This window comes from Lepus europaeus, chromosome 15 (assembly GCF_033115175.1).
Source record: "Lepus europaeus isolate LE1 chromosome 15, mLepTim1.pri, whole genome shotgun sequence".
NCBI classification, from domain to species: domain Eukaryota; kingdom Metazoa; phylum Chordata; class Mammalia; order Lagomorpha; family Leporidae; genus Lepus; species Lepus europaeus.
This window is the reverse complement of record NC_084841.1, coordinates 33,006,267-33,149,247: the sequence shown is the minus strand read 5'-3', so window position 1 is coordinate 33,149,247 and position 142,981 is coordinate 33,006,267. Positions and strand designations below refer to the sequence as shown.

General features: G+C 41.6%; 4 protein-coding genes across 6 annotated transcripts; 2 read left to right on the top strand and 2 right to left on the bottom strand.

Annotated features, from left to right (window-relative positions):
* Positions 1-17,587: 17,587 nt before the first annotated feature.
* On the bottom strand, positions 17,588-17,976 carry LOC133774119 (large ribosomal subunit protein eL34-like). Its single transcript, XM_062211715.1, has one exon. The coding sequence runs from the start codon at positions 17,970-17,972 to the stop codon at positions 17,619-17,621; it is 354 nt and encodes a 117-aa protein (XP_062067699.1). The 5' UTR covers positions 17,973-17,976; the 3' UTR covers positions 17,588-17,618.
* Positions 17,977-23,507: 5,531 nt separating this feature from the next.
* PRKAA1 (protein kinase AMP-activated catalytic subunit alpha 1) lies at positions 23,508-40,644 on the top strand. The gene is made up of 7 exons (XM_062211714.1): positions 23,508-23,595; positions 29,729-29,873; positions 30,757-30,844; positions 34,246-34,470; positions 34,936-35,422; positions 35,528-35,654; positions 36,966-40,644. Exons 2-7 carry the CDS (start codon positions 29,798-29,800, stop codon positions 37,208-37,210), a joined length of 1,248 nt encoding a protein of 415 aa, XP_062067698.1. The 5' UTR covers positions 23,508-23,595; positions 29,729-29,797; the 3' UTR covers positions 37,211-40,644.
* A 3,134-nt stretch (positions 40,645-43,778) lies between these two features.
* TTC33 (tetratricopeptide repeat domain 33) lies at positions 43,779-115,699 on the top strand. Of its 3 annotated transcripts, none has more exons than XM_062211874.1 (5): positions 43,779-43,991; positions 49,783-50,004; positions 87,047-87,128; positions 88,518-88,649; positions 109,054-115,699. In XM_062211874.1, exons 2-5 carry the CDS (start codon positions 49,784-49,786, stop codon positions 109,405-109,407), a joined length of 789 nt encoding a protein of 262 aa, XP_062067858.1. In that variant the 5' UTR covers positions 43,779-43,991; position 49,783; the 3' UTR covers positions 109,408-115,699. The 3 variants fall into 3 exon arrangements, with proteins under 3 accessions (XP_062067858.1, XP_062067857.1, XP_062067859.1); XM_062211873.1 differs by having other exon boundaries at positions 43,779-43,995; XM_062211875.1 differs by lacking the exon at positions 43,779-43,991 and adding an exon at positions 44,014-44,032.
* Positions 115,700-125,476: 9,777 nt separating this feature from the next.
* PTGER4 (prostaglandin E receptor 4) lies at positions 125,477-137,592 on the bottom strand. Its single transcript, XM_062211757.1, has 3 exons — positions 137,192-137,592; positions 135,827-136,746; positions 125,477-127,375 (listed from the first exon to the last, which is right to left on the bottom strand). Exons 2-3 carry the CDS (start codon positions 136,700-136,702, stop codon positions 126,785-126,787), a joined length of 1,467 nt encoding a protein of 488 aa, XP_062067741.1. The 5' UTR covers positions 136,703-136,746; positions 137,192-137,592; the 3' UTR covers positions 125,477-126,784.
* Positions 137,593-142,981: the final 5,389 nt, after the last annotated feature.

Sequence of the window (142,981 nt, the reverse complement as noted above, 5' to 3'; positions counted from 1 at the left end):
AAAAATCATTTTGCAGGATTTGGTGTGAGGCTCAAAATTCAGCCCCAATATTACGTGTTACTTTGACATCTGATAAAATTGAAAGGGCCCTGAATGGCCTAACCATATGTTCTCCCCCAACTTTGCTCCCTTGTATAACTTTTTTTAGCCACATAACCCTCCTTATCAAAGGAACTAGGCATAGTTCCTGCTAATACTTGAGTAATGGGTTTCAATTTCTTGCTTGCTTGTGAAATCGTTCAACCAACCAACCACATTCTCTATAGGAACCGGGGGCACCCAATACTGTTGATACCGTAGAGGCTGCCTTCTGCCACCTCTAGTTGTTCCTTCTATTTCTGTGTGCCATGGGTGGCCCTGAGTGGCACACAGTGTGCTCCTTTCCCAGGCTGTGAGTCTGTGACTAACAGACTACCATTGATATCACTTGTCTTGTGTTACCCTAGGATGGCGATGCTTCCCTCTCCAACAGGAAGAACAGGAAGTGATTAAAACACAAGTTGAGGGATCTCAGGATGGGGTGCAGATTGTGGTAACATAATCTGTCGGTATTACACATGCAACAAAAAACTTCACTGAAAAGAGTGGAGGGAAAAGGTGCTAAGGGGAAGTAGAATCCAAGGTCACCACTTGGGAAATGATTACAGTCTGTAAGAATTAAGGCAAATGGAGTTTCATAAAAGCACAGAACCAAAGTTTATAAAATTGTTAACCACAGGTGTAAGGGTTAACACTTCCTACACTTCTTTTTCTTCTCCGTCGTCTTTTTTTTAAAGATTCATTTATTGGGGGTCGGCGCCCGAGGCTCAACAGGCTAATCCTCAGCCTAGTGGCAACGGCACACCAGGTTCTAGTCCCGGTCGGGGCACCGGATTCTGTCCCGGCTGCCCGTCTTCCAGGCCAGCTCTCTGCTATGGCCTGGGAGTGCAGTGGAGGATGGCCCAAGTGCTTGGGCCCTGCGCCCCATGGGAGACCAGGAGAAGCACCTGGCTCCTGCTTTCGGATCAGCGCGGTGTGCCGGCCGCAGCGCGCCAGCCGCGGCGGCCATTGGATGGTGAACCAATGGCACAAGGAAGACCTTTCTCTCTGTCTCTCTCTCTCACTGTCCACTCTGCCTGTCCAAAATTAGAAAAAAAAAAAAAAAAAGATTCATTTATTGGGGCCGGCGCTGTGGCACAGCGGGGTTAACACCCTGGCCTGCAGCACCGGTATCCTGTATGGGCGCTGGTTCGAGACCCGGCTGCTCCACTTCCAGTGCAGCTCTCTGCTGTGGCCTGGGAAAGCAGTGCAAGATGGCCCAAGTTCTTGGGCCCCTGTACCCACGTGGGAGACCCAGAAGAAGTTCCTGGCTCCTGGCTTCGGATTGGTGCAGCTCCTGCCATTGTGGCCATCTGGGGAGTGAACCAGCAGATAGAAGACCTCTCTCTCTCTCTCTCCCTCCCCCCACCCCGTGTGTGTGTGTGTGTGTGTGTATAACTCTGACTTTCAAATAAATAAATAAATCTTTAAAAAAAAAAGATTCATGGGGCAGGCGCCGTGGCTCACTTGGTTAATCCTCCGCCTGTGGCGCCGGCATCTCGTATGGGCACTGGGTTCTAGTCCAGGTTGCTCCTCTTCCAGTCCAGCTCTCTGCTGTGGCCTGGGTAGGCAGTGGAGGACGGCCCAGGTCCTTGGGCCCTGCACCTGCATGGGAGACCAGGAGAAGCACCTGGCTCCTGGCTTAGGATCGGCACAGCACTGGCCATAGCAGCCATTTGGGGAGTGAACCAATGGAAGGAAGACCTTTCTCTCTGTCTCTCTCTCTCACTGTCTAACTCTATCTGTCAAATAAATAAATAAATAAAAAGATTCATTTATTTATTTGAAAGGCAGAATTACAGAGAGGTAGATGCAGAGGCAGAGAAAAATCTTCCATCTGCTGTTTCACTCCCCCAACAGCAGCAACATTCAGAGCTGAGCCAATTGGAAGATAGGAGTCAGGAGCTTCTTCTGAGTCTCTCATGTGGGTGCAGGGGCCCAAACTCTTGGGACATCTCCTGCTGCTCTCCCAGGCACATGTGCAGGGAGCTGGATTGGAAGTGGAGCAGCCGGAACTCACACTGGTGCCAATATGGGATGCTGGTGCGGCAGGCTGCGGCTTTAATCCACTGCACCACAGTGCCAGCCTGTATGTGAAATTGTAAAAACTGTCTTTTCCCCCTGTCTTATTTAGCTGCTAAAAGACCATGGGTTTCATGGCTTATAAACAACAAAAATTTATTTCCTACTGTCCTGGAGGCTGGAAGTCTGAGAGCTTAAAGTATATGTGTGTTTATCATCTCTTTGTATTACCAAAGTATAACTCAATAAAAGCAATTCTGGATTGTTGAATTGTCTCTCTCTTTCTCTGATGGTCTCAAATGATCCAAGAATGCAATTTAAACTATCAACATATACTTTAGGTAACAACTATCTGAAGATGTTATTTGTCTTAACTGATAAAAAGAGGGTAGCAAAGAATTTGGACTACTTGTTTTGGCTAATGAACATACTTTGTACAGCTGATTATGGACAGATCCAAATGCCTGATACTCAACTAGTCAATTAAGAGGCGGGAAGGGTTAATATCATTAACACTAAATAACACAGGACTGACCAACCCCATGTATTTTAAGGTTGGCCAAAGGAGTCCTTGTAAACAGTCCCAACATTTTTCCCTAGGAAATAGTTCTAAGCCTTTTTCTACAAGGGCAATTGAATATTAAACTTCATCATCATGAAGCAGTTGCAAATATCTTAACCTAAAATGATTTCAAACAAGGAAGTAGAAATAATTTACATTAGCTAAGAAGTGACAATTATCCAGAAACTAATTTTTTTTTTTTTTTTGACAGGCAGAGTGGACAGTGAGAGAGAGAGACAGAGAGGAAGGTCTTCCTTTTTTGCCGTTGGTTCACCCTCCAATGGCCGCTGCGGCCGGCGCACTGTGCTGATCCGAAGGCAGGAGCCAGGTGCTTCATCCTGGTCTCCCATGCGGGTGCAGGGCCCAAGCACTTGGGCCATCCTCCACTGCCTTCCTGGGCCATAGCAGAGAGCTGGCCTGGAAGAGGGGCAACTGGGATAGAATCCGGCGCCCCGACCGGGACTAGAACCTGGTGTACCGGTGCCGCAAGGCGGAGGATTAGCTTGTTAAGCCATGGCGCTGGCCCAGAAACTAATTTCAACCACTAAATTCTTGGGGAGCTTCTAGTATAAACAGCTGCTGTTTTGCATTTCCCTCAGGTTTGCATTGTTTCAATTTTTTCTTCAATTAATTGATGAAATTGGTCTGTACCTTGATCCCTTTACTTACAAACTGAGGAGGACTTATCTATAATCATTGGCTGCTTCATCTGCCATCTGTTTGGTAATGACAGCCAATCTGTATCCCTAGACTGACTTTTCTTTGGAATTATAGACCTGCATTGCTACTATCATCATGAATATCTTTACCTAAAAGTCTCTGAGATGCCTTAATGTGACAAGGAGATTTGATTATTTCATTAAACTTCCATCCCTCTACAATCCCACTAGAAACCTAAGAGATGATTAAAATTCTTTCTTTTCCCTCTCTTTCCACAATCATCTCTATGCTTATTAACTCCACCTCCTCAACAGGTCTCGAGTTTTTCCTTCCCATGCATGCTGCCTGCCTCAGCTTCTTCACTAAGTGATTATAAGTCTCTTGTTTTACAACTGCTTCGGTGTTGCTCTTCTTCAATCTTTCCTCCAAACTAAAGTCAATTTTTATTTTTATTTATTTATTATTAAAAAGATGTATTTATTTGAAAGTCAGAGTTAAGGAGAGTGAGAGGGAGAGACAGAGAGAGAAACTTGCTATCCGCTGGTTCACTCTCCAAATGGTTGCAACTGCCTGGACTGGGCGAGGCCAAAACCAGAAGCCTGGTGCTTCTTCTAGGTCTCCCACTGGGTTCAGGGGCCCAAGCACTTGGGCCATCCTCCTCTGCTTTCCCAGGCACATTATCAGGGAGCTATATTGGAAATGGAGCAGCCAGTGCCCATGTGGGATGCTAGCGTCACAGGTGGCAGCTTTATCTACTACATCACAACACCAGCCCCAGATTCCAGATTTTTGTTGATGTGAGGCAGTGTGTGATGGCTCAAGTGGCTGACTCCCTGTGACCCACATGGAAGACCCACATTGAGTTGCCAGCTCATCGCTATGCCTGGCCCAACCTGGGCTGCTGTGGGCATGGGGTAGGGATGGAGCAACAGATGAAAGATCTGTGTTTTTGTCTCTCTGCCTTAAAAACATTACACAGGGATATACAGGGAAATGTCTGTCCCTTGCACTTGACTCTTAGGCATAAGGTTTCCTTTCCAAAGCCACCCATTGATACCAATTTCTTGGGAAAAGAATGTATTTCTAAAATGCACTTACTTCATATCTTTTCATGGCTTATCAGTCTCTGCAAGATAAAAGACCAAACTGAAAAGCACCTATGGGGCCTTTCAGCATTTTGTTCCTGTTTGTCTCCCATTTTTTAACAAGCCCCTCTGGGCCAACACTCTGGTGCAACAGTTTAAGCTACTGTCTGCAGTGCTGGCATCTCGTATGGGCATCAGTCTGGGTCCTGATATATACCTCTCTGTCTGTCTCTCCTTTTTAAAAATTAAAAAAATTTTAAAAAATATTTATTTATTTGAAAGGCAAAGTGACAGAGAGGCAGAGGCAGAGAGAGAGAGTGAGAGGTCTTCCATCCACTGGTTCACTCCCCAGTTGGCTGCAATGGCAGGAGCTGTGCCCATCTGAAGCCAGGAGTTTTTTCCGGCTCTCCCACATGGGTGCTGAAGCCCAAGGACTTGGGCCATCTTCCACTGCTTTCCCAGGCCATAGCAGAGAGCTGGATCAGAAGTGGAGCAGCCAGGACTTGAACCGGCATCCATATGGGATACCGGCACTGCAAGCAGCGGCTTTACCCACTACGCCACAGCTCTAGCCCCATAAATAAGTAAATCGTAAAAACAACAACAAAAAAACCAGGTCGCTGTACATCTAGAATCCATCCTCTGTAACCATTAGCTCTTCCCCAACCCAAGTAAGATTTACTTCTCCTGTGATTTTTTTCATATTCTCTTCTACCCGGGATACCTTTCCCAATTTCTGTCTATCTCCCACACCACCCCTTTGATTAAGTAGAAAATATCTCTTAATATTCCTTTATTAACACACTCAAATCAAAGCCTTCACAGACCTCTACAGAGAAAGGTTACACCCTCCTCTCATGATGCTTTTTAGGACCATATATATATTTCTATTATAGCACCTGTTACATTGCTTTGTTTGCCACTGGAAGGCAGACACTGTGTCCCTTTGTTTGAGTCCCCAGTGTTTAGTAAGCTATCTGATATATAGCTATTGTTTAATAAAGATAGATGTTAGTTATAAAGTAACTACAACTAGGCTAAGGAAATGTTAGGTTATATTAAGAACAGTATAATATACAGAATTTTTAGCCCTGGCCATCATATTTAGAGACTGACACTGACAAAGTTTAATATCCACTTGACAGTCTAGAGTCTAATAACATTGTGATGACCCTGAGAAGAAAAGACCAACAGGAGAACGTGCACTACAGAGTTAGAAAGGAGAGAGCTGACAATTAACTACCTTGTCCTCCAGAGACCAGAGGTTCCTAATCTTAGCGCTGAGTCACCCGGGTATGTCTTCATCAGGGCAGAGAGGTCCCATCACTTATCTGTACTAAAAAAAACTCATGTCCTAAAGGTGGTAAACAATTTACTTTTTCCTTCTCTTAAACTAGAGTGGATTCAGGTTACTTCTATAATGTCACCCCTGCCCACTTATATTCCAATATACTATGGTGAGACAGAGATAGAATTACCACTGATAGGCTCAGAAACTGTGTGTAAGCCCCAGTCTACCTTATCTTTGCTTCCATCCTGGTTGGTTGAGAGGGTGGATATTTAAAGAACAATCACTAAAGACCATGACTTTTCACTCTTTTTTAAAAATGGAACTTGCCACAGTGTCTGGTAGTTAACAAAACTGTGAAAGAAGAGTGAAGGTTTGGGGATGAATTCATGAGGGAAAATGAAAGAGACCAAAATTTAAAAAAGGATGAAGGAAAAAAAAAAAAGCAAAGGAATACAGGAGACTTATTGTCTTAGAAACTGTTAATTGGATTCAACATAAAAACAACAAAAACCCAAAACATGCAGTTAATGCTGCTTAAACTGAGACTAAAGGAACTGGATAAGATGACCTCTAATTTCCTACCCAATATTTGAATCTATGACTTGAGGCTTTTTATTTCCCCATCAATGCTTTTAAGTGGAAATGACATCTAATCACTATTTGTTAAATGGCATTATAATTTACAATAACATAGAGTAGAAACAAACTGATGTCCCTGCTTAAAAAAAGTTTCCTTTTTGAATCTTCATAGTTTCACAAGGAGATTGGCAAACAGATTTGCCAGACTCAGTGTCAGTTTCCTCCTTTTCAAGCAGCTTAGTGGCTTAACTGACACAGAGCTGAGTTATCTTGTGATCTTTTCCTTTTATGTTAAATGAAATAGTGGAACTCTGCTGGGCTAAATTCTAGACATGATGCAAATTTAAAGTAACTTAAGGTGTTATTACAGGGGCTGGCGTTGTGGCAAAACACGGTAAGTCACAACCTGTGATGCCAGCATCCCACATGAGTGGCAATTTGAGTCCTGACTCTCCACTTCCAATCCATCTCCTGACTAATGTGCTTGGGAAACCAGGGGAAGGTGATCAAAGTGCTGGGACCCCTGCCACCCACATGAGACCCAGACGGAGTTCCAGGATCCTGGCTTTGGCCTGGGCAAGCTGTTGCCAGGGTTTGGGGAGTGAATCAGTAGATGCAAGATCTCCCTCTCTTTCCAGGTCTGCTAAGATTAAAGGCAGGGATTTTCATTTCCCTTGCAATAGGATCTTTGGAACAAAACAGTCCTTAATACATGCTACTTTGGTTTCTTAACAAAAAGAGGAGGCAATCAGGACAGTTGGGTAACTTTCAGCTCATAACACTATTATTTAATTTCTCAATGAATTGATACACTGTCCGTAGGGCTAGTTTCTACCAAGAGAGTGACAATTACACTGCTTTCAGACTCTCTTCCCCAGCTTCAAAAGTGAAGGAAGTGCAGAGGGAAGCAGCAAGAGACAGTTCTGGCCCAAGGTCAAGAGGCTGAACTTGGTGATGTCCTTCTTGCTGGCAGCGTCTAGAGGCAGCCTGCACATGTATTTTGGGAGCCAGAGAGAAAGCAAGTGGGAGATGGGAGAGTTTTAGAGGTAATTGATTTTTGTTGGAAAGGAAAATGATGGCATTTCTTAGTTTTATACTTTCCTATACTCTTTTCATGAAGAGTTCAACTTTTTACCCATTGACACTGGTCCAAATGCTATGACACGGCAAAACCGAGAGCATATCAACTTTTTTTCTTTCTTTTTTGGATGACACACTTGACTTTGCCTACTGTTGGAGGCATGTGATAACTCCCCGTGGAATTCAGTAACAAACTTACTGAAAAATTATATTACAAATAAGCACACTTTACTTTCCCTGTGACATAGTATGGTTTCATCTACACAGACAATAGATTTAAGTTTTATTCCTTGCACATACAATAAACGGTTGATGTAACTGTAAACGTTATCGTCAGTCCCGTGATAGTGTGCATTTTACTGGTAATCTAAACACAGTAATTCCCGTACAGCGAAAGGGCAGGGTAGCATCGCTTTCTGCCTAGTAGGCATACAACCCCACAGGTGCCCAGCCTCCCTCTTCCTTAAGGAAAGCATCCAGGAGAAAACACCGACAAGCCTACTTGAACTGCCCAATGGTAACTTATGGCTCACAGCGAAGTAAGAGCGACGCAGGGGAAAGTCCGAGAGGCAAATGCACACTCCCTGCGGCACCTGGATCCCGTCTGGGAAGGAAAGGTGATCATCAGGGCGGAGCCCCCGCCATGGTTCAGTTCACGCTGCACAAGAACCACGATCTGCATCACCCCAGAGGGCTTCCCAGGGCCCATCTCCCCTCCCCGGAATCTCAAGGAGAACGGCGCCCGCGCCCCGCACAGCAGCAGTTATCAGTGGCGCCCACTGCCCGAGAAAGGGCGGAGGGGCTACCGCCCTCCCGGGCAACCCGGGAAGCTGGGCGGGTGCCGGGCCCGAAAGGATGCGGGGCGACCAAGGGGGCTGGGGGGCCCCTCCCAGCGACCGCAGCCCGCCCCGCCAGGGGGAGCGGCGGCTCCAGGTGGCCTGGCCCGGCGGCGCGCGCGGGGCGGCGGCTCGGCTCCGCAGCTGCTCGCCCGCGTCCCCACCCCCTCGCCGCCCGCCCGCCCCCGGCGCGGCCCTGCCCGCCCCCTCCGCCCCCTCCCGCGGCGCCGTGCGCAGACTCAGTGTCTGGGGGAAGATGGCGACAGCCGAGAAGCAGAAACACGACGGGCGGGTGAAGATCGGCCACTACATCCTGGGGGACACGCTGGGGGTCGGCACCTTCGGCAAAGTGAAGGGTGAGGACCCCAGGGGAAGGGTTTGGCCCCGGCCCGGGAGCCGGGGGACTCCCGCGTTTCGCACCTCTTCCTCCTCCCGGTCCTCCCTGTCCCTAGACTCCCGGGCTCGGCAGAGCCTCTCCGGGCTCCGTCCGGAGCCGAGCCCGAAGCTACCGAGCAAAGTGGGCGCTGCTCCCTTTGCGGGTGGGAGTAGGGTGGGGACCAGTCGCCATGGCGACGGCGCTGCGGCCGGAGGGCTGGGTCGGTGCGAGGGCGGAGATGCCGAGGTGCGAACTTTCCCAGGTGGCGGCGTCCGGAGCTGCCCCGCGCGCTCGGTCTGCAGCGTGGGGTCCCGGGGGTCTCGGCCAGGAGGCGGGGGGAGGCGGCCTCCTGTTCGGCTGGTTGTGCTCTTGGCTCCGCGCCAGCCCATCGCTTTCCTGGCGGTCCTCCGCCTTGTCCGTATTTCCGTCTGCAGCAGGCTAGGGAAAGCATTAACGGCCCCTGCCGTTTCCTGAGCATGAGAGATGTTCTCCCAGTTGAGGTTGCTTTGAGTATAGCCTGAGAAATTTTTTTTAAAAAAATCCATTTCGTCCGAAAAGATACTGACTTTGTGTAAAGCAGTTAAGGGCAGCTGGTGCGATGCATGGTTTGCCTTACAAATGCAGACTCCCCACCTTCAGTGTTTTTGAATTACCGGTTTTGCAGTATCTGCATGCTAAACCTAGTAGGCTAGTGTAGATGTTGCCTCTAGATAATATTTATTAATTAGTAGAGTTCGTTTCCTTTTATTTTGGGAAGATATTTTTTAATAAATAAATAAATAAATTTTATTTACTTGGAAGACAGAGACAGACACATAGGTCTTCCATCTGGTGGTTCACTCCCCAATACCCAAAACAGCTGGGGCTGGGTCCGGGCCAGACAGAAGACAGGAGCTGGGCACTCAAGCAGGGTCTCTCTCTTGTGTGGCAAGGACCCAAGTACCTGGGCCATCAGTTGCTGCTTCCCAGGGTGCACGTTCACAGGAAACTGGAGTTGGAATTGGAACAAGAGACTGGAACCTAGAGACCTGGTGAGATGCAGGTGTTCTAAGTAGTGTCTTAACAAAACCCTGCCCACAAGATATTTACATTTAATAAACAGATTAGTGCACACTGTTTAAACTTTTTTTGTTAAGTGTGGAACTTAGTATCTCTCTCTCTCTTTTTTTTTTTAAAGATTTATTTATTTATTTGAAAGAGTTACACAGAGACAGGTCTTTCATTCCCTGGTTAACTCCCCAATTGGCTGCAACGGCCCGAGCTGTGCTGATCTGAAGCCAGGAGCCAGGAGCTTCCTCCTGGTCTCCCACGTGGGTGCAGGGGCCCAAGAACTTGGGCCATCTTGCACTGCTTTCCCAGGCCACAGCAGAGAACTGTGGAGCAGCCAGGTTTCAAACTGGCGCCCATATGGGATGCCGGTGCTGCAGGCCAGATGTTAACCCCGCTGTGCCACAGTGCCAGCTCCGGAACTTCTTATCTTTATGAACAGAATGAATATTCTGCAAGTAATAAACTTGCTCTCTAATCCAATCCTGATATAAAAAGTTTAAATTGCAAACTTTGTGAGGCATACATTGTTTTTTCCTTCCAAATATGACTTTGTTATTAGGGATGTGGAGGAAGTTTGGAACTGATAAGAATAATCATTGCATTGGCATTGGATAAATAAGAAGACTTTGACTAGTATATACTAAGTTTTTGGTAAATATTTGACCTGAAAGAAAAGGTTTATGAAAGAGTATACAGTGAATTAACTGAGCCTTGCTCTCCCAGAGCTAAGTTAACATCCTCCCCACCCCACCCCCCAATTTATTTATTTTCATTTTTTGAAAGTGAAAGACCTTGATCTTCCATCCAATGATTCACTCCCTGAATGGCTACAACAGCCATGACTGGGCCAAGCTGAAGCCAGGTGCCATAACTTAGTCTTTGTCTTCCACGTGAATGGCAGGGACCCCATTTTTAGATCCATTACCTGCTGCTTCCCAGGGTGTGCATTAGGCTGAGCTGGAATTGGAAAGGCAGCTGGGACTCAAACCAAGGCACTTGACATGGAAGTGGGGCATCTCAAATAACGTCTTAACTGATGAGCCAAGTGCGTGCCTCTGTTGCCGTTTCTGAGCCATAGATGTGGAATATTGTTGTATAACCCATGGGGATGGGCATTAACCAACAAGGTCAGTAGTATAATAAAGTAAGGAGCAAACTCCAGTATGGAGTAGTAACAGCCATTAGGGTAGGTCTACATTAGGACAGTAACATATTTCTGTTTTCTTGAAGTTATTATTATTTTTTTTTTTTGCTCTGCTGTTTCTTGTTAGTGATTATAAACAGGTTTTTAGTTTGCCAGTAGTTGTAAGAAATGCTCGTAATGTCTCTGAAATAGTGAAAAAAGGCAGTGTTGATGTCTTCACCCCTTTCTCAAAATTCTTTTTTGATTGGGATTTTCATCATTCTGCTAAAAAAGACCTGAACAGAGTCAAGTCTGTTTTCCTATTTGCTAATTGGCTTTTGGCACAGTAGATGGAGAAGGAATAAGACATCTTCTGTTTTCTGGATTTGATCTTTTGTGATGTGAATCTCTTCAGTGACTCTGCTGTTCCTTAAACTTGTCACTTAAAATGTGCCTCTCATGAAGTGCCATAGTCTGTCCAATATAACAACCTCTCCAAATATAGAAGGACCAAAATGATAGCAAAAAGATCACAGGCTTCATGGATATAGCTAAATATGTTTATAAGCATGTTAGTTGAGGGGCTGGCACTGTGACGTAGCTGGTTAAGCTACTGCCTGCAGTGTCAGCATCTCACATGGGTGCCAGTTTGAGCTGCTCTACTTCCAATCCAGTTCCCTGCTAATGCATCTGGGAAAACAAGAGGAAGATGGCCCAAGTGTTTGGGTCCCTGCACCCATGTAGGAGACCCGAAAGAAGTCTGGCCCAGCTCTAGCCTATGAGGCCATTTGGGGAGTGAACCAGTGGATAAAATATCTTTCTTTCTCTGCCTCTCCCTCTCAGTTACTCTATATGTCATGATCTTTACCTAGTTCATTTTTTTTTTTTTTAAATATATTAAACACTTGGGATACTTTTTGTCACAAGGAATAGAAAAATCCAACTCAGAGTAAAGCACAACTATCTCTATGGTTCTCTCAGAGCAAGGAAGGCTTGTGTACTTCTTTTGCTGGTCAGTGATACTATGTGCCATTTGACTTAGGATTGTCTTCTTAAGCAGGCACTAGAAAGGGAGATAACATTACCTTTGGAAGATGATGGTCAACCCTTGGATGTGTATGTGTGTCATCTTCAGAAATACTTTTTTAGTGTAGGGGGGCAGGCAGGGTAGGCACCTACACAGCAATAAGTATTGTTAGGTTTAGATCAGAGAAAATTAGGATATAGATGCTTTATGAGTAGGCAAAACAGCCTGAATTTGACAAGAATTCTTTGATATAACAGGATTAGCAAGACAATTTGGAATAGGTAGAGTTTTGAAATTAGTTATATTCATTGGTAAACTCAGCATAGAAAAGGAATCTCATGGAATATGTAATATTGATAGGCAGAAAAACTCCCAGTATGATATTCCATGCTGATAGGAAATTTAATTTGGGAGAGAAGGTTACTATAAATTCATAGTGATTTATTTTGTTTTCTGTTGCAAGCTAAAATATTTTTTGGTTGTTTGATGATAGCATTTTGGGAGGGAAGTTTAAACAAAGAACTATTAATTTGAGATTATGCTTAAATTATTTTTTAAAAAAGATTTATTTAGGGGCCAGCATGGTGGTGCAGCATGTTAAACTGCTGCCTGCAATGCCAGCGTCATATATGGGCTACAATTCTAGTCCCAGTTGCTCTACTTCTGATCCAGCTCCTGGCTAATGTGCCTGGGAAAGTAGTGGAGGATTGTTGTGAGGGCCACTAGTCATGCAGCTTGACAAGGCTAATGTGAAGTGTCAGAAGAATTCCACAGAACCGTGATAGTCTTTTCAATATAATTTTTTGTTCAGTATCACTCAACATATATATTCAGTGCACACATTTAAAGGTCAATACCACTCTCTATATATCATTAGTCCACAGGTCACAGCACATCGAGGAGTAAGACAAACTCTAAAAATATCCAGCAATAGTAATAAGTATGAAGCATAAAAAGCATAATCAATCTAAACACTCATGGCTAAGGGTATAATATGAGTGTTGCGTTCTCAAGGTTCATAGCACTGTCATGAAATTCAAAGTCCAGAGTCCAGAGTCCAAAATCTTCGTTACCTCTTGGAGAACTGGATCTCAGAACATCACAGTGGTCGTGAAATGACTGGCACTCTGGGCAGTAGGCTCAGAGTTCCAAGTTGGATGGTGAGGTGAAGGGTTGGAGAGGTCACGATGAGAAGTCCGGTCTGGCTCCAGTGTCAGCTCCAGCAGCGGCTGGGACATCCAGGCGAGGTTGGATCTGGTGGAGTAGTGAGCAGAGTTTCTGCCAGCGAAGACTCTGGCAAAGTTTCAGCAGGATGTAGTGGATCTACTTGACCATCACTCTCAATGAGCCATGGTCCCTTAGGGGATGCAGAGCAGTGGTGAGGCTAGCCTTTTTAGCCTCCTTCTAGAGTAGGTGGGTGGTGAGTGTGCTCCAGGGTGTCACTAATCACAGGCTCATCCTTTTTAGGTGTCACCAGCCAGATGTTGGTGTTTGGGTGTGATCAATGGTGTGTTAAGGGTCTTCTGGGTGTGGCCAATCGTGGTGCATTAGTGTTGGTGAAGTAATGTAGTAGCCAGCTTTTATTTTATTTTATTTATTTGACAGGTAGATTTAGACAATGAGAGACAGAGACAGAGAGAAAGGTCTTCCTTCCATTGGTTCACCCCCCAAATGGCCACTACAGCCGGAGCTATGCCGATCCTAAGCTAGGAGCCAGGTGCTTCCTCCTGGTCTCCGATGCGGGTGCAGGGGCCCAAGCATTTGGGCCATCCTCCACTGTCCCCCCCTGGCCACAGCAGAGAGCAGGGCTGGAAGAGGAGCAACCGGGACTAGAACATGGCGCCGCAGGCGGAGGATTAACCAAGTGAGCCATGGCTCCGGCTCCGGCTGACTGCTTCTTATGATGTAATGTCTTCCTGTCCTTATCAGGCTTTACCACCTGTGTCTGTTTCTGACAGATGGTCTGGGAAGTTCCTGGTGCTTAGTGGCCTTAGCTTAAGTAACTCTGCTATGCCCCGGGAGTGCAGTGGAGGATGGCCCAAGTCCTTGGGCCCTGCACCCGCATGGGAGACCAGGAGAAGCACCTGGCTCCTGGCTTCGGATCAGTGGCCATTGGAGGGTGAACCAACGGCAAAAGGAAGACCTTTCTCTCTGTCTCTCTCTCTCTCACTGTCCACCTCTGCCTGTCAAAAAAAAAAAAAAGTAACTCCATTTTTGTTTTGCTTAGTATCATTAGCTTAAGTAACTCCATTTTGGTTTTGCTTTTTCTCTTTCTTTTTGGGTTAGAGGTGCTCCGTAACTCTTGTGGGACTCCTTTGGGATTACCCACAACAATCACCCAAGTACTTGAGCTGCTGCACCCATGTGGGAGACCTGGAAGAAGCTTCTGGCTCCTGGCTTTGGCCTGACCTGGCCCCAGCTGTTTAGGGAATGAATCAGAAGATGGAAGACCAGACACTGTATCTCTCCCTCTCTCTATATGTAGTTCTTTTTTTAAGATTTATTTATTTGAAAGGCAGAGTTACAGGGAGCAAGAGAGAAAGATCTTCCTTCTGCTGGCTCACTCCCCAAAGGGCCACAACAATTGGGGCCAGGCCAGGCAGAAGCCAGGAGCCTGGAACTCCATCTGGATCTCCCACATAGGTGGCAGGAGCCCTAACATTTGGGCCACCTTCTGCTGCTTTCCCAGGCACGTTAACGAGGAGCTGGAGTGAACCAGATGAAAGAAGCTTTGAATATCCTCTCTCTCTCTCCTTCCTCTCTTTGTCACTCTGCCTTTCAAAAACATATATAGATTGATACACAAATATTTCTTTAAAAAAGGGAAGAGACAATTAAGTGTCCAAGTGTGAGTGCGTATATATGTGGAGTGTGTGTCTCTTTAGAGATTTACACAAACCTGCTTTAGTAGTTGTTCAGGGAAAAGTAGCAGGGAGACATTACACTGAATATCCTTTTTTGTTCTTGTTTGAGAGTCAGACAGGGTTCTTGTCTACAGGTTCACTCCCTAAATGACTGCCATAGTTGGGGCTGAGCTGGGTCCGAAGCTCAGAGCTGAAACACAATTCAGCTCTTGTCTGGATGGCAGGAACGCATTTACTTGAGCCATAAATGCTGCATCCCAGTGACTGCATTGGTTGGAAGCTGGAACCAGAGCTAGGGCCTGAAATTACATCCATGTATTCCTGTATGATATATAGACATCTTAACCACTGGACTAAACACATACTCCTCATATATTCTTTTGTAGTTTTGTGTATTTAGTACATGCATTATGTATTCAAAATACCTAAAATTAAATCTGCAAAAAATTACATGAACATCAATATTACTGTATTACTTATGGGTTCTTATTTGTGTAGTAAAATCTATAGTGTGGGAAGCAAATTCCAAATTCAGGGTAGTGGTTACCTCTAAGGAGAGATGAAGGAGGAAGAACACTTCTATGTGTATCTGTTATGTTTTATTTCTTAAGCCGGTGGAAGTAATTGAGTGTTTGGTGGATATTTGGTATGTCTGACATGTTTTCTTTGAAAAAAAGTAGTTTAAATTTCCATCTGTAGCCTTTAAAACTATTCCTCTCCAGGATTAAGGTGTTCCCCTAATACTTTCAGCAGTGAAAGTTTTATTCTTGCAATTTAATAGTTAGGCCATTAGAATAATTTCAGTAGATATTTCTGTCTTCCTAGTATCTCTATCCTATTAAAATCCTCTTTTTAAAAAAAAATATGTATTTTATTTATTTGAAAGAGTTAGAGGTAGAGCCAGAGAGAGAGAGAGAGAGAGAGAGAGAGAGACAGAGGTCTTCCATCTGCTGGTTCACTCCCCAAATGACCACAAGAGCCAGAGCTGATCTGAAGCCAGGATCCAGGAGCTTTTTTCGGGTCTCATGGGATTGCAGGGGCCCAAGGACTTGGGCCATCTTCTACTGCTTTCCCAGGCCATAGCACAGAACTGGATTGGAAGTGGAGCACCTGAGACTTGAACCAGTGCCCATATGAGATACAGGCACTGCAGGCAGGGGCTTTAACCCATTGTGCCACAGCGCAGGCCCCTAAAATCCTCTCTTTCAAAGTATAATATTGTTTCACTTCAGGATTATGTCTGAATAGAAGAGCATTTGTTACAATGTGTTGTTATTAGATAAAGTTTCCTTTAGATTATAGTAACATTGTTGTTAGTTAATACTTAGTTGACTAATATGCTATTTTTGTGGGACAGACATTGTGAATGCTTGTAATCACTGCTGTGTGTAACCAGTAAGTCTTCCTTGGCCAAAATACCTTTTTCCATTTCATTCAAAAGCAACATATCAGTGCTGTTTTGTGTGTGTGTGTGTGTGTGTGTGTGAAATAGTAGCAGTGTGATGAGTAAAGTTTTTTTTAAAGATATTATTTATTTATTTGAGAGGTAGAGTTATAGACAGTGAGAGGGAGAGATGGAGAGAAAGGTCTTCCATCTACTGGTTCACTCTCCAAATGACTGCAATGTCTGGAGGTGCGCCAATCTGAAGCAGGGAGCCACATGCTTCTTTCAGGTCTCTCACCCTGGTGCAGGGGTGCAAGGACTTGGGCCATCTTTTACTGCTTTCCCAGGCCATGGCAGAAAACTGGATTGGAAGAGGAGCAGCTGGGACTAAAACCGGTGCACATATGGGATGCCAGTGTTGCAGGTGGACGTTTAGCCTACTAAGTAAAGTTTTGAACTTTGAAAAAGATTGAAATCCCTTAGTAATCTGTATTTCTTTTACTACATTCATTGATTAACTGTGGAAGTAGCAATGAGTTTGGCTGCAACCAAGTTTACTTAACAGAAAATCTGTAGCCTTGTTTTGAGAAAACAGTTCAAATTCTGGTATTATACCCAGGATTTTTCCCCCTCCCACTGCAGAGAAATAGTAGGGTAGAGTGGATAGGTCAAAGACTTGAGTTAAAAAAAAAAAAAAAAAAGACTTGGAGTCAGGGCCAGTGTTGGTGTAGTAGGTTGGTTAAGCTGCTGCCTTAGATGCCAGCATCCCAGATGGGCTCAGTTTCCAATGCTGGCTGCTCTACCTCCAATCCAGCTCCCTGCTAATGTGCCTGGGAAAGCAGTAGAGAATGACCCATGGCTTCTGCACCCATGTGGGAGACCTGGAAGAAGCTTTTGGCTTCTGGGTTTGGCCTGGTCCAGCTCTGGCCGTCGTGGCCAATTGGAGAGTGACCGGCAGATGGAAGATCTCTGTTTCTTCTTTTCTCTTTCTGTAACTCTGACTTTCAAATAAATAAATAAAATCTTTGGGGGAAAAACAAAGACTTGTAATTAGAAGACTTGTCCCAAGTTTGTCAAAATAGCTTTACTTTGACAAATTACATAGGTTCTCATAGCCGCAGTTTCTTTATCTGTAAAATAAGATGATACCTGCATCACAGATTTCTTATGAGACCTGAATGTAATATGGACGTTTCCTAAGCTGATACACTGTTTTAAAAAGTATTGTGCTATGGAAATTTTAATATTTTTAAAAGATTTATTTATTTGAAAGGCAGAGTTACAGAGAGAGAGGGAAAGGGAGAGGGAGAGAGATATCTTCCATTTGCTGGTTCACTCCTCAGATGGCTATAATAGCCAGGGCTGTGCCAAGCTGAAGCTAGGAGCTTCTTCTGGGTCTCTTATGTGGTGCAGGGGCCTACTTGGCTGTCCTCTACTGCTTTTCCAGGCACATTAGCAGGAAGCTGGATTGGAAGTGGAACAGCTGGGATGTGAACCAGCACCCACATACAATGCAGGTGGAGGCTTAAACTGCTATGCCACAATTCTGTTCCCTGAAAAAATTTTTTTTTAATTTTTAATTACTCGAAAGTTTCATGTTTTTATTTAGCTTTCTGACTCTGTGCTTGTGCCTTCAACACTTTCACAACAATTTTCTGCTCCTCGATAAGGAAAGCACACTTGATCCTATCACGGACACATTTAGCACACATGGAACCACCATAGGCCCTGCTGATGTGTTTTTTGGTTTTAGACAATCTCATCAGGACTTTAGGTCTCACAGCACGAACCCCACGAAGTCTGCCTGGGCACACACCACATGCAGATTTTGGTGCCTTTCCAACCTTCTTAGTATAAAGGTAAACAATTCTGTTACCAGGAGTTCGGGACAGTCTGGTTTTGTTGGAGGCTGTATTGTAGGAGAGCCTCCAGCGGTACGTCAAATGCTGGACCATTGTGGCTGCCTGTAAGCACCGTCCCAGAAGAGAGTGTTCCCTGAAATTTTAATATTGACGTATGTAAATGAGTTAAAGGCAAATATATTTGTTCCCATAAGTAGCAGATTATAATATGATAGCCTTAAATTACACAGATTTTGCTGGGATGAAGGAAGGAGAATGGGTAAATTGGATAGGATTATTGGCTACTGTGAAAGATAAATTATTTTAGAGTCATCAGTCTTGGGACATTATTTCAAAACCTTGGAGGGAAAAGTTTGTGGCAGATTAAGATTGGGCTCTTTCAGGGCCGGCGCTGTGGCACAGTAGGTTATCCTCTGCCTGCAGCACTGGCAGCATCCCATATGGGCACCAGTTTGAGTCTCAGCTGCTTCTCTTCTGATCCAGCTCCCTGCTATGGTCTGAGAAAGCAGCAGAAGATGGTTCAAGTGCTGGGGCCCCTGTACCTGCGTAGGAGACCCAGGGGAAGTTCTTGGTTCCTGGCTCCAGCTCTGGCCATTGCGGCCATCTGGGGAGTAAACCAACAGGTGAAAGACCTTTCTGTCTCTCCTTCTCACTGTAACTCTCTCTCAAATAAGTAAATACAATCTTAAAAAAAAAAAAAAAGATTGTGCTCTTCCCATTATATTTCTGTGCCATCATAATGATGTACATGAATATCTTGGCTGGTGGTCTTGAGAGCATCAACAATGCCAAAAGGAGAGGTGAGTTCCAGATTATTAGACCATGCTTCAAAGTCATTGTCAGGTTTCTAAATGTATTGGTGAAACGTGGTTACATTGGTGAATTTGAAATCACTAGATCACAGAGCCGAGAAAATTATGTGAACCTCACAGGTTAAATAAGTGTAGAGTGATCATCTTCAGGTTTGGTGGGCAACTTAAAGATCTGGAAAAATGGCAGAATGATTTGTTCTCATTCTGTCAGTTTGTTTTCACTATGCTGACAATTTCAGCTGACATCATGAACCAAGAAGAAGCAAAGATGAAACACACAGGAGAGAAAGTACTGTGATAAAAACATTTTCCTTTTTGAGAGGCAGAGTCAAATAAACAAAGTTTCCATCTGCTGGCTTGCTCCCCAAATGTCTGCAACAACCAGGGCTGGAGCCAGGAGCTGTGAGTCAGGAATGCAATGCAGGTCTCCCATGAAGGTGACAGGAAGCCAGTTACTTGAGCCATTACTATTGGCTTGCAGGGTCTGCATTGGTGGGAAGCTGGAGTCAGGAGCTGGAGCTGGGAATTGAACCTAAGGACTCCGATATGGGTTACATGAATCTTAACTGACAGGCTAAATACCTGCTTTCTTGGGATTCTTTTTCTGGGGGTGCAATATATACATACAAACAAAGTGCCTCAATGGGCCAAAAGAAAAGAAATTGAAGACTACTAAGTTGAACACAATTTGTGCTGGGACATAATATTGACTAGGATCAAGAAATCCTATACAGCTGAATGACTTCCAGGCTATCCTGTGTGAGAGCACAGGGTAATACTGATGCTCATACAAGCTGAACATTTGCTTGGTTCTCTGTCATTATGTACAGTGTATTCCATTTAACTAATATGAATGTGTATAGTACAGTTTAGAGAAAATGTTTTCCCAAAAGGTGCATTTAGTTAGCTTGTTAATTTAAATGGTATTTTAGGTAACTCACCTTTTTTCCCAAATATTTTATTTATTTGAAAGTAAGACAGACACATAAACAGATCTTCCATCCACTGGTTCACTCCCTGGGCCTGGGCCAGGTTGAAGCCGGGGGCATGGAACGTCATCCATGTCTCCCATGTGGGTAGCAGGAGCACAAGCACTTGGGTCATCTGTTGCTTTCCCAGGCATATTAGCAGGAAGCTGGATTGAAAGCAGAGCAGCTGGAACCTGAATTGGTGCCCATAAGGACGACAACATTACAGGCAGGGCTTAACCTGCTGCACCATGATGCTGCGGCATCATGAATTCACTTTTCAGCTGATAAAAATACTGTGTCAGTCTGCTGGGGCTGCAGTAACAAAGTGCCTGGAAGGTGAATGACTTAATACAACTGAAAGTTACTCTCACACTCTGGAGGTCAGAAGGCTACATACCCCTGAAGAAAGGCTCTAGTAGAGAATCTGATCTTTGCCTTTTCTAGCTCTGGTGGCTCCTGCTATTCCTTGGCTTGTGGTAGTGTAATTTCAGTCTCTGTTCTGTCTTCGAATGGCTGCCTTCTTTCTTTGTGTTTGAGTTCTCTCTTATTTATTAGGAATTATTTTATTTATTTGAAAGAGTTACAAAGAGAGGTAGAGCCAGAGAGAGAGAGGTCTTTCATTCCACAGGTTTACTCTCCAAATGACTGCAACAGCAAGAGCTGAGCTGATCCAAAGCCAAGAGCCAGGAGCTTCTAATGGGTCTCCCACATGGGTGCAGGTCCTCGGGCCATCTTCCACTGCTTTCCCAGGCCATAGCAGAGAGCTGGATCAGAAGAGGATCAGCCAGGACTAGAACTGGCGCCCATATGGGATGCCGGCACTGTAGGCTGGGGCTTTAACCCGCTGTGCCACAGTGCCAGCCTCTGTGTTCTCTCTTAAAGCACACTAGCCTTTACATATAGGGCCTACCCTAAATTCAGGATGATTTCACCTTGAGATCCTTAATTTTATCTGTAAGGACCTCATTTCACCCCATTTCCATATAAGATAACATTCTGAGGTTCCAGGTTGACATGAATTTTGGGTAACACTTCTCAACCCATTATTGTGGTTAAATTTTATAATTTTTAGTTTTATGCTTCTTATTTTTCTCTTACATTTCATTTTTTAGTAACTTTTAAATTGATTTGATAGACTGTGTTAATAAAGTGTCATTGAAATTGACATGTGGCAGATTTTCAGTGACTGGATTCCTGTTCTGATACAGGAAAAGGATAGTTGTAGCAGAGCCTGACATATAAATGCAGGTATTCAATAAGAATTTCTTTTAAAGATTTATTTATTTGAAAGTCAGAGTTACACAGAGGGAGAAGAAGAGGCAGAGAGAGAGGTTTTTCACCTGCTGGTTCACTCCCCAATTGGCCACAGCGGCTGGAGCTGTGCTGATCCAAAGCCAGGAGCCAGGAGATTCTTCTGGGTCTCCCACATGGGTGCAGGGGCCCAAGGACTTGGGCCATCTTCTACTGCTTTCCCAGGCCATAGCAGAGAGCTGGATCGGAAGTGGAGCAGCTGGGACTCGAACTGGTGCCCATATGGGGTGCTGGCATTGCAGGAAGTGGCTTTACTTGCTACACTACAGCATTGGCTCCAATAAGTATTTCTTAAAGAATGAATTTTTAGGGTGCTGGCATCATGCCGTAGTGGGTGAAGCCACTGTTTGCAGTGTCAGCATCCAATATGGGTGCTGGTTTGTGTCTAGCTGCTCCACTTCTAATGCAGCTACCTGCTAATGGCCTGGGAAAGTAATGGAGTATGGTCCTAGTACTTTGATCCCTGCCATCCATGTGGGAGACACGGAAGAAGCTCCTGGCCTTCGCCCAGTTGAGCCCTGGCTGTTGGCAGGCATCTGGGGAATGAACCAGTAGATGGAAGATCTCTTTCTCTCCCTCTCTGTAACTCTTTCAAGTAAATAAATCCTCATTTAAAAAAAAGATTTTTAGAACAGTTCCTATTAGTTTGGGGGAATTGAGCCTATTCATCTCAACACTACAGGACAATAAATTAGAAACTCTTGTGATATGTTTAACTTTTATTTATGTTTTATTAATAGGACATATACATTTGTATTCTAATATACAGTGTCTTCAGAACTACCTTTCTTGAAACATTTATCACATTTCACTACTAATTTTGAGTCAGACTTAGGTTGAAATTTTGGCTTTGCCACTCATTAGCTATGTACCTTTGGGCAAGTTATATCATTTGCTGAACTTCAATTTCCTGTAAAATGTTGCTAATGCTCATCTTCAGGGCTGGTGAGAGTTTGAGCATGTTTGGATCCAAATTGGGTATGTCAGAAATACTAATTAGTGAGCTATATACCTTAATTACATTATGTTTTATAGATCAACTACATTTTATATTGTAAAAATTATAATTTGTAAGTCAAATGACCGGTTTTTTTTTTTTTTTCTTTTTCCCCATTCTGCCTCTTCTATAATCAAAGAAATATTCTTGTAGTTTTTACGTAATAGATAGTCTCTGTCAGGGAGTGGTGCTATAAGTAAATACACATATGCCTAAGAGTAATCAGTTGAACTTTAACTAAAGTCAGGAAATTGGTTGAACTTTGGAAGTTGGAAATCTCAGCAATGGTGGTGGTGGTAGAGCAGGTTGGTGGGACTGAAGCTTGTGGGAATGGGAACTAGGTGCATGAAAATGATGATATTATCTATGTAGTACTTATTTGTCTGCATAAAAGAATGCTATAGAATCTAAAAGAACAGGGTGCAAATCAAAGAACTGAGATAAGATTGGCTATTCAAATATTAAAACAGATAATTCAGTCCTAAGAACAACAGAAAATAAATAACCCTAACTAGTAGTAGCTAGGGGCCAGCGCTGTGGCATAGTGGGTGAAGCTGCTGCCTCTGACACCGGCATCCCTTATTGGCACTGGTTTAAGTCCTGGCTGCTCCACTTCCGATCCAGCTTCCTGCTAATGTGCCTGGGAAAGCAGTGGAAGATGGCCCAAGTACTTGGGGTCCTGTACCTGTGTGGGAGACCCAGAAGATACTGGCTTCAGATAGGCCCAGCCTCAGCTGTTGTGGCCATTTGGGGAGTGAACCAGTGGATGGAAGACTTCTCTCTCTGCTTCTGCCTCTCTGTAACTCTGCTTTCCAAATAAATAAATCTTTTTAAAAAATTAGTAGTAGCTAACATTTATTTATTGATCATTCACTGTGTGGCAGGCACTCTGGAAAGTGCCTCACAAACGCTAGCTACTTCATGTATTCATCACAGTCACTGTTATGGAGTATGTGGTATTCTTATTTTTACAGATGAGTAAATAGAAGGTTAAAGTTTTTATACTTGCCAAGTCAAACATCTATGAAGTACCTTCAAACAGGATTAAACTAAAGTCAGTCATCATGGAGTTTTTTGGAATGATAGAACTGCTGTATATCCTAGTATAATGGTGGTTACATCAATTTCTACACCTGTTAAAGACTATAGAACTATATATCCCCTTAGTAATTCAATTTATATGTATGGTAATTTTAAAGTACAAAAATATATACAGCAAAAAGAGAGTCTCTTTTCTTTTTCTTTCTTGTCTTAGCCTTCTAGCTTTCCCTTCTATAAGAGATAACTTTTACCATTTTCTTAGTATTTTGCACTCAGATTCATTCTGAAACATTTGAACATGCAGGGCAAATATTGGGCAGAAGAGAAAAGAACTTAAATCTGTTCACATATTTTCTGAGAATGCTAACCTTACTACTCTTAGAGTAGATCTAAATATATTATTAGTCAAGCCTTATATTTACTAAAATTATTTCTCTTACAGTTGGCAAACATGAATTGACTGGGCATAAAGTTGCCGTGAAGATACTCAATCGACAGAAAATTCGAAGCCTGGATGTGGTAGGAAAAATCCGCAGAGAAATTCAGAACCTCAAGCTTTTCAGGCATCCTCATATAATTAAATTGTAAGCTTCTTCACATTAAACATGGTTCAGTCATCTTTTTATCACTTTTGTTAATCTACTTCATCTTCCTCTGAGAAATATTATTGATATTTCTGTTTCCTGAGGGTTTTGCAAAGTTTCTTCCTGCTCATGTATTTTTCTAACCCTGTTTGGTCAGTTAAGCCTGTCTTTGTGTTTTGACCTTGTGCTTCTTAGCTATTATCCTTCTTATTCTTTCGTCTTCTGGACAGATGTCCTTCTGACTGACAGTGTTCCATGCCCCTATTGCTATTGAACCAGCAATGATTTGCTAGTAAAAACAACCTCCAAATTTCCACATAATGTCACTTAGCCTCACTAATGACAATGCAGTGAAAAAGATTTCCCCTCATCCTGTTTATATCTGATCATACATATAACAAAACTGTAGGAATCTATTATTTGAAAAGGGCAGTAATCCAGTAATCCTACTATTGTTTTACAATTACCAGTTGTAGCACCTACAGATAATTATTTACTATTCACCTCCTGCTTTGTTATGCAAGCTATAATTTGAAACCGCATAGCCTTTTCTACTGAACTGGATGACTCAAAATTTGTTTCACTGTCACCTCTTCTCATTTGTTGAGGAATATGTTGTTTTTAAGGATTTGTTTATTTGAAAGGCAAAACAACAGAGATAGGGAGAAACAGAGAGAAAGAGAGAGAGAGAAATATCTTCTCTCTGCTGGCTTACTGCCCAAATAGCTGCAAGAGCCAGGTTTGCTCCAGGCCATTGCCAGGAGCCTAGAACTCCATCCAGGTCTCCAACCTGGGGAGCAGGGGCCCAAGTACTTGGACCATCATCTGTAGCTTTCCTGGGCACATTAAAAGGGAGCTGGTTTGGAAATGGAACAGCTATTGCTTGAACCCAAGCACTCCAATATAGGATGCCAGCACTGCAAGCAACTGTTTAACTTGTTGCACTACAATGGTGGCATATATATATAAAATTTATTTATTTGAAAGGCAGAGAGAGAGAGGTCTCCCATCCACTGGTTCACTCCCCAAATGGCTGCATTGGCTGGAGCTGGGCCAATCTGAAGCCAGGAGCAGGAGTTTCTTCGAGTCTCTCGTGGGTATGGGGGCCCAAGGTCTTGGGCCATCTTCTACTGCTTTCCCAGGCCATAACAGAAAGCTGGATGGGAAGTGGAGCAGCTGGGACTTGAACCAGCATGCATATGGGATTCCAGCACTGCAGGCGCAGCTTTATCCACTACGCCACAGTACGCTGGCCTCATGTTGAGATGGTTTTAAGTAACAGCTGTATGCTACTGTTCCTTAAATGTGTATATCCTGCTTTGAAACCTCTGAACTCTAGACTCACATGCTCACTGCTGATTTTATAGCTCCATTTGGATGTCTGTGAGGCATTTCAAACCCTATATGGCCAAAGCTGAACCTGTTACCCTCTTAAACCTGTTCTTCCCACAGTTTTCACCATCTCCATTAATAGCCAGTGACCAAGAGGAAAAACTTAGGAACCATCCTTAATTTCCCTATTTCTCCCACTTCCTACCATCTATTCCATTTTATCCTTTAAAATATATCTAGGATCTGACTATTTCTGAGTTTATTTCCATCAAATTGGTCTGAACCATCTTAATTTCTCATGAATACTGCAGTAGCCTTCTGCTTCCACCTTTACCATCTCTACAGTCAGTTCTTTTTCCACCTTTACCATCTCTATAGTCAGTTCTTTATACTGCTGCCATTGTTATCCTTGTAACATGTCAGACCATGCACTCCTGTTAGAAACCTTCAGTAGCTTTTCATCATGGCAAGTAGAGCTCTGTGGCCTTTGGCTTCCAGTTACACTTTTGTTTTCACATTGTATTTCTCTTTCCCAGCTTACTCCACTCTAGCCTCCTTACCATTCCTCAAATATGCCAAGCAGCTTCCACCTGGGGACCTTTGCACTTGCTGTTACTCCTGCCTGGTTCCCCTTCCTAGAAATAGGCATCGTTGGCTCCCTTACTTCCTCAGGCTTTGCCCAAATGTTATTTTATAGACCTTCCTTGAGCCCTCCATATAAAACAGTTTATTTCTCTTTATAGCATGTTCTACCACCTGAGATATTGCTTCTTTATTTAGTATCTGTTTCATGGCACTTAGAACTTGAACTCCATGGGAGCAGAGAATCCGTTTTGTTCCCTGCAGTTTTTCTAGCTTCTAGCATAATACCTGGTATATTACAAGTACTTAGCAGATATTTATTGAATGGATATACATGTTTTAATATTAGTAGATAATGTTTTCTCTCACCAGGTACCAGGTCATCAGTACACCATCTGATATTTTCATGGTGATGGAATATGTCTCAGGAGGAGAGCTATTTGATTATATCTGTAAAAATGGAAGGGTAAGCGGTTCTGATTTAATCCTGTGTATATTTTGTAACTCCCCTTATTCTTTACTAGCATCATGTCAGAAGGCAATTTTAATAGGTATATTTAATAACTCATTCCCTTGGGTATGTATTTGTTTAGTATCATAGACTAGTTAGAGTTAGAAAGGGCCTTAAAGATTATCTTCCTAGCGTACTTATATAGATGTGGATATTGAGCCTCACAGTTTATATACTTGCTCAAACTCTATTTATTAATGAAAGAGTTGGATTGAGACCCTAGAACTCATAATGCTCACACTTAATGCTTTTGGAATATACAATTTTTAAAAATTGTATCTTGAAGTATATAATTTAATTCTTAGAAAATATATTATTGAGTACTTAAAATCTAGACCTTGCTAGTTTACCCTAGCTACATTTAAATTGCATTCATTTTTTGGTTTCAGAAATCTGATGTACCTGGAGTAGTAACAGGCTTCATGAAGGAGGTAGGAACTAGACTTAAAGAATTTAGAGCTGGAAGGAACTTCAGAAGATATTTTGAATAATACCTTAAGTTAAACAGTATTTTCAAAAGCTGAACCCCGCCCCCTGCCCATACTTTTTTCATTCCTAGGTATGTGGTATGCAAAATCCCCTTTCTGAAAGATTCATATCAGCACTGAGAAGACCATTTCTCTTACTCCCAATCTAAAGTTATTTATGTTACATCTTCATTTGTTCTACATAGCAGTTTTAAAAAAGATTTATTTTTTTATTTTTGAATGGCATAGTTACAGAGAGAGAGATTTTCTACTGGTTCACTTGCAAATGGCCACTATGGCTGGGCTAGCCAGGATGAAGCCAGAAGCCAGAAACTTCATCCCATGTGAATGCAGAGGTCCAAACCCTTGGTTCTTCTTCCGCTGTACATAGCGTATTTTTACTTTCACCAAAATCAAAGTCATTAACCAAGTTAATTTTTCATTTTACTATTTCTTTTTTTAAGTTTATTTATTTGAAAGGCAGAGTGACAGACAGAGAGGGAGAGAATCCACTGGTTTACTTTCCAGATGACTGTAACAGCCAGGGTTGGGCCAGGTCAGGGGCAAGAGCCAGGAACTCCATCCTGGTTTCCCACGTGAATGGCAGAGAGATGGTGCTGTGATATGAGATGCAGGCATTCCAAGCAGTGACTTAACCTGCTGCTGAGTAACACCTGCCCCATGATTTTACTGTTTCTTTTTTTAGAAAAAGATTTATGTAATTTATTTGAAAGGCAGAGAGAGAGAAGAGAGACAGAGACAGAGACAGAGATATCGTCCATCTGCTGCTTTACTCCCCAGATGCCTTTAACAGCCAGGGATGGACCAGACTGAAGCCAGGAGCCTGGAACTCTATCTGGGTGGCAGGGTCCCAGGTACTTGAGACATCATCCTCTGCTTTCCCAGGCACACTCCAAAGTAGAGCAGCTAGACTTACTGCACTCTGTCTGATATGGGATTGGGCATCCCAAGTGGTGGCTTAATGTGTAGTGCTGTTGTTACTACCCTGATTTTGCTATTTCTTAGCATGGTTTGTTTATATTTCTACTTCAGGCATTCTTTAATTACTTCCCTCTCCCCCATATCACACCAGGCAGCTTTGCCTGGGGAAAAAAAACAAGCCCAAGTTGAATTAATGCCCTATTTTCATAACTTTTCCATTTTTCATTCTGTGTCATTTTGTTTGACATTGTAGGAATTTCTTCATTTTGCCTGCTGATTAACGTTAAAATTTCAGCTATCATATTTTCCGTTTCAAAGATCTTTCTTGCTTTCTTTTTGTCTTCTGCATATAGCCCTTCATCAGATATTTGGTGATTTTTGTTGTCCACTTATATTTAAGAATGAAGCACTAAATGCCAAGCTCCTATTGGTAGAATTTACTGATTGTGAGGCCTATCTATAGGTTGAATTGGTAGATAGTATTTCTTATATCTGATACTTTTTCCAGAAGAAACCTTCTAATCCTCTTGACAGTATTATTAGCCTTGTGCCACTGCTCTAGGAGCTGAGTGAAGAGTGCACAGGTCTCACTAATCAGTATATTGACTTTCACTTAATCCCTGTGTTTTCCTCATGATGCCTCATCCCTGCCTTGGTTATCTTTGAGAACAGAGTTGTTCAGTCTTACTAGAGTATACCATAAATCTTATTCTTCAGTAGGGATGATTACGTTTCTTACTTCAGTCAGTTCTGTATTCAGCCCACTCTCCCTTCTACCTTCAGAAGTTCCTGATATTTCCAGGGTCGGAGCCTTTGCAAGGTTCTTTGTACAGATGAATTTATTTTTTACTCATTTCCATTCCTGTAGGCTTAGGTTTCTTCTTTCTGTTGTTGCCTAAGTATTTATCACTGTTCCATCCAGTGTACAACTTGGCCAGTCCTCCTGATTATTGCTGTCTCTTCTCTTGCTCTTTTTGTCTTTATATGCCTCTTGTATTGGTAGTGTCATTTTATTGATGTTTCAAGGAACGAAGATAAAAGATTCCATCTGCTGTGTCTAGCATGCACTGATTTTTCTCTTTCTTTATAGACATCTTTTTCTTTATCCTTTGTACTGTATTTGTAATGAATATAAAATTTTTCATTTTTGTAGCCTACCTAGGTATTTTACTTATATTTTGTTTAAGTGATTAAATTTTTCCTGTTTCATATTTTGAACAGATATTCTTTTTCATGAACCTACATTTCTTATAGAAATAAAAATATTTGATTGCTAAAATATTAGTTTTTTCCCCTAGAGGAAGGGTGCCCCATAGCACTTCAGTAGTATTTTAATTTTGCTTTGAAAACAAGTCACTGATTTGTTTTTTTCTCCCAGATTATCCATTCCCTTTAATGTGTGAAATTCTGGTTTTAGAATGCTAACTCATGACTTGTGTTAGAAGATTACATACTAGAGTCCCTTTGCTTAGAGAATTAATAGCTTACTTATTAAAATGACTTCTTGGGTGTAGGCATGTCCATTAGTTATTAGTTATGTTGAGAAAACATCATAAAAATATAGCTAGAGAAGTTCTTAAAGCATACTTATAAAAAGGTAGTTGTGGCATCACATGCAATTTTTTCATTAAGCACCAAAGATAAATTTTTGTACATTTTATGATGAATTAAGGTTTTTCTTTTGTTAAAATCTTTAATTTTTTAGGACTATAATATCATTGCTTGCTAATGTATTAGCTGTGCTTAAAGGTTTCCCCTAAAAGTCTAAAATAGTATCTCCCACGTCAGCATCACTCTCTGTATTCTTACTTTGCTTTCATTTTCTTCAAAGCACTATTACTCCTTGATGTTATGCTTATTTATTGTATATTTTTGTCAACTAGATTAGGGTCTTTGTTTTTATTTATTGCTATATCATGTTTAAAACAGTGTGTAGTACAATGAAGGTGTCCAAAAATACTTCATATTTGTTACAAGAATGAAGGATTAAACATTTCCATATGGGCAAAAACATGCCTAGTTTTAAATAAGAATTACAACTTTGAGGTTACTTTCCTCTATATTTTATGTTGTAATGCAGTCATAATGCCAATGAAAAATACCAGAAAGTTGAGTTACTGATTTGGGTTCCAGGATCTTCTTAGTATTTCTGTTTTGTGCCGCATGTATCTGCTTTGTATTTCAAAAATGTCTCATGAGCAAAATTCGTTTGGAAGATTTCATACATTTTGACACTTTCATAGGTAGGAATCTTTATTTTGAGAGACACACCTTTAAGATACTTCTCTTCCTTTCTTAGCTGGATGAAAAAGAAAGTCGACGTTTGTTTCAACAAATCCTTTCTGGGGTGGATTATTGTCACAGGCATATGGTGGTCCATAGAGATTTGAAACCTGAAAATGTCCTGCTTGATGCACACATGAATGCAAAGATAGCTGATTTTGGTAAGGATATTTTTATAGTTTCATATGTTCATACTTTTCATGAGCATAACTAGCATTTTCCAGATAACTTTTATGTTATGTAATTGATTATTCAGAAGTATTTTTTCTGTTTTGTTTATGAACATACAAAAATGAGCATTCTCTTTTCTTAGCTTTGTTTCTATAACTGGGTTTTAGGATAGTAGGTAAACAATTTAAGTTGGTAGTATTAGAGAACTTGTTTGAAAAGGGAGTGTTATTTATGAAGAGAATGTAGCAACCTTACTTCCCGTGTTTTTTGAGTCAAGTGTGGGGAACAAGGGAGGTGAGTGTGATGGAATTATTCAAAACTTGAAAGCTAGAAGGTGAACTTACATGAGCAAAATTATATATTAAAAAATCAAATATTTAAGTATTAGCAAATCATCATTTCAGCTTAAGAAATATTATTTGACTCTTAAAAATGAATTTATTTTTCCTTTATTTCCTATGTAAATTCTCATTGCCATTATTAATGAATCTGCAACACTCTTCTTTGGTTGGCTTTAGTTCAAATCAGAGGAAATTCTTGTAAATATTCCTCCCAGCTTTCAGTACATTTATACTTCTATTTATCTGATTGGATAGTTTTCCCTAGCAATTTCTGTATTAATAAAACTTAAACATGCCAAGTTTATTGTAGTAAGAAAAATAACCAATAGCTTAATACTAATTAAACTCCAATAATGCACTAAGGTTATGCATTTTAGGGCATAGAATATTAGGGAGTAGTTAAAGATATCAGATTTTGTTGAAGCAGAGAACAAAATTAATCACTTTAATGCAAATTCACTTTGTTTAATGGGGTTTTGTTTTTATTTTTGCCCTTGGAAAATCCTGAGTAGCTAATTTTGTGCACTTTCAGGTCTTTCAAACATGATGTCAGATGGTGAATTTTTAAGAACAAGTTGTGGCTCACCCAACTATGCTGCACCAGAAGTAATTTCTGGAAGGTAGTATTTGACACTCTCCCACCCCTAATATATTTGTAATTGTCTTTTTCTCCTAGATTTTGTTAGTCTGTAGTTTCATATTTAATTCTAATGAAAGAAATATAAAGTTCATTATTTTCTTATCTGGGAGTATTTTTTTTTTTTTTTTAAAGATTTATATGAGAGCAGAATTACAGACAGAGAGAGGGAAAGACAGAGAGAGACCTCTTCCATTTGCTGGTTCATTCCCCAGATGGCCTCAACATCTGGAGCAGGGTGGATCCGAAGCCAGGAGCCAAGAGTTTCTTCCCAGTCTCCCACATGTGTGCAGGGGCCCACGCACTTGAGCCATCTTCAGCTGCTTTCCCAGGCCATTAGCAGGGAGCTGGAGTGGAAGTTGAGCAGGCTGGACTTGAACTGGCATCCATATGGGAGGCAGAGGGTTAACCTACTATGCCACAGTGCTAGCTCCTGGGAGTATTTTTTTTTTTTAAGTTTTTATTTATTTATTTGAGAGGTGGAGTTACAGAGAGAGGGAGAGACAGAGAGAAACGTCTTCTATCTGCTGGTTCATTCCCCAGATGGCCTCAATGGCCAGAGCTGGGCTGAATCAAAGCCAGGAGCCAGGAGGTTCTTCCAGGTCTCCCACCTGGGTTCAGGGGCTCAGGTACTTGGGCCGTCTTCTACTGCTTTCCCAGGCTATAGCAGAGAGCTGTATCGGAAGCGGAGCAGCTGGGACTCGAACAAGTGCCTCAATGGGATGCTGGTGCCACAAGCGCAGAGGCTTAGCCCACTATACCACAGTGCTGGCTGTAGGAGTATTCTTTTTAAAAATAAAAAATTATAAGTGGATGAGAGTTAATGACTCCATTTATAGGGGAGATTGTTGGTTTGCCGCTCAACATTATGTTAAAGTAGGTGGATGAAAGTAATTTTTTCCCTAGTTGAGTTTTAAGTAGGTAAAATACTGAAAAGTTGAGTAACACAGAAGCACTTAGTAACTAGGAATGATTTATTGTTTACTTAGGTTAAAAGTATAATGTGTAGCTTTAGTTTTTCAAGAGATGGCTTTAGGTTTTATGATAAGAAAGTATCTTGGAGAATTGGACTGAAATACTGATAAAATCTTCAGACTTCATTTATGTTGAATCTTCATTCTTTAAATCTTTCAAGAAACCAATAATATAAGATTTTTATGCTGCCAACTTATTAACCACCAGCACTGAGAACATGAAGATCTGAGCACAGCTTTTTTTTTTTTTTTTTTTTTTTTTCAAAATTTATTTATTTGAAAGGCAAAGTTACAGAGAGAAAGAGATAGCTTCCATATGCTGGTTCACTCCCCAAGTAGCTTCAACGGCCAGGGCTGAGCCAGGCCAAAGCCAGGAGCCAGGAGCTTCTTTCAGATCTCCCACATAGGTACAGGAACCTGAGGATTTGGGCCATCCTTTGCTGCTTTCCCAGGCATGTTAGCAAGGAGTGGGATTGGAAGTGGAGAAGCTGGAATTTGACATGGAACCCACATGGGTTGCCCACATTGCAGGCAGTGGCTTAACCTCATATGTCAGAATGCCAGCCTTGAGCAAGCTTTTTAAGTAGTTTAGAAAACAAGAAAATTTAATTTTTCTCAGAATAACCTTTTGTTCTTCACTATATCACTGAAATTAAAAACACAGAAACTTGTTTGTTTACTAGCTTTTATAATTTTTAATAACTTTTCATCCAAATCACATTTCTTTCTTTACATGTTCGATATTTTGATTAACTCATGCAGAAACACTAGCATTTTCTATTTTGATGAGCTTGCTTGCCTAGAGTATTCAAAAGAACTGGTATTTGTGTAAAGGCAAGAAGAATACCTAATTTTTAGATAAATCAAGTTTCATCATTAATATCTAGTGTCCAAAATTCTTTTTATATTATGTTTTTTTTGTGTTGTCTTTCTTAATTCTTTTGGAAACAAAACAGTTTAGGACCTGGATATTAGAGACTATGTGATTAAATAAATAAGAAAAAATGTGGTAGCAAAGACTGACTGATATCTAGTTTTCCCAGTTTGGATAAGGTTTTTCTTTGAGAAAACTTGTACTTTCAAAAATATATCTCTTGATCAGTTCAACAGTCTCTTTTTGTTAATTCAATGAAATCCTTTCCCTGAAGCCAGACTTTGAATGCGGGGTCTAACTAGTCTTCAGCTTAAGGCAGTTGGGGGTGATCGAACTAGTCTGCAGCTTAAGGCAATTGGCTATGGTTTACTGCAAATTGATTAAAATCTTCTGTGAACCACTTGGCTTGGCTTTCTTCCACAGCCTCAGGCTCCTTTTACCTTGGTAGGGTGTCTCAGGTTAATGGGGAGAGTGAGCTCATAGTCCATCACTAAAGAATTTAATGTTTCCTCTATAATGAAGAACAATGGTTTTGAATTCAATAATGATGTTTGTTCAGGGGTTGGCCCTATTGGCAGTATCCTTTGAGGGCCACGGTAAGATAGCAAGAACAGAGTTTTAGCCACATCTGCAATTTTTTCTTTTAATTTACTTATTTGGAAGGCAGAGAGAGAGAGAGAGAGAGAGGGAGTGAGAAGGTGAGTGGGACAGGCTTTTTTTTTTTTTTTTTTTTTTTTAAGATTTTATTTATTTGAAAGGCAGAGTTACAGATAGGTAGAGATAGAGGTCTTCCATCCGCTGGTTCACTCCCCAGATGGCTGCAATGGCTGGTGCTGAGCCAATCCAAAGCCAGGAGCCAGGAGCTCTTCCGGGTCTCCCATGTGGGTGCAGGGGCCCCTGGAGTTGGGCCATCTTCTACTGTTTTCCCAGGCCATAGCAGAGAGCTGGATCGGAAGAGGAGAAGCCGGGACTAGAACCGGCGCCCATATGGGATGCTGGTGTTTTAGGCCAGGGCTTTAACCCACTGCACCATGGCGCCAGCCCCTGAGACATGTTTTCCATGCACTGGTTCACTCCCTAAATGGTCACAACAACCAGGGCTGGGCCATGCTGAAGCCAGGAGTCAGGAACCAGTTACTCCATCTGGGTCTCCCATATGGGTGGCAGGGGCCCACATATTTGGGTCATCCTCTGCTGCCTTCCTAGGCACATGAGCACAGAGGTGGATTGGAAGTTGAGCAGCTAGGACTCAAACTGGCATTCTGACATGGGATTCAGGCTTTGCAAGTAGCGTCTTGGCCTACTATGCACAACACCAGCTCAAGTCAGAGTCTGAAATTGACAATATTTCTTTACTTTGTTTTCCCAGAAATAATATTTATAGAATTAAGACCTCTGCATGTAGCATGCAGCCATAGTTATAAAAACCATATTCTGATTGTTCTCTAAGAAATGTCCAAATTTTAATTTTTGACCACTTCAGTGACTCTTGAATCATTAATGACCATTTAATCCAGTTGGTACTTCTTGTTACAGATTGTATGCAGGCCCAGAAGTAGACATATGGAGCAGTGGTGTTATTCTCTATGCTTTATTATGTGGAACTCTTCCATTTGATGATGATCATGTGCCAACTCTTTTTAAGAAGATATGTGATGGGATCTTTTATACCCCTCAGTATTTAAATTCTTCGGTGATTAGCCTTCTGAAACATATGCTGCAGGTGGATCCCATGAAGAGGGCCACCATCAAAGATATCAGGTAATAAAGCAACTTGGAAATTTTCTGATCTAACAGTATACAAGATGTAAGTTATGTGCCAGAAGAAGTTGCAGAACAGAATATACAGTGTAATCCTTTTTTTTTTTTTTTAACATGTTACTAAATTATTTTGTTAAGTCATATCCAATGTTATAAATTATACAGGGAAGCTACAAGGTATGTTCTGTTTCTGAGCTGGAAGTAAGCTGTTCTTTTCCATTGTCATTGGTTCCAAAGCTATAAATATAAATGTAGACATTTATTTTCTCATTGATACTTTATCCCTCCTAAAATCAGAGGGAGCTTTCAGCATTCCTCTCACTATATTCAAAGTATAAACTAGAAGAGGAAACTCTCAGTTTAAAAAAAATTGATAATGCCATAATATACCCTAAATTCCTCAAATTATTACTTTCAGTCTCAGATCTACTTAAAACTCTTCTCAATCCTGCTGTTTTGTCTCAGGGAACATGAATGGTTTAAACAAGACCTTCCAAAATATCTCTTTCCTGAGGATCCGTCATATAGTTCAACCATGATTGATGATGAAGCCTTAAAAGAAGTCTGTGAAAAGTTTGAATGCTCAGAAGAAGAGGTTCTCAGCTGCCTTTATAACAGAAATCATCAGGACCCGCTGGCAGTTGCGTACCACCTCATAATAGATAACAGGAGAATAATGAATGAAGCCAAAGATTTCTACTTGGCAACAAGCCCACCTGATTCTTTTCTTGATGATCATCATTTAACTCGGCCCCATCCTGAAAGAGTACCATTTTTGGTTGCTGAAACGCCAAGGGCACGCCATACCCTTGATGAATTAAATCCACAGAAATCCAAACACCAAGGTGTAAGGAAAGCAAAATGGCATTTGGGAATTAGAAGTCAAAGTCGACCAAATGATATCATGGCAGAAGTATGTAGAGCAATTAAACAATTAGATTATGAATGGAAGGTAAGAAAGAAAGCAACCTGATTATTAACACACTTGGCAAACCTGTAGTCTATACAATGTTTTATAGAATTGATTTGACTTTGTTTTTTCTATACCAAATGCTAGGTTGTCAACCCCTATTATTTGCGTGTGCGAAGAAAGAATCCCGTGACTAGCACATATTCCAAAATGAGTCTACAGTTATACCAAGTGGATAGTAGAACTTACTTACTCGATTTCCGTAGTATTGATGGTATGTAAATCACACAAAACCATGTAGATAATATATTAGACGTTAATACTTGGCTTTTGAACTTTCTTATTCCTACTAAGTCAATAGCAAAGGAATATAAAAATGGATTCTTGTGCCTTTGTGAAATTTTTTTTTTTTTTGCCTTTTTGAGTCTATTCTTTTATCTTAAACTGTATTATTCTTTTAAAAATATTTTCAGGTAAAAATCTTAAAGTCAGATGCAGTCTGATCCTTAAAGTGATATTTTTCTGCCAAATTTTAAAATTATTTTTGTGTGGTTCATTTGGTAAGATAAAATTTTGTACTTAGAAATAAAATTTGACTTTGCTGTAAGTTTTTATTCATTATTATTTTCAAAATTAAGTACAAAGTTATTAGCAATTTTTATTGGCCAAATGATGTCAATTATTAAGATATTGATGTCAATTAAGATAATGATGTCACCTTTGTTTGTGGAGGACTGCATTTAATTAATAGATGGGTTCACCTATGTATTATTCTCTTTATAAACTCAAAGATAGTACCTACAAATTATCAGAAAGGCAGATTTGAGTTCTGATCTGCTGGCCACATCTATCTGTCAGCTTTATGTTTATGTCTAGATAGTGCTTATCTGCTAACACATACTAATCCAGGTTGATATATGAAATGAGTTTAATTTTTCTCAGTGTATTTGGAAAAAACAAATTCCAGTCTTATGTTTATTAGCACCTGAGTTTACCAATTGACAATGTACTATTTTTGTATTGTGTTCCTAAGTATAGTTTTTCTTTGATTTTATTCATTAGAATTGCTGTTTTATGAGATTGCCAATTGTGAGAACAGAGAGTAAAAAGTACTGAGCTGTTAGGAGACTTGGGTTCCAGACTTCACCTTTCTGTTCATTTGTTACTTTGGCCAAAGCATTTAACTTTTTTGGGTTTATGTGTTAGCAAATGAGTGGTTGGATGAGATGATTTCTAAGATAGCTTCCAAGTTTTAAGTGCATTGGTTATATGATTTTGAAACAGAAAGATTAATTTTTATTGTTAGAGCATGATGTTTATTAAAACCCAGGTTATTAGTGCCCTAGAACTTTACTCTTTGTATGGCTGCTAAGTAGTTATATACTGTATTCATCAAAAGAATACACATATATGCTACATATAAAAAAGGTGAATGGTTTAACGTAGGCTCATGGCCTATATTTTAGGAGTTATTAAACATGTTCTTAATAGCTGGTTAGCAGTTTTAAAGAAGCAAATCTATACTGTTAAGAAACTTTGAGGGGAGGTCATTGATTATAATAAATTGAAATTTTTTTTTACCCAGATGAAATTACAGAAGCCAAATCAGGGACAGCTACTCCACAGAGATCGGGATCAATTAGCAACTATCGATCTTGCCAACGGAATGATTCAGATGCTGAGGCTCAAGGAAAATCCTCAGAAGTTTCTCTTACCTCATCTGTGACCTCACTTGACTCTTCTCCTGTTGACTTAACTCCAAGACCTGGGAGTCACACAATAGAGTTTTTTGAGATGTGTGCAAATCTAATCAAAATACTTGCACAGTGAATCTAAAACTTTGCTTATTTCTTTGATAGCAATAAGCATGCATAATAAATAACAGCCAAATGCTTCCATTTGCAATCAAGTAATACATAATTCTGAGGATTAGCCTTTTAGAATGCAATTTGCACAGGGATTGGAACATGATTAATAGTTTAAAGCCTAATGTGCAGAAATGAATTAAGATAATTTTGTTGTTTATTGTTCGTTAGGCATCTAGCATAATATACACACAATGAATTATAGGTCTCTCAGGCTCACTTGATTTTTTGCTATTTTATATTTAGTGTACACAGGGCTTTGCAGAATATTAATTTACCACAAAGGCCTTCATGTGTAATTACATGTTTATATGTTATATTTGCTTCATAAGTTCATTCAATAAATATTTGCCTAAATTCCCAGAGACCATTATAGGTGATTTTGTTTAATGAGCCTAATTTCTTAAATAGCTAGTATCTTCCAGTAAGTAGTAACAATCTGGATAACTTCTTCCATATTTACCTTTTAAAATTCTGTACTATGTCATAAGTCATATCAGATATTAGACTCAATTAAAATTTTTTCTTTAGCTTGGTAAGTACAAAATTACAAAGAATTTATATGTTCAGGTACTCTAGGCACTATGTTTAATCTTACAGTTTGCCCTGCTATATTCTGTATATAAAGTGCTCTTTTTCTTTCAAGAGCTGGGTTGCATATACTGTAAATAAATAATGTTGTTTTTGCCAATTTCACAAATTCCTCTGGCTCATTATGTCAGCCAGTATTGAATGTATGCAAAAATTTCTAGCCATTTGATTATGTAGCTTTTAAACTGAATGCATAGAAAAATTATTTCTCATAAACTTTTAAATATTTTGATCTGGCTTTTGTCCCCCAATTTTAATATGACCATTTAAAAAAATAGAAGCTGGAAGACTGTAGGGTGATCACATTTGTATCTGCCACTTAAATTGAACAGTTATTAATGTTTTGCCATATTTGCTTTCTTTATAGCTATATGAGAAGGCTTCAGAAAGTTTATGGAAAAAGGGAATTAGAGAATGTGAGTTTTGCATGAACTTTTTGAAGCTCCCTCGTATATGTATAATAACAAATAGGTATGCAAATCCATGTGTGTATTTATATACTTTTTTTACCCTGAATCTTTGGGATGTTACACATTTATCACTTCTAAATACTTCAAGCATCTCCTAAAAATAATGACATTTTACTAAAAATCCATAAAACCATTAAACTTAGTAATTACTTACTGTCATCTAAAACTCAACCCATATTTATATTTCCCCATTAGCCTTCCAGATTTCTTTTATAGCTCGGTATTTCAAGCCAGCGTCCAGCTAGTTTACACATTGCATTTGGTTATAGCTGTTTAGTAATATAGAACATTAGTTGATACAAAGTAGAACAAATCAGTTCTAAATGGTCACATTTGTTTTAGGTTTTTAAAAATTTCTTTGAGAGGCAGGGACAGGAAGGCAGAGAATTTCCATCTATGGGTTCAGTCTTCAAATGCCCTCAGTAGTGGGGTTGGGTCAGGTGGAACCAGGAATTTAGTGTTTGTCCTCCCACATGGGTGCCAGGGAACCAACTATTTGAGCTATCACCCTCTGCCTCCCAGGTTCTTTATTAGCAGAAAAATGGAAAAGGAGCAGAGTGGGGATTTGAACTCAAGCACTCAGATATGGGACATGGGTGTCAACCACTAGGCTAGATGCCTGCCTCAGTTTTTTTTTTTAAATTAGCATTATGCTGTCTATGTTTATTCTTCCTAAGATCTATGATTTACATTTATATTTTCTCTTGTTCACTTAGTTTATAGCATCATATAACAGGTATAAATGATGACTAAAAGTTGCCTCAGATAAAACTGGTATCATGTATATGCTAATAAAAATGTATATTTACCCGTATTTGCCTTATATTATTATTTAAACTTCAAGAAATTTATTCCTTTTGATATTTATCATTTCCCCATTGTAACAGAACTTTTTAAAGAATCATTGCATTTTAGGATTTCTTCTGGGCAAGTAACCAGATACTAATGTACTCAAATATCATGTAACTTGTATAAGTGGTTATTGAAGTTATAAATTTGACTCCAACATCTCTAAAATCATGCACTGAGTTCATAAGAGTATTCTTGCTTCTTTTTCTTCAGGGCTTGTTGTATTCGATTTTGAATTTGAAGTTAGTTAAACTGAAAGAAGTTCCATTTAAATATGAGTTCAAAAATGTATTTATGACTTGTTTGTAGTTCTCTGTTTTGGGGATATTGATATCACTTAGGCTCTCAAAATGCAGCATTATGTTCCTGATATTAACAACAGAAGACTGTATTTTTAAAGTTACAGAATTGTATATAGAACTAAGTAATGTCTCTGTAAGCTGTTGTGGGGAGGGTGGGTATATAAAGAGGAATGAGTTAAATAGGAACTTCTAAAAATTGTTAATTTTGTAAACTTTGCTTCTTTTATAAGTTATTGTGATTACTTTTAGTTACTGAGTTTTATTTTGAATATTTAAATATTGCACTTGTACAAATAGTATAAAAAATGCACAGACTATTGCAGTAAATTCTTTTTTAAGCTAGGATATTTGAAATGACAATGTTTGGTTAAGTGTGTCAAGATTGAAATAGAATTTTCACAAATTTATTGTAGTTTGCAAATTCTTACTAATTTTGAAGATGTAAAGGGAGTCAATGCAGATGATTTTTAATCTTTTTTATTTTTTCAGGCAATTTATATTTTTTGTGATTTTATGCAACCATATTTTTACTTTGTCTTGACAACTGAAAGATGTATGAGGTTCTTGCCAGAAATGTACTGTATACATAGTTTTAAATATAACAGATTTTACTGATATGTAAAAATTTTGCCATTAAAATTGATTTCTCACTGAAAGGAACTTTTCTACCAGGTTGGGGCATATGGGAGCTTATATATCATATCTAATTTAAAATAATTTCACTGAAACAAATTCCATTGCTTTTATGTTGATTATATTATTTTCTTAAGATGCTTTTATACTTTTTCAGAGTTTTAGATAATTTTATACAAAATTCTTCCCGCCCGCCCTTACACTGCTCTTTTTGATCTTGCAGTAATACCATTTGCACTGATTAATGCTCTGTGGCCTGTGGCTAGATGAACCCCATGCATCTATGTTCTCACTAGCCCCTTTGGAATGGAAAAAAAAAAAAAGTGTGTTGTCTAAATCTTTTTTTCCTTAACTCCTTCCGCCATCTTCCCAACCACAACAGAAATCTCATTTTCATTGTGAGTTCTGACAGGATGAATGAAGTTCCATATTCAACATAACTAAACTGTAAGAAGGGTAGAAATCAATCTTTGTGGTTTATGTTTTGATTGGAGTATACAATTTCAAGTACCTTGACTTAGATGGTATAATAAAGATGAACTTCATTTTTCATCTGTTATAATGTCTTTTTTACCTTCTGGAAAAATTATATGGGGGGAAAAAAAGCTTGCTCATGGTTGAATACATGTGTCTCTTCCTTAACAATGAACTTAGGTATAAAACACAGCACTTAGTCGAATTTTAGAATTTTTTTTTTTTTTTTTTTGACAGAGTGGATAGAGAGAGAGAGAGAAAGGTCTTCCTTTTTGCCGTTGGTTCACCCTCCAATGGCCGCCACGGCTGGCGCATCGTGCTGATCTGAAGCCAGGAACCAGGTGCTTCTCCTGGTCTCCCATGCGGGTGCAGGGCCCAAGGACTTGGGCCATCCTCCACTGCCTTCCCGGGCCATAGCAGAGAGCTGGCCTGGAAGAGGGGCAACCGGGACTAGAACCCAGTGTGCCGGCGCTGCAAGGCGGAGGATTAGCCTGTTAAGCCACAGCGCCGGCCTGAATTTTAGAATTTAAAGATTGTGATTTTTGTCTCAACTGAACTAGTTTTGATTTCACCTAAGAATCAACCACCTAAAGGGAATATTAAGGTAATCACAGTAAAATCCAAAGCAGCTGCCATATATCAGTTGTTAATATTGGATTTGGTTAGAATCACACTATTGTTAGAATTCAATTAGGACTAAATTTTGTATCCTTATGCTTTGTTAGGGAGGGTTTGTGTAGATTGCTGGCATTCTTAAAGTAGCAAAAGAAAACAGTACCAAAGAATGTTATGAATAATATATAAAGTGAATATTTTAGGGAATTTTTACTAAATTGTTCTAGGCATCTATGCTGACTACAAAATTGTACAAGAAATTTGAAAAGTCAATATTTATTGAACTGTTGTATTTACTGTAAATAAACTTTTATTTATTGTAAATGCCAATTACAGTTAACTGTGATAAATTTAGAGGGTTTTTAGCAACATGGAAGGTTATTATGTTGTCTAGAAAAAGAGGGCATAGTCAATGCTTTAAATAAATCAATAGGTGGGTGAATCAAGATCATGGACCAAAGTAATTAAATTAGAGAAATGGTGGCGAAGTGTAAAAATTTAGTGGGAGGTAGCCTTACCAGAGTAATGTAGATAAAGGTTAAGTTACCTAGGAGATTTGGGAAAGACCCCTAGAAAGGGGCATAACCTCAAGCACCATTTAATTATTTACTCTCCAAACTACATCCCCTCATGGCTAGTATGAACTAAGCACTATGTATGTAACCATAAAGTAGAATTATTCTTAGGGAGTTAGATTTTTTTTTAATAGACTCTAATAGAGGTCACCACTGATCTTACCAGAACTCTGAGGATTGGTAAGCTGTTGAAGTCATGGCAAAGACAGTTTTTCCAAAATCATAATTTTTGCTTAAAATCCTGGTTGGCAACACTAAGCTTCCTCCATTTCCTTTCCTTTCGTCTTTTTTTTTTCCCCCCTCTCTTGCTCTTGCTCTTTCTTTCGTTTTATTTGAAACGTAGAGATAGATCTTTTGCTACCTGGTTCACCCCCGAAAAGACTGCAATGGTCAGGGCTGTGCCAAGCTGAAGCCAAGAGCCAGGAGCTTCATCCAGGTCTCCCATGTAGGTGGCAGAGGCCCAAGTACTCCCACCTGCTGCTTTCCAAGGCACATTAGCAGCGAGCGGGATCAAAAGTGGAGCAGCTGGGACTTGAACAGTTGTCCATATGGGATGCAGGCATTGCAGATGGTGGCTTAACTCACTTTGCCACAAAGCTGGATACAACTTGTTTATCTTGAAGTAACAAGCTCCTTTTGTAGAATTTCAAGAAAGGTCTCTTAAATACACCAGGTTGAGAAGCCACTGTATCAGTTGTTCTTTTAAATAAAAGTGTTCTGTGAGGAAAATATATAAAAATCAGTTTATAATACTAATGTTTTTCCTTGACGCATCATAATTTCATATGCAAAAGCCGAGTCCTTATCAGAAGTTTCAATAAAAAATTTTACCGCATCAAATTAAAAAAAAACCATCAATGATTTCTAAAGTTTTAAATTATTTTTTAAAATGTATATTTACATCCACTTGAAAGAGTGGCAGAAATATCTTCTTTCCACTGGCTCACTCCCCAAAAGCCCCCAACTAGCCAGGGCTGGGCCAGGCCAAAGCCGGGCGCCAGGAGCCAGCATCTGCATCTGGGTGTCACCACGGGGGTGGCAGGGACCCAGGCACTTGAGCCACCACCTGCTGCCTGCCAGGGAGGGCATTAACAGGAAGCTGGAGAAGACGCCTAGCAGGGGCTTGAAGCAGGCACTCCGATATACTGCATCCAGGACAGCACGTGTTTTCTCACTATGAGCTAGTGGTGGCCAACCAAGCACACAATGCCTACTGTACACTTTGGTGTCAGGACCTGACCCGGCGCCGAGCTGCCAGTGGTTTTAACCAACCATCCGTCAGTTCTCACCTTCAGCGCACAGGCATATCAACGTGGTGAAAAGGGCAAATGACGTCTTCATATTAGTATGCTCATCGCCTCTGGGGATCAGGGTTTGCTCTTGATTCTGACCGGCGCGGTGGGCGGCACGGCTTTTCCTTGCAGGGGGGTATTAGGTAACTGTCTGGGGAAACCATTTTGTTGTCAGAACTGGTGCTGGCGGCAGGCACGCCAGTGGCACCTAGCAGGTAGACCCCCGGGGGTGCTGCCTTCAGACAATAATTCTCTCTTCTGGGCCCAACTCGTCGCTTCCAGGGGAAGAACGTTTCAGTCTTAGCTCTCCCGCCCTTCAACATTCTTCCGTCGAGTTTTGTGTCTCCGTCCTCTGCCTGGCCAGGCTCCTCCGTTCCAGTGTCCACTTATTTTAGCGCAGGACATTACGTTAGCCCTTTGCTGCTCAACACCTTTCCCCTGCACCAGCTTTACGATGCGCCGCGCCGCCCAGCGCGGGTTGTGGGGAGAGTGTGAGGTGTCGTCTCTCGCCGCGCGCTCGTCAGACGCCGCGGCACCATTTTCCCGCGCTCGCGCACTGCGGTCTCCCGCGCGCCAGACGCTTCGAGCGGCTGCTAGAGGGCGCGCCGAGTCCAGCGGCTTTGACTACAAGTCCCAAAAGGTAATGCGGCGGGCGCGAGGCCGCAGTGGCTACTGGGACTTGTGGTCCTGGAGAAGGCTCTGGCGCATGAGGAAAGGCTGGCAGTTGTCTCTCTTATGCCCTCTTCTCTCGGATGTTTGGATGCCCCCTGGGTGGGCCCAACCCGTGTCTTAGGAAACTAGGGAGGAAAGGCTGGCAGGTAGGCGGTCGGGCGTGGTGACTTCCGCTTCCGGGAGTCAAAGGGCAAGCGGAATGTAAACACTGGACCACGGGAGTGTGAGGCGAACCGGTGCGCACTGGAATCCCGACAGGAGGAGGAAAGCGAGGCGAGTAGGTGTTGTGGGAAGGGAAAAAAAGAACTTCAGAAGTAAGAATTGAAACTTGACGGAAGTCTGACGGAGCCGGGACGCCGAGGCTTGTCCCTAGGGACAGGAGAGCCCCGGGGGGGTCGGGCCTGCGCCTGCACCGCCGCGCGGCGGACCGCGGGGCTTTGACTTTTCTTGAGCGGTGGGAGGGGTGAACAGAGCTGGCTTCCCACCCAGCGTGGACGAACCTGGGGCTGGGGGCCGGTCTGGCGATCTCGCAGGTGATGTCCAGGGCAGCCCCTCTGAACTTTGCTATTGGGAACGTTTTTAGTGTTGGCTAACGAAAGCAGAGTCGCCACTATTGGCTTCTCTCTTGCAACCTTGTCTGGGCATTTTCTTGCATTCCCCGCCTCTGAGTACATCTCGTTACCCACCAGTGGCCTTTCTTCCCAGGTGCCGCCTTCTCGCGAGCAGTCCAGTCAAGGGCTCCCTGGCTTGTGGCGGGGGGGGGGGGGGGGGGGTTGTCACGCTGTCTACAGTCTGTTCCTGAGCGCCTGCTGTGGGGATCATTGTGCGAGACTTTAGAATACAACGTCCTAGCGCACTTTTATGGCATGCATTAAATATATTCTATATAGAATGTCGAGTTTGGGCTGCTGAGTGTAGCATGAATCATCTGTGATTGTGACTTAGCCGTGGAGTTTCTTACTCTGGTGGAAAACTATTAAGTTGGCATCCTGCGTATTTGAATATAGATTTAGTAAACCTCCTTTATAAGTTTTTTAAAAAAAGGTTTATTTTACTTATTTGAAAGCGTTACAGAGAGACGTAGAGTCAGAGAGAGAGAGAGAGAGGTCTTCCGTCCTCTGGTTCACTCCCCAGTTGGCCGCAACGGCCAGAGCTGAGCTGATTTGAAGCCAGGAGCCAGGAGCTCCCTCCGGGTCTCCCACGTGGGTGCAGGGACCAAAGGACTTGGGCCATCTTACACTGCTTTCCCAAGCCATAGCAGAGAGCTGGATCAAAGTGGAGCAGCCAGGACTCGAACATATGGGGGGCCAGCACTGCAGGCTGGGGCTTTAACCCGCTGCACCACAGTGCCAGCCCCACTTTATAAGTTTTAATTTCATGTTCAGATGGCCTTACAAGAACAGTAAACTCATACTATTATTTATACATATTGTATGAAAATGGCTTTATTGAGATGTGATTCACACATAATACAATTCAGCCATTTGAAATGTGTGTTGCTCAGAGTTGTGCAACCATCAAAACAATTAATTTTAGAACATTTTTATCCATAAAAAATCCAGTGACCATAGTCTTTCCCTATTTGTACTTGCCTCCTTCATTTAAAATATCTTAATTAACCTGGAGTGTTGAATTTTCCAAATTGCAAAGTATTTTGCATATGTTCTATGACTTGCTCCTTCTTTAAGACCAGCTAACTTTTAGTCTTAGAAACTTAGGTCCTCCATGAGCTTCTGTGACCTCATAGCATCCTTTGTTTAATCTCTTGCAGCTTTGATTCTGTACTGTGATTGACTGTACTCTTGTGGTCTCCAGATACTTTGTTGTTTTAAAGAGTTATTTTACTTACTTGAAAGGTAAAGTGACATGGAGGGAAAGACAGAAAAAGAGATCTTTCATTCACTGATTCATTCCTCAAATGGCCGCAGAAGCCAGGAGCCTGGAACTTTATTTGGGTCTTCTGCATGGGTGGCGTGGGTCCAAGTACTTGGCCCATTTCCCCCTGCTTTCCCAGGTGCATTAGCAGAGAACTGGATCTGAACTGGAGCTTTCACGACTGTAACCAGGGCTGTGATATGGCATGCCCGTGCCACAGGTGGTAGCCTAGCCCCCTGCGTCTCAATGCTTGTGCCTCCAGACACTTTTGAAGAAATACAAAACTGTGCTAATGGCCTTGGTAACAGCTTCATGCTTTTTGCACTCAGTAGGCCCTTGAGTCTGTTTGACATGTTTATTCATTTCTTACTACTGTGTTTCTTGTTTCTATGGTGATTATTTCAGATCTTCTTCATTTTTCTCAAGTGCTCGGATGCATTTGTTTGTGCTTTACAGTGAGCAGATGATTAGCCTCCAATTTCCTTGAGAAATGTGAAGCAGGACACTCTTCACGTTCCCTTCACACCACCCCATGCCTTTACTTTTCACTTGATATTGATTCCTTTTCTCATCCCTCAATTTAAGGTGAAACTTGTACATTAGTGTCAGTCTTCTTGTACCTTTATAATCTTATTCTGTCTTGATAACTCCAGCCTCTGATTTCTAGAGGATCTCAAGGGATTTGTAAGGGAGAATGACATAAAAACCTGAGACAGTAGTGTGTGTGAGACCTTTTCATACATGGTTCAGAACCACCATATTGGGCTTAACCTGTACCTGTCCTAGGCACTATTTTTTTTTTTTTTTAAGATTTTCTTATTTATTTGAGAGGCAGAATTACAGACAGAGAGGGAGAGACAAATCGAAATGTCTTCCACCTACTGCTTCACTTCCCAGCAATGTGATGTCTGCAATGGCCAGAGCTGGGAGGATCTGAAGCCAGGAGCAGGAGTTTTTTCCAGTCTCCACATGAGTGCAGGGATCCAAGCACTTGGGCTCTTCCACTGCTCTCCCAGGCCATAAGCAGAGAGCTGGATTGGGAGAGGAGCAGCCAGGACATGAACTGGTGTCCATTTGGGAGGCAGGCACCACAGGCGAAGGCTTAACCTACTGCAACACAGTGCCGTCCCCTAAGCAATTATATTTGTAATAAGGTTTGAGTTCAAAGACAGGGAAGGTCATGACAGTTTGAATGATCACATTTTCCTTTCTTCCTCACTCTGTCCCCTGCTCCTAGTAATCACACATCTGACCAGTGATTTCTGATGTAATTTGCTTTCAGTAAATTCACCAGGTTTCTGTTAGTGTTAATAGGGTTCCCACACTACATGGTGCCTCACATTGCTAATGTAGAAGCAAAGTTCCATTGGGAAACTTGAAGCCATAAAACTAAACCATCATTTTTATTTTATTTGTTTATTTATTTGAACAACAGAAAGAGGCATAAAAAGAGCTTCCATCTGCTGATTCACTCCCTATATGCTGGTAACAGCCAAGGCTAAGCCAGTCAAAAGTCAGGAGCCCGGAACTTAACCTGGGGCTCCAGGTTAAGTTCATGGGTGACATGGGAACCAAGTACTTGGGCTGTTACCTGCTGCTCCCAGGGTGCACATGAACAGGAAGCTGGAATTGGAATCAGAGCTGAGGCTTGAACAGAAACGCTCTGATAATAGGATGCATGTATCTCATGTCTCATGGCCACCCTGTATCATCATTTGTGTTTTCTTTAGGGACAGTTGTAAATATAAGATTTATTTTATCTTGATATCTTTTTTTAAAATATTTATTTATTTATTTGAAAGTCAGAGTTACACAGAGGAGAGGCAGAGGGAGAGGTCTTCCATCCACTGGTTCACTCTCCAGTTGCCTGCATCAGCTGGACCTGTGCCAATCTGAAGCCAGGAGCCAAGAGCCTCTTCTGGGTCTCCCAAGTGGGTGCAAGGGCCCAAGGACTTGGGCCATCTACTACTTTCTCAGGTCATAGCAGAGAGCTGGATTGGAAGTGGAGCACCTGGGACTAGAACCGGTGCCCATGGGATGCCGGCACTGCAGGTGGCAGCGGCTTTACCCACTACACCACAGAGGCAGCCCCCCAGTATAGGTTCTAATCCGTTACTTTGTTAGAGTTTTCTAAAAATATCTGCTCATAGTTATTGTGACACAGCAGGTTAAGCTGCACTTGGCTATGCCAGGACGCCATGTGGAGTGCTGATTCAAGGCTTGGCTGCACTGCTTCTGATGCAGCTTCCAGCTAATGTTCCTGGGAAGGCTGTGAAAGATGATCCAAGTGCTTGAGTCCCTACCACCTATATGTTGGGAGATCAGGATGGAGTTACTGGCTCCTGGCTTGGGCCTGGCCCAGACCTGGGTCAGACCTGGCTGTTGTGAGCATTTAGGGAGTAAACCAGTGGATAGAAGATCTCTGTTTCTCTATCTCTCTCTCTCTATCACACTGCCTTTCAGATAAATACATAAATACTTTAAATAGTGAATAAAAATACCTGCTGCTGTGGAAAGCATTTGGTTCATCTCTGTCAACCTGTGCATTTGTTGATTGCTGTGGTTTTATTTGCCTTTCCTCATATTCATTAAGAATTTGGGCACCTGAACTAGATTTTTTTAAAAATCTTTTTAGATTCTGGATATTAATCCTTTATCAGTTGTGACAAGGGCTGTTCCAGTCACTGCTTCTCAAAGTGTCAATTTCACTTCTATGGATTTTCTTTAAATGCTCTATTAGTTATCACAGATCAGGGAAAAGTATGGTATTTGTCCCTTTGGGACTGACTTACTACACTAATATGAAGTTTTCCAGATTCATCCATTTTATTGCAAATGACCGGGCTTCATTTTTTTTTTTTTTAAACTCTGTGTAGTGTTTCATTGTGTACATATCCCATAGTTTTCTTTATCCAATCTCCAGTTGACAGACATTTATGTTGATTCCGTGTTTTAGGTATTTTGAATTGTAGTGCAATAAACATGGGGGTGCAGATAACTCTTTTATTTGCTGATTTCATTTCCCTTGGGTAAATTGCCAGGAGTGGGATGGCTAGGTCACATGGCAGGTTTACATTCAGATTTCTGAGGTATCTCCAAACTGTCTTCCATAGTGGCTTTTACACTGGGTCTCCCACATGGGTGCAGGGGCCCAAGCACTTGGAGCATCTTCACTGCTTTCCCAGGCACAGTAGTGGAGAGCTGGATCGGAAGTGGAACAGCTGGCATTTGAACTGGTGCCTATATGGGATGCTGGTGTTGACAAGGAGTGGCTTAAACTGCTGTGCCATACTGTGAGCCCCTCAAATCAGTCTTCTTTCTTTTTTTTTTTTTTTCCAAAGATTTATTTATTCATTTATTTGAAAGTCAGAGTTACACAGAGAGAGAAGGAGAGGCAGAGAGGGAGAGAGGTCTTCCATCTGATGGTTCACTCCCCAGATGGCCACAACGGCCGGAGCTGCGCTGATCTGAAGCCAGGAGCCAAGAGCTTGTTGCAGGTCTCCCATGCGGGTGCAGGGGCCCAAGGACTTGGGCCATCTTCTGCTGCTTTCCCAGGCCATAGCAGAGAGCTAGACAGGAAGAGGAGAAGCTGGGACTAGAAACGGCGCCCATATGGGATGCTGGTGCTTCAGGTCAGGGCGTTAACCTGCTGCGCCACAGCGCCAGCCCCCAAATCAGTCTTATTTCATCTGTATCTTTTCCTTCGCTGTACTCTCCATGCCTGCTGATTACTTTGGAATAATTTATAGGTATCATGTAATTTATTTTTATTTTTTTTTGACAGGCAGAGTTAGACAGTAAGAGAGAGAGAGAGAGAGACAGAAAAGTCTTCCTTCCGTTAGTTCACCCCCCAAATGGCCGCTATGGCCGGTGCGCTGCACTGATCCGAAGCCAGGAGCCAGGTGCTTCCTCCTGGTCTCCCATGCAGGTGTAGGGCCTAAGGACTTGGGCCATCCTCTACTGCCTTCCTGGCCACAGCAGACAGCTGGACTGGAAGAGGACCAACCGGGACAGAACTGGCGCCCCAACTGGGACTAGAACCCAGAGTACCGGCGCCGCAGGCGAAGGATTAGCCTAGTGAGCTGCAGCACCGGCTAGTATCATATAATTTCAAATGGAATATTTGGCGGTCATATTTGTAGGAAAGTCCAAGTTTGAATTTTAAAGCTGCTTCTTTATGCTTTTCCAGGATGGCATCCTTTGGGTGGAAGAGGAAAATTGGTGAGAAAGTCTCCAAGGTCACTTCCCAGCAGTTTGAAGCTGAAGCTGCTGATGAGAAGGATGTCCCTGAGAGTGATGAAGGGAATTGGCTTCATGCTGTTAAACGTCGGAAGGAAGTTCTCCTTGAAGGCTGTGCTGAGAAAAGTAAACAGCTGAAGGACGAAGGTGCGAATTTGGCTGAAAATAAAAGGTGTGTTTTTAGACTTTTCTTATGGACAACAGTTTATATTTTCTGGCTCACTGTCAATAATGAGGTGAATAGTTAGGAATTCTATAAATTATTTTCTAAAATCTAGCCCACATACTAAATTAATCAAAGTAATAACGTATTTCTAGTCACCTAAAAATTCCCATGATCAGGAAAAAATGTCAACGCTTATAAAATAGTTTTTAGCATAAAATAGTCTCTGCTTTGCAACATTATTCTGTTTAAAACAGGTAAATGCCTAGTGAAATGTAATCCAATTTACCATTAGTGGGAGGTGGTATAATCGCTGTGAACTTTCTCCTTATGCAATTATATGCTAGGTAGGTTAGGCATTTACTGAATGGTTTTAAGGGCATACACATTAAAAAAAAGTTTGGCAATCCTTTGTCATTTACTTATGTAAAAATGATTTTGTGCATAGATTTTGATAATAGCTCCCTTTATTCATTTCCTTCCCTTAACTAATAATCTGTCAATGCTTTTCCTATATGTTCTTGATTTTTTTTTAAAGATTTATTTATTTATTTGAAAGTCAGAGTTACACAGAGAGAGAAGGAGAGGCAGAGAGAGAGAGAGGTCTTCCATCCGCTGGTTCACTCCCCAGTTGGCCGCAACAGTCGGGGCTGGTGCTGATCTGAAGCCAGGAGCCAGGAGCTTCCTCCAGGTCTCCCACGCGGGTGCAGGGGCCCAAGGACTTGGGCCATCTTCTGCTGCTTTCCCAGGCCACAGCAGAGAGCTGGATTGGAAGTGGAGCAGCTGGGACTCAAACCGGTGCACATAAGGGATGCTGGGACTGCAGGTGGGGGCTTGACCCACTACGCTACAGCACCAGCCCCCCCCCCCCCTTTTTTTTTTTTTTAATTTTTGACAGGCAGAGTGGACAGTAGAGGGAGATAGAGAGAAAGGTCTTCCTTTTTTTGCCGTTGGTTCACCCTCCAATGGCCGCCGCGGTAGGCGAGCTGCGGCCGGCGCACCGCACTGATCCGATGGCAGGAGCCAGGTGCTTCTCCTGGTCTCCCGTGGGGTGCAGGGCCCAAGGACTTGGGCCATCCTCCACTGCACTCCCTGGCCACAGCAGAGAGCTGGCCTGGAAGAGGGGCAACCGGGACAGGATCGGTGCCCCGACCGGGACTAGAACCCGGTGTGCCGGCGCCGCAAGGCGGAGGATTAGCCTGTTGAGCCACGGCACCGGCTACCAGCCCCTTTTCTTTCTCTCTCCCTCCCTCCCTCCCTCCCTTCTTTCTCCGTTCCCTTCCTTTCCCTTCCCTTCTCCTCTTCTTTTTTCTTTTTTCTTTCAAAGGCACAGTTTACAGAGAGAGAGGGAGAGACAGATTTTTCAGCCTCTGGCTTACTTCCCAAATGGCCTCAACGGCCAGAGCTGGGCTGGTCCAAAGCCAAGACCAAGAGCTTCTTTCAGGTCTCCCACGTGGATGGCAGGGACCAAGGACTTGGGCCATCCTTTGCTGCTTTCTCAGACACATTAGCAGGGAGCTGCATTGGAAGTGGAGCAGCCAGGACTCAAGCTGGCACCCGTGTGGAATGCCTTTACCCATTACACCATAATGATGGCCCATGTTGTTGTTTTTCTTTTCTTCTTTTTCTTGCTTTTTTATTCCTTTCTTCTTCCTCTGCTTAGTTCTTTCAGAAGGACTGGAAATCATTTTTATATGAGTCAGTGGGAAAAAGACAAATTATTCAGTAAGTTGTATTCAGAAAACTGAATTACTACATAGAAGAAAGTAAAACCGAGTTTATTTCTATTTCCATATACAAAGATGGATCTTAGATGGATTCAAATCTGAATATGAAAGGTAAAATGATCCAGTTAACAGAGGAAAATACATATGGTGGGGCCGGTGCTGTGAGTAATGGGTAAAGCCTCTGCCTGCAGTGCCAGCATCCCATGTGGGTGCTGGTTCGAGTCCTGGCTGCTCTACTTCCTTTCCAGCTCTCTGCTATGGCCTGGGAAAGCAGTATAAGATGGCCCAAGTCTTTTGGCCCCTGCACCCACGTGGGAGACCTGGAAGAAGATCCTGGCTCCTGGCTTCGGATCAGTGCAGCTCTGGCCATTGCAGCCAATTGGGGAGTGAACCAGCTGATGGAAGACCTCTCTCTCTCTCTGCCTCTCCTTCTCTCTCTGTGTAACTCTGACTTTCAAATAAATAAGTAAATCTTTTAAAAAATACATGCGGTATTTTATAGTCTATGGTGGAAAAATATTTTTTTAATTAATTTATTTGAGGGGCAAGGAGACAGAGTTCCCAATACTGATTCACTCCCCAGTTACCAACAATGGCTGGGAGCCAGGAACTCAATGCAGGTCTCCCACATGAGTGCCAGGAACCCAATCACTTGAGCCAATACCACTTATTAGTGGCAAGTTAGAGTCAGGAGTGGAGCCAGGTCTCAAATCTAGGCACTCTCATATGGGATGAGGGCATTTTTTTTTTTTTTTAAAGATTTGTTTATTTGAAAGAATGACAGAGAGGCCGGTGCTGCGGCTCAATAGGCTAATCCTCTGCCTGTGGCGCCAGTACCCCGGGTTCTAGTCCCGGTTGGGGCGCGGATTCTGTCCCGGTTGCCCCTCTTCCAGGCTAGCTCTTTTCTGTGGCCCGGGAGTGCAATGGAGGATGGCCTAAGTGCTTGGGCCCTGCACCTGCATTGGAGACCAGGAGAAGCACCTGGCTCCTGGCTTCGGATCAGCGCGGTGCGCCAGTGCGGCAGCCATTGGAGGGTGAACCAATGGCAAAGGAAGACCTTTCTCTCTCTCCCTCTCTCTCTCACTGTCTACTCTGCCTGTCAAAAAAAAAAAGAAAAAAAAAAAAAGAATGACAGACATAAAACTTGTTTTTTAAGATTTATTTATTTATTTGAAAGGCAGAGTTTCAGAGAGGCAGAGGCAAAAAGAAAGAGAGAGAGAGAGAAGTCTTCCATTCTCTCGTTCACTCCCAGAATGGCTGCAATGGCCAGAGCTGTGCCGATTGGAAGCCAGGAGCTTCTTTCGGGTCTCCCATGTGAGTGTGGGGGCCCAGGGACTTGGGTCATCCTCTACTGCTTTCCCAGGCACATTAACAAGGAGCTGGATTGGAAGAGGAGCAGCCGGGAGTAGAACTGGCGCTCATATGGAAGGCTGGTGCAGCAGACCGTGGCTTTACCCACTATACCACTGCTTTGGCCCCAGTATGTGGGCATCTTAATTGACATCTTGATTGCTAGGACAACCGCTTGCTTTCTGAGCTTCCCTTTCTTTTAAAGAAATATTTATTTATTTATTTATTTGCATTTATATGATAGACAAGGAGGGAAAGAGAGAGAGCGATCTCCTATTTGCTGATTCATTGCCCATATGACCACAGTAGCCAGGACTGGGCCAGGCTGAAGCCAGGAGTGAAGGGAACTCAGTCTGTATTTCCCATATAGGTGGCAGGGACTCAACTGTTTGAGATATTACCTGCTGCCTTCCATGGTACACTTTGTCAGGAAGCTGGAATTGGCAGAGGAGCTGGGACTCAGACCCAGGCAAACTGATATGAGATGAATGCCCATCCAGGACTTTGTTTAATTAAAGAAACATTTCAAATCTGTATTAAAGATGAAAGTATGGTATAACCCTGTTATCCCTCTAGCTAGACTCAAAAATTCTTAATATTTCTTTTATCTTTTTCTCATATATATACCTATAATTATGTGTGTGTGTGTGTGTGTATGAATATATTTTGGCTGATTTATATGAAAGTAAGTTGTAGACATCATGACAATGATACCTAATTCATCATGCTACTCCTAAGAATAAGGATATTTTGTTACCTGACGTTCCATTATCAAATTTGTGAAAATTAACAATTCCATAATATGCTCATATTTAGTTTTTTTTTTACTTTTATGCCAATGTCTTTTCTGTATGTGCATTTATACTTATTTATTTTATGTATTTTAATTTTATTTGAGAGGCAGAGACAGAGACGGAGATCTTCCATATGTAGGTTTACTCCCCTATTGCTTGCAACAACCAGGGCTGGACAAGGCCGAAGCCAGGAGACTAGAACTCAAGCCAGGTGTCCCACGTAAGGGGGAGGGGCACAAGAACTTTAGTCATCATTTGCTGCCTCCTCATATGCTCATTAGCTGGAAGCTGGAATCGAGAATGTCACCAGGACTCGAACCCAGGCCCTTTGATATGGGATGCAGCTGTTGGAAGCTAAGCCTTGATGCTGTGCCAGATGTTTGCCCTGGGAATTTGTTTTAAAGAAAATTTCATTTCATTTCTTTTTTTTTTTAAAGATTTATTTATTTATTTGAAAGTCTGAGTTACACAGAGAGAGGAGAGGCAGAGAGAGAGGTCTTACATCTGCTGGTTCACTCCCCAGATGGCCGTAATGGCCAGAGCTGTGCTGATCCGAAGCCAGGAGCCAGAAGCTTCTTCCTGTCTCCCATGTGGGTGCAGGGACCCAAGGACTTGGGCCATCTTCTACTGCTTTCCCAGGCCATAGCAGAGAGCTGGATTGGAAGAGGAGCAGCTGGGACTCGAACCGGCGCCCATATGGGATGCTGGCGCTTCAGGCCAGGGCGTTAACCTGCTGTGCCACCACACCGGCCCCTTCTTTTCTTTTTTTATTTATTTATTTGAGAGGTAAAATTACAGAGAGAGAGAGGGAGAAAGGTCTTCCAACCACTGGTTCAGTCCCCAAATGGCCGCAGTGCCAGAGCTGAACCATTTTGAAGCCAGAAGCCAAGAGCTTCTTCCAGGTCTCCCACATAGGCACAGGGGCCCAAGCACTTGAGCCATCTTCTGCTTTCCCAGGCCATAGCAGAAAGTTGGATCAGAAGAGGAGCATCCAGGACTAGAATCGGAGCCCATATGGGATGCTGGCACCACAGGCAGAGGCTTAGCCCACCATGCCGCAACGCCATCCCTGATTAAAGAAAATTTCTAATGTATATTAAAGTTGAAAGTATGATAATCTTGTATCCCTCTGTTGATGCTGAAGAACTTTTTATTTTAAGTTGGGCGATGCCAGAGCCAGGAGCCTGGAACTCCATCAAGACCTCACAAGGGGTTGGCAGAGGCCAAGGTACTTGGGCCATCTTCTGGTGCCTTCCCTACTGGAGTGAAATTGGAGCAGCCTGAACTCAAACTGGTGCTTATGTGGGATGCCAACATCACAAGTGATGGTTTAACCTGCTGCACCACAACTCTGGCCTCTGCAAAACTCTTTTTTAAAATTTTAAAAAATTTTTAATTTCTTGGCCGGCGCCGCGGCTCACTAGGCTAATCCTCCGCCTGCGGCGCCAGCACACCGGGTTCTAGTACCAGTTGGGGCACCGGATTCTGTCCCGGTTGCCCCCTTCCAGGCCAGCTCTCTGCTGTGGCCAGGGAGTGCAGTGGAGGATGGCCCAAGTGCTTGGGCCCTGCACCTCATGGGAGACCAGGAGAAGCACCTGGCTTCTGCCATCGGATCAGCGCGGTGCGCCGGCCGCAGCGCGCCAGCCGCGGTGGCCATTGGAGGGTGAACCAACGGCAAAGGAAGACCTTTCTCCCTGTCTTTCTCTCTCTCACTGTCCACTCTGCCTGTCAAAAAAAAAAAAATCAAATTTTTAAATTTTAATTTATATAAATTTCTTGTATTTCATATATACAGATTTAGAAACATAGTGATATTCTTTTTTTTAGAAAAGATTTATTTGAAAGAGTTACACAGAGAGAGAAGGAGAGGCAGAGAGAGAGAGGTGTTCCATCTGCTGGTTCACTCCCCAATTGGCTACAACAGCTGGAGCTGTGCCTGTCTGAAGCCAGGAGCTTATTCCAGGTCTCCCACGTGGGTGCAGGGGCCCAAGGAGTTGGACCATTTTCCACTGCTTTCCCAGGCCATAGCAGAGAGCTGGATCAGAAGTGGAGCAGCTGCGACTAGAACTGATGCCCATATGGGATGCTGGCACTGGCAGGCAGTGGTTCTGCCTGCTGTGCCACAGTGCCAGCCCCCATAGTGATACTTTGCACCCTACCCTTCCTCCCATCCAGGCTCCAATACTGCGTCTTCCTCCCTCTCCCATTCCCACTCTTAATTTTTACAAAGATCTACTTTCAGTTTACTTAATGGTCATAAAGTTAATCCTACATTAAGTAAAAGAGAGTTCAACTGGTAGTATGAAGGAAGAAAAACACTGTTCCTCAACAGAAGAGACAAGGGCTGTAAACTATCATCAAATCTCAAAATGTCCCTTTCACCCTAATATATTACATTTTAGATAATCTATTCTTTCCCTTAGATAAGGGAAAACATATGGTATCTGTCTTATTGGGACTGGTGTATTTCACTAAGTATAATGATATTAAGTTGTGTCCATCTTGTTGCAAAAGATAAGATTTCATTTTTTTTTTTTTTTACAGTACCCCATAGTTTATATATGCCATAATTTCTTTACCCAGTTAACAGTTGATGGACATATTGGTTGATTACATATCTTTGTGTGTGTTTGTGTGTGTGTGTGTGTTTAAGATTTATTTATTTGAAAGGCAGAATTACAGAGAGGCAGAGGTGGAGAGAGAGAAAGAGAGAGAGAGAGAGAGAAAGTCTTCCATTTGCTGGTTCACTCCCCAAATGGCCGAAACTGCCAGAGCTGGGCCAGTCCTAAGCCACGATCCAGGATCTTCTTCCAGGTCTCCCATGTGGGTTCAGGGGCCCAACGACTTGGGCAAACCTCTATTGCTTTCCCAAGCCATTAGCAGGGAGCTGGATCAGAAGTGGAACATCCAGGACTCAAACCAGCACCCATATGGGATGCCAACACTGCAGGCAGCAGCTTTACCTGCTATGCCACAGCTCTATCCCCAATTCTATATCTTAGCTATTGTTAATTGAGCTGCAGTGACACGGGGGTACAGATAACTCTTTTATATGCAAATTTCTTTTGGTTTGAGTAAATTGCGAGGAGTGGGATGGCTGGATCATATGGTAGGTTTATATTCAGATTTCTGAATTATCTCTGTACTGTCTTCCACAATGGCTGGACCAGTTTACATTCCCACCAACAGTGGATTTTCTCCACATCCTCACCATCATTTGTTGTTTGTTGATTCTGTATGAGAGCCATTCTAACTGGAGTCAGGGGAAACTTTATTTTGGACTTGATTTGCATTTCCCTGATGGCTAGTGATGCTGATCATTTCTTCACATGTCTGTTGGCCATTTGAATTTCCTCTCTTGAAAATGTCTGTTTATGTCCTTTGCTCGTTTCTTAACTGGATTGTTTGTTTTTTTTTTTTGTTGAATTTTTTGATCTCTTTATAGATTCTAGATATTAACCCTTTATCAGTTGCGCAGTTTGCAAATATTTAATCCCATTCTGTTGGTTGCTTCTTCACATAACTGAGTGGTTTCTTTTGTAGTGCAGAAGCTTCTCAGCTTGATCATAGAGATCTTTGACATACTTGGTTAAGTTGATTTCAAAGTATTTGATTCTTTTTGTAGCTATTATGAATGGGCTTGATCTTAAAAGTTCTTTTTCAGCCATGATGTTGTCTCTGTATACAATGACAATTGGTTTTTCTTTGTTTATTCTATATCGTGACACTTTACTAAACTCTTATGATTTCCAGTAGTCTCTCAATGGAGTCTTTTGGATCCCCTATATATAGCATCATGTCATCTGCAAATAGGGATAGTTTTACTTCCTCCTTTCCAATTTGTATCCCTTTGATATATTTTTTTTTGCCTAATGGCTCTGGCTAAAACTTCCAGGACTATATTGAATAGCATTGGTGAGAATGGGCATCCTTGTCTGGTGCCGGATCTTAGGGGGAATGCTTCTGGCTTTTCCTCATTCAATAGTATGCTGACCGTGTATTTGTCACAAATTGCCTTGATTGTATTGAGGAATGTTCCTTCTGTACCCAGTTTGCTTAAGGTTTTCATCCTGAAAAGATGTTGTATTTTTTTTTAAAAGATTTATTTTATTTATTTGAAAGAGTTACAGAGAGAGGTAGAGGCAGAAAGAGAGGTATTCTATCTGCTGGTTCACTACCCAGGTGGCTGCAACAGCTGTAGCTGTGCCAATCCAAAACCAGGAGCCAGGAGCTTCCTCCAGGTCTCCCACGTGAGTGCAGGGGCCCAAGGATTTGGGCCATCTTCTGTTGCTTTCCCAGGCCATAGCAGAGAGCTGGATCGGAAGAGGAGCAGCCGGGACTAGAACTGGCACCCATATAGGATGCCAGCGCTTCAGGCCAGGGCTTTAACCCACTGCATCACAGCGCTGGCCCAAGATAATGTATTTTATCAAATGCTTTCTCTGCATCTGTTGAGATAACCATATGGTTTTTATTCTGCAGCTTATTAATGTGATGCATCACATTTATTGATTTGCGAATGTTGAACCATCCCTGTACACCAGGTCTGGGTCAATCATCTTTTTGATGTGTTGTTGGATTTGATTAACTAATAATTTGTCAAGAAATTTTGCATCTTTGTTCATCAGAGAAATTTGGTTTATAGTTCTCTTTCTCTGTTGTATCTTTTTCAGGTTTAGGAATGAATGTGATGCTGTCTTCATAGAAGGTGTTTGGGTGGATTCCCTCCCTCTCACTTGTTTTGAATAGCTTGAGAAGAATTGGAGTTAGTTCTTTAAATGTCTGGTAGAATTCAGCAGTGAAGCCATCAGTCCTGGTATTTTCTTTGTTGGGTGGGCCTTTTTACTGGTTCAATCTATGATTTGGTTATTTGTCTGTTTAGGTTTTCTTTGTCTTCATGGCTCAATTTTGGTAGGTTGTTTACATCCAGGAAGCTATCCATTTCTTGTAGGTTTCCCAATTTGTTGACACATAGCTCTTTGTAGTAATTCCTGATGATTCTTTTTATTTTTCTGATATATTTTGTTACATTTACTTTTTCATCTTTAATTTTATTGATTTGGGTCTTTTCTCTCCTTTTTTTTTTTTTTTTTTGGTTAGTTGAGCCAGTGGTGTATCAATTTTCCTTGGTTTTTTAAAAAAAACCTCTTAATTCCATTGATTTTGTTTTAAAGATTTTTTTTATTTATTTGAGAAATAGAGTTATAGACAATGAGAGGAAGAGACAGAGAGAAAGGTCTTCCTTTCGTTGGTTCTCTCCCCAAATGGCCGCAGTGGCCAGAGCAGTGCCAATCCGGAGCCAGGAGCTTCTTCCCGGTCTCCCACACCTGTGCAGGGGCCCAAGGACTTGGGTCATCTTCTACTGCTCTCCCAGGCCACAGCAGAGAGCTGGATCAGAAGAGGAGCAGCCAGAACTAGAACTGGCGCCCATATGGGATGCTGGTGCCACAGGCGGAGGATTAACCTAGTGCGCCATGGTGCCAGCCCCAATTCCACTGATCTTTTTTTCTGTATTTTTGTTTTCAATTTTGTTTATTTCTTCTCTAAGTTTAATTATCTCTTCCCTCCTACTAATTTGTAGTTTGGCTTGTTGCTGTTTTTCTAAGTCCTTGCGATGCATTGATGGCTCATTTATTTGGTACCTACCAATTTTTCATAGAGGCACCAAGTGCTGTAAACGTCCCTCTTAACACTGCTTTTGCTATATCCCATAAGTTTTGAAATGATGTCTTGTCGTCTTCATTTGTTTCCAGAAATTTTTTGGTTTCTCTTTTGATTTTTTTCTGTGACTCACTGTTCTATCTCAGGTATTTCTTATAAACTGAGTAATGTGTACAGATTTGATTTAAAGTCTCATCATTTTTGGCAAGAGTACGTGGTAGGTGAAGTTTGGGCTTTATGTTGTATTGTATTGGGAGATGACTAACATTAGGTTGTTGTCTCTTAGTGCAGCCGTTGGAAAGATACTGTACTTATGTCCTTCAGTTTGCTCCATTGAGAGCCATATTTTCATAAAAATGTTATTTTATTTTCTCAGATTTTATTTTATTTGAATGGCAAAGGGTCAGAGAAAGGGAGGGAGGGAGGGAGGGGGAGAGAGAGAAAGAGAGAGAGAGACAGATATTAGAGACAGATATCTTCCACTTGCTGGTTCACTCCCCAAATGGCCACAGTAGCCTGTGGCGGTCAAGGTTGAATCCAGGATTCTGGAACTCCGTCTGGGTCTTATGTGTGTGTCAGAGGCCTAGGTATTTGGGTCATCTTCTGCTGCCTTCCCAGACGCATTAGCAGGGAGCCGGATCAGAAGCAGAACGGCTCTTAGCATTCAGGACCTCCAGCACTCTAGTATGGGATGCAAGTATTGCAGGCTGCAGCTTAACACATTGTTACAATGCTGGCCCCTTCCTAAAAATTTCAAAACATTTATTGGTGAAAATTATTGTGAAAATTGGTTTTCACAATATGAGAACTGTTGATTTATTTGCACTATCTTTTTGGTTTTTAGAAGATAGATCTGTTACCAACAGTAGTATCTGAATGCGTCTTTGGTTGGGAAAGAATGTTCTTCAGATGACCCATACATCTAAAAATCAGACCTGTGTGCCTTTGACTGGTATCTTCCATGTGCAATTGAAGACTTTGAGAAATTAAAGTAAAAGGAAGTAGTAAGCAAGAAACACCTTTTCTCTTTCCTTGTTTCCTCCCTCCCTCCCTCCCTTCTTCCTTCTATTGTAAGATTCCTTGTTAATGATTTTTGACATAAATGAGTCAAAATGGAATAACTGACATACTACTTTTTAGGTTTGCTTTTATTTTTGATTCTTGTGTAACCTTTTATTATATTTAAAAAAAAAACCAAACAAAATGGGCCAGTGCCGTGGCTCACTAGGTTAATCCTCCGCCTGCAGCTCCAGCATCCCATATGGGAGCCGGGTTCTAGTTCCGGCTGCTCCTCTTCCAGTCCAGCTCTCTGCTGTGGCCCAGGAAGGCAGTGGAGGATGGCCCAAGTGCTTGGACCCCTGCACCCACATGGGAGACCAGGAAGAAGCACCTGGCTCCTGGCTTCGGAATGGTGCAACGCCGGCTGCAGCGGCCATTTGGGGAGTGAACCAACGGAAGGAAGACCTTTCTCTCTGTCTCTCTCACTGTAACTCTACCTGTCAAAAAAAAATGCTATAAAAAAAAAACCAAAATGGTGCTTAAACTACAGTATATTAGCATGTCAAATTGGGTATGTAAGGTGGAAAATGAGTAACAGGATCAATTAACATTTTAACTGTTAGAGTGTGAATTTTCAGTTGTGGTATTTTTGGCATAAAGACTTTACTCTTGAAGAACTTTACAAGACTGATCATTCTGTGTTAGAAGAAAACCAATTGTGGCCGGCGCTGCGGCTCACTAGGCTAATCCTCCGCCTGCGGCGCCTGCACCCCGGGTTCTAGTCCCGGTTGGGGTGCCGGATTCTGTCCCAGTTGCTCCTCTTCCAGTCCAGCTCTCTGCTGTGGCCAGGGAGTGCAGTGGAGGATGGCCCAAGTACTTGGGCCCTGCACCTGCATTGGAGACCAGGAGAAGCACCTGGTTCCTGGCTTCGGATCAGCGCCGTGTGCTGGCCGCAGCGGCCATTGGAAGGTGAACCAACGGCAAAAGGAAGACCTTTCTCTCTGTCTCTCTCACTGTTCACTCTGCCTGGCAAAAAAAAAAAAAAAAAAAAAAAAAAAGAAAACCAATTGTAAACTTTCCAGATTTATGAAATCACTTTCAGAACATCCATAAAACATCTTAGAAATTCCTGTAAATGCCTGTTAAAAGTTCATTAACTGTTGTTTTTGCCTTTTCTCCAGACCACACTAGTGTGTAGAAGGGAAAAGCTATTCCGTTATTGCCATGGGATTCTCTCTGAATTTCCTGCGGTAGAAGAGAGATATCAACATTGTAGATAAACAAAATAATTCTTGTTTCTGCCTGCAGGCCAAAACATTGAGTCACAGTACTCAAATCAGCTGCATTGAATGCTTTATTTGAGTGGAGCACTTCGTGAGATGATTAAGTATTTTGTTCTTCAGCATTTGTTTTGAAGTAATGTATACACAGCTTTAGAAAATAACTGAACAGATTCTACCAAAGGAATCATGTAGAATTGAGTGGTTTGGCTTCTCTAAGCCTAATAAAAATAGAAATAATAGTTTAAAAATATCTGAAACTATTAAGCTTGATTGAAATTAAGTTAAAAAAAAAAAGTGACCATTCCATGTCCACCAGACAGGCAGAGTGGACAGTGAGAGAGAGAGACAGGAGAAAGGTCTTCCTTTTTGCCGTTGGTTCACCCTCCAATGGCGCACAGCGCTGATCCGATGGCAGGAGCCAGGTGCTTCTCCTGGTCTCCCATGGGGTGCAGGGCCCAAGCACTTGGGCCATCCTCCACTGCACTCTCTGGCCACAGCAGAGAGCTGGCCTGGAAGAGGGGCAGCCGGGACAGAATCCGGTGCCCCGACCGGGACTAGAACCCAGTGTGCCAGCGCCGCAAGGCAGAGGATTAGCCTAGTGAGCCGCGGCGCCGGCCTCAACGTCACCTTTCTTAAACCACTCTCATTTAATTACTTGTAGCCTCCTTGGACTTCCTTGCTTTGTGAACAAAGTTCTTATCCAATTTTGTACTGTCTGAAAAACTCTTTTCTCCTGTTTTGTGATGTTTGTCTTGTTCTTTAGCTGTCTGCTGATGTGTCATCTCAGTGAGCCCCTCTGTAACAAGGGGCACCCTTGTGCTTCCTCTTCTTCATATTAGCCTGTTTTTAATTTGCTTTTAGTATTTCTGCCTTTTTGAAATTACCCTATATATCTTTATGCTTATATGTTTTTTCTTTTCTGTGTAAATGTAGAATCCAGGATGGTGAGGACTTTGTGAAACTTGTAATGTGTCATCAGCTCTTGGAATAATTTGTGGCACTTACTAGGTCCTCAATGTTTATGAAACTGTACTATTTAGCTGTATTGCAGCTAAATAATAATAAATAATAAAATATTTTTATTTTATAATTTGCTGCATTGTATGTATCGAGTACGTAAAGGGCCTTTGAAAATAGAATTTTGTTGTACTTCTGCGTGAGTATATGGCACTTGAGAATAATTGCCCTATTCTGAATCTTATTCCTTTTCCATTATCCCATATTCCACCATTTTTCAGGTTCTTTTATGTACAAAAGGCTTTCTTTCTATAATAGGAGCTAACAATATATACAGTTCAGTGGGCCTTAGGGCTGGATAGCTTAGTTTTATCACAACTCAGCCATTTACTAGCTTTGTAATATTAGTCAAATCATTTTGCGTCTCTGTATTTAGCTTTCCTCTTGGAAAAAATACCTAACTGTAACATTGCTATATGAAGAAATAAACTTACTTATATAACATATTAACATATTAATACTTAGTATATTAGCTTTGGTTATTGCTAGTATCCTTAGTGTTTTTTTTTTTTTTTTTAAGATTTATTTGTTTATTTGAAAGTCAGAGTTACACAGAGAGAGGAGAGGCAGAGAGAGAGAAGTCCTCCATCCGATGGTTCACTCCCCAGTTGGCGCAATGGCTGGAGCTGTGCCAATCCGAAGCCAGGGACCAGGAGCTTCTTCCAGGTCTCCCATGCAGGTGCAGGGGCCCAAGGACTTGGGCCATCTTTTGCTGCTTTCCCAGGCCATAGCAGAGAGCTGGATAGGAAGTGGAGCAGCAGGAACTCCAACTGGTGCCCATCTGGGATGCTGGTGCTTCAGGCCAGGGCGTTAACCTGATGTACCACAGCATTGGCCCCATACTGTTACTGATAATACATTAGTATTACATTTCTAATTGATTTGTTGTGTATCCTTTCACTTTTTTTTTTTTAAAAGGTCTATTTATTTGAAAGAGTTACAGAGAGAGTTAGAGCCAGAGAGAGAGAGTCTTCCATCTGCTCATTCACTCCCTAAATGGCTGCTACGGCTGGAGCTGGGCTTAGCCAAAGCCAGGAGCCAGGAGCTTCCTCCAGGTCTCCCACGTGAGCGCAAAGCCCCAAGCACTTGGACCATTCTCTATTGCTTTCCCAGGCCATAGCAGGGAGCTGGATCAGAAGTGGAGCAGCAGTGGGACTTGAACTGGTGCCCATATGGGATGCTGGCACTGCAGGCCCGGGCTTTTACCCACTGCACCACAGTGCCATTCCCATTCACTTTCATTATTATCTGTTTCATGGGGTTTTGTGAGGCTAAAATCCAAAGATGGTTATGAAAATACTTTAAAAATTAGATGTGAACTTCCACTTAGAACCGTGAGAGAGTATTTAGAACTAGACCTAGAAAACCGCAAACAACTGAAAAATTGGACAGAGGATATGAAACAATTGTTTTCAAATAATGGACAATAACTAGTACAAGACTCTGATTTTTAAGAGAAGGGACACAAATAAGATCATCTCTATAAGCTCCCTTATTTTCTACCTGAGAGCCAATTTCCAGATTGTAAGCACATAGACGGGGAAACCATACAGACCTCAGTGGTCTCACTGAGTTGAGATGATGGAGATTGGATTTTGGAGAGGTGAAGGAAACTAGAAGTTGTAAGGACTACCAGAGAGGGCCCGGCACTGTGGCGTAGTGGGTAAAGCTGCTGCCTGCAGTGCCGGCATCCCATGTGGATACTGGTTCGAATCCTGGCTGCTCCACTTCTGATCCAGCTCTCTGCTATGGCCTAGGAAAGCAGTGGAAGATGGCCCAAGTCTTTAGGCCCGGAGGAAGCTCCTAGCTCCTGGCTCCTGGTTTCGGGTCAGCGTAGCGCTGATTGGTGTGGCCATTTGGGGAGTGAACCAGCAGATGGAGGTCCTCTCTCTTTCTCTCTCTGCCTCTCCTTCTCTCTCTGTGTAACTCTGACTTTTAAATAAATAAATAAATCTTTAAAGAAAAAAAAAATACTAGCAGAGAAGGAAGAGCTACTTAGAGAAAGGGTCTAAAGATCTTTATGAAGTCCCCTTGAGACTTTGTTGAATAGTAGGCCAAGCAGCTGTGGAGGAGATTCTGTCAGCCTAGGCAAAATAACTGGGAAATTGTAAGCTGAACAGTTCTCAAGAGTTCATACATAGAGACGTATTCAAGTTTCAGATATCCAGACTGGAGTGTCTTTAGTGGTCACCAGGATGTTCAGTGGAGTCACCAGAGGGATTATGCCTTACTAGAATAACCACATATCCCTGGAGGGAAGGCTATCAGAACTTGCCCTAACAGAGCTTCAAAAAGAATTTTTTGAAGTGTTCAAACATACACAAGTGAACTACCTGCCAGAACAGATTCAAAAGTTTCCAGGCAGTAGTGTGACACAATGTTCAGCCTCCAATCAAAAGTTACTAGACTTGCCCGTGTACCCCATAACAGGAAACTAGTTGGTCAGTGCAAATACTCAGAACTAGCATGTATGATGGAAGTAATAGACAATGAAGTTAACATGCTGATAAACTCTTTTCAAATATTCAAAGGGAAATATGAACGTAACGAAGGGGTGAAATCAAAGATAAAGGAAAAGAAGGGGTGGTGCTGTGGCAAAGCAGGTTAAAAAACCACCGCCTGCAGTGCTGGAATCCCATATGGGTTCGCGTTTGAGTCCCTGCTGCTCCACTTCCAATCCAGCTCTCTGTTATGGCCTGGGAAAACAGTAAAAGATGGCTCATGTCCTTGGGCCTCTGCACCCATGTGTGAAGACCTGGAGGAAGCTCCTGGCTCCTGGCTTCAGATCAGCCTAGCTTTGGCCATTGTGGCCATTTGGGGAGTGAGCCAGAGGATGGAAGACCTCTCTCTCTCTCTCTGCCTCTCCTTCTCTCTCTGTGTAACTCTGACTTTCAAATAAATAAATAAATCTTTTTTTTTTTTTTTGACAGGTAGAGTGGACAGTGAGAGAGAGAGAGACAGGGAGAAAGGTCTTCCTTTACCGTTGGTTCACCCTCCAATGGCTGTTGTGGCCAGCACGCTGCGGCCAGTGCACTGCGCTGATCTGAAGGCAGGAGCCAGGTGCTTCTCCTGGTCTCCCATGCGGGTGCAGGGCCCAAGCACTTGGGCCATCCTCCACTGCCTTCCCAGGCCACAGCAGAGAGCTGGACTGGAAGAGGGGCAACCGGGACAGAATCCTGTGCCCTGACCGGGACTAGTACCCGGTGTGCCGGCGCCACAGGCAGAGGATTAGCCTATTGAGCCGGCTAAATAAATAAATCCTAAAAAAAGAAGAAACATCTAAAGATGAAAAATATAATATGTTCTTTATTGTGGCAGCTTTTACGAGTGCTTATATTTGTCAAAACTCATCAAACAGTATGCTTTAAGTGGGTACATGTTTGAGCTATATACATTTTGTTCCAATAAATTGATTTACAAAAAACCAAAGTTGAGTACTTGTCAGAGGTAAAACAATTTCTGTGTTTGTTTCATGCACCTCTGTGCTTGTTTTGAGTGTATTTTTGTTCTGAATTTGCTATTTTGAAAGTTAATTGATTGAAGTTACAGTTCAGATTTCAGTAAAGTTCTGGGTCTGCAGCTTGCAAATTCTGTGATCTGAACATTTTATCACCCTGCCTTAGTACCTCTTGTGCACCATGTGTGAGGCCGTGGCAGAAGTTACCAGGCTTAATCTAGATGTAGAATGGGGCTTTTTGCAGTTGCATGTATTCACAAGTCTTGAGTTTGACTCCTGTCTCTTTAACTTAACATCTTAAAGGATATATAACACTTAACATTTTTAAACTTTAGATTCTTTTTGTATAGGAGTAAGTGAAAGAAAGTGTAGGCGAGTTTTGAATGGGTAGTAGTTCTTAGAATGGTAGACAGGAAGTCTTCCTCTGGATGAAATGCTAGAGAAAAACGGAAGGAAGATTGGTGAAGAGGACCTGCTTCGGAGGATACATTCTTTGGCCCTTTTGTGATTTTCCTTTCTTTTGTTCCTCAATGCTTTATATTTTCTCATTCAGTTTTCTTGAGCACTTAGAGTTGTCTGAACACATGGAATGTCGCATGATCAAAATGTATTGTCATTCCTCCTCCAAAGCAAGCTCAGTTCTTAGCATCACAGATCTCCTTCAGCGCACTTTGTCAGTAAGGACTGATAGCAACTTTTAGAAAAATATGATTAGCAACTGAGTTATTTTTAAATTCTGAATTTTTACCTTAGATTGTAAATAGTTCTTTGTAACAAAAACCTGGCTTACTCTCTTGCCTAACCTCTAAATAATCTTGGTTAAATTGACAGAATAGTGAGTATAGTTAGTAAGAATGTGGATTATGAAGCCAGATTACCTCAATTAAAACCCTAGCTTTGTTGTATCTCTTTTTATAAACCCTGGGCAGGTTATTACTTTGTTAGTTTCTGGTTTCCTCATATGTATAATGAGGATACAGATTTCATGAAATATTGAAGGAAGAACAAGTCCAACTAACAGATCACAGCGTCCTGCCTGGGAAATAGTAAGCACTAAGTAAATGTACTTTATGTATTGTATTTTAGGACTGTATGTTATTGGTACATGTCATGTAATATTAAATTTTTTCTTTTCATTATTTTGCTCAAATGTCTGTGTTTAGAATTATAACTTATCAGTATAAACCTGAAAAGTCAGTGTAGTTCCCAATTTTGATAAATTGATTTTTAAGATTTCAGCCACTAGATGGTGATATATGATTATATAGCTAAAATTATATAGCTAAAATTTTTGTTAGAATCAGCATCTGTATGTGTGAGGCAGGAAAATAATCATAATTTACCATACATTTTATCTCTTATCTAAAAAGCTTTAGCAACCAAAGTACTTTTGAGAGTAGTATAGCTGTATGGTATACATTCTGCCTCTTGCCTGTATCAATGTGTTCAATGACAGTGATTTTGCCACTTTCTCTTTTAGTCTGGCTGTACGTGTAACCATACTGTTTATCCTCACTCTGTGTAATGAAGTTACCTGCTGTTATCAAATGCCTTCTTCTTCTTTTTTTTTTTTTTTAATATTTATTTATTTATTTATTTTAAAGTCAGAGTTACACAGAGAGAAGGAAAGACAGAAAGAGAGAGACAGAAGTCTTCCATCCACTGTTTCACTCCCTGATTGACCACAATGGCCAGAGCTGTGGCAGTCCGAATCCAGGAGCCAGGAGCTTCTTCTGGGTCTCCCACGTGGGCTTAGGGGCCCAAGGATTTGAGCCATCTTCTACTGCTTTTCCAGGCCATAGCAGAGAGCTGGATTGGAAGTGGAGCAGCCGGGTCTCGACCTGGCGCCCATACGGGATGCTGGCACTGCAGGTGTCTGCTTAATCCACTATACCACATTGTAAGGCCCATTTCTTCACTGATGTGCTAGACCCCTTGGCTTATTGCCCTCCTAGGAAACATTGTTTCTAAAAAGACCCCCTCTCACACTTGGATCACTTGTTCCTCTCACTCTTTTGGTTCACACTCCGTTTCTTTTTTACTTTTTTAAAGATTTATTTTATTTGAAAGAGAGAGAGAGGCAGAGGCACCCTCCATCCTGTGGTTCACTCCCTAAATGGTCGCAATGGCTAGGACTGGGCTAGGCCAAAGATAGGAGCTTCTGTGTCTCCCACGTGGAAACTTGGGCCGTCTTTTGCTGCTTTTCCCAGGCCATTAGCAGGTAGTTGGATAGGAAGTGGAGCAGCCAAGACACGAACTGGCACCCATGTGGGATACTGATGTCACAGGTAGCAGCTTTACCTGCTGTGCCACAATGCTGGCCTCTTCATGAGCTTTTTGAAGACCCCCTTCATTATAATCTTTTCCATTTTAAAGTTATATAGTCTCTGGAGGCACCGGCTTCTGAAAGTGAGATGCGAGCAGACTGTGGTAACCTGTGCCACTGGTGATATTGCCTGAGGAAGAACCTTGTGAACCACACTGACTTTGAATCTGACATGGAGCTTTCGTGGGAGGCAGGGTACCAGCCTAATGCAGTGAAGGAAAAACGCTTTTCTTTTTCCCCATCCCCCAACAAGGGCACCTGATGACTGGCAGGGAAAAGACACTATCTTGATGCCAGTAGAGGCTGCAGTGGGTATTGCCCATGCACAACCAGGAGATTTTACTTCTTGGAAAAGGCCCCAGAAGCATAGGCAATAAAAGCAAAAATAGACAAATGGAATGACATCAAGCTAAGAAACTTCTGTACTGCAAAGGAAACACTCAAGAATGTGAAGAAGCAACTGACAGAATGAGAGAAAATATTTGCAAGCTATGCAACTGATAAAGGATTAATATCCAGAACTTATAAATAGCTGAAGAAACTCAACAACAAAACACACAGCCCAGTTAAGTAATGGGCAAAGGACTTGAACAGGCATTTTTGAGAAGAAGAAATTTAAATGGCCAACAGACACATGCAAAAATGCTCAGGCTCACTAGCCATCAGGGAAATGCAAATCAAAACCACAATGAGGTTTTACCTCACCCCAGTTAGAATGGCTCTCATACAGAAATCAAAAAACAATAAATGCTGGTGAGGATGTGGGGAAAACGATACCCTACTCCACTGTTGGTGGGAATGTAAACTAATACAACCATTGTGGAAGATAGTATGGAGATAACTCAGAAATCTGAAAATAGATCTACCATATAACTCAGCCATCTCAATCTTGGGATTTACCCAAATGAAATTAAATCAGATTATGTAAGAGTGTCTGTCCCCATGTTTATTGCAGCTCAGTTCACAATAACTAAGATATGGAATCAACCAAGGTATCCATCAACCGATGACTAGATAAAGAAAATGTGGTATATATAAACCATGCAGTACTTCTAAGCCATAAAAAATTGAAATTGTCATTTGCAACAAAATGGATATAACTGGAAACCATTATGAAATAAGTCAGTTTCAAAAAACCAAGTATGTTTTCCCTGATCTGTGATAACTAATAGAGTACAAAAAAATGTAATGTAGATGAATGAAATGGACGTTTTGAGATTTGATTTTTGTTTACGGTCCTTGTTTCTAATGTTGAATGAGTGTTTTCTTCTTCTTAGTATTTGTTGAATTATTAACTCAGTAGAGGGTTAAGCTTATGAATATAAAATAAACGGAAAGTATGTCATTGTAAAAATTTGAAGAAAGAATGAGGAAAGGAAGAAAGGAACAGTGGGACCTTGGGTGGGAGTGAAGGAAGGGTGGGAAGTAGCGCTATGCTCCTAAATCTGTGTTTATGAAATACATGGAATTTGTACACCTTATATAAATAAAAAATTATTTAAAAAGTTATGTAGTTTTGGCATTCAATACTATGTGTGTACTGCTGACTATCAAATATATGCGTGCAGTGCTATGTTCCCACCTGAACTACAATTTCTTAAATTGCCAATTCTTTTTTTTTTTTTTTTTAATTAATTTATTTTGACAGGTAGTTAAAGACAGTGAGAGAGAGAGACTGAGAGAAAGGTCTTCCTTCCGTTTGTTCATCCCCCAAATGGCCGCCATGACTGGTGCTGTGCCAATCCGAAGCCAGGAGCCAGGTGCTTCTTCCTGGTCTCCTGTGCGGGTACAGGGACCCAAGCACTTGGACCATCCTGCACTGCCCTCCTGGGCCACGGCAGAGAGCTGGACTGGAAGAGGAGCAACCGGGACTAGAACCCGGCGCCCATATGGCATGGCAGCGCTGCAGGCAGAGGATTAACCAAGTGAGCCACGGCACAGGCCCTGCCAATTCTTGCTTTATAGCTATTTGTACCTGTAATTAGTATCAAACTTAACATTCACAGAGAAGAATGCCTGACTTTTCTCCCAAACACCTGGTGCTTTCTAGTCTTTTCCATGTTAGTAAAAATATCATCAGCTCTGCTGGTTTGTGTGCCATTCTAGAGCTAATCAGCTCTACTTGCCTCAAACTCTGTGCTTTAGGGGTAGCTCACACTGTTTGTGTGACCATAAAGCTCTGGCTGCTGCAGTCACTGACCAGAAAGTTCCATTGTGTGATACTGAGTCCATCACACCTTGACATAGACCAGATTAGATGTGTAGCGGTTCTGAAGGGACTGGATCACACAGCCAGAGGGTGAAAAGCATTGTGAAGCAGATTTTGACCAACGGGAGATGGGGTAAGAGAGGGGGCTTGTAAGTAAATCCTTTTTCCTTCTTTCTCTCTAATGGACTGTTTCCATGACACAGTGATTTAATATGGTTTCTCTGAAGAAGTTCTAGAAGATCAGCAGTCATTTGTATTTGTGAAAGTGTTTCCCACTTACCATTGGCCTCATATATATTCTGCTTCCTCCCTGACTTCTCTTTCTCCTCAGTCTTGTGATGCTTTCACCCAATAAGGAATTAGGCAGTAAGATTTGGTCACAGCCCACAATGAGAGCCATCCTGTATTTCTTTCCATTTTTCACTCCCCATATCCAATCCAAGTTGATTAGATTTTACTGTTTCATTATATTTTAATTTTTTTTATTATTATTTTTTGATAGGCAGAGTTAGACAGTGAGAGAGAGAGAGAGAAAGGTCTTCCTTTTCCATTGGTTCACCCCCCAAATGGCCACTACGGCCAGCGCGCTGCACCAATCCAATGCCAGAAGCCAGGCGCTTCCTCTTGGTCTCCCATGTGGGTGCAGGGCCTGAGAACTTGGGCCTCCTCCACTGCCTTCCCAGGCCACAGCAGAGAGCTGGACTGGAAGAGGAGTTACCGGGACAGAATCTGGCACCCCGACCAGGACTAGAACCTGGGGTGCCAGCGCTGCAGGCGGAAGATTAGCCTAGTGAGCCACAGCACCGGCCTGTTTCATTATATTTTAAAGCTCCTTTTCCCTGTGTTCTATTCTCACTGCTGGTATCCTACTCTAATCTATGGCTATCTCTTACCTTCATTACTCTGGTAGTCTCCTAACTGATCTCCATTGCAAATTTTTATACTTTGCTGGCATTTTTCCTTCCCTATCCCTTATTGATCTTTAAAAAAATGTAAATCAATTCATGTCTCCGTATTGCATAAGGTATCTCCATCACATCTATAATTAAATCTACATCTGTACCATGGCCTGTTGGGATCTCTGTGATCATGGCTCTGGCTCATCTCTCTGACCTGTCAACTCCCTTCCTTTACTTTAGCCATCCTGGTTTTATTTCCTTTCCTCAAAATAAGGAGTGTTTGGTCCTACATTCCTTTTGTCTGGAATGGGCTTTCTTAAGATGTGGCTGACTGCTTTTTTGATTCAAATATTAGCTCAGATGTCTTCCTGTAGAGACCTTTCCCAACCACCCGTTCTGGAAAGCTGCTTGGTCCCTCTCCATCTCATCCCTCTGTTTTTTTTTTTTTTTTAAATCGAGGCACTTATATTTTAACTTTGCTATCCTTAACTCCCTGTCTCCTTCACACATGCTTATACTGTAGAAAAGAAGATCTGCAAGAATAGTAGGGACCTTTTCTATTTTGTTGGATGCTGCATCTTTAGTTCCTGCAATGCTACTTGACCCAGAGGAGGTACTCAATAAATATTTATTAAATGACTAAGCTGTATTCTGTTTGAGCCTATAGTAGATTAGAGATCTAATTGGGAGCAAAGTATCTAAACACCCTAATATTTCTATCTGGTAAATGAGTATGCTATCTAACCTATTTGGCTTGGTCACCAGCTGTTCTTTACCTTAGTGTAAAGCATTATCTCACTCTGTCCTTGTGTAATCTCTAAAACTATTCAGTTTTTTTCCTTCCGTGTGCTATTTCAGTTGCTTGTTGTTAAAGTTGTCTTTAAACTGGCTGAATCAGACTTTGGTTATTTATTAACCACAGTGACTTAAAACCAAGTTTTTATCTTTTAATACTTCCTGTCCAACAGCTGCAGTAGGGCTGTGTCTGTCCAGTCTGTTCCAAACTGTAAAAGTTACAACCATTGATTTATTAGGTGCCAGGTTTCCCAGGGTTCAAAAATGGCACTAAGTGGTGCCACCCTTTATTTGTAGGCCAAAAGAAGTAAACACAAGAAAGAATTGAAAAATGAGAGGCGGGGAATTCAGTGGGCTGGTGATAATGAAGTAAATGCCCACCATTTCTTGCCTCACTTTAGGCAGTGTAAGTTCATTTGTTCCTTTAAATTTTTTTGTGCTTGGTAGGTAACAAGGTACATTTCACTTAGTGATGCCTCTGCTAGCAACAATGGTTATGTTTTCTTTTTTTAAAGATTTATTTATTTATATTTGAAAGTCAGTTACACCAAGAGAGAAGGAGAGGCAGAGAGAGAGAGAGGGGTCTTCCATCCGCTGGTTTACTTCCCAAATGGCCACAATGGCTGGAGCTGAGCTAATCTGAAGCCAGGATCCAGGAGCTTCCTCCAGTTCTCCCCCATAGGTACAGGGGTCCAAGGACTTGGGCCATCTTCCACTGCTTTCCCAGGCCATAGCAGAGAGCTGGATCAGAAGTGGAGTAGCCAGGTTTTGAACTGGTACCCATATGGGATGCCAGCACTGCGGGTGGCTTTAGGCTTTACTCGCTATTGACACAGCACTGACCCATTATTAAATCTTATAGAATTTATAACTACTACATTTGTTGAGAAATTGTAACTGGAAGGATTATTATGAAGGAGTAAGTTAATTTTCTTTCTTTTTTTTTTTTCTTTTTGAAAGGCAGAGTGGATAGTGGGAGAGAGAGAGAGAGACAGAGAGAAAGGTCTTCCTTTGCCGTTGGTTCACCCTCCAATGGCCGCCGCGGTAGGCGCGCTGCGGCCGGTGCACCGCGCTGATCCGATGGCAGGAGCCAGGTGCTTCTCCTGGTCTCCCATGGGGTGCAGGGCCCAAGCACTTGGGCCATCCTCCACTGCACTCCCGGGCCACAGCAGAGAGCTGGCCTGGAAGAAGGGCAACCGGGACAGAATCCGGTGCCCTGACCGGGACTAGAACCCGGTGTGCCAGCGCCGCAAGGCGGAGGATTAGCCTAGTGAGCCGCGGCGCCGGCCATGAGTAAGTTAATTTTCTAAAGAATATAGAACATAATGTCCAGAATTTTTTGTGTTGTATCCATAACAACATTTGGAAACACTGTTCAGTGAGGCTTGAACTCATGCGCAATGTGCCTAAAGAAGCACAGTTTCCTTTTGAGTAATATAGTTACTGCTTTTAGAGGTAGTATCATGAAAGCTCAGGAGATAATAGCGGCCAACAAACTAGGTTTCTTTGCTGTTAACTGTACTTTTTTGTTATGAACAACATAGAGAATAGATAACAAATAACCAGAATGGGTGTTAAATTATAGTAAGTATGTTGTGATGGGTACTTTTTTCTCCACTATCTGTTACTCGTGAGTCCATTTCTCATGTTTTCCTGAGATGCCCTATATGGTGAGGTAGATTTTGTACTTAGTAAATTATTATATATAATTTGCTAATAATCCTTTAGTTAGGATTTTCACATTTCTCTTATGGACAAGAAAATCCTCAGTGATCACCACGATTGATTCTATTTTAGGTCAAAAGTGTGCTTACTTTTATGGCTAGATTAACTAAGTATGCGGAAATGTCTTTCAATTAATCACATTATAATTAATTACATTAATTATGGAGTTTAAAACTTTGGATTAAGCAGTGGCAGCCATTTTCTGGTCAGGGCCTGCTCTATACTATCCCAATTCATGACACAAAAACTGGACTACTCCTTGGTTCTGCCTTATTTCTTCTGAAATTATTGATAGCTGTTATACACTATTGTGTTATGTACTAGAGCTGCACATATGAACCTTAGTGAGAAATATATTCATCACACTGCATACACTGAGCTTTTAATTTTTAAGAAACACAAATACAGAGTTTGAAATTGTTTAGTAGAGAAAATTAGAAGAGACCATGAGTCAGTATTCACCAGAGTAATTTAGATAAGGGATCACAGAAGGCTTCTCTGGGAAACAAGAAATTGAGTTAATTCAAGTGAGGGGTGGGAGTACTATTTATTCTTTTGCCTTTTGCTTACTTTACGATTTTAAAATGTGTTTATAACGGGGTGGGCATTTGGCCTGTTGATTACAACACTGCTGAATCCTGTATTGGAGTATGTGAGTTCCAGTCGCAGCTCCTCTGTTGTCTCCAGCTTCTTGCTATTTCAGGCTCTGAGAGGAATCAGATGATGCTCAAGTAATTGGGTCCTGTCACCCAGAATTGAGATCCACACTGAGTTCCTGGATCCTAGCTTTGGCCTAGCCTAGCCTCAGTGCCAGCTATTGCAGGCATTTGAGGAGTAAACCAGTGGGTTGGAGAACTTTGTCTCTCTATTAAAATTTTTTAAAAACATTTATTGAAAAGTAACATATTTATCAAGATAATTTGCTGGGGTTGGCACTGTGGCGTAGCAGGTAAAGTCACCGCCTGCAGTGCCAGCATCCCATATGGGTACCGGTTCGAGTCCCAACCGCTCCACTTCTGATCCAGCTCTGTGCTATGACTTGGGAAAGCAGTAGAAGACAGCCCAAGTCCTTGGGCCCCTTCACCTGCATGGGAGACCGGAAGAAGCTTCTGGCTCCTGGCTTTGGATTGGCTCAGCTTTGGCTGTTGCGGCCAATTAGGGAGTGAACCAATGGATGGAAATCCTGGCTCTCTCTCTGCCTCTCCTTCTCTCTCTGTGTAACTCTGACTTTCAAATAAATAAATAAATAAATCTTTTAAAAAAATGGTTATTTATTTATTGAGTGGCATACAGAAAGCAAGAGCTCCCTTTCTTTGGTTCACTCCCCAAATTCCAGAAGCAGCTGAGGGGTCAAAGCTGGGGTCAGGGAATGCATTCCGGGGCTCTCACTGGGGTAGCAGGGACACAACTAGTTGAATCAGTATTGCCACCTCTAGGGTCCACATCAGAAGGAAGCTGGAGTCCAGAGTCAGAAAACTTGGATACACCAGTGTGGAATGCTATTATCTCTACTGTCCTTTTTAGTCTAAGCCCAACACCTGCTCCAGATAATACAAATTTTAATAATGAAGTAAAAAGGCCGGCGCCGTGGCTCAACAGGCTAATCCTCCGCCTTGCGGCGCCGGCACACCGGGTTCTAGTCCCGGTCGGGGCACCGATCCTGTCCCGGTTGCCCCTCTTCCAGGCCAGCTCTCTGCTGTGGCCAGGGAGTGCAGTGGAGGATGGCCCAAGTCCTTGGGCCCTGCACCCCATGGGAGACCAGGATAAGCACCTGGCTCCTGCCATCGGAACAGCGCGGTGTGCCGGCCGCAGCGCGCCTACCGCGGCGGCCATTGGAGGGTGAACCAACGGCAAAGGAAGACCTTTCTCTCTGTCTCTCTCTCACTGTCCACTCTGCCTTTCAAAAAAAAAAAAAAAAATTTAATAATGAAGTAAAATGATAGATTTTAATATCAGCTACTGATTTTCTGAAAAGGTAACTTTATAGGCATACCTTTCAAGTGTGTTTTATTTATTTATTATTTTTTTAAATTTTTTTTTTTGACAGGCAGAGTGGACAGTGAGAGAGAGAGAGAAAGAGAGAAAGGTCTTCCTTTGCCGTTGGTTCACCCTGCAATGGCCGCCGCGGCCGGTGCGCTGCGGCCAGCGCACCGCGCTGATCCAATGGCAGGAGCCAGGTACTTATCCTGGTCTCCCATGGGGTGCAGGGCCCAAGTACTTGGGCCATCCTGCACTGCACTCCGGGGCCACAGCAGAGAGCTGGCCTGGAAGAGGGGCAACCGGGACAGAATCCGGCACCCCGACCGGGACTAGAACCTGGTGTGCCAGCGCCGCAAGGCGGAGGATTAGCCTATTGAGCCGCGGCGCCAGCTTCAAGTGTGTTTTATTTTATGTATTAAAAGATTTATTTATTTGAAAGAGCTACAGAGAGAGAGAGGGAGGGAAAGACAGAGAGAGATCTTCCATCACTGGTTCACTCCCCACATGGCTGCAACAGCCAACACTTGGCCAGGCCGAAGCCAGGGACCAGAAGCTTCTTCTAGGTCTCCCACATAGATATAGGGGCCCAAGCACTTAGCATCTTCTGCTGCTTTCCTAGGTGCATTGGTGGGGATCTGGATTGAAAGTAGAGCAGCCAGGAAATGAACTGGTACCCACATGGGATGCTGGAATTGCAGGTGGCAACTGAACCTGTTATACCATAGCACTAGCCATAGTGATATTTCTTTTTGTGTCTGTTTGAAGATTTAAAGATTTATTTATTTATTTGAAAGTCAGAATTAGAAAGAGGGAGAGACAGAGAGATTTTCAGACTGCTGTTTCACTCCCCAGATGGATGCAATGGCCAGAGCTGAGCTAGCCTGGAACCAGGAGCCAGGAGCTTCATCTAGGTCTCCCAGGTGGGTGGTGAGGGCTCAAACACTTGGGCCATCTTCCACTGCTTTTCCCAGGCTGTTAGGGAGCTAGGTTGAAAGTGCAGCAACTGGGACATGAACCTACAACCATATCGGATGCTGGCTTTGCAGGTTGTGGCCTTTACCTGCTACACCATAATGCCAGCTCTGATGACATTTCTTAAATACTGTACCTTGTTATTCTCGAATTCCACATTTGTAATTTACCTACTTGCTAATATTTATTTGTAACCTCCAGTCAATGCTCTTAGCACTTTTATGGTCTCTAGTGAACTGCACAGTATTGAAAAAATTTGAGTCACCTGATATGCGTATTCCCAGCTGAGGTCAAACAAGGTGATGTTCTGCTTTCTTGATTCAGTCTTTGTATTGTAAACAAGCGGTTTTTGTTATTTATTTTTTTGGTATGAAGTGCGATGTTTCCCATATTTCAGTGCTTTTTGTTGATTTTGTTGTTTCAGATGGCCTGCAAATGTAGCACAAATGTGCTGTCTCATGCTCCTAAGCATGTAAAGGCTGTGATATGCCTCTTAGAGAAAATGTGTTAATAAGCTGCATTCAGACATAAGTTATAATGCTATTGGGTGTGAGTTCAATGTTAATACATCAACAATATATATTAAATGAGGTATCTTTTAACAGAAAAACATATAGAACAAGGTCATGTGGTGATCAATTGAATGGAAGTGTTGTAACCAGAGTTCTTATAGGAAGTTAACCCAGAATTTCCCCTGGGAACAGTGATTAATTAACTCAGTAGTCATGGTAACTGTAGAACATAATTATTTTAACATAAAGAGAAATACCTGTTTCTAGAATTAATAAGCCTTTGGATTCAATAATGTTTTTTTTGTTTGTTTGTTTTGTTTTGTTTTGACAGGCAGAGTGGATAGTGAGAGAGAGAGACAGAGAGAAAGGTCTTCCTTTTTGCCATTGGTTCTCCCTCCAATGGCCATTGCGGCCGGCGCATTTTGCTGATCCGAAGCGAAGCCAGGAGCCAGGTGCTTCTCCTGGTCTCCCATGTGGGTGCAGGGCCCAAGGACTTGGGCCATCCTCCACTGCCTTCCCGGGCCACAGCAGAGAGCTGGCCTGGAAGAGGGGCCACCGGGATAGAATCCGGAGCCCCAACCGGGACTAGAACCCAGTGTGCCAGCGCCACAAGGCAGAGGATTAGCCTGTTAAGCCACGGCGCTGGCCTCAATAGTGTTTTTTTTTATTATTATTATTATTATTATTTTTGACAGGCAGAGTGGACAGTGAGAGAGAGACAGAGAGAAAGGTCTTCCTTTTGCCGTTGGTTCACCCTCCAATGGCCGCCGCGGTAGCGCGCTGCGGCCGGCGCACCGTGCTGATCTGATGGCAGGAGCCAGGTGCTTCTCCTGGTCTCCCATGGGGTGCAGAGCCCAAGAACTTGGGCCATCCTCCACTGCCTTCCCGGGCCACAGCAGAGAGCTGGCCTGGAAGAGGGGCAACCGGGACAGGATCGGTGCCCTGATCGGGACTAGAACCCTGTGTGCCGGCGCCGCAAGGTGGAGGATTAGCCTGTTGAGCCACGGCGCCGGCCTCAGTAGTGTTTTAATGTAGGTAACTTTTTATCATGAATCTAGATAATCAGAGCAAGTAATTAAAATTTACTTAAAAGCTGCAAGAAATTTAAAAATATCTTTTTTGTAAAGATAAAATTACATTCAGTGTACTTCATGTAACAGTTACTGTTTTATATTCTGCTCAGTATATTGGCTTAGTAAATAAATGTCTTAGATCTTTTTTTACTCACTGAACATTATTTAGTTCCTTGTTAAGCATTGTTGCCACAAAGAAAATATTAAATAAGCAGCTTTTATGAGTGAGATAAAGGAATGATGTGTGGATGTGGAGTAAAGCATATAGTTTTACAGCCGGTGCTGTGGCGCAGCGAGTTAATGCCCTGGCCTGAAGCGCCGGCATCCCAGATGGGTGCCGGCTGCTCCACTTCCAGTCCAGCTCTCTGCTATGGCCTGGGATAGCAGTAGAGGATGGCCCAAGTCCTAGGGTTCCTGCACCCGCATGGGAGACCTGAAAGAAGCTCCTGGCTCCTGGCTTTGGATTGGCGCAGCTCTGGCTGTTGTGGTCAATTGGGGAGTGAACCATTGGATGGAAGACCTCTCTCTGCCTTTCCTCTCTCTGTGTAACTCTGACTTTCAAATAAATAAATAAATCTTTAAAAAAAAGAATATTGTTTTATAAGATTCACTGGATTATATAAAAAGAAAGCATTTAAATAAGTGGGGATGAAAGAATTAAAGAATGAGATTTTTTGAGAGGAGACAGCATCAGAGCAATCTTAAAAGACAGATGGGAGTTAATTTAAGATCAGACAGAACAGTTTTCCAGCCAGAGGGATTTGTGTGTGCAAAGCCAAGAGGAGATCAGAGAAAAATCTGTGTCCTTGGAGAATTGAAAATAGTTCAGTGGAACTGGAAAGAGTGTAGTGTTGAATGTCAAGTGAAAGTAATGTCTTAAGGTGAGCAATGTCATGTCTGATTTTGGTGTAGAGGCTATGTTTGTTAAATTTAAGGTACTTGAAGTACCTTAAATATTAATATTAGGTACTTAATATTAAATATTAATTAATAAATTATTGAAATTAAATAAATATTAAATATTAAATAAGGTACTTGAAGTACCTTAAAGTACTTCAGTGTTCTGAAGGTAACCAGAAGGTTTTGAAATATATCAGTCAACAAGGTAAACTTATAGAACTGTATGTACATTTAGAAAAATCTTTCTAAGGTGAGGTTGAAATTGAAGTCAGATAAGACAGGTCTCAGGAAGACTTGTTAATGAAATCTTTGATGATTCAAGCATTAAGCAGTAAGAATAACAGTGGGTTAAAGGTATGAATTAAAGAGATATAAAAGGAAATTGATGAATAGTGCAGCCTACAGGAGGGAAAGCTAGCATCGAGAATGACTAAGATTCTGACTTAATGAGTTGGTGGTGCTTTTCTCCAAGCCAAGGGGTATGAGGGAAGATTGATTTGGAGTACAATATGATGATAAATTCAGTTTAGATATGTTGTATTTGAGAATGTGTCAGGCTTCTCTTGATCTTCTGTATCTTTCTAGTTATTTTTCATTTCTTTGTTATTTACAGAAATTTTCCTAAATGAGTTGTCAGCCTCCATTATCGCTATTTCCTCACTGTAGTTGACTCTTCAGTCTGATTTCTGTTGCTACCATCGCATGGATACTGTTTCTACGGTGTCACTAGGTGTCTGTAGGCATTTGGTATAACTTGTAACTCTTTCTATGCCAGACTTTTTCTCTTATATTTTTGTTTTTAATTATTATTTGTTGAAAGAGATCTTCCATCTTCTGGTTTACGTACAAAATGCCTGCCATAGCTGGGGTTGGCCAGGCTGAAGCCAGGAGCCTGGAACTCAGTTCAATTCTTTGTGTGGTTGACAAAGATCTGGCCACTCGAGCCAGTACCGTTGCCTCAGGGATGTAGCAGGAAGTTGGAACACAGACACTCAATAATGGAATATACAGGCATCCCAAGCAGCATCTTAACTTCTCCTAATTTTTATGGACTCACATACATTAATGATTTTCCTCCTTCCTCTCTGTCTCTTCTTCCTCAGTTGGTCCATCTTTTTCTGTTTAACATCTGAATTAAAAAAAAAAAAAAAAACTTCAATCCCGTTGGCTTTTTTCTCAGCTCATATGTTCTCTCATATCTTACTCCATCTTGTAATGAATTTATTTTTGAAAATTTAAGGAAAAGAAAAAGTTAGTGGTATATGCTTATTGTTTTAAAAACCAAATACTCTTGCAATAAAAACAAAGGGAGTATACAGTAAAAAGAAAGTCTTGGCCTCACGCCTGTCCCGAGGTCTCTTAGTTTACTTTCTCATAAGTATTCACAGTTCTCTGGTCTTAATATCTTTTAAAAGAAAATCTTTATATTGATAAGCATGTAGGGTCTATATGTTTTAAAACATCATAGATGGTAGTATTCTAAATATGTGTATCATTCTCATCCTTCGCTTTTTACTTAATATATCTTTTAAAAATTTATTTAGTTGTTTGTTTATTTGAAAGTCAGAGTTCCAGAGAGAGAAAGGAAGAGAGAGAGGGAGGGAGGGAGGAAGGAAGGGTAGGAAGGAGAAGAGAGGTGTCTTCTGTCCGCTGATTCATTCCCCAAATGGCAGCAACAGCTGGAGCTGGACCAGGTCGAAACCAGGATCTAGGAGCTTTTTCTGGGTCTCCCACGTGTGTTCAGGAGCCCAAATACTTGGGCTATCTTTCACTGCTTTCCCAGGAACATTAACAGGGAACCAGATTGGAAATGGAGCAACCAGGGTTTGAACCTGTACCCATATGGGATGCTGGCACTGCAGGCAGCAGCTTAATCCACTGTACCACAGCCCTAGCCCCTACATAATGTATTTTAAAGATCATTTTGAATTGTTATTTATAGAATTGCTTTTACATTTTTTTTTTTTAAACAGGCAGAGTGGATAGTGAGAGAGAGAGAGAAAGAAAGGTCTATCCTTTTTGCCGTTGGTTCACCCTCCAATGGCCGCTGCGGCCGGCGCATCGTGCTGATCCGAAGCCAGGAGCCAGGTGCTTCTCCTGGTCTCCCATGCGGGTGCAGGGCCCAAGCACTTGGGCCATCCTCCACTGCCTTCCCGGGCCATAGCAGAGAGCTGGCCTGGAAGAGGGGCCACCGGGATAGAATCCGGCGCCCCAACCGGGACTAGAACCTGGTGTGCCGGTGCCGCAAGGCGGAGGATTAGCCTGTTAAGCCACGGCGCCGGCCGCTTTTAAAAATTTTAATGACTGTATAGTACATCTCTCATTATGCAGACTCCTATTATCTAAAATCAGCAACCTGGAAGATTTGGATATAATGGATCATGAAGCAAGACCCCTACCTTTCACCTTACACAAAAATTCACTCAATATGGATTAAAGACTTAAATCTACTACCCGACACCATCAAATTATTAGAGAGCATTGGAGAAACCCTGCAAGATATAGGTACTGGCAAAGACTTCTTGGAAAAGACCCCAGAAGCACAGGCACTCAAAGCAAAAATTAACATTTGGGATTGCATCAAATTGAGAAGTTTCTGTACTTCAAAAGAAACAGGAAAGTGAAGAGGCAATTATATGATGTATTATAATAATATAACCACCTGTCTTTGAGGAAGATTATTTCCATCTTTAATTTTTATAAATGGTTCTGCACTTGATCTTAAGCAAAAACTGGAGAAGTGATAATTCTTTTTTTTTAAACTTTTATTTAATAAATATAAATTTCCAAAGTATAGCTTATGGATTACAATGGCTTTTTCCCCCAACAACTTTCCTCCCACCCAGAACCCTCCCCTCTCCCGCTCCCTCTCCCATTCCATGAGAAGTGATAATTCTTAAAATGATACAGTGAATGTCTTCCGATATCTAAGTGTACATGTGTATTAATTAGTCTATAAGAAAGATTTGTACAAATGAAATTTCTGGGTCAAACTGCATTTAACAGTCATATCGAGGGGCAGGCATTTGGCATTGTGGTTAAGTTGGGATGTCTGCATCCCATATCTGAGTACCTGGATACTAGTCCTGGTTCTAATCCCTATTTCACTTTCCTGCTACTGCATACTTTTGGCAGCCTGGGTGGCAGCCACTGATAACTCAGGTTTTTGAATCCTTTCCACTCACATGAGTGAACAAGATTTAGTTTCTGGTTCCTGGCGCTTGGCTTCTACCTGATCCAGCCCTGGGTTTGTAGGCATTTGGGGAGCAACTCAGCAGGTGAGAGCTCTCTTTCTCCCTTTTTGTCTGTGTTCTGCCTCTCAAAGAAATTTTAAAATGTTTTTAAACCATATTTTGCTATTTTCCCCTTTTTTGAGTTTACTTTTTTAAGTAAGACTTGTGTTTTAAAGGTTATGTGTATTTGTGTATAAATGTATGTATAGATGCATAATATGCTTAACACACACGAAACATGCATATTGCTTTCCATTAAAATTGTTTTTTTAATAATGAAAAATTTCAATAAACAGAAAAGTTGAACAATTAAACAGTGGACACCTGTACCTACCCTCTAGATTTAGCAATTGTTGTCATAGTACATATACATAGTTTGCTTTATTTTTGTGTATTTTATGAAACATTTGGTAGAAAATTGTAGACATCATGGATGCTGATCCCTGAAACTCATTTTATATCAATAAGGACATTTTCCTATACAACCACAATATAACTAAAACATAAGACAATTAAGATTTATTCCCTAAAATAATCTAATAGCAAATATGTATTTAGTTTGAAGTTGTCCGTAAGTGTTTTGCAGCTTATATTTTAGCATTAAAATCCAATCAAAGCTCATGCATGGTTAATGATTGTTATGTGCTCATACTTCAGTTGAAAGCAGGGGTCTACAAACTAGCTGGCTGAGCAAATCTGTCTGTTTTTGTAAAGTTTTGTTGAAACACACACTCATTTGTGTTGTCTGTGGCTGCTTTCTCCTGTAGCTGCTGAGTTGGGTAGTTGGAACATAGATGATCTGGCCCTCGACACCTAAAATGTTTTCTTTATGGCCTTTGTAGAAGAAGTGTATGGCTCTCTGATTTAGAGCATAAGCTGTTTCATCTTTAAAAAGTTTTGCCCATGGCATTGACTCATTTCTCTTTTAGATCATAAATTCCCAACAATGTCTTAATCCAAACAAGAAAAAATTAAATAAAATAACAAGCTAAAGTAAACCGTACACACCTTGATTAACAAATGCTGGAATATTATACACATAATAAAGTAGGTGCATGCTCAATTATCACATTCCCTCTATCAGAGAAGAAGCATTAAGCCTTCATGTTATAAGTTTATTTACAAACATACTTATTATACTGTGAGTTCAAGAGTTTGATCTAATTTTCAAAGAGATTAAACCTCTTGAAATGCTCTTTGTTATCTGTTAAGTGGATGACCTGAAACATCCTTATTTCTTCATGGTGTACTGTGAAGAAATGTGCAGCAAATCCAAATCCAAAACCTCTCTCTCTGTCTCTACCTCTCTCTGTAACTCTTTCAAAGTCATCATCATTAGGAATCGCCACTTGTTTTTTACTGAAAATGGCAAATTGTCCCCTGGGTCCCTTTCATAGTGGATCCTTTGGACCACAGAGGTTGTGAACCTCAGAATTCTGTGTCCCAACATAGTGCTTTTGGAAGCTCTGTGAAAGGCATAGAGACCAAAGGAGAAAGAAATGATAGCACCCTGTACCCCCATGGGAGACCTGGAAGAAGCTTCTGGCTCCTGACTTCGAATCAGTTCAGCTCTGGCCGATGGCGGCCATTTGGGGAGTGAACTAGCAGATGGAAGATCTTTTCTCTCTCTCTCTGTCTCAACCTCTCTCTGTATTTGTCTTTCAAATAAATAAAATAAATCTTAAGAAAAAAGAGTAGTTATATTAGGAATGAGGGGATTGGGGCCAGTGCTGTGGCACAGCAGGTTAAAGCCCTGGCCTGAAGCGCCAGCATCCCATATGGGTGCTGGTTCTAGTCCTGGCTGCTCCTCTTCCAATCAAGCTCTCTGCTGTGGCCTGGGGAAACAGTAGAAGATGGCCCAATTCCTTGGGCCTCTACACCCACGTGAGAGACCTGGAAGAAGCTCCTGGCTCCTGGCTCCTGGCTTTGGATTGGCTCAGCACCAGCCGTTGCAACCATCTGGGGAATGAACCAGTGGATGGAAGACCTCTCTCTCTGTCTCTACCTCTCTCTGTAACTCTTTCAAATAAATAAAATAAAATAAAATAAATCTTAAAAAAAAAAAAGTAATGAGGGGATGAAGAGCTAGAGAAATTGGATTTTTTTTCTTTTTTGGGAGGTGGGTGTCTCATATTTAACATCACTTTTCTAGTCGTGGCTCTTGCATAAAAGAATAATCCAATCATGTCTAAATAAAATTTAAAAAGATGAATGGTTATAGTTGTATCAAAAGGAAATTTCTAAAAATAGCCTAGTGTTGAGGAACCTGAAATGAAATCCTTAGGGATGAAGGCAGTGTCTGTATTGTTAGCTTGCTATCATCTGTACATCTGCTCTTTTCCTCTTTATTTTCTCAATATTTATAGAGTAACTTCTTCATCTGATGGTCTGTTCTATATGTGGGAATTTACTTCAGTAATAAAATCTAAAAATTCTTACCCTTATATTCTAGTGGGAGAGATGGATAATAAACAGCAGAAATAAGTGTGTATAATTTTAGATAAGTATTAGGAGACAAAGTAAGAAGGGAATTAGGATATATTGGAGGGTAGGTTATTGGAATTTTAGGTAAAGCAGCTAGGACAGACTTCTCTGAGAGGTGACATTTGAATCACCAAAAAGAAGTGACAGTACTTACTATGTGGTTGTCTAGGGAAAGAGCACTCTAGAGAGAGGGAATGCAGTACAAAGACTTTAGGGCAGAAGGCTGTTTGGTGTATCTGAGGGATTGTAATGAGGCCAGTAGGGCTGGAGCAGGAAGTTAAAGGGCCTGGCCAAAAGTGAAGGTACAGAGAAAAGGGAGCCAGACCTGGTAGAACCTTGTAGATCATAGTGAAAACATTGGCTTTATTTATTTATTTTTATTTATTTTATTTGAAAGGCAGAGTTAGAAAGAGAGAAGAGATGGATCTTCCATCTGCTGGTTCACTCCCCAAATGGTCACAAGGGCCAGGGCCGGGCTAGGATGAAGCCAGGAGCTTCATCTGGGTCTCCCACATGGTACAGCAGCCCAAGCACTTGGGCCATCCTCCACTGCTTTTCCCAGGTACATTAGCAGGGAATTGGATCAGAAGTGGAGCAGCTGGGACTCCAAGTGGCACCCTTATGGGATGTCAGCAATGCAGGTGGCAGTTTAACATGTTATGAAACAACGCTGACCCCCCTGAGAACATTGATGTTTATTCTGAAAGAGATAGACAACTCTTGGAAGATTCTGCTGTCTGCAGGCTGCTTCTGCGCATCTCTGGCATATCTCCTTCCCTCTGTTACATAATTTCCATATCTTTGCTGTTCAGTTCTCCACAGCTGACAGCAGCCCATTAGACTGCATATCTCTCCACCATTACTTCCCATTTTGGGAATCCTGGCTCCACAGTTGCTTGAAAATGGCAAAATATTTCATAGAGAAATAATTTTTCAGTCAATGGAGCTCTTAGATATTTAATTTGTGACTTTTAAGAACATTGTTGGGGGCTGGCCTTATGATGTAGCAGGTTAAGCAATCGCTTGTGAAACCAGCATCTCACTGGGGCACCGGTTTGAGTCCTGGCTGCTCCACTTCCGATCCAGTTTCCTGTTAATGGCCTGGGAAAGCAGCAGAAGATAGATCACATGTCTGGGCCCCTGCCACTTTTTTTTTTTTTTCCTTTTGTTGTTCTTTTCTTCCATCACTTTTCATTTATCCTGCTTTTAAAACGTCACTATCGGTTAATCCTCCGCCTGCAGTGCCGGCATCTCATATGGGCATCGGTTCAGTCCCGGCTGCTCCTCTTCCAGTCCAGCTCTCTGTTGTGGCCTGGGAAGGCAGTGGAGGATGACCCACGTGCTTGGGCCCCTGCACCCGCATGGGAGACGAGGAAGAAATACCTGGCTCCTGGCTTCGGATTGGCACAGTTCCTGCCATAGTGTTCATTTGGGGAGTGAACCAATGGAAGGAAGACCTTTCTCTCTGTCTCTCTCTCACTGTCTATAACTCTACCTGTCAAATAAATTAAAAAAAAAAAAGTCACTATCATAAGTCCCTGAATCAAAATTTATTGCTAAAGCAATTATTCCATAGTAACTGATTTTTAAATTTGGCCATGTGTTCTCAAAGACTTACTGGAAAGATGACATTAATGTAACTTTAATAACCACAGGTATCGTGAGGCAATTCAGAAGTGGGATGAAGCACTCCAGTTAACCCCAAATGATGCCACCTTATATGAGATGAAATCACAGGTAATAATTATGAAGAGCTTATGTTATGAAATTTACTACATTTCTTTGGTGAGCAGTGATGAACCAAGATAGCATTCTCTCTCATTTTCTTTTTCAAATATAATTTATTTGGGAAAAAATTCACTATATTATTTATGGCTTTGCCTTTTGCATCAAATTAGAAATTAATTTGTTTTCACAGTGTAGTTAACTTATTTTAAACTGACTATGATAAAATATGAGCAGATGGATATCTTTTAAAAAGTCATTGGTGATCTATTAAATAAATGAAATATGTCTGCTTTTCTTGTAAATTAGTTGTAATAGACTTAGCAATAAGTCTGTTTTCCTTAAAATGTTCATGGATTGGGTTCTGGATGAGATTTTTCTAAAAAATATATTAGGTCAGAATATATGTAGCTTATCAATAGTTTAAAAATAGCAATTATATTTTAAAAATAAATTACTAAGGTTCTGTGGGAAAGGCCATAAAGCAAACCCCCAAGCACCTCAGTTAGGTTAGCCAAGATCCTTTAAAGGTCTCATACAGAGCAGTCACCATATTTCTAGCAGGAAATTTTTATAATTCAGCTCGATCTGCATACTTAACAAATATTTCTCAGATGATAATATCCAATGTGGACATTCTTTTGATCAGCTTTGATTTTTAGTTTACCCAATAAATATCCAACTCAGTTCACTGCTTTGGGGCTCATCATTGGGATGCTTTACATTTTCAGTCTTAAATATTTATATAATAATAGCAGGATTTGGGGGGAACTGTATGATGATTTAGTTTGGAACTTGATGCTTTCATTACAAATCCTCTAAAGTGTTAATGATCCCAAAGATTATAGACAAACTCCAGTCCTTTCTTAAAGCCTATTGTAGAAGGCTCCAGAATTCTGGTTTTTCTGGTTTGTATGATTTGAAAAGTGCACTTGTCACAAGGCATATGGAATTTTAAATTATTTTTATAGCAGAAAGAAGTTCCCTAGGCACAGGATGTCTGGTTGAACAAATTAATTTACCTAGTTTACCAGAAAGACCCAGTGTTCCCTATCAACTACACTGTAAACATAGTAAATAAAAATGAGATTGGGAGTTGAAATAGCTCTGAGCTGCCATAGCTAGAAAATGACTGCTTGGTTTTAACCCTATGGATGTAAGGTTCAATACCTGGAAAGGGAATGCTTTAACATCATTACAGTTATTTCAGGAGTGAAGAAGACTATATTTTCTGATTCTCAGTGATAGAGGAGGGGGTAAAAAAATGCACTGAAATGCTGTGTTTTCCAGACTAAAAACATATTTATAAAGAATAAAAGGTGTTAGTTGTGTATGGTTATCAGTCAGGACTTTGATAGTTTATGAATATTAATGAGTTTTTTTCTTCTTTTTGGTTTATAGGTCCTAATGTCTCTTCATGAAATATTTCCAGCAGTACATGCGGCAGAAATGGCTGTCCAGTGCAATCCACATTCATGGGAGTCTTGGCAAACTTTGGGACGTGCTCAGCTTGGATTAGGAGAGATACTGCTGGTAACGAAATCAGATTATTATTTAAATTTTTGTCTACTGAAGCAAAAAGTCAATAACCCCTCAACAAATTTATGCAAAAAATAGATTACCTCTTAAAGGTATTAGTTCATAAGCACTGATCAAAGTTATTACTGAACGTATTTTGTGATTATAAATGCTGGTTGTAGCCGGCACCATGGCTCAATAGGCTAATCCTCCACCTTGTGGCACCGGCATACCGGATTCTAGTCCCGGTCGGGGCACCGGATTCTATCCCGGTTGCCCATCTTCCAGGCCAGCTCTTTGCTATGGCCTGGGAAGGCAGTGGAGGATGGCCCAAGTCCTTGGGCTCTGCACCTGCATGGGAGACCAGGAGGAAGCACCTGGCTCCTGGCTTCGGATTGGTGCTATGCGCCGGCCGCGGTGGCCATTGAAAGGTGAACCAACGGCAAAAAGGAAGACCTTTCTTTCTCTCTCTCTCACTATCCACTCTGCCTGTCAAAAAAAACAAAAACAAAAACAAAAAAAAACCCAAAAAACAAATAAATGCTGGTTGTACCAGGGCCAAAATATCTTTTATTTATTTGACATCACAGAAATTTAAAAAACTTAATGCAAAACACTGTCTGATGTAGGTAAGCTATATCTAAATAAGTAATAAGCACCTTTTACCTTAGTTCTTTGGATCATTAAATAGACCACATTTTAAAGTGTAGTGTTATTGTAGAGATAGATTTCATAGTAGAAGGAAGAAAGTAGAGTAAGGTAGAGTAATGGTGATAAATTTTTAGACTGAAAAGTTACCATGCTTAATTAGGGGAAAATATAGGAGCTTATGAAAAGGAAACACTCACTGTGTGAAGTTTACCATAAAGTGGTTTAAATGTGTCTCTTAGTTTGATCATACACCTTGTTGATAACAAAGGATAAATTGTAGGAATTAGTTGTGAGAATTGTCCTGTTTTTGTTTTGGCTGGGCTATATATACTGGACGGTTAAAAAAATTTAACTTTTTAAAAAAATGTAAGTCTAATCTTTTCTTTTTCATTAAGTAAATTAATTATTATTGTTCTAGTGTGATAGATAAGTGCTAATTTCTAGGGGAAGACAATTGAAAGATTTAAAAATTTAAAATATTCACTTGTAAACTTAAAAAAAATAGTTTTACCTGAGAAGCAGATAGAGAGAGAGAGAGAGAGAGAGAGAGAGAGAGAGAGAGAAAGATAGAGACAAAGAACAAACAAATGCTCTTATCTGCTGATTCTGTCTCCTGAATGCCCATAACAGCCAGAATTTGGAGCTGGGAGCCAGAAACTCAGTCCAGGTTCCCCATGTTGGGTGGCAGGGACACAACTACCTAAGCCATCACGTGCTGCCTCTCAGTTCATGCATTAGCGGGAAGCTGGAATTGGGAAGCTAGAATAAGTTGGGACTTAAATCTAGGCATTCTGATATGTTATTCGGGTGTCCTAACTAGTGACCTAACCACTAGGCCAAATATCCTCCCTTATCAATTTTTACTTTAATTGAGTACTTTAGATTTTGTTTGAGTTATGCTGTGTTATCTTTTCTAATATTGAAGAGTATAATCAAATTATTAAATTATACTCTTTTGGCCGGCGCCGTGGCTTAACAAGCTAATCCTCCGCCTTGCGGTGCCGGCACACTGGGTTCTAGTCCCGGTTGGGGCGCCAGATTCTATCCCGGTTGCCCCTCTTCCAGGCCAGCTCTCTGCTGTGTCCTGGGAGTGCAGTGGAGGATGGCCCAAGTGCTTGGGCCCTGCACCCGCATGGGAGACCAGGAGAAGCACCTGGCTCCTGGCTTCGGATCAGCGAGATGTGCCGGCTGCAGCGGCCATTGGAGGGTGAACCAACAGCAAAAAGGAAGACCTTTCTCTCTGTGTCTCTCACTATCAACTCTGCCTGTCAAAAAAAAAAACCAAAAAAACAAAACACAATTATACTCTTTTAAAAATGCTGCATGTTGGGGCTGGTGCTGAGGCATTGTAGGTTAAGCCTCTGCCTGTACTGTGGCTGCGGCATCCCTTATGGGCGCTAGTTTGAGACCCAGCTGCTCAACTTCTATTCCATCTCCCTACTAATGTCCTGGGAAAGCAGTGGAAGATGGCCCAAGTGCTTGGGCCCCTGCGCCTAGAGAGGAGACCCAGTGAAAGCTCCTGCCTCTAGCCTGGCCCAGTCCAGGCCATTGTGGCCCTTTGTGGAGTGAACCAGCAGATGGTAGACCTCTCTCTCTCTCTCTCTCTCTCTCTCTCTCTCTCTCTTTCTCTCTATGTCTGTCTCTGTCTCTATCTCTATCTCTATCTCTGTCTCCTTCTGTCTGTAACTCTGCTTCTCAAATGAATAAATAAATCTTTTAAAAAATGCTATACATTGAAACTTAAGTAGGAATTGAAAAGTAAGAATAGAGTGGATTTAAGAGCTTTTATTGTTCTATCATATAAAAATAATTTTTCCTGTGGTAGGAACACATAATATCAGGTCTGCCCCCTTAAATTTTTAAATTTATAGAGGTATTATTGACTAGGTACATTGTAGCACAGCAGAATTCTAGAACTTGTCTACTGTGCTTGATTGCTTCTTTTTTTTTTTTTTTTTTTTTTTTTAAGATTTATTTATTCATTTGAAAGGCAGAGTTGAGAGAGAGAGGGAGAGACAGAGAGAGATCTTCCATCTATTGGTTTACTCCCCAAATGGCTAGAACTGGGCTGATCCGAAGCCAGGAGCCAGGAGCTTCTTCCAGGTCTCCCACATGGGTGTAAGGGCCCAAGCACTTGGGCCATCCTTCGCTGCTTTCACAGGCTCATTAGCAGGGAGCTAGATCGAAGTGAAGCAGTCAGGGCTCATATGGGATGCTGGCACTGCAGATGGTGGTTAACCCACTGCGCCACAGTGTCAGCTCCAGCTTGATTGATTCTTTATGCTGTTGACTAACAACTCCCCATTTCCTCCTATACCCTACTGCTGACAACAATAACTCCATCTTTTGATTCCATGAATTTGACTATTTTAGGTACCTCATATGAGTGTCCTTTTGTGACTCGTTTATTTCATCTAGTATAATGTTCTCAGGGTGTCACCCATGTTGTTGTATATTGCAGACTTTTCTTATTTCTTGAGGCTGAATAATAATCCCATTGTATTTACATATAGCACATTTTCTTGAAGCATTCATCTGTCAGTGGACATTTAGATTGTTTCTACATATTGTCTATTGTGAATAGTGTTTCAGTGAATTTGAAAGTGCTGGTATCTCTTTGAGATCCTGATTCTTTTGATAAATACCTGTAAATAAGATTACTGTATCGTATAGTAGTTATGTTTTTATTTTTACAGGAACTTTCATACTATGTCTATAGCAGCTGTCCCATTTTATATTTCTACCAATAGTGTACAAGAGTTCTGATTTTTCCACAACCTCACTAACACATGTTATCTTCTGTTTTATTAAGTTGTGAGTAATTTATTTATATAAAGGGAACAGATTTCATGTATTTCATATATGCAGTTCTAAGAACACCCTTCCTCTTTCCTCTCCTTGTTTCCACCTTCCCTTCCTTCCTTATTTTTCTTTTAAGTTTTGTGATGACATACTTTTAATTTACTTTATAATCACAAACTTAATCTTCCAATAAATAAAGAATTTAACAAGTAGTAAGTAGAAAAACTACTATTCCTTGAGAGTATAGCCACAGGCTATAAAAAATAATCAAATCTCAAGATATATATAACCTTTTTGAAGTACTCTATATATTATTTACCATAAATTAGAGAAGAGATGGTTTTGTGGTTTTGACTTGCATTTCCCCATTGATTTAGTGATATTGAGTATCATTTCATGTACCTGTTTCCCATTCGTATTTTGTTTTTTTGCTAGTAAGTTGTTGTAGAAGTTCTATATGTATCTTATAAGTTAAATCCTTAGATACATAATATGCAAATATTTTCCTAGTCTTTAAGGTTGCCTTTCACTCTGTTGATTGTTTCCTTTGCTGAGTGGAAGGTTTTATGATGTAGTCTTATTTGCCTATTTTTCATTTTATTGTCTGTGCCTTTCTTGTTATATCCATGAAATCACTGTCAAGACCAATGTCATGAAGCTTTTTTAATGTTTTCTTTAGAAATTTTATACCTTTGGTTCTTATGTTTTAAGTTTGTAATCTGCTTCGAGTAGATTTTTATGTATTGGGTAAGATGAGGGTCCAGTTTCATTCTTTAGTATGTGGATATCCAGCTTTCCCAACATCATTTATTTTCCTGCTGTATACTTGGAATTCTTGTTGAAGATCAGTTGACCATGTATGACGGGTCTTCCAAAAATTCATGGAAAATGTATGTGATGAAAAACTATGCATGAATTTCAGTTTTGTTGCACCAAAATAAATTTATCTTTTGATTCCATTTTCCATGAACTTTTTGAAGTACTTTGGTATGTGTGGATTAATTTATAGGCTTTCTATTCTTTTGTGTTGGCCTGTATACTATGTCTCGTACCAGTTACACACTGTTCTATTTATTGTAGCTGTAGCTTTACATTATGCATGAAATCAGGAAGTGTGTGCTTCCAACTTTGTTCCTTTTCAAGGTTGATTGGCTATTCAGGCTCTCTTGTGGTTGGTTCCGTGTGAATTGTGGAAATGTTTTGTGCAGTTGTATAAAAAATGCACTTAGAGTTTCATAGTGATTGTACTGAATCTGTAGATTGTGGACAGTGTAGATGTTTTAATGGTATTAAGTTATCCAGTCTATGGAAAGACATTTGTTTATGTCTTCTTTAAATTCCAGCAATGTTCCATAATTTTCTTTTTTTTTTTAATATTTATTTATTTATTTGAAAGTCAGAGTTACATAGAGAGAGAAGGAGAGGCAGAGAGAGAGAAAGAGAAGTCTTCCACTGGTTCACTCCCCAATTGGCTGCAACAGCTGGAGCTGCACCAATCTGAAGCCAGGAGCCAGGAGCCTCTTCCGGGTCTCCCATATGGGTGCAGGGGCCCAAGGACTTGGGCCATCTTCTATTGCTTTCCCAGGCCACAGCAGAGAGCTGGATTGGAAGTGGAGCAGCTGGGTCTCAAACTGACGCCCATATGGGATGCTGGCACTGCAGGCAGCGGCTTAACCCTCTATACCACCTGCCGGTTCCCACCCCTCCTTTTTAAAAAAGATTTATTTACAATGTACAAGTACAAGTACAATGTACAAACTCTTTAGTTTTAGTCCTAAGTATTTCATTTTTTAAAAAGATTTATTTTATTTATTTGAAAGAGTTACAGAGAGAGAGAGAGACAGATCTTCTATCTGCTGGTTTGCTCCCCAGATGCCTGCAATGGCTGGAGCTGAGCTGATCCGAAGCCAGGAGCCAGGAGCGTCCTCCGGGTCTCCCATGTGGATGCAGGGGCCCAAGGAATTGGGCCATCTTCTACTGCTATCCTAGGCCATAGCAGAGAGCTGGATCAAAAGAAGAGCAGCTGGGACTAGAACCAGCACCCATATGGGATGCCGGCGCTTCAGGCCAGGGCATTAACCCGCCGCATCAAAGCGCCGGCCCCAAGTATTTCATTCTTTTTGGTGCTGTTGTAAAATAGATTGTTGCTCTAATCTCCTTTTCAGTGTTTAATGAATAGAAACACAACTGGATTTTATTGAATTCATTTATTTTAACATTTTAAAAGGCTTTTTTTTTTTTTTTTAGTCTTTAGGACTCAGGGACATTATTATTTCTTGCTGAATTTCCCTGGCTTATAGTATTGTACAGTTTTGAGTAGAAATGGTGAGCATGAGCATATTTGTCTTTTCCTGATCATTTAGGAAAACTTTCAGTTTTCCATTGCTGAGTAGATGTTGGTCGTGGGTTTTTCATAGACAACTTTTTGATTACATATTTATTTTTCAAATACTAAAAGCATTCTGTATTGTCTTAATATTGTTTCTGTTTTAGGTTTAACTTTTTTTTTTTTTTAAGATTTGTTTATTTATTTGAAAGGTAAAGTTACAGAGAGGCAGAGGCAGAGAAAGAGAGGTTTTTCATCTGCTGATTCACTCTTCAGATGGCTAGCTGTAATGGTTGGAGCTGCGCTAATCTGAAGTCAGGAGCTAGGAGCTTCTTTAGGATCTCCCATGTGAGTGCAGGGGCCCAACTACTTGGGCCATCCTCTATTGCTTTCCCAGGCCATAACAGAGAGCTGGATCGCAAGTGGAGCAGCTAGGACTTGAATCAGTGCCCACATGGGATGCTGGCACTGCAGAAGGCAGCTTTACTTTATCTGCTATGCAACAATGCCGACCCCTTAACTTTTTTTTTTTTTTTTTTTAGCATTTTGCCATGTTTGCTTCTCATGTAAATGTTATCATGACTTTTATTATGTTGAGATACTTTTTTCCTTCTATTTGTAGTTTGTTGACTTTTTATAAAGACAGTATTAAATTTTGACAAATTATTTTTTCTGCATCAATTGAGACAGGATTTTTATCCTTTATTCTGTTAATATGTGGTATCACATTAATTGGTTTTTCATCCTTGCATCCCAGGGATATATCCTACATGATCATATTGTGTAAATGTTTTAATGTGTTGTTGAGTTCAGCTTGCTAGGATTTGGTTGAGATTTTTTTTCTCTTTTTTTTCTTTTATTTTTGACAGGCAGAGTGGATAGTGAGGGAGAGACAGAGAGAAAGGTCTTCCTTTGCCGTTGGTTCACCCTCCAATGGCTGCTATGGCTGGCGCACTGCAGCCGGCGCACTGTGCTGATCCGAAGGCAGGAGCCAGGTACTTATCCTGGTCTCCCATGGGGTGCAGGGCCCAAGCACTTGGGCCATCCTGCACTGCACTCCCTGGCCATAGCAGAGAGCTGGCCTGGAAGAAGGGCAACCGGGACAGAATCCAGCACCCTGACCGGGACTAGAACCCTGTGTGCCAGCGCCGCTAGGTGGAGGATTAGCCTGTTGAGCCATGGCGCCAGCCTTGGTCGAGATTTCTTAAATCTGTGTCTATCAGGGATATAGTTCCTTAGTTTTCTTATTGTGTCTTTGGTTTACCTTTGATATCAGGGTGATCTTGACCTAACAAAAAGAGCTTAAAAATGTTCTTTCCTTTCAGTTTTTTGGGAAGAATTTGAGAAGCATTGACATTAATGTTTTTTATAATTAATGGTGGTATGGTGAAGTGGGGTAAGTCCCTGCTTGGGATTCCCACATTTCATATTGGATCGGCTGCTCCACTTATGATCCAGGGCTGTCTTCTTTTTTTTTTCTTTTTTTAAGATTTATTTTATTTGCATGAAAGATAGTGTTCCAGAGAGATGTAGAGCCAGAGAGAGAGAGAGAGGTCTTCCATCTACTGGTTCACTCCCCAAATGACCACAACGGCCAGAGTTGAGCTGATTTGAAACCGGGAGCCAGGAGCTTCTTCCGGATTTCCCACATGGGTGCAGGGGCCCAAGGAATTGAGTCATCATATACTGCTTTCCCAGGCCATACCAGAGAGCTGGATCGGAAGTGGAGGAGCTGGGACTTGAACCGGTGCCCATATGGGGTGCTGGTGTCACAGGCTGGGGCTTTTCTACATATTCGCTCATTTTTTCTAGGTTGTGTAGGTTATTAGCAAATAATTGATCATAATATTTTCTTCTGATCCTTTGCATTTCTGTGACTTCCACTGTAGTGTCTCCTCTTTTATTTCTGATATTATTTGAGTCTTCTCTTTTTTCTTAGTAAGTCTAGATAAAACATTCTCCAATTTATTTTCTAAAAACTGACCCTTGGTTTTATTGATATATTTTCCTATTCTCCATTTTGTTTATTTCTTCTCTGATCTTTATATTTACTTCCTTATGGTAACTTTGGGCTTAGTTTGTTTTTGTAGTTCCTTGAGATGTAAAACTAGGTTGAATTCTTTGTTTTTTCCTTATGTGTTAACTTCTTAGTACTGCTTTTGCTGCAGTGATTAATTGGTAGAGAAGAATTTACTATTGCCATTTTGATAATTATTATTTACTAGTCTTTTGTTTCCCCAGTGTGTCTTTTCCTCTCCTCCTCTGTATTTTGGTAATTTTTATATTGATATGCTTTGATTCTGTTTTCTTCTGTGTACTTCTGTAGATATTTTCTCTGTGGTTACTCTGGGATTTATGTAAACTCTGTCTTTATAAAGCTGATAACAGTTTATTTAAGAGAGCTTGATTATGACAACTGAGTTTCCTTTTTTTTTTTTTTTTCCCCAGAAACCTTTTGTTTAAGGTATACAAACTTCATACGTTTCATAAGTACCACTTCAGGAACATAGTGATTCTTCCCACTCTACCTGCCTTCCTACCCACACTCCCTTCCTTCTTCCTCCTTTCTCTCCTAAACCCATTCCTATTTTTTACTTAGATCTATTTTCAATTAACTTTATACTAAGTAAACAGCTCAAAAAATAACCTGGGGAAAAAAAAACTGTTCCTGAACAGTCAAGACAAGGGTTGCTCAAAATCATCGCATCTCTAAGTGTCAATTTCACTTCTGTAGATTACCTTTTAGGTACTCTATTTACCACAGATCAGGGAGAACATATAGTATTTGTCCTTTTGGGACTGGCTTATTTTACTAAGTATAATATTTTCCAGTTGCATCCATTTTATTGCAAATGACACGATTTCATTTTTTCATCACTGTGTAGCATTCCATGGTGTACATATCCCATACCAAACTCTTTTATGAATTCCAATAGCCTCTTAGTGGAGTCTTTTGGATCCCCCATATGTAGAATCATGTCATCTACAAATAGGGATAGTTTGGCTTCCTTCTCCCCAAGTTGTGTTTCTTTGACTTCCCTTTTTTTGCCTGATGGCTCTGGCTAAAACTTCCAGGACTATATTGAATAGCAATGGTGAGAGTGGACATCCTTGTCTGGTCCTGGATCTCAGTGGGGATGCATCCAACTTTTCCCCATTCAATAGGATGCTATCCATGGGTTTGTCATAAATTGCCTTGATTGTGTTGAGGACTGTTCCTTCTGTACCCAGTTTGCTCTAAGTTTTCATCATGAAATGATGCTGAATTTTACCAAATGCTATCTCTGCATCTAATGAGATAATCATGTGTTTTTTGTTTTTCAGTTTGTTAGTGTGATTTATCACATTGATTGATTTGCAAATGAATGTTGAACCATCCCTGAATACCAGAGATAACTCCCATGTGATCTGGGTGAATGATCTTTCTGATGTGTTGTTGAATTCAATTGGCTAGTATTTGGGTGAGAATTTTTGTGTCTTTGTTCATCAGGGAAATTGGTCTGTAGTCTTCTTTGTTGCATCTTTTCCCGGTTTAGGAATTAAGGTGATGCTGGCTTCATAGAAAGAAATTGAAAGGATTCTCTCCCTTTCAGTTGTTTTGAATAACTTGAGAAGAATTAGAGTTAGTTTTTCTTTAAAAGTCTGGTAGAATTCAGCAGTGAAGCTGTCCAGTCCTGGGCTTTGCTTTGTTGGGCGGGTCTGTATTACTGATTCAACTTCTGTCTTGGTTATGGGTCTCTTTGGGTTTTCTATGTCTTCATGGTTCATTTTATGTAGGTTTTATATATCCAGGAATCTACCATTTCTTCTAGTTTTCCCAGTTTGTTGGCATTACGATTCTTTATAGTAATTTCTGATAATTCTTTTTATTTCTGTGGTGTCTGTTGTTACATTTCCTTTTTCATCTTTAATTTTATTGATTTGGGGTTTTTTTTTTTTTTTTAATTAGTTGGGTCAATGGTTTATATTTTTTTAAAAAAACCAGCTCTTTGTTTTGCTGATCTTTTGTATTTTTTTGCTTCAGTCTTGTTCTTTAATTTTAATTATTCCTTTTCTTCTAATAATTTTGGGTTTGGTTTACTATTGTTTTTCTAGGTCCTTGAGATGCATTGATAGCTCACTGTTGGTGCCTTTCCAATTTTTTGATGTAGGCTCTAATGGCTATAAACTTTCCTCTTAACACTGCTTTTGCTGTATCCCATATGTTTTGATATGTTGTATTGTCTTCTTCATTCATTTCCAGAAATTTTTTATTTCTCTTTTGGTATCTTGTATGACCCACTGTTCATTCAGAGGCGTATTGTTCCGTCTCCATGTGTCTGTATATGTTCAAGAGATTCTTGAGTTGTTGATTTCCAGTTTAATTCCATTGTGATCAGAGAAGATGCGTGGTATGACTTCAATTTTTTTGAATTTTCTGAGATTTACTTTATGGCTTAGTATGTGATCTATCCTAGAGAAAGTCCCATGCACTGGTAAGAAAAATGTGTATTCTGCAACTGTATGATGAAAAGTTCTGTAGATAGCCATTTGGCCTATAGTGTTGATTAACTATGTTTCCTTGCTGATTTTTTGTCTCATTGATGTGTTCATTGCTGAAAGTGGGTTATTGAAGTCCCCTATTACTATTGTATTATAGTTTATGTCTTCCTTTAGATCCATTAACATTTCTTTTAAATATCCAGGTGCCCTGTAATTAGGTACATATACATTTATTGATTGATTGATTGATTGACAGGCAGAGTGGACAGTGAGAGAGAGAGAGAGAGAGAGACAGAGAGAAAGGTCTTCCTTTTGCCGTTGGTTCACCCTCCAATGGCCGCTGCGGCTGGCACATCGCGCTGATCCAAAGCCAGGAGCCAGGTGCCTCTCCTGGTCTCCCATGCGGGTGCAGGGCCCAAGGACTTGGGCCATCCTCCACTGCCTTCCCGGGCCATAGCAGAGAGCTGGCCTGGAAGGAGGGCAACCAGGACAGAATCCGGCGCCCCGACCGGGACTAGAACCTGGTGTGCTGGCACCGCAGGCGGAGGATTAGACTATTGAGCCGCGGCGCCAGCCAAGTGCATATACATTTATAATAGTCACATCATCCTGTTGCGTTGATCTCTTAATCATTACATAGTGTTCTTCTTTGTCTCTTAGCAGTTTTTGTGTTAAAGTCTATTTTGTCTGATATTAGAATTGTCACACCAGCTCTTTTTTGGTTTCTATTAGCATGGAATATCCTTTTCCATCTTTTTACTTTCAGTCTTCCTGTATCTTTGTTGGTGAGATGTGTTTCTTGTAGGCAGCAAATAAATGGGTTTTATTTTTTAATCCATGCAGCCAGTCTGTATCTTTTACCTGGAGAGTTGAGGCCATTTACACTATTGATAAGCAATGATGTGGCCCTGCCATTTTCCCATAAAAATTTCTATTGTTGATTTTGGATTTTCTTTGTACTATTACTGGGAGATTTTCCACCTTCACCTTCTTTCATAGTGATGACCATGTTTCTGTGTGTAGGACATCCTTAAGTAAGGTTGGACAGGTGGTTCCTGATTCTTTCAATTTCTGTTTTTTATAGGTCTTTATTTCATTTCCATTCATAAATGAGAGCTTTGTAGGGTATAGTATTCTGCGTTGAGAGTTTTTTTTTCTTAAGACTTGGGAATATATCTCGCCATTCTCTCCTAGCCTGTAGGGTTTCTGATGAGAAGTCAGCTCTGAGTCTAACTGGATATCCTCTGACATTATTCTGGCATTTCTCTGGTGTACTTTTTAGAATCTTTTCTTTATGTATTATTGTGAAGAGCTTGACTGTAATGTGTCATGGTGAGGATATTATCTGGTCATGTCTATTAGGAGTTCTAAGTGTTTCTTGTACTTGGACATCCCTTTCTTTCTCCAAATTAGGGTAGTTTTCCATAATTATTTCACTAAAAAGGCCTGCTAATAATCCTTTCTCTCCATGCCTTCAGGTATTCCTTAGACCCTATGTTGGATCATTGGATAGTATTGTGTAAATCTACAACAGTGTTTTTTAGTTTTCTAATTTCTTCTTCTTTTTTTTTTTTGATCTGACTGTAAAATTTCCAGAGATTTGTCTTCTAATTCAGGTATTCTTTCTTCTGACTCACTGAATCTGTTGTTAAGACTTCCCACTGCATTTTTTTTTTTTAAGATTTATTTATTTATTTGAAAGTTACAGTTACACAGAGAGGGAAGGAGAGGTTCACTCTCCAGATGCTGCAATGGCTGGAGCTGCACCAATCCAAAGCCAGGAGCCAGGAGCTTCCTCTGGGTCTTCCCTCCCTGGTGCAAGGGTCCAAGGACTTGGGCCATCTTCTACTGCTTTCCCAGGCCATAGCAGAGAGCTGAATGGCAGTGGAACAGCCAGGACTTGAACCGGCGCCTATATGGGATGGGGCAGCTTTACTCACTACACCACAGCGCTGGCCCCTTCACTACATTTTTAATTTGATCTATTAAATTCCTCCTTTCTAATACTTCATTTTGATTTCTCTTTAAAATCTCAATTTCATGTGAAAAATTTTCCTTCATGTCATGTATGGATTTCTTTAATTCATAGATTTGCTTCTGGTTATTTTTTTTTTTTCTTTTTTTTTTTTTTTGACAGGCAGAGTTAGACAGTGAGAAAGAGACAGAGAAAGGTCTTCTTTCCGTTGGTTCACTCCCCAAATGGTCGCTATGGCTGGCGCGCTGCGCCGATCACACTTGCCTGTTCTACTAGTTTCTGTGTTGCATTTTGATTCCTCCTTAAGATTTCAGTTTCACAAGAGAGATTTTCTATCCTGTCCAGTAAGTATTTCTGTAGTTCAAGAATTTGTTTTTTTTTTCTATTTTTTTTTTTTTTGACAGGCAGAGTGGACAGTGAGAGAGACAGAGAGAAAGGTCTTCCTTTTGCCATTGGTTCATCCTCCAATGGCTGCCACAGCTGGCGAGCTGCAGCCAACATACCGTGCTGATCAGAAGGCAGGAGTGAGGTGCTTATCCTGGCCTCCCATTGGGTGCAGGGCTCAAGGACCTGGGCCATCCTCCACTGCACTCCTGGGCCACAGCAGAGAGCTGGCCTGGAAGAGGGGCAACTGGGACAGAATATGGTGCCCCGACCGGGACTAGAACCCTGTGTGCCAGCGCTGCAGGCGGAGGATTAGCCATGGCGCCGGCCAAGAATTTGTTTTTGAAAACTTCTAAATGTTCTTATCATAAATTTGTTGAAATATGTATCTTGCATTTCTTCTATCTCATCATCTTCATAATCTTGGGTTGGGGTGTCTTGTTAATTTGGGGGCATCATAATGTCTTCTTGTTCTTGTTTTCTCGGTTTCTGTGTTTGTTGCTTGGCATTGTGGAGATATTCTTTGCATTCTTCTTCCCTCGCTGTGGTGTTTTTTTCTTGTTATACTTTGACTGTATTAAGTGGACTGTCTGCTTATGGAGGAGCCTTAGAGGCTTGAGATAGGTATGGCCCAAGAGCTCTGTTTGGTTCTTCAGGGTTAAGGGTGTGCCAAAAGTGACACACTCAGGTTAGGCATGGTAAATCTCTCTCTCTCTCTCTTTTTTTTTTTTTTTTTGATTCAGAAGGGAAGTAATATTACACAGCTGAGTGGAATTGAAGGTAATCAGCTTCCGATCTCTGGCTCCTGTGGGTATATCATTCATTTGCTCTTTCCCAAGGACCACACAAAGAATCTGTGCTGCCCTCAGTGTGGGCTCAAATTCTGTAGTCGCCCATCGTGTTGCCAACATTACCAAATTGTAGCGTCTCTGGAGAGTACTCACGTGAACTCCGTGAGTTCTCTCACCCAGTCTCTCTCTCTTTTTTTTTTTTACTCTCTCAGTTCATTAGCTCCACACATTCACTAGGTCCTAACCTCTTGTTATTTCACCCCCCTAGAGTCAGGTTTTTCTGTTTGCCTGAGGGCAGGCACAGCCCTGAGGTTATGCAGCTTTTACATATGTCCAAAATGGCGCCTGTTCTTTGTCTTACTCGCCTTTGCGAGGTGGGTGGAGAGAGAAACTCGACCATACTGGTCCCCCCCCTTTTTTTTTCCCTCTCTCCTCTAGTTAGCCTGCTGAACTTTCCCCGGCGGGGCTTCAAGCCTCGTTCCCTCTAGGCTCTATCTGCCATTTCCCCACCAATGTCTCGGGTTACTGAGGTGCCTCACCTCCCCTTCCAGCGCAGATGCATAGACTCGCGGTTGGGCTCCGGAGCCGTGGGTGTTGTTGCTCTCCCCGTAGGTCGTCCGTGTCACATCCACTAGATCCGGAAGAGTTTCCTCTGCAGTTTTTTCCCTGAGCCTTTCCCTGAAACCACAGTAACTCCACTTTTATTAAACTATCTTTTCCTGGGCTATCAGTGTGCGTCCTCACTATTCAGCCATCTTGGCTCCGCCTTATAATGCATCTTGTGTGAATCTCTTTGTGTTCATCCTACTAGTTTCTTAGATCTGAATGTCCATTTTTTTTTTTCAGATTTGAGAAGTTTTTAACTATATGTCTGACTGAAGAATCCTTCTAGTCTTTTCTCTTTACTCTTTCTGAGACTCCTATAATATATAAATTGATCCACTTTAAGGTGTCCGATAAGTCCTTCATGCTTTCTTTGTACTTTCTCATTCTTTTCTCTTTTTGCTCTTGTTAAATAATTTCTAATAACCTGTTTTTCTGCTCATTGATCCTTTTCCTGCTTGCTCTAGTATGCTATTGAACTTCTCTAGTAAATTTTTCAGTTCATTTATATTCCTTTAGATTCATGAATTCTGTTTGGTAGTTTCATATATTTTCTGTATCTGTTGATGTTCTCACTATGCTCAAGCATTATTCTCTTGACTTGGTGAGTATTTTTTGGTGTTTTTTTTTTTTTCAGATTTATTTTTTTATTTATTTGAAAGTCAGAGTTACACAGAGAGAGAGGAGAGGCTGAGAGAGAGAGAGGTCCTCCATCCGATGGTTCACTCCCCAGTTGGCCTTAATGGCCGGAGCTGCACCAGTCCGAAGCCAGGAGCCAAGAGCTTCCTCCAGGTCTCCCACACAGGTGCAGGGCCTTGGGCCATCCTCCACTGCCTTCCCAGGCCATAGCAGAGAGCTGGGTTGGAAGTGGAACAGCTGGGTCTGTAACTGGCACCTGTTGCTATGGATTTGTTCTGAGAGGAGGAGCGCGGTGGAGGCAAGAGGCGTGGAGTCACCACATAGACACTGGGAGTCGGGTGAAAGCAGGCCAAAGGTGAGCAGCCCACAAACTCGTTTATTTCAGTTGGTGCAGCAGCTTATATAGCCAAGGCAGCCAATCTGGTCAATCGCTAACCAATCACTAGCCAGTCACTAGCCAATCACTGCCTGTTGCCAGGCAGGCTCCTTTGCCAGGTCGGTTCTGAAGCCATTCCTGAGTAACTGATGCTCACTTGCCAGCGATCATCTTGGCACAGCCTTCTCATTCCACCACAGGCGCCCATATGAGATGCTGGCGCTTCAGGCCAGGGTGTTAACTCACTGTGCCACAGCACTGGCCCCTGGTGGTTATTTTGAATTCCTTGTCAGATAAACCATATATCTCCATTTAAAAAAAATTATTTATTTATTTATTTGAAAGAGTTACAGAGAGGCAGAGGCAGACAGAGAGCAGACTCATCAATCCATTGGTTCATTCACCAGATGGCCACAATGGCTGGAGCTGCAACAGTCCCAAAGGGACAAATGCCATATATTCTCTCTGATCTGTGATAAGTAACAGAGCACCTAAAAGAAAATCTTTAGAAATGAAATTGACAGTTGAACAACTTGCCCTTGTCTTGACTGTCAAGGAACAGTTTCAGTTTTTTTTTTTTTTTTTTTTCAGTTTTTTTCTTCATACTATTTGTTGAACCTTTTACTTAACATAGAGTTAATCATATATGTATAAAGTCAATTGAGGATTGATCTCAGTAAAAAATGAGAGTGAGAACAAAAGAGGGAGGAGGAAGTTTATAACTGTAATGCTGTACTGTAGTTCTGCATACATTCCTACAGACTTACTTCTGAGGGTACAGTTTAAAAACTTGCCCTGAGACCCCAAATCCCAATAAGCTGGGTGGTAAAAATGACATCTTAAGTGTAAAGTGATCATATGGATAGGATTAAGTGTTAAAGTGATCATATAAATAGGATCAAGTGTCTGGTAATAATAATAAATAGAATTTAAAAGGAGTGAATGCTCCAATGTGGGAAGCAGTCCACCCAGCAGACTCACAGAATGACAATTGCTTTAAGTAACACTCTGTCCTCAAAGTCAACCGCTAAGGCTTCCTGGTCTGGCTGAGAAGTCCATGAGAGCATTTCAGGCATGGAAAGCCAAGACAATGTGGCAAAAAATGTTTTACATTAAGGTTTTCTGTGAGTGATACCCTAGTGGAAAGAAGTGGCCATCAAAGAAAGATTGCTTTGCTCTAAAGGGAGGGGAGAACTTCCACTTTGCTTATGGCCCTGTCTAAATACTGATGGAGCTTGTGGATTCAGAAGGCCTCCATAGCCTAAGCAGCTCATGTGAAGAGCCTTTGGTGATCACTGACATCATACATAATAGTGTTACTTGTTAAATTAATGACAGGAGTCACTGTGCGCTAACTCCCTCTGTCCTCAATGAGTTGCATTATGAGAGTTAACTGTAAAACTTGTTCTCAGTTTTTGTTGTATGTGTGTGTGTGTTCGTGTGTGTGCAAATTGTTGAAATCTTTACTTAGAATAGAGTTGATCTAATGTGTACAAAGTTAATTGAAAATGAATCTTAATGGAGAATGAGGCTGGGAAGGGGAGAGGGAGGAGGAAGTGGTTTGGGAGTGTGGGTTGGAGGGAAGGTCTGGTGGAGAAAATCACTATATTTCTAAAGTACTTATGAAATTTGTATTCCTTAAAAATAAACAAATAAATAAATTATCAAAGAGTATAAAACTCTAAGAAGAAAATGTGGGTGAAAATCTTTGTGACCTTCAATTCAGAAAAATTTCCTTAGATATGACACCTGAAGCACAAGCAACAAAAGGAATATAGATAAATTGGACATCAAAAAGAAACACTTTTACCTCAGAGGATACTATAAGGAAAGTAAAAATAAAAACTCAGAGAGCAGAAGAAAATTTTTACAAATCATATACTTGATAAAGCTCTTCTAGAATATATAAATACTCTTATAACTCAAAAGCAAAAAGACAAATACTGAATTGTTAAGTAGGAAAAGGATCTGAATAAATTTTTTTCCAGTGAAGGTATACTTGTACTAACAGCGAATAAGCACCTTAAAAGATGATAAGCAATCTTAGCATCAGGAAATACAAATCAAGACCACACTGAGCTACTACTTAACATCCATTAAGAAAACTGTCCTAAAAAAGCTGGTTGATTGAGAGTATTGCTGGCAGGAATATAAATTGTTACAGCTACTTTGGAAGACAGTCTGGCAGTTCTTCAAAAAAATGAAAAAATAGAGTTACCATATGGACATAGCAATTCTGTTAGTTTATATATAAGAGAAATGTAGATGGTTGTGTATACAAAAACTTGTATGTAAATGTTCATAGTAGCACTGTAATGTCCAGGATGTGAAAACAACTGAAATTCCATCAACTGATAAGTGGATAAGCAAAATGTGGTACATCTATACATTTTTTATTCAGCAATAAAAAGAAATGAAGTATTGATACTCTTTACAACATGGATGAACCTTGAAAGCAATATTTGAAGTGAAATAAACCAGACAAAATGCCACATGTTGTATGTTTCATTTATATGATAGGTACAGAGTAGGCAGAGACAGAAAGATGGATTAATGGTTGCCTAGAATTGGGGTCTTAGAGAATACTAATAGGTGCAGAGTTTCCTTTGGGGGTGATAAATTGTTCTGAATTTGGTTTTGGTAATGGCTGTATAGCTCTCTGAATATACTAAGCACCACTGAACTATATACATGGGTTTAAAATTTTAATGAATATGAGGGGTCAGTGTTTTGTGCAGTAGTTAAGATGCTACTTGGGACACCCACATCCTGCATTAAGTAACTAGGATTGAGTCCCTGACTATTCGTCCAATTTTAGCTTCTTGTTAAGGTACACCCTTGTAGGCAGAAGGTGATGGCCCAAGTACTCAGGTCCCTGTCATCAACGTGGGAGACTCAGATGAATTCCAGGCTCCTGGCTTTGGCCTGGCGCAGCTTCATCTGTGGTAGGCATGTGGGAAGTGAACCAGCAGATCAAGATCTTTTTCTGTTTGTCTCTCTGCCTTTAAAATAAAAATTAAAATAATTAATTAAAAAATCTAGTAAATGCAAATACAATCATCATTTTAACATTTTGTTAGGCATTTACTTGATACATTGAGGAAGTATTTATCTAATACTTCTTTTTATATTCCTAGGGCCATTTGTCTTAGAATATAAAGAATATTCAAGGCACAGTACCCTTATAGAGCTAAGCACATGATTTACATGCTCAGTCACACTTGCTGATTAATTTACTGATTTTTAAATCTTGGAATGAAATTAAGTCATCAAGATTTCATTATACTTTTGATGTTTTGTTATATCAAATTAGAAATGAACTAAGTTTAAGATTGATAACTTTTTAAAATTTAACAAATATTATACAAAACTTCCAATGATTTCTCATTAGGTAAACATCACACTTTTTTTGGCCTGGAATTCTTGCTGCAATTAAAAAATTCATCTACTGGGTTAGATGTTTAGCAGAGCAGTTAAAGAAGCCATTTGAAATACCTGCATTCCTTATTGGAGTGACTGAATTTGAGTCCTGCTTCTGGTTCCAATTCCAGTTTCTTCCTAATGCACACCCTTTGAGGCAGCATGGGATGGCTCAGGGACTTGGGTCCCTGTCATCCATGTGGGAGACCTGAATTGAGTTCTTGACTCTTGGTTTCTTTCTTTCTTTCTTTCTTTCTTTCTTTCTTTCTTTCTTTCTTTCTTTCTTTCTTTCTTTTTTAAGTCCATAGAGCATGGAGTTGAGCCATAGGTTTATTTCAGTGAAGCAGTTTGGAAATCATGCATAGTTTTTTCCTAATACACATTTTCTATTATCTTTTTTTTTTTTTTAGATTTATTTTATTTATTTGAAAGATAGAGTTACAGAGAGAGGTAGAGACAGAGAGCGGTCTTCCATCTGCTGGTTCACTCCCCAGATGGCCACAACAGCCGGAGCTGCGCCGATCTGAAGCCAGGAGCCAGGAGCTTCTTCCAGGTCTCCCACATGGGTGTAGGGACCCAAGCACTTGGGCCATCTTCTACTGCTGTCCCAGGCCATAGCAGAGAGCTGGATCAGAAAAGGAGCAGCTGGGACTAGAACCGGCGTCCATATGGGATGCTGGTGCTTTAGGCCAGGGCTTTAACCTGCTGTGCCACAGCACCGGCCCCCTGACTCTTGGTTTCACCATGACCCAGCCCTGCCTGTTGTGGGCATTTTGGGGAGTGAGCCTGTGGATGAAATATCTCTGTCTCTGTCTCTGTTTCTCTCTGTCTCTCATTCTTTTTCTCTGTATCCATCTCTCTGCTTTTCAGATAAATAAAATAAACTAAAATGTAAAACTGCAGTTGAAATGAATGAAAAAACCCTTTTTCATTCACTGCTTCATATAGTTATTTCTATATATCTATTTTTGATGATATCTGAAGGACCCAGAACAGACTGTAAATTCAGTACATTGTGTGGGATCCTAAAACAGATCTGCTTGCAAGAGAATCCTCTATCCAGAGAGTGAGTATTCTCAGAGAGAATAACACACAGTAGATTTAGACTAGTAGTTCTCAACTGAAGGCAGTTTTGCCTCAGGTACATTTGTCAACATTTGGAGACATTTTGGGTTATCACAATGTGGGAAAGAGAACTATATTGCATCTGGTGGGTATAGGTCAGGGATGTTACTGAACCTCCCACAGTACAAGTAGTGGCTCCCTTTCATTCCAGAAAGAGAATTATCCAGACTTCAATGTCAGTAGTGCTTATATTGTCTCTGATTCAGGCTGAACTGGAGCTCTTGTAAGGGCGATTTAACATAGTAAATAAGAGCGCTCTCGATCCATATAGTCTGAGTTTGCTTCCTAGCTCTGCTGCTTCCTAGCTCACACCTTTGCTAACTGATCTCTGTGCTTCTGTAAACAGTAACCATGTCTACTTCATTGGATTATTATGAGGATGATTGAGTTAATACATGTCAATCTATAGAATAGTGTCTAGCATGTAGTAAACCCCAATAAATATTCGCATTATTAAGATCTAAACTCTTGGCTTCAAAGTTATACATTCCTCATACTTTCCTTATAGTGGTTTTGCCTTGGAAATCCCCAGATTAATATATGTTCTGGTCTGTAAGAACTAAGCAGTGTATTTACTTTTCTTTGAACTCTAATATCTATTCCTCCATTTGGTGGCCTTTAATCCATCAACATTTTGTCAGTGACTTTTTCACACTTCTGTAATGTTTGTTCCCACAATCATTATCCGCTGGCTAGGCGAGGCTTGACTTTATATCCTTTATATTCTATTGCATTAAAGTAATGCATTAGAATGTATACATATATGTGTACACATACACACACACAATTTTATTAAAACTGTTTGTTGTGAAACAAACAAAAAATTCTGACTTTTTTTTCTCTAGGCAATTCGAAGTTTTCAAGTAGCCCTTCATATCTATCCCATGAACCCTGAAATTTGGAAGGAAGACCTTTCTTGGGCAAGAACACTTCAGGAGCAACAGAAAGTAGCAGAGAGGATCAAGAAAAGTGAAGCACCAGCTGAAGTGACACATTTTTCACCGAAGTCCATTCCTGACTATGACTTTGAGAGTGATGAGATTGTTGCTGTGTGTGCAGCTATTGCTGAGAAACAGAAGACAGTTTCAGCAAATAAAACCATGGTTATTGTGTCGGCTTCTGGGACCGTAGAGACCGTAACCGAGAAGGAAGATGGTGCCACACCACCAGATGGATCTGTTTTTATCAAAGCCCGATGAAGCTCTATGTGTAGAGGAATCCTTGGAATCTGTCTTTTTGATTGCCACGTGAAGTTTAGACATAGGAACATTTGCTCTGGTGAAAGAGGACAGAACTCCTGCTTGTAAAATAAATTCTTCAGATGAGGCATGTAACAACTCAGTGGTAGAATTTTTCTGTTGTGTTTCGAGTATGCTTTCATAAGTTATGATTTATACTTTCAAGATTAGAATTCTAAGTAAATTTTTTGATTAATAAACTTAATAGAAATGTATAAATGAACACATTTTAAAGACAGCTTGAAAAGTGTGTTCGTGATTAGTTAACTTGATGGTGAATGTTATTAAAATGCTGACTCATTGACTTGTTTTATGATAAAGTGATTTCTTTCTGTCTTAGAAATAAACCATTGCTCTTTGATTTTTCTTGTTTCACTAGTATAAGTTTATCAGAAAGCTTGAGTATTTTTGATAATAATTTTGATTCAAAGATATTTTGTTCTATGTGGAATCTTTGAAAGTGTGTCTGAAAATGCATGCAGTTGTGTTTATTCTCAGCTTTCTCTGGTTTCTTTGAGTTCTGATTTGTGCTTCCGTTTTCACTTTAAAGTTGTAACAATGGTAGTTTTCTCCTTCAGTATTTGATAAATGTATGAAGTATTGATAAATGTCCGAGTGATTTTTTTAATAAAAGTCTTGTAGTAGATGGGGTAATCCTTACCACAAGTGAGTCATTTTTAAAACAATGACATTATGCGCATGTTATTGAAATTATGCTGCTTAATGATATCAATCAAAAAGCAATATTTTTTCAAAAACTCAAAAAACTTTGAAAACACTTTTAGTCTCAAAAGCTCAACAAACCTTGAAAACTCTTATTTTTTGTTTCTGACTTTCCAGCTGATGATTTAGAATTACTTTTCTAGTAACTTTTTTGAAACTAGTCAGTGAAATGAAAAGTAATTAGAAGTCTAAATAACTAATTTATATCTTTCTAGAAATAAAAAAAATTTAGGAATGTTACTATTAGAGTACCAATTAGTGAAAAATTTTAACAAAAAAATGCATAGAAACTGGATTGTGTTTTTTAGTTCTGTCCCATGAGTAGGAGAAGGATACATTAAGTAGAGTTTATTGAAAGGCCCAAACACATTCATAAATCAAGAGTACCATTGCTAATATGAGTCGCTTGTATGTCATATGTATTGTAGTAAAACTGTGTAGAACTATTGAGTACTGTTACTTCTGACACTCAGGAAGATATTAGTGTAAAATTAATTTTACTTTTCTTAGAGGTAAAATAAACTACTTTGTGTTGAGAAATTTTACCTAACACTGTTGAGCATATAAGTAATGGTCTCCTTTTCTGTGAGGATGATTTTTGAAAATTTTGTTTTTGTGAAATGCTTCTTTCCCATCCTTCCATCCGTCTCTTCCTTCCTTCTTACCTGTACTTCCTTCCTTCCTTCCTTTCTTTTTCCCAGAGTTGGAGAAATTGGCGCTTGCCTTAAAAATTATTTTAAGTTTTCCCCTAAGTCATATCATCAAAAAGTTAAGTCTGGCTGGAGAGGTCAGTTTTAGAGTAATACAAAAATTTACTTTGTTTAATAAGGAATATTCTCATGGGTATTGATAGATATCCATAGAAAGTACTCAATATTTGGTATGTTGTTTTGAGTAATGGATATTTGTTTATTGTGTAATTTGTGGATATTTTTTCCCTTGTATTTTGTAAAGTTTTTTTTAAAGTTTTTTTATTTATTTGAAAGCAGAGTTGCAGAGAGGCAGAGGCAGAGAGAGAGAGAGAGGTCTTCCATCTGCTGGCTCACTTCCCAAATGGCTGCAAAAGCTGGAGGTGGGCTGATCTGAAGCCAGGAGCCAGGTGCTTCTTCCAGGTCTCCCACGCGGGTGCAGGGTCCTAAGCACTTGGGATCCTCTGTTGCTTTCCCAGGCCACAGCAGAGAACTGGATTGGAAGTGGAGCAGCAGGACTTGAACCAGTGCCCATATGGGATGCCGGCATTGCAGGTGGTGGCTTTACCTGCTGTGCCACAGCACCGGCCCCTCCCCTGCATTTTGAAGATTTTTTTGTGTTGTAAGCTTTTGAGAAATTACTTTAATTTACATAATTTCTTATGTGAGAGCAATGTATATATAAATAATTAAGAATAATAAATATGAGAGTAATACATGTAAAGCCCCTTGCAGGTGAGGTGCTTAGTACATGCTTTCTATTTCTAGAAAAAGCTTGTATTCATTTGGAGATATTTTACCTCAGTTTCTTCTGATTTTTTTTAAAGATTTATTTATTTATTTGAAATTCAGAGTTGCAGAGAGAGAAAGAGAGAGAGAGAGAAAGAAGTCCTCAATCCAATGGTTGACTCCCCAAGTGGCCACAACGGCTGGAGCTGCGCCGACCCAAAGCCAGGAGCTTCCTCTGGGTCTCCCATGTGGGTGCAGGGGTCCAAAGATTTGGGCCATCCTCTACTGCTTTTCCCAGGCCATAGCAGAGAGCTAGATTTTGGAAGTGGAGCAACTGGGTCCCGAACTGGTGCCCACATGGGATGCCGGCGCTTCAGACCAGGGCATTAACCCGCTGCGCCACAGTGCCAGTCCCTCTTCTGATTTTAAGAAAGGAGAACTTCTTGGGGCACCGATCCTGTCCCAGTTGCCCCTCTTCCAGGCCAGCTCTCTGCTGTGGCCAGGGAGTGCAGTGGAGGATGGCCCAAGTCCTTGGGCCCTGCACCCCATGGGAGACCAGGAGAAGCACCTGGCTCCTGCCATCGGATCAGCGCGGTGTGCCGGCCGCAGCGCGCCTACCGCGGCAGCCATTGGAGGGTGAACCAACGGCAAAAGGAAGACCTTTCTCTCTGTCTCTCTCTCACTGTCCACTCTGCCTGTCAAAAAAAAAAAGGAGAACTTCTTATTCCTACCTATCTAAAAGTGAGATGTTACTACTTCTGATGCTAATAGAGCGGATGGTTATCAGTTGGAGATTTTTGTTGACATCAGGTTTATGCCTCAGGCTCAAAGCAGACAAGATCTAGGAAGGAGTGCATATAGCCACTCTGTTAAAGAAGTTAGTGTTTCCTCATATTGACATTGCTAGGCAGTTTAGTCTCATCCTTATATTAATATAAGACGTAAAATAGTTTAGATGTAAGATGCAGGAGAAAAAGGAATAATGAGTTACAGAGAAAAAAGCCAGCTCATTTCTCCAGGCTTCAAAAGATGCTTGGTTTAGCTACCACTCACTCTTCTATGCATAAAGAGAAAGATGCATCTATTACTTTGCAAAGATGTGAATACTGATATATGAATCTGTAAAAAAGGTTGCTAGTTGTAATAACACATCTTTTTGATTCTGAAGAAAAATAATTGACGTTAAGGATAGTGGTATAATAAATGTTAAAATCTAAAATGATATTGTTTAATGCTCAGACTATATTGGATATAATTTGTATTGTTTGAAAATTGTTGGAATAGACACTCATTAGTCAGAGTACTGCATATGCCTGATCACTTGAGAATCACTTTCTAGAAAACAGGCTGTTGGGTTATATGAGTATTTATCAGAAATATGCTCGCAGATACGACATAAAACATCAAAAAGTTATGCAAGATATATATATATATATATATATATATATATCATAGGACTGAAATCTGCTGCAACTGAGACCTACATGAACAATTTGATGTTAGTGGTTTAGGTGTGAAAACCTTTTGAACTGATGTTATACATGAAAACTTAAAGGACTTTTTTATTTTCAAAGCTTTGCCTTAGAGTTTTCATGGCTTTAACTGAGCAGCATAATCTTTTCAATTTAAAAACTATGATTTTACATAATTCAAAAATTTGTTTCACTGCTTTTCTCAACAAATTATGAGTCATCTCTTTAAATTTCTTCGCATTAGAAGCTCTTCTAAATTGATTGAATTATGATTTAATGACATAGAGGTATCTAAATGAGTTGTGAGTTGACACAAGAACCATGGTTCCATAGTAATTATCTTCAGTGTGTATATTAAATGTGTTTTTTTCTGAGAGGTTATTATTAAGCTAATGTATTTTATAATTGATGGTATTTAGGATAGAGAAAGGTAGTTGTTTTTTGTAACTAATAATAAAATATGGAAATTTTTAAATAATTTACTTCCTTACTACAGTAAATTAAAACAAAATAAAGGAGTCAATTCCTGAAGTCATGTACCTTAGTCACTTGCAATTAAAAATGGTTACATTGATGGAAGATAAAAGATGGCATGCCTGAATCTTTTTTTAATGTGTGTTAATGTAAACTTCCCTTGTTCTATGTGACATGGTGAATGAAAGCTTGAGAAACGTTAATCACTGGTGGGAAGGGAAAGGCTGGGCTTCCTTTTATAGTGCTTCCTAGTGAAATCGGAAAAGACCCCCTAAAATCTACACTAAAAATGTGGCCCCTTAAGTTTCCCTAGAAATGCTATCTGGTTTGCCACATGTGCTACCGGAATTTGGGGTGCCATGCGATTTCACCACAGGCTTATTATTAAATCCCCAATATTAATAAGCCCAAGAGGGTTCTTGCCTAATATTTAGAGAAGAATTCTAAATATCTCCACAGATAAACGAGGCAGCATGGTACGTTTTAAGCTTCTATTTAGTGAGAAAGATACATAGGAGAGTGAGAGCTTTATTTAAGAGAGTGGTGAATAGGGGTTCATACCAAGCACCTGGAACCAGCCATGTGGATGAGCATCTAGGCCAGGAAGCCTGGAGCACATGGCCCGAAGGCCATGTGCCCTGGAGGCACAGGGCTACAGCCAGCCCCCTCCTGGCAAGAGTCCAGGGAAGAAGAGAGAGCCAGACACACTGTGCCCCAGGCTTTTAACCCACTTCCAAAGAGGAGTGGTTAATTAACCTGATTGGCTGGTTGGCACCCAGGTCTAGCCAGGTAGGGGGGTGAGGTCACACAGGGGCATGGCGAAGGCATGGTCTTCCAGCACACAAACCTAATCAATTTTAGCCTGTATGCCTGCCTACTTCACTAGGACATGCAAAGGATCCAGGTCTCTCACTCCTACCTTTCCAAGAAAGAAGATGGTTTATTAGGTTATACAACTGGGCGTGCTATCTCCTTTTCCTCCTTTCTTTGGATTTGTTATCTCTGCAGAGAGCCTGTGTTGTGGTCTCATGCCAGCTACTTGTGAGTCTTGCTGTACAGGCTCTCCGCTGATGCTTGTGCCGCTCTGCCCATACTGTGGTGAGCAGCTCTAATAGTGGGTTAAATATTAGATAACCATTGTTGGCACAAACCTAAATTATATCTTCTAACCTAGCCTATTTTTAGCAATATGGTTGATATACTCTGCCTGATTCTAACATGGTTTAAGAGTTTGGGGTGCAGGAGACAGGTTATAATTTTATGACTCCCTCCAACTTCACAAAAGTGTGAGTATATTTCAATGTAAATATGAAATAAAAACCAAATGGAATTAATTTCTAATTTTAGATTTTTTGTCATGGCAATTCTATTGAAAATGAATGATGTTAATGAAGAGGCAATAGTGAAAATTTGTTCAGGGTATTTAAAAGGTCTACTGATGGAGTTGTGATGCACCGTAATATTGCCTCTAGATTTAACTGGAAAAATATAAAACAAATTATGATATCCCTTGCCCCCCATCAGCTTTCTAAAATGGGCATAATTTAAATGTAGTCAAGAACTGCTAACATTTCAGACAGATTGCATATACAATGGTGGTTCCATAAAGCTGTATGGTTCAGTGGGATCATAGTCATCTTAGTTGTATAGATAGTTTATGATCTTACAATAACTAAGTTGCCTAATGATGCTTTTCTCAGAATGTATCCCCATCATTAAGTGATGCATGACTGTATAACAATGCAGTCATTTTAAGTTTATAGTTTGGAGACATTTGACAAATGTGAACATCCACTTAACTAGCACTATCATCATGATACAGTGTCCAAAGATCTTTTTCAGTGAGTTCCCCTCCACCCTAATAGCCAACCCTATTCATTTACTTAACTGCTTTCTGTGAGCATAAATTAGTTATAACTTTCCTAGAATTTCAAATAAAAAGATCATATAATGTGTATTCTCATTCTGTCCGAATTTTTTTGCTTAACATAATGCTTTGAAAACTATCCACCTTATTGCTTTTATCAGTAATATGTTCTTTTTATTGCTGAGTAATATTCTATTGTATGGACGTACCACATTGTGTTTAGCTGTTCATCTGTTGGTGGACATCTAGGTTGTTTTGATCTATTGAGTGCTGATCTATTATGAATAAAGCTGCTATGTACAGACATCACAAATCTCTTTGTGGACCTTTGTGTTCGTATCTCTTGGTAAATACCTAAGGATGAATTAATTGAGTCATGATAAATTTATGGTGTAACTTTAGAAGAGGCTGCCAGACTTTCCCAAAGCATCTGTACCATTTTGTATTCATGTGTTAATATGAGTCAGCATCAATGTGTTAAAGAAGTTTCAGCTGTTCCACATCTTTGTCAGTGCCTGGTATCATTGGTCTTTTTAAATTTAGCCTCCTTAGGAACTCCGTGTGGTTTCAGTATGCATTTCCCTAATAATGTTGAGCATCATTTCATTTGACATTTGTATATCTTCTTTTGGGAAGTACATATTCAGATATTTTTCCCATTTTTATTTGGGTTATCTATTGAGTTGTAAGAATTTTTTCTTCACATTGGGTAAGTGTCCTTTATGAGATATATGTGCCTTGAGTATTTTCTCCCCATTTATATCTTATGTCATGTTTTTTTTTTTGCTATACTTTTTATTTTTTAATCATCTTTAAAGTTAATTAAAATGCATATTCTCAAACTGTCTTGATAAATATTCTCATCAGTTAAATGAGTGAGGGTTGCAGAACTTGTATCTTTTAAAGAGTAATAGTTTTTAACCTTGAAGTCTAGCTTATAAATCTTTTTACTTTTTGAAAGTGCTTCTTGTGTGCTGGAAAATATGTGCTTATCCTTGAATTACAAAGATTTTCTTTGTTTTTTTTTTTTTATTAGAAGTTTTGTAGTTTTAGCATTTATTATTGGTCTGGAACCCATGTCAAGTTAATTTTGGTGTATGGTATGAGGTAAAATTTGAGGTTCATTTTTAAAATTTTTAAGCATTTTTAAATGTTATTCCAACACTATTTGTTGAGAAAGCTTTCCTTTTCTATTAAAATATCTTAGTATCAGCTGGCACCATGGCTCAATAGGCTAATCCTCCACAGGTTAAAGCCCTGGCCTGTGGTGCCAGCATCCCATGTAGGCACTGGTTCGGGTCCTGGCTGCTCCACTTCCTATCCAGCTCCCTGCTAGTGTGCCTGGAGATTAGTGGAGGATGGCCCAGGAGCTTGGGCCCCTGTGCCCATGTGGGAAACCCAGGAGAGACTCCTGGCTTTGGCTTGGCCTGGCCTCAGTCATTGCAGTTATTTGGGGAGTAAAACAGTGGAAGGGGCTAGCGTCACGGCTCAATAGACTAATCCTCTGCCTGCGGTGCCGGCAACCCAGGTTCTAGTCCTGGTCAGGGCACCGGATTCTGTCCCGGTTGCTCCTCTTCCAGTCCAGCTCTCTGCTGTGGCCCGGGAAGGCAGTGGAGGATGGCCCAAGTCCTTGGGCCCTGCACCCGCATGGGAGACCAGGAGAAGCACCTGGCTCCTGGCTTTGGATCAGTGCAGTGCGTTGGCCGCAGCGCGCCGGCCGTAGCGGCCACTTGGGGGTGAACCAACAGAAAAAGGAAGCTCTTTCTCCCTGTCTCTCTCTCACTGTCCACTCTGCCTGTCCAAAAAAAAAAAAAAAAAAATCTTAGCATCTTTGTTGAAGCCAATTCACTGTGCATAAGAGGGTATAGCTGAGCTCAGCATTCTGTTGCACTGATCTGTCTGTCCAATCTTCTACCGTACTGTCTTGATTACTGTAGCTTTATAGTAAGTCTTATATATCAGTATGATTTTTCCAATTTGCCTCTCTTCCAAAATTGTTTAGCTATTTTGGCTTATTGACCCTTTCATATACATCTTAGAATCAGCTTATCCATATCTGCATTAAAGCCCACTGAGGTTTGTGTTGCCATTTGACATTATTCATTACTTGATAACTCTCATTGTTTTTTCTTTAATTTTTCTTAGTAATGCCTTTTAGTTTTCAGTAAGTCTTGCCCATATTTTGTTAAGTTTACTCCAAGTATTTCACATTTTCGATGTTACTAGGAGTGTTTTTAAAATTTGGGTTTGCAATTTTGATAACTAATACATAGAGGTGTATTGATCTTGTAAGAAAGAACCTTGATAAATTCATTTATTGTATTCCATTTTTAAAAAAGATTTATTTATTTGAAAGGCTAATATACAGAGAGGGGAAGGAAGAAAAGAAAGGGAGGAAGGAAGGGAAGAAGGAGGGAGGGAGGGAGTAGGGGGAAAGAGGAGGAAGGAAGAAGTATGGGAGGAAGGAGGGGATATAATTTTTTTTTAAAAGATTTATTTATTTATTTGAAAGAGTTACACAGAGAGAGGAGAGGCAAAGAGAGATAGAGAGAGAGGTCTTCCATCTTCTGGTTCACTCCCCAATTTGCCGCCGCAATGACTGGAGCTGCACCGATCTGAAGCCAGGAGCCAGGAGCTTCTGGATCTCCCACGCAGGTGCAGGAGTCCAAGAACTTGGGCCATCTTCCACTGGCCACATCTTCCCAGGCCACAGCAGAGAGCTAGATTGGAAGTGGAGGAGCCCAGACACAAAGCGGTGTCCATATGGGATGTTGGTGTTTCAGGCCAGGGCATTAACCAGCCGCGCCACCATGCCAGCCCCAAAGGAGGGGATATCTTTTATCCACTGATTCACTCCTCAATAGCTGAGGCTGGACCAGGCCAAAGCCAGGAACCAGAAATTCCATCCTGATTTTCCATATTGGTGGCAGGGGCTCAAGTACTTCTCAGGCACATTAGCAGAAGGCTGGAACAGAAGCAGAGTAGCCAGGACTCAAGCACTGATATGGGATGCCAGTGTGGCAGCTTAACTGGTTGTGCGACAATGCTGGCCCCAGTTGTTACTAGTTTTTTTTTGTTTGTTTGTTTCTTTAGAATGTTCTATGCACATTATCATGCCTTCATAAAGACAGTTTTCCTCTGCCTCTCCAAACTATATGCCTTTTATATCCTTTTGCTTTATCACATTTGTTAGAACTTCCAGTGTAATATTAACTAGAAGCTGTGAGAATGAACATTTTTGCTTTGTTTGCAATTTCAGTCTTTCACCATTATGTATGATGGTTGCTGCAGGCTTTTTATACACAACTTTCTTTTTTTTAGATTTATTTTATTTATTTGAAAGACAGAGTTATAGAGAGAGGTAAAGACAGAGATAGAGGTCTTCCATCCGCTGGTTCACTTCCCAGATGGCTACAGTGGCCGGAGCTGTGCCGATCTGGAGCCAGGATCCAGGAGATTCTTCTGGGTCTCCCATGTGGGTGCAGGGGCCATCTTCTACTGCTATCCCAGGCCATAGCAGAAAGCTGGATTGGAAGAGGAGCAGCTGGGACTAGAACTGGCGGCCATATGGGATGCTGGCACTTCAGGCCAGGGCATTAGCCTGCTGTGCCACAGCAACGGCCCCTATACATATCTTTTATTAAGTTGAACATTTTTTCCTCCTTAGTCTTTTTTTTTTTTTTGACAGGCAGTGTGGACAGTGAGAGAGAGAGAGACAGAGAGAAAGGTCTTCCTTTTACTGTTGGTTCACTCTCCAATGGCCAATGCGGCTGGCGCGCCTCGCTGATCCGAAGCCAGGATCAGCCAGGTGCATCTCCTGGTTTACCATGTGGGTGCAGGGCCCAAGGACTTGGGCCATCCTCCACTGCCTTCCCGGGCCACAGCAGAGAGCTGGACTGGAAGAGGGGCAACCGGGACAGAATCCGGCGCCCCGACCGGGACTAGAACCTGGGTTGCCGGCACTGCAGGTGGAGTATTAGCCTATTGAGCCATGGCGTGGACCCTCCTTAGTCTTTTAAACATTGTTTAAAAATGTATTTTCTGCATCCATGAGATAATCATTTGATACTTTTCAAGTGTTAAGTTAGCTATTTTTGGGATAAACTCTACTTAGTCATGTTGAATTATTCTTTTTAGATACTGTTTGCTTCAATTTGGTAATATTTTATTAAGGATTTTTGTGTTTATATTTATTAAAGATATGTAGTTTTTTCTTGTAAAATGTCTAATTTTCAAATCAAGATAAAGCTGATCTCATAAAAAAAGTTCAGAATTATTTTCATCTATTCTTTTCTCAAACAGTTTCTGTACCTTTGGTGTTATTTCTGTGTTTAATAGAACTCACAAATGAAGTTACTGCATCCTGTTCTCCCATGTGGGTGGCAGTGGCCCAAGCAGTTGGACTGTCTTCTGTTGCCTTCCTATGCTCATTAGCAGGGAGCTGGATCTGAAGTGGAGCAGTGGGGACTTGGATGCTGCTGTCACAAGTCATGGCTCAGTCTGCTGTGCAGCAAGTATGACTTGTTCAGTTGGCTGTCAGTTTTTTGGTACTAGAAACTTAAAAGGAGAAATTTCCCCTTTCAACTATTCTCTTACCCTGGGAAACAATTTATGTAGTAAAGGTAGTTTTTAAAGTGAAGACTTGTTTTTTTCCCCTATATTTATCACTTTCCAAAATAGTGAGTGAGTTCCTTAGCATCTACCAGTGAGGTATTTTGTTGTATCATTGTAATATTTGATAGTTTTCAGTCCTTTCAGTTGTAGTTGATGGCATCTACACCTTGAACTTTAGTACATAATGCTAAGTTCATTTCTCAAAATGATTTGTCAGACTCACCATCAGTGTATGAGATTTTCTAAAGTGTGCTTGGTATTTCCACATTTAAACATTTTTGTAAGTAGAATTGGTGTATAAATCAATATCATTTTTGCTTCACTGCTTTTTTAAAATTTAGGTAATTGTTGATTTGTTACTGTGGAAAAATATGATTTATCTCTCTTAATGTTCCCTCCAATGTATCTATTACTTCTGCCTTCCTTTTCAGTATAATTATAATTCTGGTTTAAATTTATGTACATCATTTACTTTGTGTAATTTTTACACCTAGTTGAGCTCACCTAGTACAATATGTTTATATTGCCTTTATTGGACCTCTGGTTTTCATGGAGTCAATAATTGCCTTGCTTGTTCTTTAGTTTTCCATATTATTAATTTTTACCTAACAGTATTGTAATACTCTCCTCAGTAATGTCAAGCATCAAATAATCTGTCAGTTTTCTTTCCTCTCTTTCTTTTTTCCCTACTAACTTTGGAGTCATTCTTAAGCCCCTCTCTTGCCTCTGATTTCACCGCATATGTGGATGGCTGTGCAGCTGTTGCTTTGCTCTGTTTTTTTGAATTCCCTTTGCTTTTGTATTGAATCCCATTTCACTTGCATAGCTGTGCAGATCTTAGTTTGTGGAATTGCTGTGGTTAAAAGTTCTCAGGATGACACATTATTTATATATTTTTCTTCTGTTTTGGTGGGGACCAGGGGTAGACGGCCTGGAAAGGTAAAGGTAAGATAGTGAATGAGGTAGAGATACTAATATTGATACAGTGCTCAGAGGCTGAGCTATCTTTCTGTCTTCCTTTCTTCCTAGGAAGCAAAAGCCCTGCTAGGACCCTGAGCAATATGTTTACTTGCATAGAGAAGAACCCTGCAGTTACACATGAGTCATAAGCATCTTAGATTCAGGTTTGGATGTGGTGGAAGAAAGCCAGAAGGTGTGAAGAGTGGTAGAAGAGAGTATTATCATGCCCGTTTTGTTTTGAAACACATACAGTTAGGAGAATTAAATGCTTTGTGTAATGCAGATTTCTCTGCATGACCATGTGAGACCAAAAAAATGGCATACCTAATAGTAAAATTACTGTGTCTACTTTTCCATGACCCATTGTGTTTGTGGCCCCAAAAGAATACTTGTGGAGAGGCCTAGCTGTTGTTTAGGAAAGACTGTTCAAATTATATGGCCTCCTGGTCAAAGTTTCACTTAAACAGTATCTTTTCTAACACAGTTGACCTTGTAGATTGTCTGAAAGATTATGAAATGATACCACAATTACCTTCCTGTCTGCTATGTCCTATTAGATTCAGGTAGATTTCAAAACGAGCCAGTTAGACTGTCAGAACTTTCCTGTGTAGAAAATTTGAAGCTCTTGAAATAGTCTAGAACAAATGTCCTACAGCAAGAAACAAAAAACCAATCTTTGCATTACCTAGCTGTTAAATTTTTTTGAAGATTTTATTTATTTATTTGAGAGGTGAAGAGAGAGCAAGAGACAGAGAGAAATGTCTTCCATCCTCTAGTTCACTTCTCCAATGGCTGCAATGGCCAGAGCTAGGCTGTTCCAAAGCCAGGAGCTAGGAGCTTCTCCTGGGTCTCCCACACAGGTGCAGGTGCCCAAGGGCTTGGGCCATCTTCTACTGCTTTCTAGGCTGTAGCAGAGAGCCAGATTGGAAAAGGAGCAGCTGGGACATGAACCAGTGCCCATATGGGATGCTGGTCCCTCAGGCGGAGTCTTAGCCTGCTACACCGCAGCACCAGCTCCCAGCTGTTAAGTTTTACACAATAAATGTGGAATAAGTGACAACAATGATAAAAAGTTCCTTTTCCTTGGCTATTAAGAATATGGTTCAGCAATAAGAAAGATACTGTTATGGATTGAAATGTGTACCTTTAAAATTCATTTGTTGAAGCCATGACTTCCTGTGTGACTATATTTGGAGATAGGGCCTATAAGGAGGTAATTAAAGTTGAATGAGGTCATAAGTTTAAGGTCCTAATCTAGTATTACTGGTGCCCTTATAAGGAGAGAGAGACACACCAGGAATGTATGAATGCACATAGAGAAAGGGCTGTGTGCAAGACAAAGAGGGAGTCCTCTAGAAAAACCAGTCCTACTGACACCTTGATCTTGGGTTTCTAACTTCCAGAATGATGAGAAAATAAATGTCTGTTGTTAAAACCACCAAATCTGTGATATTTTAGTGTAGTAGTCTCAGCCAGCAAAGGCAAATATAGAACCCAATTTATAAAATGGAGAAAATACTTGAATAGACATTTTTTCAAAAATATACAAATAGCCAATAAACATATGAAAAGTTTCTCAATATAATTAGGAAAACACAATTCAAAACCAGAGTGAAATTCTACTTGATACCTTAGGATGGTCATAATAAAAAATACAAACAAGGCCGGCACCGCGGCTCAGTAGGCTAATCCTCCGCCTTGCGGCGCCGGCACACCGGGTTCTAGTCCCGGTCGGGGCACCGATCCTGTCCCGGTTGCCCCTCTTCCAGGCCAGCTCTCTGCTGTGGCCAGGGAGTGCAGTGGAGGATGGCCCAAGTTCTTGGGCCCTGCACCCCATGGGAGACCAGGAGAAGCACCTGGCTCCTGCCATCGGATCAGCGCGGTGCGCCGGCCGCAGCGCGCCTACCGCGGCGGCCATTGGAGGGTGAACCAACGGCAAAAGGAAGACCTTTCTCTCTGTCTCTCTCTCTCTCTGTCCACTCTGCCTGTCAAAAAAATAAAAAAAAAAAAAATAAAAAATAAAAAAAAAAATACAAACAAGTGTGAGTAAGGATGTGGAAAAATTAAAACCCTTATATATTGCTGATGGGAATATAAAATATAGTTACTGGAAAACAGTCTGACATTGCCTCAGAAATCTAAGGATATAGTTACCATATGTCCCAGCAATTTTTCCCTGGTAGGTGCCTAAAAGAATTGAAAATATTTTCATAAGAGAAGCTTCCATCTGTTAGTTTGCTCTCCACACGCCCTCAAGAGCCAGGGATTGGGTAGGTTGAAGCTAGGAGTCTGGAACTCAATCTGGGTCTCCCAAACAGGTGTCAGGGAACCAGGTACTTGTGCCATCATCTGCTGCCTCCTATTCTGCACATCAATAGGAAGTTGGATTGGAGGTGGAGCAGCCAGGATTTGAACCAGGCACTCTGATAAGGGATGTGAGCATCCCAAGCAATGATTTAATGACATCACAACACCCACCATAGCAGCATTATTATTAACAGACTAGTGGGGAAAAAATACCCAACTGATGCATACAGATAACTCAAATGTAATGTACACATACAATTGAATATTATTCAGCCACAAAAAGAAATGAAGTACTGATTCATGCTGTAACGTCAGTGAACATTGAAAATGTTACATCAGGTGAAAGAAGACTGACACAAAAAGCCATGTAACTTATATGAAATATCCAGAATAGGCAAATCAGTAGATGTATTGGCAGCCAGAATGTGGGGGGGAGGGAAGAATGGAAAGTATGCAGTTTATTTTCGGGATGATGAACGTGTTCTGGGACTAGATAGCAGTGATAGTTAACACAACCCTGTGAGCATTCTAGAATATTTTGTAGGATGCATACTTTAAGTTTTATGGTATATAAATTATATTTCAACTAAGAAAATATTAAGCCAAGCAGTGTTCTAGATAACTTGAAGTAAAGATGAATCTTTAATGCTGTGGCTGGAGTATTATTGGTGCTAAGTTCTGAATGAGGCTTTGTTTTTCCTTCTTAAACATGGCTGATGAATATATATGTATTCATTGATATATAAATCTAGGTGCTTTCTCATTGCCTAGAGGCAAATAAAAACCAAAACCCTCATCTCTAAGTAAAATAATCTCTGAAAACTTCGATTGTTAGGCATTGGTGAGCATGGTGAAGTGGAACACTTTAGAAGTTTAGGCCAGAGGCTCCTTTTTTGAACCATTCCCGCCTCTGCTGAGAATCACTGTGCTATTAAGTCTATAGAAGTGACAGTTCTGTTTTTTCTGAGACCACCCAAAAATATCTTCAAAAATGTGCAAAAGGCAAGTCATAGCCTCACCTATCGGGATTACTTGACAGCGTTCATGCTGGCAGTGTCAGCATTACTCATTAACTTTCTAGAAATGCATGCTCTCTGGGAGCAGACATTTAGCCTAATAGTTAAGATGCTGGAGTCCCATGCATAGTCCCTGGGTTGGGTTTGAGTCCCGGATCTGGCTGCTGTCTCCAGCTTCTGGGAGGCAACAGTGATGGCTCAAGTAACTGGGGTTCCTGACTTCCACATTGTGTTCCTGGCTTTGTTTTGGCCCGGGCCCAGCCCCATCTGTTGTGGGCATTTGGTGAATGAATCAATGGGTGGGAGCGCTCTCTCTCTCGCTCGCTCGCTCTCTCTCTCTGTCTTGTCCTTTCTCTCTCTGTCTTCTGCCTATCCAATAAATAAATAATTAAAAAATGTATATACCTTAGACCTACTGAATCAGAATCATAAGCTCTCTGGAGGACTAATGTATGTTGAAGTATGAAAGGCACTGATCTAGAGAGATTACGAGTAGGAAGGACCAAGGGTTTGTGCTAATTCTTTCAATAATTACTTGGATTCTTGACATGCAGCAAGTTTTTTTTTTAAGATTTATTTATTTATTTGAAAGAGTGACACAGAGAGAGAAGAAGAGGGAAGGAGGGAGGAAGAGAGAGAGTAAGTGAGAGAGAGAGAGGTCTTCCATCCGCTGGTTCACTCTCCAATTGGCTTCAACAGCCGGAGCTGCGCAGATCCGGATCCGAAGCCAGGAGCCAGGTGTTTCTTCTGGGTCTTCCCACGCAGGTGCAGAGGCCCAAGAACTTGGGCTATCTTGTACTGCTTTCCCAGGCCAGAGCAGAGAGTTGGATCAGAAGTGGAGCAGCCGGGACTTGAACTGGTGCCCATATAGGATACCAACACTGCAGGCGGTGGCTTAACCCACTATGCCACAGCGCCGGCCCCAACATGCAGCAAGTTAGGCATAATATTGTCTATCTTATCCCTCAGTCAAGTGGTGTCTTTGAGTATGCCTCACTTCTGGATTTAAACTTCTCATAATCATTCTCCCTGTAAGTGAATTCAAGGCTTTGCACTATTCTCGTGATTTTTCTAGAAAATTGTTTCAGACTAAATTTACAAAATACTTTAATAGAAAGGGATGTCGAAGGTGGCCTGAAACAAACAAAATGACACAAAACTGAAGATACAGAACTCGGATTGAATGTATTTATTATAATGTCCAAAATAATCTCAGTTGGCACAACTGCTTTTTAAAACCATATCAATATCGGGCTCAGTATTTAATGATAACCAAGCAGTTCACAAGAACACTTCGAGCAATAAAAGATGCTTAATATTTCTTTAAGAAAGGCCCTTCAAATACGTCTACAACATCACTGGGGATTCCACACAACCGTCAGAAGACAATGCTTCAGTGCCCAGGTTCTGTCAGTTCTTCTGACACTGTGAAATGCTAATTTAGTCACATTTTGGATCCTTCCCCATCTCAAAGACCTGTATGGTGCAACTTGCCTTCCTCTTAAAGAACATTCTGGGCCATTCCTTAAGAAAGTAAAACCATGCACACTTTCAGAGGGAAATCAAGCTGCTTAGATTTTTTATTTTTATATTATACACTTCAGTGATGGGTTATTAAAATTTCTAAAGTTTATGTTACATTTTTAAAAGTACCAATTAGTGGGGAAAGGAGTTGAAACTATTTGCCAACGTGCTGGGTTCTCCTGAAGTCACAGTTTTCTGAATAAATAAATGTAATACCACTAAATTTTTTTTATTGTGTATTATACCTAGCCTGGAGAAAACTTTATTTTGGGCTGTCATTTTCATGTATTAAATAGCATTCTGTCTTTATTCCTTTGAGAATACTAAACTCTTTCTTTTTAAACTTTTCTATCTATGTTATAGATGTTAGTTTCACTGTGAATTTACAATACCTCAGCCTGAACTTGTTTATGACAAAAACCCTGCAACTTCAGCTGGCATAACTGGAGGAGGGGGTTACTGTAATTTTCTCATACCTTGTATTAACAATAAACCTTCTCACAGAGAAGAAAATACTTTAAATACCCTAGGTCATATTTACAACAATAAAAATTCACATTTCATGCTTTAGTGAGACACTTCAGTCACCCATCAGGTAGTCCTCATAGTTGATCGGGACGGAGCCCTTCTAGCATCCGGGCCTCTGCTGTGTGCCAGATATAAAGCTCTTCTTTATCAACTTCTCCCACCCTCCTGTCCACTGGGGAAACGGAGGGTCAGTCTCCCCAGCCATCAGATTGTGACTGCTGTCCTGGGCTGCGGGAGGGTGGCAGCCAATGTGCTTCAGGCTTTGGGACGTATGTGCTAATACCAACTTGTTGAAAAAGTGCTCAAAAGCCAGGATGTTCTTGAGTGACAGGACAATGACAGCCCTTCTGAGCACAGCTAAATGCTTCATTGATGTGTCTATTGCACAGGGTTTTTAAGGTTCCAGAAATAGTGCTGTATTCCTTTCCTTCACTGCTATATACACTTTTCTGATAAGTTCAGCGTTTCACTGGGGAATGTGACTTGCAGGGAGCTCCCCTTAGGTGTAGGTCCAGCCCTGCCACCCCCACCAACCTCATCCACCAGTAAGACACTCTCCGAGTCCTGACCCTGCGAGGAGTCCGAGGTCTCTGATCCTCGCCAAGTCCTCAGTGAAGTGGTGTCTGCTTGGGCCAGGCCCTCAAGAGGCACACCCGGGAGCAAATTCCTGCCTGCAAGGCTGTTTTCGCTGAGCTCTGGCAGGTAGAGGAGGGTCTGAGATGTGCTGCTGATCTCCTTCAGCTCCCTGGAGAGGAAGGAGCGAGAATGGGTGGACATGGCAGAAGATGTCCTCCGGCTGTCTGAGCAGTGCTGTCCCGGACGGTCTCTGCGGGACCCACCGATGCGGCAGAAGAGGCATTTGATCTTCTCTATGGCTTTGCTGAGCACTGTCTTCCGCAGGAGGATGTATATCCAGGGATCCAGGATGGGGTTTACAGAAGCGATTCGGATGGCCTGCAAATCTGGATTTTGGCTGATTTCTCGCACCAAATCTGGCTGGTACAACTGGTTGATGAACACCCGCACCTGTAAAAACGAGATGTTTACGTTTAGATTTTATCATTCCTCAGTTGGGAAAACATGGAAATACTCATCTATCTCAGCAATGTTGGGCAGCTGCCCTCTTTTCTGGTAATAAGAGTCAAGAAAAGAGTCACACAATGAGCCTCAGAAAAACCAGCAGTTACAAAAAGGCAATTATTTATGTTTTGAGTTAGTATAACTTTAAATATTTTTAAACTATCCTAAGAATATCTTCCTCAGATCAAAGAGGGCATAAAAATGTGATGTGTATACAGGTTACGCATGCATACAATGTGCTTAAGAAGTGTTTTACTAACTTAATTTCTGTGAGGGCTTTCTAGCTTGCTTCTTTTTGTTCCCAAAGTCACTGATTTCTCTCATTCCGGCTGTCATTTTATGTTTTAAATGAAACTCATTTTGCAAGTCAACTAACCATCTAATCATCACAGAGAGCTAATACCCCAGAATGGAGAAAGAACATGTGAGGAATTTTTAAACCACTATCAGGACATCCCATAATGACCAGGGAACAGTTTTTATTTTCTCTCTGACTCTGCTACTCAGTTATAATGATCATCTAGTATTAGTGACTCTTCCTGCGGCCAAAAACCCCCAATCCTTCCCCTCTGAGTTCATTTCTCACTTTGTTTATTCCATCAGCCACCAAGCTAGCCTTTGCACCTGCAGTTCCTCTCCTCTGCACTCCATCTTCCAAACTGCCACCAGGATATTATTTCTAAAATAGGTATCTGATTACGCTACTCTGCTGCTAAGCTATATATGGCTCCTACTGCTTGCAAACTATAGCTCTGCTCATCTTTTAAGGTGGGCATGACTGCTATTCACATAATCCACTCCAGTTCAATCAGAATCAGTCCATCTGTGTTTGCCTTTGAACCAACATTTATTCAAGTACTAGAAGAGCACTGTGAACAGACCAGTAGAGAGGACAAGTGACTGTAGTACACTGTGAGCTATTGAAGCAGGGGTGCTTTGCCTGCCTGCTATGCGTCAGGTACGACACAAGTGAGGTAAATACAAGAAGACGCTGGCACCCTGTTTGATATTTTGAAGTCTGATTTTTGTCAGTTAAGATTTGCTCTTATTATAAACATTTAGCTACTTGCATTCTTTCCTGTGTTTCATCACTTAACAATAAGAACTTACTATATTTTAAGCATTATGGTAGGTTCTGTGGACAAAGAATTGCATTAGATCATAAACTTCTTGAAGGCAGAGATAATAGTCCAGAAGACAGGAAAATGGGTGAGCTATTTGCAGGGTGATTAAATGAAATGGGAAAGATACGCTCATATATGAGGTTAATCCAACAAGTTCTTGGAAAATAGAGTTAAAAAATAAGTTCATTTTGGTGCAAAATCTTTGAAAATCCATGCATAGTTGTTTTTCATAACATGCATTTCCCGTTTACTTTTTGGAGACCCCTCATGGGAGCAGGGTGCAGTTAATCCAGACCCTGAGGGGAGGCCATCAGAAGACTGCTTGGAGATGAAGCTCTATGGGTTTTGATGGATGAGTGTGAGTTTGATAAATTTAGAAGAAAGGAAAAAAGCATTTCAAATGGAGGTAGCTGCAGGTGCAAAGTCATGGAAGAAAGAAATGATAAGTCATCTGGGAGCTCCAAATGTGCAGTGAGAAAAGCATGGATTTGTTAAATTTAAGGCAGACCATCTCTGCTCCTCAGAGAAGGCATGTGTTAAATGTACAGTTTCAAATTTAGTCTTGAAGTCTTAAATTTTTTTGTCTGGATCTTTTAATTACACTACAATCATTTATATAAAAATATCCTCTGTGGTTCATATAAGAATACTTATTTTAAGATAGTTGAATAACATGAATAAAAATATTCATTTTAAGATCCCAGGATGTACATTAGCAGGAAGTAGGAATCAGGAGCAGAGTGGAGACTCGAACCCAGGCACTCAGATACAGGATGTAGGTCAAACACCTCCTCCTAAACTTATCCCTTTATTCAATTTTTCTAGGGGTTGAAATTTTTTAATTAATACAAAGAGAACAGATTTCATAGGTGCAATATTAAGAAGATAATCGTACTTCCCTCCCTTCCCTTCTGCATTCCTCAATCCCCCACCTTCCCTCCTTCCTTTTTTTTTTTTGAAGTGTTTGTTTACAGTTTCTCCTCTCAGAAGGCTTTTAGGAACTGTACTGGAAGAAATGACAGTGTCAAGACAAAGCAAGATTAATGTTTTCTCATCTTTACAAAAACACATAGGACAAAGCATCTTGGTTTCCCTATAAGCTTTATTGAGGTCTTTAGTGAAGCTTGGGAAGTGAGCTGTTCCCTCAAATCCAGATGACTTTTCTCAGACGAAGTGTTTGTCCCTGAGACAAACAGGTCTCCAGCCTCGCTGGAGGCTGAGTTTGGGCCTCAGGCTCCACATGACCTCCCTGGAGCTTTTCCTGTGCTGTCAGGCTGGCTTTTTGTTAAGACTTATTTTGTGACAATGGATTTCTTGAGGGAAAGGCAGGAGGTCTATATTTTGCTCACAGCACATACTGTGTTTGTAAAGGTAAAAGACATAACAGATTTTAATCTAGTTAGTGTCAGGTCCTGGGTGTCCTTGGTCAGTGTTTGTGTAAACTTGGAACTTTCAGCCTCTAGGTGGCAGTGTTGCTCCACCAGGGTAGGGGTGGGTTTGTTACCACAGTCTCTCCTTAAGAAGCATTTTGCCAGCCATCTCCAAGACCCTTCCAGAACAGAATGTTGGTTAAATCTGAACTTAACATTTCTGAGATTTGAAACATTGAAATGTTTTGTTGCTGGTTGCTTCTCCATCCCAACCTCAAAGGAACCATGGTTACTACTGAAACGCAGGCAGTTTTTGAATAAAGTGGAATGAAATGGGTAGCTATTTAAGGAATGCTCTAGAGAGTAACATCTTATTTTTCAATTTATATGACCCTTTGGAAAAGTTATAAAAATTAATAATGAGTTTGCATTATCCAAGGTGACAAGAGGAAAGGGAAGACTCTGTGTCTCGCTCCCTCAAGGGCAGGGATTCATTCTGACCACTGTAGAAGAGAATGAACGGAAGCTGTAAGAAAAAGCATTCTCTGTTTTAGAGTTCCAGGGGGAGAAAGCTTACAGTCTGGGACAAGCCACTGAACCTGGCCATTTAATAAGTCTTTTCAGTAAAGAAGAGTTCACAAGGTTGTAAAAGAAAAGAGCAGAATTCCAAATCCAGATAGAAAAATTCTTTAGAGTTTGTTGAATTATATGAAAAGAATCAATATGAATGACTTTCACTTTGTGTCATATTCTCCATGGAGTAAAAAAAACAAGGAAAAACAAATCAAACTCCATGCATTTTAATGACTGAATAAATATACCAATTGTTTCACTTTAAAGGCTGCTGGATTTGCTCTCCCCAAAAGGAGGAAAATCCAGATTAGGATGGGAATATTCACAGCAGGAATTCAATGTTATAGGGAAGTGAGACCATTTTCTGGAAATCTTGTCCAACAGGCCCTGTACGTTATACAAATAAACAAGCCCAGGCAGTTTTCAATGTTGGAAGCGTGTGCTGCTGATAAAACAGAACCTCTGAGTTGGGGTGGGAGGGGAGGGACATTACAGAAAATTCACTGAATACAAGCAACCTATCTATTTTCTATTTTACCAATTTGAAAAGTTAGTCCTTTTCTTGGTAGCTGCACATAGGTTTGTGTGGCCATCACTGATGTCAACAGACAGTGTCCTAAACTTGTAGAGGATTAGTGGTTAGGATTCAAGAGTATGGGAACATTACATGGAGAAAATGTGACAAACGCAAAAGAGGATGTGATGATAGGGCAGCTATGTGGGAAACTGCTATAGAGGTGAATACTTAAGCTCTGAAGTCGAACTACTCTTCATATCCTGCGTCTTCTGTTTTTTTCTATTAAAGTACAAATTATTATAGTGTCCACTACAGTGCATAGCATAACATATGTCAGCTCTTGTTACTTGTCTTGTAACCCACATGTTTAAGCTAGGGCACTGTGGACTGTATCAATAATTTGACACTTCAGCATAAGGTAGCTTTGGTAAATGACATGGTAGGCACAACATGTAATTCCTACTTAAGAATAATCTGTTTGCAGGGAACGTTTTGAAAAAAGAATGTTGAAATCTCGATGAGACAGATTTAATAACTGACTGTCAAAACAGTAATGCCTTCCAATAAGTGTCAAGGTCTGTAACTGGATTTGTACGTGCATGCTTTTTTCTACTCCAAGCACATTAAATAGGTGTTATTTATGTGTGCTCAGTTATCTCATCACCTTATGAAGAGTCCAAAATGGTCACGCTGTTACTAGAAGTTCTGCCACTTTTTTTTTTTTTTTTTTTTTTTTTTAAGTGTAAAGTGGAAAGAGTTCTTGACTGTCTGGTGGCATCAGAGAGCTCAGTTCGTGTTCCTTCTAGGTTACTAACTGGCCACTTTCTGTAGCAAGTTACTTAACCTCTCTTGATCAATCTCTACTTTAAGGAAGTATTTCTTAAGCTTTTCTTAAAAAAACAAAAACTCTCACTTTCAACATTCTAACAGGAGAATGCAAGAATCACTTTAGCTCTGGGGGAAAAAAATCTTGTTAGGAGATGTTTAATAAAGCTAGAGTTTAACAGGTCAGCAAAGCATGTTGAGAAGCTCATTAGACAAGAACTCACCCATAGCCGCCCCCCAAGTTGCAGAATGATATAAATTCCTCATCTGTGGCGGGGGCGGGGAGGCTGAGGTATAAAGAGGTTGAATGTTCTGGGCTGCCCCACTTTCTTCCTAGAGCTTTTATAAGATTCAAATGAGACAGCTGCTGGATGTGGAAATACCTTACTTTCACGTGTTACTGTGCAGACTTGAAGGTATTGCTACTAGGGCTGCAATTTCCTGTTATTCCTAAAAGTTTGCTTCTAGGAATTGCTGGTTTTTTTTTTTTTTTTTCAACTTAGCCAAATTTATTTGAAGGAAAACAAATTCTTTAGGTTCTGCTATAATTGTCTCAAGTTCATGGCATTAGTCTAGTACCTGTAGATGTCATTTTTACTCATCTGAAATCCCACTTCCAGTTGTTTTATAACCTTACTTCCAGTTTTCCTATGGTAAACAAAAGTATATCTATTTACATGGTTTTCTCCTGTTTTTATAAACTTGTGCTCATCAGATGCTGGGGAAGTCTCTAGAGACAACTTGTTTATAATAAGCAACCAAATAAACACAGGAAGCTCTTTTCCTAAGGATCTGAGTTTTACCTGATCAAGGCAGAAGGTTAATCAAACTAGTCTTATTACTCCTAACAGAGATGAATGTTTTTTACCTAAGAATAAGAAGAAAGAAAACCAAGGAAATAAGCATTAAATATGGCTTTGACTCGCTTGGTTGTACATGAGGGAAAATACCTTTAAGTCCTACAGTACAGCTGTTTAGCCCTGAGGCAAAGGATTTGATTATAATTTTTCATCTTAATGTTAGTACTGAAACTACAGAATTAGGCAACAGAAGTTGATCTAGCTAAGCACTGAACACTGGGACCTTGAGAGGTTACCTTGCTTGCATATTTCTAAAGAATGCAATTCCCCTCACTTTTTAAATCTTAAGCAGAGACTTTAACTTCTTCCATGTCTCCTATATTAAAAACAACAACAACAACAACTGAGGCAGGTTGTAGATAGACGGATGGACAAGGGGACAAGAACCACCTTCCTGCTAACTGTCCTGTGATACTCCCTGTGGGCTGTACTTCCACCTCTTTGTTCACTGATTAGGAGCCACATTGGAGGTCCGGCTCACTTCCCTATGTTTTTGACTCATTTACCCACCTTTTCCAAGTGTTCATTCCAGTCCTAGCTCTATGTAAGAGACACACATATATCTCAGGAAACAAATCGAAATTGGCTTTTCATACTAAACTGTCAGCCACGCTCTAGGAGCAACAGTAGCTCCCTAGTGTCCAAAAGACAACAGCTTGGCTGCTTTTCAGTGACTGCTTGCATTCTCTATGTACTGTGTCAAGCTTTCTGAAACTGCAAGTGAACTGTACTTGCTTTGCTAGCCTTTCAAAAGCATTTAAATGATTCACAGGGTTTAGTAACTGATTTTATTTGATAAAGTTAAAAATAGGTGTTTCCTTAGTTTCCTTGGAACAGAAGATTGGCCTCACTGCTTTAATGTCAGAGACTTCAGAAGCTATAATCTTAAAATTACAATGTCAATATAAGAAATGTGACGAAAGAGACTTGTAAAAGCAAGCCAAAGAAGACTGTCATTGTGGATAAGTTTCCCTTTTGAATCTTTCAACAATTCTAAATGACTGACTCCAGTACTTATCACCAATTTACAATTGCATGGATTTTGGAATTAAATTTCAGTATCCAAAACTAAGAGCTAAATTAGCAATATTACTTACACAATTCATTATTTCTCACAAAGGCATATGAGTTTTTGACTAATAATGATTGACTTCTTAGTTGAGACAGTTTCAGTTTTCAAGTTATGCTTACTTAATATCTGCTACACATTACTGACATTACACAGAACAGACAGTATTTTTTTATAAGTTAAATTGTGGTTGATTTGTAAACCACAAATATAGCTCTTAAAATTTCCTGCCTCTCCAGATCCTCCAATAATTTCAAATGCTTTGTCATAAATGGCCCTGAATTTTAGGGCCAGGCCAGTCACTTTGGCTCAAGAGATGAATTAAGGTTTGGATGCCTCTGTAGATGCTGGAGAAAAACATTTCACCTGTGGCTGCAGGGGTTGATGTCTACCTCCAGTGCAAACACTGAGGAAGTACATGCACATTGCTACTCTTCTTGCTGTAAATTCTCAGTTCCTTAAAGTGGATGTTCTCTAAACACTAGCCCCTCACATTGCCATTTACAGTTCTCTGAAACACATGGCAGAGGCCAGGACACAGCGGCCCCAGGAGCAGCACAGCAGTTTCTTCCCAAGTCTCACTTCACTCAGGGTTGCCATTACAGACAAATTTATGTGGCTAAAGTGTGACTTAACTCCGTAAATTATATTGGGTCCTGGAATGGCTTAAAGGCTCTTCTGGTCAATCATATTTACTTCTGTTTATACAAATTGGCAAGAAGCTACTGTATGCTGGCTCCTGGCCACCTCTAAGTTCCTTCCATTTACAGTCATTTTTATCAGTGATACAATGTTTTTACATTAAATATTCCTGGGAAAGGAAAAAATAATAGCCCACTACATTTATTTCCTGTTGCTCCCAATAAGCACAAGAAAAAGCAGTCATCTCTTTCTCTGAGTTGGCCATTTACAATTTCCAGGAGAGATGGAAGAACTCAGAGATCAATTGTAGATCAAGTATTTATGTTCCTCTGTCCATCTGCTTCCAGTGCATTTCATTTTAATGACTGGCAAATAAGAGAACTAGGTAGGAAGTGAAATGCTGTGTTTATAGTATTTTAAAAATTAATCCAAAGGGAATTTTAAAGGCAATGTCCTAAAAATGAAGGGTATCAAAACTCAGATGCTGTACAAAGACCAAAATTAGCAGTGTTCTAGGAGAGAGAAGATGTAATATGAGCAGGGTTGGGAGTCAGATGGTCTAAGGTCCATTAGAAGCTGTGGGGCTGTGACTTGGCAATAAATTAGACAACCATCTCTAAACCTGTTTCTCTGTAAAGGTTTCTCTAAGCCTCAGTTTCTCACGGTTGTTGACAACTCAAATTCAGTACCCCATGTACATCAACCTGGCCATAACTGGCCCCAGGAATCTTCTGGCCTGCAGAGCGAATGAAGGAACCTGAGTGTGGGCCATGCCCTGTGTATGGTTTCTGTGCTTTAAGATGTTCTAGGGCACAGCACGGGCAAAGAGCAGAGAAGCTGCCTTCACCACGTAGGTTCTGCAGGATTCTCCAAGCAGGTCACTCATGTCTCTTGCAAATCCAGTGAAAGAGTGAGACTAGACCGGAAAGCACCCGACATCTCTTCAAGCTCTGAAATTCTGCATGATTAAGACAAAACCCCAAGCCCCAATGGAAAACAACAATAAATAAAACCACCACCAAATACCGACTGTCTTCCTAAGGAATGGTTTACAACAGAGGTCACCACCCCTGACGTTCAGGCTCTGTCCTTGGCAGTGTGGAGGACCCGGCTAGGTCGCTACAGCGGATTCCCTCCACTTGTGAGCACGAGAGGGGTGGGTGTTCCCGGAAGGCCAGTGTCTAGCGGCAAGAGTGGGGGCTGTCCCAAGGGAACCTAACACAGGCTGTAGGGGAAAGCGACTTTGGAAATAGAGCCGGAAAGCACCTGCTAACGCTAGTAACAGTGTTAGCAAGCATTCGGGCCTGTTCTGAGAAGCGGGATGTGAGGATCCGAAACCTGACCTGCGAAGCAATCAAAGGAAACGCAGAGAGGGAGGGGAAGATGCGGGAGAGGGGCCACGGCCCCGGCCACTCACCACGAGCGGGATGGAGCAGATGAGCACCACCAGGGACGTGGCAATGAGTAAGATGACCATCTGGATCTCAGCGCCTGCGATGCGGCGGAAACTCCGGCGGCGGCGAAAGTCGCTGAGACGCGGCAGGGCTGGGGAGGCGGTGGGGTGGCCGCGGCAGGCGGCCGAGGTCACGGCGGCGGCGGCGGCCGCGTGGTGTTGCTCGGTGCCCAGGGAGGTGCGGCGCATGAACTGGCGGTGCATGCGAAGCAGCGCGCCGCACACCAGCACGTTGCACAGCACCGTGGCGAGGATGAGGAAGGAGCTGAAGCCCGCATACATGTAGGAGAAGGCGGCGTGGGCCGTCACATTGGTGCGCCAGTCGATAAAGCACCAGGTGTCAGGGAACTGCAGCCGCGAGCTGCCGAGGCCCATGTTGGGCAGAGCGCAGAAGAGCACGTTGGACGCGTAGACCGCGAAGAGCGTGAGGCCGGCCAGCCGCTTGTCCACATAGTGGCTGTAGAAGTAGGCGTGGTTGATGGCCAGGTAGCGCTCAATGCTCATGGCACAGATGATGCTGAGGCCAGACAGGCCGAAGAAGAGCAGGATGAAGGTGCTGTAGTCGCACAGCGCCTGGCCCCCGGGCCAATGGCCCTTCATGTAGGTGGCGATGGTCACAGGGCTCACAAGCAACGTGCCCAGCAGGTCGGTGACTGCCAGACCGCACACCAGGGTGTAGAAGGTCGTCTCCTTCTGCTCCTTGCGGGACTTGCACAGCACCACGATGGCCACCAGGTTGCCCACCACCCCGAAGATGAACATCACGGCCGGGATGGTGACCGGGTTGTTCAGCAGCTCGGGCATCGAAGAGGCGGACGCATTGGCCACGGGAGTGGACATGACGGTGGTCTGCGGTGCGCAGCCTTGGAGCGCGAGGCTTGGGTCTAGGGATGGAGGAGAGAGGCAAAGGCGCGGTGAGTGGAAAGGACCACCTGCCAGGTGATTAGGTCCCAGCAACAAGGTACTGAGACCAGGGGAGCAACTCCATCTAACTCTCCGGTTGGCAGCCGGTGCCCACTGCGGCTGCCGACGTGCCCCGGCTCCCGATGCGTCCTGCCAGCACCACTCCACTGACATCAATGTTGATAAGCCAATCCTGCCCTCCGCGCCTCCTCCCCAACCCATCTCCATTGCCGAGACGAACGAGGCCCCTCTCAAGGGAAAAGTGACTTGCTAATGTATTCCCGACAGACTCCAAATAGAGAAAATTCCCACTGAAAACAAGTGACGGAGGACATGTGAAGAGCTCACTCTCCCCTCCATGCCTCCCTTCCCGGCGCGCCCCGATCCCCTATCCTCGCAACCCGATTCCCCTAACCCTGGCGTTACCTGGAACTGCCGGAGCGGTGGCAGCCCCGGGAACCCCCAGGGTCAGGCCACAGCTGTCCTGGACCAGCCTGCAACCTGCTTCAGCCTCGCCCCGCTCAGTCCGGCCCTGGCCAAGCCTTTGGCTTTTCAGAATCCGCTCGCGGTGGCGGCCACTTTTCCGGAACTGGGGTCTGGGTGGCCGAATTTCCAAAGCGTGGAGAGCAAGCGGGTCAGTGTTCGACGAGTTTTCGGTTTCTCGTTGGATTTTATTTCTCCTTGCTTTGACAAACCAGTCCCAGTTTCTGCAAAGCCCGCAGGTCCCGTCCGCGGGAGGACAGCGTTCAGGTGAGCGGCCACGCGCGCAGGTGGCACGGAGCTCGGCCCCCGGCTCCGGGCGCTGTCCTCCGCAAGCCGCGGGCGGCACCGACGGCTACCGGAGTCGGCGGCTGTCGCTGGGGCCGCTCCTGGAGCCCTGGGGGTGGCTCGGGGTCCGCTGGGCCTGCGGCTTTGACCTGGGGCTGCTCATTTTCCTCCGGGGCTGCTGGGTTTCGAGCTCCGCTCTCACCCTTGCAGCCTCTGTACAAACTTTTCTGCTTGTTCAAGTTTCCCTGGCAGAGGCGGAGGCGGACGGCGCGCGGCCCGGGCGCTCATTGGCGGGGCTGGAAGGAGGCGGAGCTCGTCCCCCCTCCCGCGGCCGGGCGGAGCCGGGGGCCGGGCCCGGGCTGGTCCCCGCCGTGCCGCGCCCCTAGTGCGGCGGGGGGCGGCTGCCCGGGCTTTTCCGGCCGGGGAGGTCCGTAAAGAGTGCCCTGGGCAGAGACCCCGGGAAGCCCCGGTGCTTTCCCGGGCATCCTCCTGGCCTTTCGTGGAGTAGGCGTGCAGAGGGGCCGCTTCTCCCTGGCTGCCTGCGGCTTCGAGTGGGCTGTCTGTCGCACCTTGTGACCCGGGGGCCGCGACATCTGAGTCTGGGGAAGGGAGGACCACTGCTTTAGGACTCGGTCTTGGAGCCGCCGCAGGGAGAGGAGGAGCGGGTGCGTGCGCGCGGGCGTGGGGCCCCGGGCCAGACCTGGGTGCGCGCAGCGGCCCGTGGTGGGTAGACGGGTGGGTAGGGACCGGGCTTGGGCGGGGAAACAACGAAGACTCCATCCTCTCGCCATAAAAGGAAGTGGTTGGCAGTGCCCGGGCTGCGGGTTGCGCCCGGGCACCTTAGGCGAAGGGAGAGGAAAGGGGACGGGCAGCTTCTCCCGGCGCAGGTGGCAGAATCCTCGGGTCCTAGGCGGGGTTGGTGAGCGTGGAGGGCCGTGTGTCTGCGGAGCTCTTTCTCAGCCTCCGGGGAGTTTGTGCCCCTGGAAGAACGGAGCCTTGGGCAGTGTGAATTTCGAGTTAGACACGCTCACCACAAATCCTCTGAAAGGCTCGGGGAGGCACGGAAGGGCGCGCAAAGTCAAGCGAGTTTTCTTAAGGCGTCAACTGTCAACTTCGTGGTTTGGGGAAACCTCTTTGCTGTGCTGTTTCTTCGATTTGCAGTTTGTGTGGCTTGCTGTGTGGTGGGGCACAATTTTTTTCTGCGTACTCACTGTTTACTTCTTACTTCACCATTACCTAAAATCGAAGCTGAACACGACGAGCACAAGACACATCTAGAACTTGACGGTGTAATTAAAACAGTCTCGCTATTTTTTTTTTTTTTTAGAATACTGTAAAGTGAAATTGTGTGGGTCTTCACACCATTTAAGTTCCTAGAAAAAATTTTTCCATCTGCTATAAATATGCATTTTAACATAGCACATCTCCTCACAGGCTAATAACTGGACTCGTTTATATAGGCAGACGCTCTTTTCTTAAATGATATTGCATGAATGAATACACTTTGATATTTATCTGGTTCTCCAGTTAGTTTCAGGAACAAATGACTAAAAAGAGGAGATTCCAGATTTCAACTATTAACAGCTCTTAAAATGTCTAGACTCACATTTATTTATTTATTTTTTAAGATTTTATTTTATTTATTTGAAAGACAGAGTTACAGGGAGAGGTAGAGCCATGGAGAGAGAGAGAGGTCTTGCATCACTGGTCCATTCCCCAAATGACTGCAACAACCTCATATGAGTATACTAATCCAGCATTATTTCTCTTGTGTAAAGTGTTCTCTCAGGCCAGCGCTGTGGCACAGCAGTAAAGTTGCTGCTTGTGATGCTGGCATCCCATATGGACATCAGTTTGATTCCCGACTGCTTCACTTCCCATCCAGCCCCCTGCTAATGGCCTGGGAAAGCAGCAGAAGATGGCCCAAGTGCTTGGGCGCCTGCAACCACGCAAGAGACCCAAAAGAAACTCCTGGCTCCTGGTTTCAGATCAGCCCAGCCCTAGCTTTTGTGGCCATCCAGGAAGTGAACCAGCAGATGGAAGACCTTTCTTTCTCTCTCTCTCCCTCCCCCGTTCCCTCCTTGCTTTGTTCCTTCCCTCCCTCCCTCTCTCTCTAATTCTGACTTTCAAATATATGGATAAATCTTAAAAAAAAGAAAAGAAAAGAAAACGGCATTTGCTCATGACTATCAGCAGGACAAACCCATTTGTTAGCTGATCAATGGCGATTGGGCATTTCCTTTAATGACCATTTCTGTTCTCTGTGTTTCTTTGGTGTGGTAACGAGTACTTTGTTAGCATAGAAAACAAAACAACCACTAGAAAAAGGAAACTGCATGTTCTATCTCCATCCCTCAGTAACCACAGGGCTGTACTACCACCCATGGCAATTTCTTGTCAGCAAACACTCAGCAGAGAGGTGGGAAATTGTATGATAATTCAGTTTCTGCTTATAAAAATCGTACACTTTTCAGTTTTCTTTCCTTCTGAACCTCCAGAAATCAAACAAGTAGGATCAGCATTTGTTATTTTTTCATGATGAAGAGTACATTGAATACCAAATGGAGGCACACTGCTCAGGGAATTAGTCTCTATTACAGGTTTTAGCTCCTAGGTAAGCTGGGCTTGTTGTTAGCCAAGCTATTTTTCTTACTTATCATTTGTATTCTTTCCACAGTAGCTATAAGAAAACGAAAATTAACAATTCATTATACTAGAATAGAAAATGCAATGAGTCTTATCTATATACTTCCTCTTGGTGCATGATTCTTTTTTTTTTTTTTTTGAAAGACTTATTTATTTATTTGAAAGTCAGAGTTACACAGAGAGAGAAGGAGAGGCAGAGGCAGAGAGAGAGAGAGAGAGAGAGAGAGAGAGAAGTCTTCCATCCGCTGGTTCACTCCCCAGTTGGCTGCAATGGCCGCAACTGTGCTGACCTGGAGGCAGGAGCCAGGAGCTTCTTCTGGGTCTCCCACATGAGCACAGGGGCCCACGGACTTGGGCCATCCCCTGCTGCTTTCCCAGGCCATGGCAGAGAGCTGGATGGGAAGTGGAGCAGCTGGGACTAGAACTGGTGCCCATTTGGGATGCCGGCACTGCAGGCAGCGGCTTTACCTGCTGCGCCACGGCAGTGGATAAAGCTTAAAGCTTATGTTTAACCTTCAGAGGCAGAAGTTTAAGTTGAAAATTTGAGAAACAATGATTTTAATTACTTTCGTTTGAAAACTGGGACAGAGGAGTTCAGTTTCCCTCACACCCTACCAGGAATCTACATTGCAAAGAGAAAGGAAAAACTATCATAATTACATGGGTAACTCTTGCCATTGTTTGTATGAAGAGGTTTTCATTTCAGTCATTGCTTTCTATTTTTCCTCATCATTTCTTCCTTAATCCCTACTTCTCTCCACTGGAGGGCACAGTTCAAGTCTTTAGAACTGCCTGATCAGTTTGATTGCTCTGTTCTAGCTAATTATTTGACTATATTTTGAGAAATACCCTAGACTGGGAACCCATTTAAAAGCACAGGCTGCTGGGACTGAGGTGGGGGGGGGACTCCTAACCACAATCGTGTTGACTAGATTGAATCTTCCTTGAATCAAGGAAACGTGAGACAGCCAGAAGCTGTGTTCAGCCAGCAGGAATGGGACAAGAGAGGGGAGTGCTGATTCTTGGGTAGAAGCAGCAGGATGAATCAGATCTGCCTTGGACCCTTTCACTGAGTTACAGCTGGCAGGATCTTAGTGAATTCCTGAAGCTCTAACATTCATGGGGCAAAGCCCGTGCAAATTGTGTTTGCTCTCGTCTTCCATGACAGACCATGCAGAGACTCAAAACAGAGCGTAAAAGGCATCTATCTGGTGTACATATCACGGTGCGCTGGGACCCATTTGTCTTCCGCACATTTGGCCAATCGATTCAGTGGATTACAAACATGGCATTGACCTGACCCTGGGTTTGGAAAGAGGCCCACGACAGTGGCGGTAGCCCTAATGACAGGACCCCCTCTCCAGTGATGTGTTTCAAATGTGTGGTCTCCTAATTGTGTTCATTTCTCTGAGCATGAATTTTATACTGAGTCTAGTGCCTGGAGTTGTTACACGTGTCAGTACTGTGCTTAGCTCCTCAGCATCTTCACGTCCACTTTGCTAAATTACTGCCGCAGACGCTGGACAGCACCGGGTGATTACTTCAGGCAGCCTCCGGCTCTGACAGTTACCCTCCTCAAAGGGAAGCCTTTCTGTTTTAAAATATTTTTACATTTTTTTTTCCCTCCAGATAGTTTCACTACCCATTTTGGATTGGGCTAATGAGAAGAGAAAGGAGATTATTTAGTTACTGTTGCCCATTTTTGCAGATGCAGGGGGAGAGGAGAAGCCTAGATAGTTCTGGAATCTCCTACAGGAGGACAGACCTTCTGATTCTAATTCAGATTCTTGTCACACCCAAGGCTGTAAGTTTTAGCACTTCTGAAGATATACAAAGACCCCCTGGCTTAATCACCAACCCTGGCATTGTTTGCAGCTTGTGCTAATTTATTACATTTCTTCACACTTTCACACTGGCGTTCTCTGTGATCTTATTAGCAAGCCCCTGAGGATGTTAGGCAGTTGCGTTGGGGATTGCCATGTTTCACCGAATCCTGATTCCATTTCTTCTCGAACATATTGCTGGCAGCAACTTCTCAGACTGCCTTTTTGTGGCTAAGTGCAGCACATGAGACTGAATTCCACCCATGGACTACAAGTAGAAGTGGTGTGTGCCACCCCTGGGTGTGGTCCCTGTAACACTCTGATCCTACACGCTCCCTATCTTTCCTCTTCTGCAAACACTGGAGTACTGCAGAGCTTCTACCTAGCAAAGGACTGGATCCTTGAATGCCTGCATGGAGTGGGGACATCATTCCAATCCCAGTGATCTTCACTGGACACTGAAGTGAACGGGAATAATCCACTGAGATTTGAGAGGCTCCACCTTCAGCCATGTGCTGGCTAATTTAGTGTGATCAGCATCTGTCTTCAATGACTGAGCATGTAGGCACAGAGAAGGCTTGTGGCTTGCTACAGTCACAAGAATAGTAAGAATAGCTGAAATTTGTCCAGTGTTTAGTCTCTGTGAGCCACTGTGCCAAATGCTATATACATCTGCCGTGTAATTCTCACAGCAAACCTACGAGGAAGGTACCAGATGGTAATATGCTCATTGCTCATACAGATGAGCAAACTAAGGTTTATTTAAGGAATGTGGGCTCATTGTCACTGTTAAAAGGCCACCTAGCATTGGAAGCCCCTTCCTGTTTGTGGGGATCCTCCACTATGTGATATTATTCAGAGCTAAGACCTAGTCTGCTGTGAGAGAAGCTAAATGAGCTGCTTCCTCTCCCTTTCTTTCTCTCTCTTTCTGATTTATTTATTTATTTATTTGAGAGGTAGAGTTACAGAGAGAGGGAGA

Excerpts from the sequence above, each read along its gene's own strand:
- LOC133774119 (XM_062211715.1), bottom strand. The coding sequence starts at position 17,972 with ATGGTCCAGCATTTGACGTACCGCTGGAGGCTCTCCTACAATACAGCC.
- PRKAA1 (XM_062211714.1), top strand. The coding sequence starts at position 29,798 with ATGGTGGTCCATAGAGATTTGAAACCTGAAAATGTCCTGCTTGATGCA. Across the intron at positions 29,874-30,756 it reads TGCAAAGATAGCTGATTTTG|GTCTTTCAAACATGATGTCA; the intron begins GTAAGGATATTT and ends GTGCACTTTCAG. Across the intron at positions 35,655-36,965 it reads CGATTTCCGTAGTATTGATG|ATGAAATTACAGAAGCCAAA; the intron begins GTATGTAAATCA and ends TTTTTTACCCAG.
- PTGER4 (XM_062211757.1), bottom strand. The coding sequence starts at position 136,702 with ATGTCCACTCCCGTGGCCAATGCGTCCGCCTCTTCGATGCCCGAGCTG. Across the intron at positions 127,376-135,826 it reads TCTGCTCCATCCCGCTCGTG|GTGCGGGTGTTCATCAACCA; the intron begins GTGAGTGGCCGG and ends TCGTTTTTACAG.
- TTC33 (XM_062211874.1), top strand. The coding sequence starts at position 49,784 with ATGGCATCCTTTGGGTGGAAGAGGAAAATTGGTGAGAAAGTCTCCAAG. Across the intron at positions 87,129-88,517 it reads TATATGAGATGAAATCACAG|GTCCTAATGTCTCTTCATGA; the intron begins GTAATAATTATG and ends TTTGGTTTATAG. Across the intron at positions 88,650-109,053 it reads GATTAGGAGAGATACTGCTG|GCAATTCGAAGTTTTCAAGT; the intron begins GTAACGAAATCA and ends TTTTTTCTCTAG.